We start from the raw sequence: 144,179 nt of genomic DNA, 5'->3' as shown, positions 1-144,179 counted from the left end.
TACTTGGATAAGTGAGGTTACTATAAAAAAGTGGAAAAGGCTTCATAAATATTTATTTTCAAAGTTAGAAAATACTATTTTCAAATTTGATATATGTAGATAATCTGGTTATTCTAACCAATTCTAAAAATTTCTCAAATAAAATTTAAACGGAATACATTGGTAAATGTGTTTCCAAAAATTGTAAAAAGCATTGTTTATTTTATTTGATCTTTTTAATTTGAAAATTACTGTCTAATATTGTTGCTGTTAAATTTTTACAGCTTATAATCCTTTACACCCATATCTAATAACCATAGTACATGCAACCATAGTACATTATTTTACTTTTATTTCTCGATAAATTGACTTCAATTAAACAAACTAAATCATACGTTCTTTATGAATGATAAATGCTCGTTTATAGCAGATTTGAAGAGAAATTGTTGAATTTTTTAATATTTATATAGTTATTTATAGATAATGATACAACTGTTTTTTTTTTGTTGTTGTTCTGTTTAATTTATAAGGATGAGCGACATCTTATCATTTGTATTTTTTATTATTATTTATCAGAAATTATTTCATTTATATTTTTGGCAGACATTTAAATTTTTAAAAAAAATATTAACATTCAAGAAAGCTCAAATTCAATTACTTGAGCACAAATGACGCAATTTGCATTCGATTTTAATATTATATCTAAGAAGCGTTTTCGGAATGCAAAAATGAGATGAAAAAAAAAATGACACTTTTTACCAAAAGTTTTCTTAAAACTAAATAGGGGAGTTTAAAATAAAATAAAAAAATCAACAATATACATTATTTTAAAGCGGAGTTAATGTGAAAAGTAAATAAAATTTCAAAATTTCAAAAATTTTTGAATTTTTTAAACAATGTTCTTTTGAAACTGAATTATTTGAAATAATACAAGGTAATTTAAGTTACGAAATTTGTCATTTAATGCCCTTCGATTTTGTTTCGCTCATTTCATCATCTCACCTTCAGATTTTAATATTATTTCGTAATTGTGATCAGTATGTATGACATTATAAATTAATTTATTAATATAGTTAAGGAGGAACTGCTCATAAGATGGACTCTTTTTTCAATTTTTTTCTCTGTACTTTGGGAAGGAGATTTAGATTTTGCAAATGGAAAACATGCCATTTAAAGAAAAACACTAAACTTAGCTTATGTACTCAATTAAAACTGCTTTTTATGCAAATTTAAAAGTAATTAATGATAAAAAAAATTGTTGGATATTAATTGACACTGAAGTTTTAAAATTCTCTTTTTCTCTCTACATATATATATATATATATATATATATATATATATATATACACATTATAATGTATTTTTTATATAGAATTCTCGTTATTTGATGAAATTTAAAACAATAATAGAGGAAGGAAAACTTAATTTATACAAACAATGAGAGTATATGTTTCTATACTATAGTTCTTAATTTTGAAACTTATGTTTATGAACCATTTTCTACTTTTAGGAATAAAAATTTTCATGTTGCATTTAAAAATATAAATGAAATCTATCTTTATTGATTTATAGTTTTAAGATCAAATTTGATACGTCTTAAATAAAAAATTATCAAAACTCTTAGATAGTATAAATACAGTTTTTCAAATATGTTTCACAACGAACTATGCATAAAATGTGGAAGTGTTATAAATTGTAGTTCTCGGAAAATGCAGTCATATAAAACATATAATTAGGTTTCGTATTAAATGGATTAACCGCTTAACTGTTTTGCTCAAGTACCATACTTGCATCGATTCATCGAATTTTGATAGTTGTAAGCAAAAAATAAACCATTCATAACGATTATAATTCAATATTAAAATTACTTCGAATACTTAGATAAGTCAAGTATTCAATGGATTTCCATTTGAATCAAAATAAGAAAATATTGCCAAAATAGAAGGTGTCATCTTATTAAATAGCAAAGAAAATGAAACAGTTAAGGGTAATCCTTGGTATTGTTATAAATTCCTGAAATTTAAAGAATGCAATCTGTTTGCATCTGTAATTAAGGAAATATGAACATTTTTTTTTTATTTGAATTCCTTGTAAGGAAACTTTTTTCTATTTTCAAAGATAGTCGTTTCTAAATTTTTAACAAAGATATCCTGCACATATTTTTTTTAAATCTCATATATCGAATTATGTAACGAGTGTTTAAAAGCCGCCACATTTCTTTGAAATCAATTTAATATGTGTTACATATTTATTTGTTCCATATAGTAAATAGTTTTAGAGAAAAATAATTATATGAATTAAAGTGATTTTCATACTAAATCAAAAAGATGAATCACTAATTCTTTTATTTTTTACATATTACTTGATTTAACTCAACTTATATGAAAGATTAGAAACCCTTCTGATCATTTTGATGTTTTTGACTAATATTAGATGAAGTTTCGATGAATATGTAGCATCAGAATTAAGTATTTTCTATTTTATTCATGCATAGAAAAGTTTTTCTAAGTCTAAATAGGTGATATTTTCTATCACATTCCCTAGTATTTGCTAACTACAGTGCTGGCAATAGATTATTTTAGTTTTCCACATTTTATCGCCAAGCATATATGCAAAAATAACTGATTTAAATATTACTTAAGATTTCCATTTGATGGGATTAAAGGCTTTTAGATCTTCTAAGAATTCAAAGTGGACTAAAGTATTATTTAGTGATTAGACTAAAGTATTATTTAGTGATTAGATTAAAGTATTATTTACTGATTACCTAGATTTACTGATACATTTTTTAGGAAATTAATATGAAAAAAATTTATAATGTTTGCAATTAATTGAGCAATCACATACTTATGTGTAAGCCTCTCCCTTTATCTTATTTAATCAACCTATATGAAAGAATTATTTTCCAAGCCATTACAGAGAGCGATTCTTAGCATAGAATATGCGAGTATGTATGACGTATCTACTTATTGTCCTGAAATTTGAGTTCCAACATTGCTTTCAATGCTATAGCTAATTTTTAATACTAACAAAACTTAACTTTTAATGCTAAAGGTTATATAATTAACTATTTCATTGATACTTTAAATAGTTTAATAATACTGAATTTAATACAATAAAAATATTTTTTCTAATACTTGATTACCACTGGTAAGAATGGTTAAGATGCTTTTGAAGCTTTATACAATTATGCAACTTTAAAAAGTAAATAAATTTATCTGAAGCATGAAAAGAACAGTTTGATGATCTAGATTTGAGGATATTATCAAAAGCGTCCTCTAATACTTGCATATAACTTTATTTCAACAATCGCTATTATAAATTAATTTGAAAGTCTAGTTTATTTAATTTTTAAATGCAGATATAAATTACATATGTAATTCTATACCCTTTTGCATTTTAACTTGATCAAAATTTAATTAAAAATAAATATTATAAAAATCGTAAGTCGATAATTATATATTTAATTTTTTCTTTAAATTCCTGTCCAAATAAAAAAAAGGAAACTGATAATATACTTTGGCTTATCTAATGAAAAATTTCCAATAATATTTAAAAAATAAATTGAAGTAATAGGATAATAGAATAACCAAATCATAATCATTTCTTTCTTATAAAATGTTTTATAAACTGAATTAGACTAATTAATCCTTAATAAAGAGCATTAATTGCTGATAATCTCAATTCTAAGTAAAAGAATGAAAAAAAGGCTGTCATAAGCTTTCATAGACACCTGTAATTTGGATTATTGATTCTGTTATTAAATTAACTAATTTCGATATATTGAAAGAAAAGGTTGAGATATTATTTAGAGCAAAGAAGTAATTTGAAGAACAAAAAAGTTGCAATGCAGAAAAGGGAATGCTGGAAAATTAATTTTGAAATCTCAAATTCTGTTCGTTGTTGTTTGGAAATTACAATGATTGTTTTATTTTGTCACGATTTTTCTGCAATTTATATGAATTTTATGAGTTTAAATTGTTGCCCAATACATTCACAATATTCTTGGTAGAAACAACATTGTGAATGTAGAATTATTCACTGGAATATACCTGATACTAATAGTTTTGCATATCAAAAATTAAAAATTGTTCCCATCTCATTTTACTGACAAATTTCAAGGAAATGATTCTTAAAAATGATTTAGATTTTTAGAGAAATGCTGCTTGACAATATGTGTAAAAAATTATTTATTACTCAAATCCTCTTCCCTTTAATTTTTTGTTTAACTAGAACTTAAAGTTCCAATCATTTTCTAAAAGTTCTTGACATATTTTAATAAAAAAACACCCGGCATACATTAATAATACACATCTAAAAATAATCTAACAAATATGATGAAAGAATAATTTACATATCTTTTCACTTTAGTACTTCTTAGTTTAAATAGAATATTGTATCTGAAAAAGTAGTTAAAGATCGCTGATAACAGGAGAATTTGTTTTTCACTTGATAGCATACTTATTTCAAAAAGAAATTTTAAGATATCTAAAATAATTAGCCTTATTGATCTTTTCTCTCTTTTCAACTTTTAAAAACTCTGAATAAAATAATTTTTAATATCAATTGAACAATAACTTGATTTTACATTTAAGGAAAATTCTTACCGAAATGTAACGAGTGGGCTAAAAAAAAAATTACTTTCTTTACAAACTTTTCTTCTGTCGCTTCAGTTTCTTCTAAATTGTAATAAATTATTTTTCTTTAAGATCGCGGTTTTTAGTAACCAAGTATTTCTCAAGCTTTACTGGCTGTTTTTAAAATATGTAAAAGTTTGTAGTTTTCCTTCGCTACTAGGCCTAGCCAACGATAAGATGGTCGCAATGCTACGACGCATTCTTGTAAATGTAGCGAGCTCAGGTGACATCTTGATGGGCAAGGAGTATCGAACATTCTCATTCGGAAACCCAAATTTAATTTTCATAATAGTAAGGTCTCTTATACATTCCCTTCTTTTCAATTCTGATGACAGATAATTTTTTGATAATAGTATCATTTCAAAACATTACATTTAATGACAGAGAGACCCTTTTTTATCCGAAGAAATTAATATGATAATCTTCATTTTTATTTTTACCCTGATTTGAGAAATACCTATTCAGAAACATTTTCTTTGAAATTGAAGAAATATGAAATAACTTATTTTAAATTACTTCCTGAAATTTTTATAAGATAGATAGTTTTAAAACGTTTTATGAAAACTAAAAAAAAATGCTGATGTTATTTTCTTGAAACATAAGCAATGAATTTATAAGCAAAATGAAAAAGAAATTTTTGCATAAAAATTATTTTTATGATAGGACATTAAAACAAATTTTTTCGACATTTTTGCATGGAAAATAAAATAGGAAAAAAATGACTTAATAAGATGAGCAAATGACATATGCTGCTCTAAAATATTTGTGAAAAAGAATGTTTTATATTTTGAAATTTTTTATTGAAATTTTCTTTTAAAAATTCGACAAAAAGGATGTACAAAATTCGGGTATGTAACAAATACGTCACTTCCTTCATTGCCAAATGAAAAAAAAAATATTCTTTTTCGCAGATGGTGTAAAAGGTTCTTATAGCACCATTATTTAAAATATGAGGAATTAAAAAAGATTAATGTATAAAAATTACAAAATCATGATCAAGGAAATGAACATTTCAATTAATTTCTGAGAGACGCTGTTTCCATAATCAGAATCATGTCAATGCCCTGCATTAAACATTTCCTTATTACAAAATATGATTTTTTTAAACAAAAAATAAATGTGAATGCTTTGCAATTAAATGTAAAATTGCATGTTTGACAACTATTGCCTTTTATTTTTCTTTTACTTCCACTGTTTCAAAAATCACAGATAATTATCAAATGAAAAAGAACGATAAGAGATTAGTTAATTTAGTTATATAATAGTTAAGTCTCTCTATAATCATGACAAGGATTTTATTTTCTGATTTCAAAACAGAATATTCTAAATTATTCAGAATATTCTAAATAATTCTATTTCTTTCAAAGCAGAATTTCGTCTAATCTGGTAAGAAAATGCGACTCATTTTAACAAGCCACAGCTTTCTATTCGTTTATTTAAGTATATGATTTTCTTTCCTCTTTAAGAATGGCATTTAAAAATTAACGAATATCATAAAATCCTAATTTTTAAATAATCTCTGTAAGATGTTTTCGAGATATATTTGTAAAAATATTTCAATTCAACAAATATTTAAGTGCATACAGAATACCATCTCCAAACAGTTTTGATTTACATTAGGATAGATTTCGTATTCTAACATGATATCGTATGCATTGACGAAAATATCCAACTCCGCATTTCATGAACTTGTCTTAGTTTGATTGTGTAAAGCAAGCGATTGAAAACATTCGGCTTTTAGTATAGCAAGAGGGAAAATTTCTGTTTGAACTCCTTTGAATACGATGTTTACTTTTCATAGTGAATACATGTAAGCGGCATATTTGAGAATTGATACAATGCGATTAAACGATTATGCGAATTCTAAGCATTGCTTGTTTGATTAATGCAGAAATATTTTACTAAATAACTCCTCAGTGTTTTCATAAATTATATATTTCAAATTTGCGAAACTGTATGAAAGGACATCTGAAAAATGTGCTTGATATTATAATTTTAATCATTTTTTGTCTCATATATTAGTATTGGCAAACAATTGATATCAAACCCGATTTTCCCCCTCAAAATAAATTATTTGTTATTATTCTGATTTTGTGGATTATTATTTATTGCACTTCGTTCTTTTTTCATTCAAAAACTAGAAAAAAAAGTGAAAGAATTGTCTGTTAATTATGCATATAAGTATCATTTTTATTATTCTAAAACATTTCAAAGGAAAATCAAGTAATAGCATATGATCTTAATTTATGCATGATAAAAACTTATTTAATTAGTTTTTAATGTATAAGCTAACAGAATAAACAGAAAAAGGTGATCAAGGAGTTTTTTTACTTCTAAAAAAGCCTCCATTCAGTTAAAAACTGATTCAAAATTTTAAGAAAATAAATGATATAAAATTTGGTAAAAACTTAATTTATTCAAATAGATACTGAAAAAAATATTTGATTGGTATTATTATCGTTGATTGGAATTGAAACGTAAAAAAGAAATGTTAAAACATTATATAATGCAATCATTTTATTGTTTGTGAATGATTGCAATAATTATAGCAACCAATATAGTTAAACAACTTTTATTTTCTTTCCTTAAAAAATGGGAAAAGAAAAAAGTTTAAATTCTTTCATTTTATTAGATTTTCTATCAAGTACTATATACTTCAAGTTTTGAAAAAATTGCCACAGTATAATTTATAGAAAACTGAAGTTACAAAAACTAAATGATTATATTGCTTTTAGTGAATAGTTTTAAATGTTCTTATAAAACATTCGCTCAATTTCAAAATTAGAAAATCTCAGATCAGTTTGCTTAAATTCAATTTGTACTATTTATAACTAAATAATTCAAGTATATTTGAAAGTATTGGTTTTGCTTAAAAACTTACAAGACTTTGAAATAACTATAGCACTTTCATTCATTTTATATTTTTTCTCTCATTTCACTTAATGCATTGTAAAATCAAATGCATGGTAGCAGTAGGAAATTTACTCCAGGATTTTTTAGAAATAGGAATATGCTTTCATATTTTTGAAGTTATATATGATTACTTAAGCAAGGAAATCAAAAATATAAATTACAAAGGAAAAAACTTGATTAATTAGCTTCTATAGTTTAATTAAAGAATTTTAGAAATTAAGAAATTACTCATTAGTGAAATTCAAATGCATTGTTGTAAAAATGTCTCTTAACACATTGTAAAGTCAAATGCATGGTAGCAGCAGGTAATTTACTCCAGGATTTTTTAAAAATAGGAATATGCTTTCATATTTTTGAAGTTATATATGATTACTTAACCAAGGAAATCAAAAAGATATATATAAAGGAAAAAAATTAATTAGCTTCTATAATTTAATTAAAGAATTTTAGAAACTAAGAAATTACTCATTAGTGAAATTCAAATGAATTGTTGTAAAAAATGTCTCTCAACTTTATTTTAAATAAAATTCACGTTATGTTATTTTAAAAGTCGAGAAAACAACCCTTTAAAATTCAGAAATTGCTTCTTTCTTTAAATGTAACTAATTTGTCATGAAATTTTAGCCATGTTACAGAAAAATTTTATTGCAAAATTGTATAGCTAAATTTAATATTATATTAATTAAATTTTATTTGAAAAGTGCAAGCTATGAATGAGAAGGAAGAAAGTGGGTTATTCATTTCAATATGAAAGTATGTCAATGAAAGTTTTAATAATAATTTGCTTGATTAGTTCAATACCATTTGAAATTATAACTCAAATTTCATTTATAAACTGTTAAGATTTTTGAAAGAAATCTATTTTAAAAATGAATTTAGCATTTATTAAATTAATTATATAAGATTTATCGTGTCATTACTCGAAGATTCTAACTGAATTAAGCTCATGTCTAACAATTATTGACTTAAAATATTACGGAATATTGAAAAAAAGTAAAAGCAAAATTTTTCACCTGTTATTTAAGAAACAATTTGAGTTCACAATTATTTTTAAAATACAGTATCAAAATTATCAAATAATATTTTGAAAATTTTAAACCATGTAGTTTATCAATAATGAATATACAGTTTCGGCGCCTATATTAGAAGATCAAGGAAAGGAAATACTTCTGTTAAAGAACCTATAAACTTTAAATAACTAATTGCTACCACAAAAGAACCTTACATTTTTTCCTTCTATAAGATTTTCATTTAACATTTTCCAGAATTTTTTATCAACTCTCATAAAAGATTTCAGAGCTTATGGAAATAAGAAAAGGAATTACCAAAACCTGAATTTGCAATAATTGTAAAAGTACTCAAGAATTATAAATAAAATTGACAATAATTATTTATTAATATGTAATTAATGAATAATAATTATTTATTAATATTTAATTAATAAATAATAATTATTTATTAATATTTAATTAATAAATGATAATTATTTATTAATATTTAATTAATAAATAATAATTATTTATTAATATTTAATTAATAAATAATAATTATTTATTAATATTTAATTAATAAATGATAATTATTTATTAATATTTAATTAATAAATAATAATTATTTATTAATATTTAATTAATAAATCAAACAATTTTATATTAATTTTTTCAGTTAATATTTTATTGGAGATTCGCCTTCCAAAAGAATTTATTATATAAAAATCGTTAAATTATAAGATCATTAGGATTTGAGGAAAAACCTTCATAAAAGTATTTTTTTCCAACTTATTATGATAGAAAATTTATGTTACAAATTAAGAATTCTTTTCTTTCAAGCAGGTTATGTTACATGCTGCATTCCTCCATGTTCATTTCATCTGCCCTTCTACAACAACTGAGAAATATGCCTTAAGTCATTAGTTTATTATTAACTAAATAAGAAGAAATAATTTCATCAATTTTAGCTGATATAATAAAGGGATTCATTCTTATAATAAGCATCCATCAATAATAATTTTTTGTTATTATTGATTCAGTGCCTCTCAAATTTTACAAGCTTCAGTTTTGCAGACTGTTTTTAAATGAAGCCCTCATACAGATTTAAAAATGCTACTCATTTTGCTATTATTTTTCCCTGGAGCTTTAGTTTTCAATGAAAATGACTCTCAAAGGTACATAGAGAAAATTTCAGATTTATTTCGATTAGATTTATAATTTAAAGTTTATCTTATCAGTTTAAAATAGATTACAGTAAGAGGAGAGGTAAGAGAAGATATCACCCACATAGGAGGGTATATTCCTTGGCAGAGCATAGAATAGAATTTTTATGAAACTTAAACAGATTATAGCAGTTATAGCAAAACTGAATGAAAATCTAAAATAATATTTGATTATAGCAAACATTTTCTTAAAAAATCTTACACATGGTGAATTGCTGTGTATTTTTTTTTAGAATAATGCATATGCTATATAGTGGCATGATGAACAAGAATATGGAATGAAAAATGAAAGCTATATTCTTTGGACTGATTTAAAATTTTAAAAAATATAAATTAATTAATGATAATTTTATGAAATAAACATAAATAAAAATTAATAATAATTTTATAAAAAATGTTAATTTTCTTAATTTCGTTTCAAGAATAAAAGTACGGATAAAAATTCTATGAAATGTATGAATTATGAATTAGATACTATTCCCCCTCTAAATAAAACTGATTAATTACGGATTAGTAATAATTTTTGATAAATTTTCAAACATTTTCTTCTAGTAAGAACGAATGTTGCAATTCAAAAGTTTTTATAGGGTCAAAAAATATGTTTTGAAAACATTTTTATAATTAACAAAAATATATATAATAATAATATTAAGAGTAAGTACTTTTTATTGAAAATTTATCATATTTTACCATAAGTAACAAATTCATATTTTATTAACTTTTTTCTTTTTTATAACTATAAGCATAAAAGCGCTCCAAAACTTTCAAATGGACTACAAAATTTGCATTAAACGTACAGATTACAAAAAATAAGAACATAGTTGAGATAAAAAAAATACACTTTTCTATTTTTCAAATATTTTTATTTGAAATACAACTATTTTTGAACAATCTATATTAGATTTCTTATTTTAAAGTTTATGCAGAATTTTCCTTTCATATATTTTCTAGTTAAGGGATGTATTAACATAGAAAACGATCAATGAATATTTTTATTCTTTTTTTATGATCTGACCTAGAATTTATTAAAAAAAAACTAAAATATAGAATTTTGCTGACTTTTATCTGTTAATAGCTCAACTTTTTTACAAACTGTCTTCAAAAAATTTATTTATTTCCATTTTCATAATAATTCCTGATTTCCCTATTTTGATCCTCATTGATCGCCATATATATAATATTCAGAAATTGGTTTTATCCATTGATTTATATAATTTTTCATTCTTTGCATCTATCCATTTTAATAATCTTTTTAACAGGTATAATAATGGGAGATAAGATTGGAATGGCTTATAAGAGGTTTCATGGATTATTAGAGTTAGCGTGGACGATGATAAACTATCCCCTTTGACATACCTCATAAAAGGCATATATTTTCCTTAATTAATGCCCGTATTTCGAAGAAAAAATATTTAAAAGGCAATTTTATTTCATAAATCTTTTCATATCATAAGAAATTAGAATAAATTTTTTATCAGTGTTACAGACATATCTGAAAATTCCACAAATTACTTTGAGGCTAAGTGAATAGTGGAATTATAACACAGGATATTTTCTGGTAATTTTATTACCACTATAAAAATCATTGACAGCATTTAATAAATTGGTGATTAAAAGCATAAATTGCATCATCAGTTAATTTCATAAAAAGGCAATTGTTATAAAGTATCCAAATAATATTTTGTATCTTTAATTATATAATATGCAAACGAACTGATATAATATGAGGAATGAAAACTTAAATGGTACATTAGCTACGGTATCAAAAGGAATTAAATAGAAATTCAATAAAGGCTAAAATCTCTAGTACAATGTGTGTATTACATACGCACAAATCATATTTATTACGATTCCGAATAATTAATAAACTTTTAAAGAAAAACTGCAGTCATTTGAAGGCTTTCAGAATAGTTAGAATTTCATTGATGTCAAGTTATTTTTTCAAGATTTTTGTGGATATAAATTGACACTCTAAAAAGTGTGAACTATTCTCCTTTCGATTTTAAATTCCTCAACTTTATTGCAAATAAATCCTTGATGTGAAACAAAACTCAAGAAAATCTTTAATTTTTCTATCTTCTGTTAAAAAGTATTAGTTCTATTGGTGAATTTAATACATGTGAAACAATAGCATTATTTTTTATAAGTACTGCGTTTAAAATTTAAGAGTCTGCAAATCACTTATTTTTATAAAATCAAGGAACAATAAAAAAAAAAAATAGGAAAGTACAAATATTTTAATTACTCTGGGGGGAGATATAGCATGATAACATGAAGCGAGATATAACAATAGAAAGCATGGTAAGTGAAAGGACATTGATACATGGTTGCGAATGGATTATTTTATTTCATAATCTTTACATTAAATATAGGCGTAACGGTGTCTAATAATTATAAAGATAATATTGTTGTTTCTAAATACTCTTAGCTAGATAATGCCATTCAGAAATGAAATTCTATGTTTTAAAAAATTGTATACTTAATCCTTGTTATGAAAAGTGTCAAGTTTCTGTTCTATGCACAGCATTGTTCTAGAATATATTAATTGCTTTCTTCGTATCTAGTCTTACATTCGATAATAATTTTAGGAATTGAAACCTCGTAGCTGATGATAATTCTGCTATTTAGATTTAAACCGGCGACAAGCCTAGCGACACAGGTGGTTTGACACTAAGAATTTTGTACCCTCATTTTGCTCGAAAATATGTGCTTTTCCCTGGCTTTAGACAACAAAATGAATTCGATTTCTTTTCGCTTATCTTTCATCACTTTCATGTTCCTTAATGTTATTCGATGTATTGTGCTTACCTTTAATTCAAAGCGTCATCATTTGTTTCGTCAGAACATATGCTAATGTTACCGGGAGAGTTTGAAGCGAACAAATATTCAATAATATTTGCGACCTCCGCATCGAGTGCATAGCGAAAATGGCCCTTTTACTGAAGAGGAAAACAAAAATAAAAACACCCCGAGTGTCCTCCGCATCGACAACTCTCTTCTATTGTCTACGAACAATTCTTGAAAGTTCACGGATAAGACAAACTCGAGAATCGATAAATGCAATGTGAAAATGACAGTATCTCGCTGAGTTTAGAATTTCGGATTCATTAAGAGAGAAGTTAAAAGGTTCAACCTACTATCTGTGAGAACGGACTAACAATCGCTAATGATAATTTTCGAAGATCCAAGTTTAGGCTCCGTAGAACTTGCATTTTCTCGTTCCTACACATTTTTCTTGTAGTTTTATAGTGCAAAGCTACTTCGATACCCATTTGACAGAATTAATAAAATTCATATTAATAAGGTTTATTCACCAGCTCCCTATAGCTTCGTTTAGTCTTTCAACTTAATTCTCAGTCATTTTATCCTATTAATTGATTCAATTGAAGTATTTTCAATCTAAGTGAAATGTTTGTGTTACATGCGATTTGGCAACTAAATCCTATGCACTCTCGGTGGCCGCTTTTGTTAGTGATACTTACTATCTTTTAATTGACTCTAAATTTTAAATGATTCTGAACTTTTAAAAGAGAGTACTCACCTTTCAGTTTAATAGTCCCAGGGTTTGAAAATCCTTTTATAAAGCGCAGTTTTGGTATCCACTTTGGAGTCACAAAGAATTTAATCAAATATATTTCCATGAATACTTTATAATGCGTTACATGATCTTTCCATGATCGCGCACACTCAGCTTCCATAACATTGGATCAACACTTGGTAATTAATACTATCTGATCAAGAGGCGACAGAACGGCTTTACTTGAGATTTCCTTACACAATGAAGAATGCACCATTCCTGTCAGAGCACATGGAATATTCCTACGAAGAAATGTATAATATGTTCTCATGAAATACGATGGATTATCCTCTATTTATTATTGTAAGAATAAAACTGCACACAAAATCGACTCTAAACGATATCCTATAAGAAGTGCCTTAATTCTTGCTGTAATGATAGTTGAAAGCAATTCATACAAAGAAATTATATCACACAAAATTTACAATAAATCTAACTGTAATGAATGAAAAAATCACTGAGCACAAAATGAATATTAAAATATATCTTGTAAGATAAGCCAAACTTCAGTCCTTCAGGCATATTTCCAAAAATTGATCTTCACACTACACTTCCCAAAATGGCACAAACTTTCATCAAGAAAAGTGCATCACATCTACATCTTCAAATTCTTATCCAAGATCTGACACAGAAACGATATTCTTGCTCAACGAAGTGAGGCACACATTCAATGAAACTTTTTTTTGTTTATGTTGAAATGCTGCTTTCGTGTTCAACAAATGTGTTCCCGGAACCTTGACATAGAAGCCCAGAACCACGAAGTGTACATAAAAAACACCCCCCTCCCATCCTAAATTATTTGAATGCATTACAGGGAAAAGTAGATGCACGGAAAGGGTTCCCATATTTTGTTTTCCAACATGTAGGTCAACCCTTTCCTTCCCGTTAGAATATTCAGCTGGGCTTTCGGCGTTCCACCACAGCCCGACTTCGTTCTCACGGACTTTTTTTCTAGGAGGGGAAGGTTATGTTCTTGTTGAATCGAAGTCACCAGCTGTCCCGATCCCTCATCTTTTGTAAATCCTGGGGAATGTGAGGACGGTCATCGAATATTTAGGTCACTGATTTCCATGCAGACGCCGGAAGAACCCTTTCCAACCCTCGAATTCGACTACTTGAAAAAAAAATCTAACTTGATTCAATGGAAATCTGTCATCCAAAGTAGACATAATGCTCCGTATAGGATCAGTAGGGATATCAAGGTCTGCGCATGCTTTGCTGGTTGATAAGACCTTGGCTTTAAATTTGGTAGCCACATGGTATTGCGAAAAAAAAAAAAAATCGTACTTATTCCTTTATTTCATAAATTGTCTTGTTTTATTTTTCATATGACGTTTGGTTTGTTGCTTTGATTTGATTCGAATCTTTTACTCAACTTCCGGTTTGATAAGTAAAGGATGCCCCATTTTTAATCCTTAAACTTAGCAACTTTAAAAAATCTTACTAACTGAGAGTAATTATGACATGGAGTAAAATCAAATGATGGGTGCGGGAGTGCCAAGATTTGAACATATAAAAAGTTGACTATTAAAATCTTGATTTTAGAAATAGACAATGACAGAAATATCTGAATGATCATTATCCGAATTTATCGAAACTGCAGCCTAAAATTTGCATTCCGCTTACGATTTGATTCAATATCTTTTGATGAAAAGTTTTTGGAATTGATTTCAGTTATTATATTAACAGTAAGCGCTTGAAGTTGAGCAGTCAAATAACCTATTCAAAATTTTATCATTTGACATTTTAAAAGATACGAATAAGAGACCCTTTAATCATTTTTATTCCTCCTATAGGACAGAATTCGCTTGTCTAATTTTAAAAAAGAGAACTATCTTCAAAAAATAGATTATATATATATATAAAACTTTTCTTAATTTGAAACTTTTTTTCAGTTTGAAATAATCTTAAATGAAGCAATATTTCATCTTTTAGTGATTGTTTAAAGAGCGTCGTCTTTTAATGATTATAAGTTTTAATAAATACGGAGCAAATTTCAAAAATGTCTGTTGTTAAACGTTAATAATTCTTTTCAAAAATGTTTTATATTTTTGTAATTTGGGGTATTTTAACTTAGTTTTGGGAAAATCTTTGTAAATGGAACATTCCTTTTTTTATTTAAATTCTTTTAAAACGCCATACTTCTTAAAGTAATTATCTTTTTATTTGTAATTTTGGGGATTTATTCAATGTTTCTAGAAAAGATTTAACACTGTACATCACTGCATTTAAATCATTGTATCTTATACAACCGGCAAGTTTTAAAAGCCTGAATCTAGCTCCTACTATGAATAGGCAAGTAATACTTTTTAAAAACATTTTAATACAAGCACATAGGATAATTTAAGCTTATTCATGCATATAAGAGACTTAGATTTCAAAACATTGTACTTTCCAATATTTTTCTATTTAAAATTTTAAAAAAAATGTTTTTATTTTCAATATTTTATAATTTTTAGAAAATATTTTACATATATACTTAATATCTCAATCTTAGCTGTTATTTTTCTTGCATGGGAAAATTGCAAATGGAAATATTCGTTGCTCTGTCTGAAATTTAGAAAAAAAAATGAATTCTCGTTTAGGGATGGGGTTAAAAAAATCGTGCATTACAATAGAATGTTATATAGCAATTAGTTCATAGCTGGATCATTGAAACAATTAATAAATTTCTTAGATATGTAAGATATATCTGTCTAAGAGAGATCTATCTAAGAGAGGTATAAAATGATATGAAGGTACGATATACATTATTGTGGTTACATATGTAAACGGCAATCGAATTCAATTCACACATTATTTTTCAGACACGATGGGAGATTGTAATGGGAGCAGCAAGACCATTCTTCCTAGATACGTAAGAACACTACTTAACATAATAATATCTATGCAGCTGAATAAAAGCATACAATTCTTAAAGAACTAAAATCAGTTGCATCAACAGCTAATTGCACTATTGCCAATCGATAAATTGTGTTACCAATCATAACATCATAAAAAACTGCACCTTCAAAATGTCACTGCATTCCGACTTCGGTACACTACCGAAATGATATTATCGAGTTTTTATTTAATATGTTGTATCTACTGAATTTCGGAATATTTATTCATAAAGTTCACAGTCAACAGTCAGTCCATGTTCATTGTACACAAAAAAATATATTACCTAATAAGCTAATTAAACTTATGCAAATAGTTTTAAAAAATGATGCAATTAAATAAGTTGAAAATGGTGCATAGTTATAGTTTCAATTTGCCCTAATTAAATAATTTGACCATGTAACCGAGAAAGTAAATTTAGCCATTATCTGAGTTTGGATTCAAAATCTTTATATATGAAATTTCTCTCGGTGTTTTCGTGTTGCTTGTGAATATATTTTCTTAAACAAAGATATTCTAAAAAACACTGCATGTTGAAAATCCACTAATCGAAACACAATAATATTTATTCTCCCAATTTGTTGACAGGCATTCTTTCGTTCTCCTTCGAAATTGGCTTTCTGAAACTGATCAATATTATGCTGTTTGAAAACTTTCAAAGTGTTGTGTCTTATCAAGTATATTCGAAAAAAATGATTGAATACTTTCGAACAAAGTTACAGTTACAGAAAGCAGTGAATTGTAATTTTATTCCATTTCTCATTCGCCTTTCGTTCTTCTTGGTCATTGCCTCTCCCCGGTTGTTCCTTTTTCCTGGCTGTATCTATTTCACACTCCTTGCATTCTTCCCGGACGAACGAAACGAGCCCATTTTTGCCAGTTTGCCGCTCACGGTCGTTTTCATTTTCGGCATGTTTCGTAAGACATGCCATTTGCGCTTCAGAGATTATAATTCGTTTGATATAATTCCTAATGATTAGGATAAAGTGCTCGGGAAAGCCATCCGATTTTACGCACTGAATATTAAATACTTCCACCGAATCGTCCAATTTTGCTTTTAGAACATGAATGTCGTTTTCGACTAATTCCGACACAAAAGACTTATCAGAGACTTTTATTGGACTAATTGGGGAACATCTCAAAATATAAATTCGATGAGATCCGTCCTGCGTCTCAAGCAAACATAACATCGCTTAATTACAGCTACTTTTATGTGCACGGCGTACGGGAGAATATTTTATGCCTTGATGCGTTTAAAAGATTCTGGAAGAAATGAAACAGCGCTCGCAATTTTGCCTATTTCGGAACGCTCGCATAATGTAATTGTATTACGAATTCCGTCGTAATTACGTGAAAAACGTGAGCTTAATAAGTTCACATTCTGCAGAATATTCTGCCTGGAATTTTCATTAGATACATGTGAGGTAATAAAATTCTTTGGGCTGACGCCGAAAATCAGTTATTTTTATTCATCAATAAAGGGCTGCTTTTCTGAGACAGTAAAAAATAAACTTTTTTAAAATTTTGAAAATTTATTTGTAAATAAAGTTTTGAAAGCTATTAAATGTATATTTTAAATGCATTTGAAAACAATTATCTCAAAAAGAAACGATACATCTCTGAAATTATATGAAATGTTTTATTTTAATTTAGCTTATTTATCTCAAGATACAATTTCTGATAATTTTCTACGGGAAATTGTGAAATGCCCAGAAATTAGTTAGCCTTGGTTTGGTTTAATTTTTCGTGTTCTACAGTACACTTTTTTCCTGTCAAAATTTATTTCAAGTAAAATTATTGTGACAAAAGAAATACAAATTATTAACAAAGCATTTTGACGTTATAAAATTATTGTACTCAATAAAAAGTCAATAACAGACAATTAGAACACGATTTTGTTGTTATAATTATTGCAATGGGTGGTATAGTTACGAATGGGTTGTCTTTTGAAATCATTAATGTATAAATTTTATCAGCTTCTTTTAATCCTTAATCAATTATGTAGCTGATATTGATTATTAGTCTCCAACTATATGTCCCATATGTGCGATAGACACTTTCAATAGATGCAGAAGAATTCGCTTTTGGACTGAATTTATTCACCAATCATTCAATAATGTGGGAAACAGAAGCAGCCCACAATATGTTAAAAAATCCTAAATATGATTCAAAATTCATAAATTTGGTTACAAACAGAATAAGTCTATTTATTGCTTCTATATGAAATATTACGTATAAAATTAATCGAGAGGTATAATTAGAAAACTTTCTAAGATTTAAAATAGACTGTTCAAATAGACCACTCAATTTTTAGAATTTATATGAGCAGAATATGAATTTGATTTTAACTGACGAAAAAAAAACTTAATCATCTGACTAATATTCAGTTCTATCTTTAGAAGATTCGTTAAAGGAAACAATGAATTACACTTTTTATAAGATATAAATGTTTTTCTTATATTTTTAATTATTTTTCCACAAGGAGCGCCTGTCATTGTTTGTTATATTAGAACTGCAAATTTTGTTCGCAAATTATGAAGTATAAGAACGGTTGTCTTCGCTTGTATTGACTTAAGCATAGTTAAATCACTACTTTAAAACCAGTAAATGCTTTTCAAAATTTGTATTAAAATAAAAGATAGATTTAAAAAATAATGGCAGATTGGTTCAAAGTGTAAAGAAGGCAAAACTATTGTTGATTTGTAATTGATTAAATATATTTTTCTTTTTTCTTTGAAAAGTTGACAGTTTTCTTTCTTATATCTTACTGCATAAATATGCAAAATTTGGTTGAATTTGGCCCAGTTATTTAGGTGATGTGAAACATACATGCATAGCCACAATGTCTCTTATTTATATTAAAATAAAACTATATATATGTATGAAAAAAGAATATTATCCTTAAACCAAATAAAAGGAATTTCTTTTACATTATTAATTATACTTAAAAAGTACTTAATAGGTCTATATCTTTTCATTCAAAACTAGCAGAATAAAACTAAAAATACTGTACAAAATCATTAAGTTGCAAAGGATGAAGCCTTAAGTCTAAATACCAAGGCACAGGTTATAATGGATCATCAAATAAAGTAAATCTGCTTGTTTTATTTCTTCAACAACAGTAAATTACTATTGTTCATAAAATAGTAACAAAAGCCTAAGAAGACAACATTGAAATAATATTTTCTATATTTTTATCAACTTCAAACATTGAAATTGGATTCGAAGCGTTTTAGGTTTATTACAAGCCTAGAAAAAATTACTTTAAAAAATACTAAGCATACAAACATTTTTTCAGAAATTAGTCAGAAGATAATGATTTATTGAAAAAATCTAATACTTTGAAATTACTAGTTTTGTGTGTATTTCTTATGCCAATCTGTAAAATTCTGTAGATTTAGCCTGATCGAAAAAAAATATTTAAGATTGAGAATTTTTTAATATTTAAGAGAATATTTTTTCCGTCAAATACTTCGATTTGAATATGTTATTTTTCAAATACCGCTCAAAACGAGAATAAAAAAAAAACCAGATAATCATCCAAGTCTAAATAAATACATGACTTTAGTATCAGTTAATAAAAGCAATCTAAGCGAAACACAAGTTAAAATTTGCCTTCTTTTTGGAGAAACAGAAATGAAATTTTATAATTTTGAAGTAATTAGATTAGGGTATAACAATTTCAAAATTTTTTAGAAACAATAATCATTTCAATTTCTTTATTCTAATTGTTCAAAAGTTGAACTCGCTTCTAATTTTTCCAGCATTTATGCGGTACGCTTTCGATATTATATCAATTTTATTAGAGAATATTTCAGAAATATTATGAGCCTATGTCGCAAGTTTGAATGAACTCCAAATCATCTGAATGCGCATCATCGTTTTTATTCGGCTAATGGTCTCACACTGCATTGGTGAGAAATAATTTTGTAAAGCTCATTGACAAACACATCACAATTCTCTCAAGCTTTAAAATACTAAAAAGTTTTTTTTTTCTACAACATTTAGATCAATAGTATAGCAAAGAAATCTATGCTAATCGTAAAATAACAAAGCAAAAATAATTTTATTTTAAATAAAAAAGAATTCGTAAAAGTTTTTAAGCTCTTTTTTTCTTTGGCTTGCATAACGATACAGATATCAACTCATGTTTTGGAAATTTGAATTTCTGTTTTTTTTTCTTTTATCTTGGGAAAAAAGCTAACATCATCACTTATAATATGAAGAAAAACATCATGGTAAGTAGAACACATGATACAAAAGAATTTCGAAAATCATTTTTTTTAAATTGTGATGAAATTACGCATTTAGCATAAGTTTAATTTATGTTAAGTGAAGTGGTAAGTATTTTAAGTTAAGTGAAGTATATCATTAAGCATCGATTTTTTTTAAAAAAAAGATGATCTGAATTAGCTTCCTGTGATTGTAAGAATTTAATTCTGTTTTTTTATTATCTGTTTTAAGAATGGCGATATTTTTCTGAAAATTTGACATCGGATGCAAAAGGTTTCCGACCAGAGAATTTGTAAAATTTCTGAATTTCAGAGACTCTAAAAATATCATTAATGGATAAAAACATGGTGAAATCGTATTTTTATGCTACTTTCTAAAATTTTATTAATATCAGCAGCATAAAACTTTCGTAAAAATATAGATGAATCCTGTTTCTCCTATTCTCAGGAATATGCCTCTTTGAATTTTGCTTTAGGTCTTGAAGGATATAACGGTGCAAACAAATATCAGAGTAGTTAAAAAAAACCAAATAATCGGGAAATTTTTCAAGAAAATTTAAAATATATTCGGTTATATATATGAAATGTAAAAGTGCTCTAAAATTTAAAATAATTCATATGAAATACCAAAAATTTTGTTGTATGTTTCAAGTAGTAACAAAAATCAACATTAAATGACCACCTTTATATAACAAAGTTGCAAATGTTATTTTAGTAAAACAAAATAAACAACTGTGGAAATGTATTTTTTTCGAATTCTTTAATTTAATATTATCTCTTTTTTTCTCTCTGCCTTATACTCAAAATTGTACTACAATGAAATTCTGGTTATCAGATGCTTATTTAACATTTTATAAACATGAAGTAAATCTCAAGGTTTATGTTAAATTTACTTTAATAAAAAATAACAAATATGTTTCTTAATCAAGAATTATAGGTACCATATGGATAAAGAAATTTCTTATTTCCCATTGGAGAATTATTTTTTATTGTTGTTTCCCTTTATAGTAATCAAGATAAATTTTTATCAACTAGTATTTATTCACTTATGCCTATTTTCGTCTTAATAAAATATTCTTATGTTTAAATGATTGGATTTTTTTGTTATTTGTTTCTGCGGATAACAAATTAAGAACATCATATTTGGATTTAATTTGTTAGAACAATATTTCTTTTTTGAAGCTATATGGAACTATATTGGATTCAAACTTTACATGATCAGATGTAGAGAATCGTTCCTTAGCGGGCTCTTGATTTTCTCATATTTTTTACGCCTTACTAACCTGAAGGTATTCGATTCCCCACATATTTCTTCGGCATCACTATCTTATACTTGATGAATCTTTGTGAAACCGGAAAATGACCATTTAAAATGGTTATTTTCCGGAAATGACTTCCGGAAAGATTTTACTAGTATTAATGGCATATTTTACTTTTTATCTATATAACAAGAATTTCTTTTCAGAATTTTTACAAATAAAATGAAATTTGATCAAATATAAATGAAACACTTGGAGGTTTGATTAATGACAAACACATCTGAAATTGTCGAAACTTTATTGAGGGATGCATTTAAAATGTGAATTATAAGTATAAATATATTTGCGTTGGAAAAAGTTTCAACAAACCATAATAAAAGTTGATATTAATAAAAACAAAAAATATATATAATTAATAACGACAAATAATTTCTTTAGTGCAGCATTAACTGCTGCATTAAAAAGAAAAAAGTTCTCTAATTCTTACAGTGTCTGTTTTGAGAATAATGAATCAATAGTGTCGGCCTCACTGCGGCAATTAGCACCTAGTAGAGCAGTCACCGTCTTAAAATCTGTATATCTTCACAAAACTTTTACTATGTGTTTTGTTTATGTAAAGACGCATTTATTTTAAATTTGATATCAAAAGCAATGTCGAAACTAAATAAATTTAATGAATTCATGAAGAACAAACGATGAAGATGTATTTTTAAAAATGTCTTTAAAATCTATGATTCGTAATCTAAAATTATAATTCGTAAAATTAAAACGCTTTGCTTACGACTAAAAACAAGCAGCTTCATGTGCTATAAAACAGAACTAACTTTAATTTATACAAATCGAGAATTGATGAAATTAATTAAACCTAATATTAAAGTAGAATTGAAAATATATTACGAAGATATAAAATGATGGAAGACTCATACTTAAGAAAAAAATCTTGATAATCTGAATTTGATTGGATTGTTTATATCTAATGGCATCTTGTGAATTCTGAGTCAAGTTACATTAGACGTAATGAGCCATTATAAAAATCCTAACGAGGCATTCAATCCTATAGATTATCAGATCAATATACTTATGGGCTTTTATAGTGTATTATTCGTTTTATCTTCATACCATCACTTCAAAAAATAAATAACATATTTTAGGCTAATGATCCATGAATTTTCTAATTATTTTCAAGCAATTTTATTAAACCATTTATTGAAAAAGAAATGGAGTTCTTTTGCATAGAAGCAAGGTATTGTTTGCATTTAATTTGATTCATATAAGCCCTATATAGTTTGTAATATGGTACACTTTTTCTGTATGGTTTACTTATCATAAAATACTATGCTATAAAACCGAACGTAAAACGAAAATATTGTAAAAGGCATTTTCAACTTTTTTATAACAAACTATAAAAACATCTTCATCACCCTTCTCCCCTGGTCGAGAAACTGAGTTTCCATTCCCATGTAATATATAGGTCATGAAGAATGCAAACTTAAGGTAAAATCTATCTCACGAGTCTTCACCTAACAGGTTGTTCAATAAGTCACAAAGGATAGGGGAAAAAAAAACTTTTTAAGAAAACTCCACTAACCGTTCGTTCAACCCTTCCCATCCCCAAATTCCTTAACAGGTGAATTCGAGGGCAGCCCCTTAAAATGCCCCTTTATTGAACAGGGGACTCTTTCTATGTAAAGTGCAAATAGGGGTCCTCAAAGAGGTTTTGCTTCAAGAAGCCAGGGTATATCCGCATTGCTGAGATCAGTGAGGCAAAATGGTTCTCGGATTTTTACTTCCTCGTTCTTGGATAGAATCTTACTTCAAGGAATAGATGAAGCAGAATTTTTCAAGAAAAGTTTTACTGCAATGAAATTATTCTTCTACAGCAAATTTCGTCTAAAATTAGTATTTTACTGCAAATGTTTTTGCATTTTCATGTTTTAGTAAATATTTCATGGCGTTTATTTTGTGATTCTTCTTTTAATAAATTATGCTCTAAAGTGTATAATTGATTAATTGTTAATGTTGAAGGTAAAATAATGTTGTATTAAAATTCTCCAAAATAACAAAAAATGTTATGATTGTAATCTTCCACGCTTGCTAACTATCTTTTGGAAATTTGGGAATGAATGAAAATCTTACAACCGCACTTTTTGACGAAATTGATACACTATATACCTATACACTACGAATACAAAAACGAAACAATGCAAATAAATATTTGAATACTAAAACAATCTTGAGAAATTAAATAAAATTAATAATTTTCACTTTCTAAATCTCTTTTAGAAATATTTTTATTTCAAAAATTCAGATTATACACTCATAAATTATATTTGCCAGGGAGAAAGTATTTAATAGGATTGTCTTCCAATTCTGCTATATATGAAAGAACTTTTCCTCGATTTGCTTTTGAATTCTTATCGTTTATAAAACTTACAGTTATAAAAAAACAAATCAAAAAATATTCTGAACTATATCTGTGTGTAAGGAGGAATTTCTAAACGCTTTGTCCTTAGCAAAATGAATGATAACCTTTCTCGCATATCGCAACCTTCCATTTTCAGTGAGTTTCGGTTTAGTTTATATCCGGAAGACGAATTTAAATGTTCAGAGGTAGATCTATCCCATACACACAGTTGGATCAACAGCGATTTTCTTTAGAATTCTGCTTTCATTTTGGTAGAAGCATTGTTTAAGGTGTCAATATAGCTCAGTTTCTAGAAGTTTGAAGCAAACTTCCGTATCTCCTGAATTCTAAATCGTAAAGGGAAGAGAGATGGTTGCTATTCAGCAAAATGAACTATCTCGTGCGTATTTTAGAAGTATCACCTGACACTGATTACCGATTTGCGTTTTGAAGATTGAATGATATCTCTCCTGAAATCGGTTGTTTGAAATTCCGAATTTTATCTTGAAGTTCAGCTTGGAATTTTCAAGGAAATTTTTATGTCCAAAGCGACTGATATCAGATGCAGTTCTCAAAATGTTATAAAATGGTCAGGATTTTAAAATGTATTCCAAAATTTTGCTTTTGCTCTTATTGTTGTGTATCAACATAACTTCCATTACATATTTTAAATATATTCAAATTTTCTTATATATTATATTTTAAACTTAATTAACTATTTTGATTATTCCCTGATTATCTGGGAAATTCAAATTTCCATAACATAATAAACTTGATACACTGTACTGAATTTGTTTTATGAAAGGGTTTTTACATAAAAAAAATGATTTAAACCAAACACATTCTACAAAATATCTCAGAAATTTTAGAATTTCGTATTTGCTCTAACATTTTACTTGTATTCTTGTTAATGTGTATCAACGTATTGTTATTTTCGGTCGAAAATTGGTACGTGTACAAAATGTAACAGGTAAAAACATATAGTCTCAAGTTAGCTACACATTTCTTTATCTGCTAAATACACTTTTCGAAGAAAGAGAGACATGATTTTCAATTTAAATCTCTTTCGACATGTTCGATGTATATTAATATATTAAAATTTCTACTAATACTTTTTGAAAACTGTTTCCAAAATTGCGCTGTAACACCGCACATCATAGCCAAATTTGTATCTGAATTCGTGATATTATTGCTCATTTTAATAAATTTAAAATGTGTCTCAGGGAAGTTTTTGGTATTCTGTGTGTGCTAAAGGAACACATACAGGAACATTGTTGAGATACATTTTTCAAACCAGGAACACAATAAAATTGTGCAAGAATGCATCATGGCAATGTATGATTATAAGCCGATGGATGGGTACATTTTTAATTCGATATTGCAGACCATTTTTTATTGATGTCCATTTTTTGATCAGGGATTTTACAGAATGACTGGCTTTCAAAATTAACTATCGCTCGTCAACTATATGCAAAATATATACGAAATATAAATTTCGTCTATATGATACGAATTTATATAAATTTCGTATATACGATACGAATTTATATAAATTTCGTCTATATGATACGAATTTATATAAATTTCGTATATATGATACGAATTTATGTAAATTTCGTATATATGATACGAGTTTATATAAATTTCGTATATATGATACGAAATTTATATAAATATATGTAAAAAGTTTCAGATATAGCAGAGATTAAATGCAAAAGAAAATTTATCCGTCAGTCTTAGGTCATTACAATCGTTCCAAAAAGGAACAGTTTACTATAAAAAATCTCGTTTATTTTTCGTTAAATAACTAGAGTAACCCTTATATTTTCTTAGAGAAGAGATATTTTCAGATTGCATTTAGAAGGCCAATGAAAGGGATTAGCAAAAAGAGAAGGGAAGGACATAGTAAAAAACAATTTTATGCTGTATTTTGGGATTTGTAATTAATTATGCTATACATATATGCATAAAAATGCCGCATTCCTATGAAATGCTTTTTATTTGACATAATGTAACTTTTTAAACATTTTTTGGGGTATGAAGAAAGAAAAATATAATCAAATAGAAAGAAATGACTACAATGATCAAATATCTTTTTAGATGCTTGTTTTATCCAATGGTTTGTGGAAAACTTTTGTTTCATTTATTTATTATTTTTTTCATAGCTTTTTACAGAATCTAATATAAATGTTTATGGTCCAATCATGGCCCAAAATATTTACTGAATTAAGTTGCTATTAAAAACCTACAGTGTTGGATTCTCGAATTTCTCTCTTGCTCTTTACAATGTGCGCTTAGCTTAGGTGTAGATTGAAGAGAATTGAGTTTGCATTTGGAAATAACACTTCTTTTCATTGACCGATAGATTTAAAAGTGTTTTGCTCGCTTAACTAAATGCATTTTTTAAAATTTCATATTCACATGGAAAGAAAGGCATATGCATACATATAAAATTAAAACGTGTTTGAGACAGTCGGAGGGGGGGGGGTATAAAATTCGAAAATTCATCAAATAGTTGAGTTTTTGATGAGTTCAGTACATTTGCTTTAGATACTTCATATACAAGAAAAAAATTCAAAACATGCATTTAAAAATTAAAAAAATATCCAATCATAACTTTTGATTTTCTTTTCCTTAAGAATTTAGGAACAATTCTTAGAGGGCAGTAGATAAACAACCAACAGTCATAAGAAGGCTAAATCTCGGTGGCATGTATGATAATGGAAAAGACGTCAAAAATGAAGACAATACATATATTTTAAAGATGAACAGTTTTTTTTACTTAGAAGTTGTTATTTTACATTATTTTATAAGCATTAATTCAAAGTCAAAAACTGGGATTTATGATAATTTTAAAGCCTTTCTGTGTTCTTTAACGCCATTCACAATTTGCAATTAATCTACATAATAATGATCATTGTAGAGGCATTTATGTTTGATACTGGTTTTGCGTTATTCGAATCCCTATGTTTTGAAATTTAAACCATTGAGATTTGGTATTTATACGATATTGGTTTCTCTTTTGCTTCATGAGGCTCTGAAAAGAGGTGATTTAATCACCCAATACTCTTTATTTAATATAAATTATTAGATTGTACAAAAGTTTTCGATGAGTTTCTTAAAAAGAAATGGAAGTTTTACATAGTGTTTAATTTCATTTTCGTATAAAAACTGTTAAAAAACCTTAGATAGCTTGAATATCAATTTTCCAATCTTACAATTGTATGACGACAGATTGTTATAAAACAATCCTCAAATGCAGCATTCGCTTTCATTCTCGAAGAAGCAAAGAGTATGCTTAAGATTCTGAGAATCTGGTTTATCAAAGAGATAATGTAAATTAAAGCTTTGTTACGGTACCTTCGCATCTCAAGCATGCAACTGTCCATTGAGACAAATTACGAAGAATTCTTCAGATTAGTTACGCTTTGAGTGTTACTTTCGCAACAATATTTGACGAACACAGGGAATCGGAATTTTAAAAGTACTTCCTGTTTTTAATCTCAAGATAATCGAACACCCCCATTACTTAAAATACGTATTTGGGGTGGAAATCTAAGAGTTGCGATTGCTGCTTGGTTACATAATAATTAGAGCTTTGCGCGATAATTAATAATGGACCGATTCCGATGATTGCAGTCATTAATCCCACCGATTAAGAGCACGTGTTATGGATAGGTGTTAGGGAAAATAAAGTATTTATAGTCTATAGAATTCATTCATTTGTTAAACTGGATGAAGGTATTTTAAATACATTTGAAAATTTTGGACAGATTGACACAATTTTATTAAATATTATACGTGGATATCCACTTTAAAATTTTGGGAGCAAAATAAAATTCTGCAACTAGATAGAAAATAAGCAAAATTGCCGATAATCATTGCATAAGTGTATAAAAGGAAAAAACTCACAATGATCTTTTTATAAAGTAAAGTGAATATAACTCTGGTATTTACCTTTTCAAAATATCTCATATATATCTCTTCAAAATATCTCATATATATCTCTTCAAAATATCTCATGTTTGAATCTGCTTGTGCAAAAACTCTGTCCCTTCTTTAATTATGCTTTTATTTATACTTCTTTAATTCATGCTTTTGAAGCAACAATTGAGAAAACTTCAAAACCAAAGGCATGGGTATTGGTATCTATTTTTAAGGTCAAGATATCGAACTAAGAGAAATCATTTATGATTTTTTCAAAATGTGATATATTGGATGAAAAATAACCTTTTTTCATTAGAAAAAAAGGATTAATGCAGCAGGAAGAGTAAATAGATAGCATTTTTATATCAAATTTTAATGTATTTTTTATTATTCTTTTCAAAATATCAATCTCTAACTTTATATTTAGTGAGTTTTAAAATTAAATGCCATATAGTGTCAGCATTTCGCCAGTAATGCAAGCATTTTTACATTGCATTATCAACCAGTATCAAAGAATCTGCATTCGAGAATTGTTTGGAATAAGTTAATGATTGCCAATCACACATAAACTAAGATGTTGGAAAATATTATCAAAACACATAAAGAACGGAGTAACAAAAATTCTATTTTGCACCATCTTTATTTTGCTTTTGGAATACTGAAATCGGACATCAAGATTTGAGTTTTGAAGTTTGAGATTATTAAACTTTATCACAAGAGAGAGAAAAAAATAATGGATGATAAGGACAAGTGAGATTTGCAGAAAAAATTTAGTTTTTTGAAAGAAATATTGCGATTTGAAGTTTAAATAAACGCTAATTTGAGTTAAGTGTGATATATTAATTCTGATATTCGCTTGATACATAATTGGACCATATAAGAATTTCGAATACATTTGTCTTTTATAATCACTTATTTTCATCAAATTTTTTGGAAATTTTGCACGAAAACTCAACACTTTCAAAAGTAAATGAGATGAAAGAATTTTGTCTGTGGTATATAATCCTAATTTTAATTTTACAGTGCAATTAAAAGCAATCGGTTAAATACGAAACAACGTTGAATTACCAAATATGATTCATCTTTAAAATAGCTCCATTGTTTTATAACATTTTTTTTAACAAACTTTATTTATATATTTAAAAATTAAGTCATATAATCTTAAATCTTATTTCCTTTGTGTTAACATTTTTTATTGCAATGATAAATGTCATGAAATGAAATCTTAATTCAGTGCATTGTTTATTTAAAAACATAATTCTCAATATTCTAATGCTAAGCTGTGCAAAGATAAAGATTTAAGAACACGCTTTACAATTGTACAGTAAGTTAAAGAAAGAAAAAATAAAAAACCCGCTGTGCTTGCTTATATTCAAAAAGAAATTAAGTTATTACGATTTAACTTGCGTTGATTAAAATCTATAATATAATTATTTTGTTTTATACAGATTGATTAGTTTGCATTCGAATTTATGTTGAAACTTATTCTAAAAGTTCAAAACCACAAAAATAATTAAAAGTTTGTTTTAACCTCAAAAATATACTTCTTGACTCATAAATTACTTATAAATTTCTCATCTTATCAATACACTTTTTTAATTGATTTTGTATTAAATTAGGAAATAAAGAACCCTGTTATTGGTACAGATGAGAAAGCGGAACCCGAAAAATAGTTTAGAACTCCAATGGCATGTTATTTGATTCTTTCATGGAAATATTTTGATCTAGACATACATTAGACCCATTCTTATGACTCATTATATACTATCTCAGCGAGTATTAATTTCAAAAAACGTCCGCCGTTTTAAGAAAAAATGAGCCATACGCTTTTCCGTGGAAGTTTTATCCTGTTTCCTGTAACAATTTTAACTAAAACTTGCCAGAAACTCAGGAGACAGGATAACCACAGAATATATTTCCACAATCTCATTCCAAATTCAGTTTGAATTAGGAAATAAATAATACAATTCTAATTTCCTTTTGTCTGACGAGGGAGGTAAAATCTTCTGCTGTGAATTAACTTCTCGCTGGGTCAGGCGAATTCCACTCTCTGCAAATAAGGTTGTACGGCCAAAAACAAAGGGAACATGGGGAAGCTTTCAATTCCCTTTAGGTCTATAGGGATCAAAGGCTTCGCTTGCGTTAATTAGTCGGTGGATTGGGCTGCCCACTGGTCAGGTGTTTTTAGGAGGTGGGGAGGGAGGGAGAATTCGGACATAGGGATTAGCTGACGCAGGCTCTGAACGTCCTCCGCAAGCAGCCGAGTTTGATATTTTAATTTTAGATGAACATACAGAGGAGTCTCCTAGGACACAACCTTCATTAGAATTCTCTGTTTATCCTTAAAAGTAACCTTTGCAGGCTCGCAAGCTTTGACTGACGTATCTGATGAAATTCTGGACAACATTAAATTGGATACGTTAGCAGAATGGCTAGAATAGGGGTTGTATGTTTTTCGTCTTGACATTAATTTAGTCAAAACTTTTTAATAAGACAGTGACTCACTCGAATGGGAAATTAAGGATATACAAAGTCAAAGAAAATACTTTGAATTTTGGCAGTTAATTTGACAAGTTGAAATTCTTCAAGTCTTGTTTGTATATATATATTCTTAAGTCGTTAAGTATTTTATAGTTGGACTAAATGTGAAAATCAAGTAAAGACTAAAAGTTGACTTTACATTTTAAAGACTCAATGTAGAACTTCAACTTTAGAGATAAATTATTATATGAATATATTTTGTAAGTTTAAGTATCTCTGTAATATTGTGCTATTTTAAGGTTTCCAAAAATATTTTTAAGTTTCTATTTTTTCAGTTTTTTTTTTTTAACTTCAAAGAGACTCAAGTAAGACTTCGCATGAACATATCTCCCTTCTTGTTTTTTCCTAAAAATTTCTACAATTAAAATCATAAATTAAAATTAAAGAATGATTATATTCATTGATTTTTAATTCTTATGTGTAGATTTCTGTAAATTTCAGGTATATTTCTAAATCTTGAAGGAGAGGAACTGACATAATTAACAATTTACGTAAATTGCAAGAAATTTTTAATGATTATTCAGATCAATGAAACCTCTGCTAATCCAATATTGTAAATAAAATTCGTTGTGATAAATAAATTTTAATTTTTTGAAAACCTGAGAATTTATTAATATTTTTGAAGTAATATGTGATTTTTCATCATATTTGCAATAAATAAATAATGAAAAAAGTATAAGTGGTTAGCTACCAAACTTAAAAAAAAAAACACTTTTATCAGAAAATTGAGATGCATATTGTGTTTCTTATGATTAATTACGACATAGTTTTGATAAGTTGACATTTTGGTTTAAATTATATTGCATACAGTGATGACTGATCAAGCAATTTTAGATTAAATAGTTTAAAAAAAAACTATTATTTTTACTTCAAATCTTATTACTCTTTATGAAAACGAAAGGCATAGAACCATGAAATATAAAATCATCAATGTGCATTCGATTTTATTACATCAATATTCATTCTGCCCGTATATTTCTTCCCTTAAATTGCTATTCAATATTTGTGGAAATCAAACAACATTTAATTAGTTTTTTTAAAAATTTAAATTACTATAGCATTATTTCTTGCACCACATCTTTCAAGGTCAATTAATCTATACTTTTTTTTACCACTTTCCTCATCAGATCTATACATAGTATGAAGATCAGCAACATGATGAGATGAAATATTCAGTTAAGAAGATTAGAGTATAGTAATGAGGGAATTGTGAGGAGGGGCCCTTTATCAGGGGACAAACAGGGTCGGGCTAGGGGTAGAGGATGACCATGCAATCGGACGGCCGGACCTCTGCCCCTCACCACTTCCCGTATGGGAGAGTATCTCTCGCCCAAATACAATGGGCATCTAGCAGGTGTGTTTGATCGGATGCAAGCCCGTTATTAATCCACGATACATAACTACTTCCCTCCCAGGGACGGCTGTCCTGCTCCTGGACTGATTGGACCTTGTCAACTACCACTACGTTTATAAAACATACATCTACCATGAGTATGGCAAATATTCATTTCTTGTCCAGTTCTGCAGCGCCCCTCTCTGCATGCAAGAAATGGGGACTGTCGCTTCAATCGCCTACTCTAGGTCCTGAAAGCGCCCTTTCACAGTGATTGTTTGAATTCAAGGAAAACAGTGATGAATTACACAGAGAAGTAAAAGAAGCTCATTTTTTACAGCCTATTCAATAAAATAAAAGCTTTAATAAGCATTACAGTAAACTTATGGACAGAACAGGCAGATCGCTAAACATGAAGAAACATTTGCTTAGACAATCATTTTCTCTTATTTAAAAAGCGAACAGGAAAGATAAACAATCCTGGAAATTTATATGCATTATTTACTAGTTCAAAATGACAAAATCATTTATTCTTTCATATAATAAAAAAAACGCTCTTTGATTAGAAATAAAACAAAATAAATATAACCTGGCATTTACTTGTATGCTAACACATAAGAAGACATATAAGTTCAAAACTACCCATTAACGATCTGCTTTTTTCTACCCCAAATTAAACAGGTTTCAAATGCAGTCACTAAATTCTAGTTCTAACTTGAAATACTCACTTCTGACAAAAGGGATTGTACATAATGATGTTTAAATTAACTGACCAAAGATGGTTCTGAAACCAGAACCAACAAAGATATGCGCTTTGATATCTATTAACTGATATATGATATCTATTAACTAAGATTTGATTTCCAACCAAGATTTTTTTCATGAAATTGAACAAGATTTCTTCGAAGTCTCTTCAATATATGGAGCTTTAGCATAACGAAATTAATTCTGTAATGTTTAAAATAATTTATACAACGATTACTGGTATATTAAATGCTAAATTGAAAAGTATAAAAATACTACAAAGTTATTAAAAATATTTCATTTATGAATCGTATTCATAAAATTGCTCTTTTAAACTTTTTGAGAAATTGATGTTGAGTTCGACTTCTTTAAAAATCAAATGTTCCTTATTTTCCTGCTCATAAAGAGAATACTGATGATTTACGAAAGTAAAATAAATTTTAGTCCTAAAAAAATTGAAAAAAATTTGTAAAATTTGTCATATTTGTGAGTGTGTATAGGAGTTCAAATTTTTTGCACGAGATCTGTGCAAAATTTGTCAGATTTGTGAGTGTGTATAGGAGGTCAAATTTTTCGTACGAGATCTGTGCAAAATTTGTCATATTTATGAATGTGTATAGAAGGTCAAATTTTTCGTACGAGATCTGTGCAAAATTTGTCATATTTATGAATGTGTATAGGAGGTCAAATTTTTCGTACGAGATCTGTGCAAAATTTGTCATATTTATGAATGTGTATAGGAGGTCAAATTTTTCGTACGACATCTGTGCAAAATTTGTCATATTTATGAATGTGTATAGGAGGTCAAATTTTTCGTACGAGATCTGTGCAAAATTTGTCATATCTGGGTAAGAAGAAGATTTAGTCCTTTCAAACCGATATAAGTCCACAAAATAAACTATAAATATAAATAATAATTGTTGTAATTTAAAAAATAAAAATAATAAATGTAAGTTATAAAATGTATTAACTTTAAATGAAGTATAAAATGATTACGACAGACTTGAAAATCAGATTCAAACTTGCAAATCTAGATCCCTCCAATAAATTAAAAATATATAAAGGTGTGAGAGAAATATTAAATGACAACAGAATGGCAGAGTTGAGCGATATCGGAAACATAACATAAAAATACTAGCTACTACGAATTTATTTTCATATATTCAGCAGTATCCATTAAAAATGAATTCTTGTATATATAAAGAAGGCGAGTTCTGCACACAGCTATCCGAACTGATTCTTAAATTTTAGTCGCTGTTTGATCATGAATTCCGAATTTAAATTTTCTGTCATGTGTCAATAACAGACAAAGAACATATTCACACGGGATAGCCATGTTCTCTAATCTTCTGATTCAATTCTTCAGAAACATTTCGTGAGTATAAGAACCTTTGATATCTTTATGAACTCTTTCTCGACTCAAACAGTAGGAACAGAAGGAGATTTTGTTTAAAACCAGTCCTTGAAACTTTTTGAATTTGAGGGAAAACTCCATTAGGCAAGCAGAACAGATGAAAGAACGGCGGATGAATAATTTATTTCTCCTAGATGGAGGAATATCAAGGAACTTTTGACAAGAGAAATTTTCTGTCTTTAATAACTCTCTTTACTACGCAGCATCTTGTGTTTTGAATCTGGTAATTTTAGGATCTTGGCATATAACTTTAGATTTTTTAGTATTTAACTTGTATCAAAACGCAAGGATTTTGTTCTATTTTCGTTGGAAAAAGCTTATTGTTGTCAAAAAATACATTTTTCTTCTATCTGGAGGAATCTGGATTCCAAGAAAATAAATGTGAACAAAATTTTCATGAAATTCCCTGAATGATAATTTTTTTAATAATTCTTTCAAACATTACATATGAGAAATTGTTAGAAATTTTTTTCCCACTGTTGCAAATTATTATTCAATTAAAGATTGTAAGATATTAAATAGATTAAAATTAATATTTACTCGATTGGTAAGAAGCATTTCTCTTGTTTAATTTAAAATTTGTTACAGATACATGAAAATCTTTATAGTTAAGATGATTACAAGATGAAAGCAACTAGTTATAAATTAAGGATAATAGGATCAAGAAAATAGTTATTTTCACACTTATGTTATATATATATATATACTGATAATTTAAATTTCAAGTTTTAGTCTAACAGTATCGTTGGAGGATATAGAATTCATAAATTCATCTGTTGTTTATTTAATTAAAACAGTTATACACTCCAACTTTACTGTTCGAGTAAACTTGAAATTAAAATTCTCAATACATACAAAATAATTTTGAAACAGTTATTCTAGCAAAAGGAATTGATAAGAATGAGGTGAAAGGAAACATCATAAATTCTACATTTTTACATGCCAAGCATGATGTCCGAATACATTCTTTATATAAACTAAAGGTTTCCATTTAAAACTTTAGGTTTCTCAACAAAAATATCTTGAAACCTTTTTAAGCCTTTTAATACTTCATTGAAATTCAAAACACAATTAAATGCATGCAACAATTCAAATTTATTTCAAGGAGGAAAATGGTAGCTTAATAGAATTTTAACGATTATACCAATGAGATTTCTCAGATGTTTATAATAAGTTAAATTTATATGCCAACAAAGAAAAGGAATAAGTTGCACAAATTTTAATTTAAATTTGTCAAAACTCCCTCATTTTTTAAAAAAGAGCTGCAATTCATAATTTCCATTCTTTTGATAGAAATTCAAATAAAGCTGAAGAAGGTCCGTATTTATTTAACTAATAATGATTTCATTCAAGTATTCGAAAAATTATCCAATGGATTTCAAATAACATTTTTCGTTTTTAAGTTACATCATTCAATTATTAAAAGAGTTATAGTGATAAATATGAATTTCACTTTATAGTTTTTATGTAGAAATGACAACAGAAAATCAAACAGCATTAATTTAGAAAAAAAAATTTAAAATCACACGGAAATGATAGATATCTTTCTTTATTAATAGAAAATTAATTAAAATTAAATTCATCTAAAATTTTTCTAGGTGTTTTGTAAGATTAATGAAGAGATGCTTTAAAAAAATTCTTAGGACCAATAATAAAGTTTTCTCTGAAAATGATTCCTTCACATTAATGAGGTGTGAATTGTGGTAATACCAGACACTGGTTACAAACATCATTTTAGTCATCTAAATGGATCAAAAAGTTAAGAGTTCCAGATCGATAACCTTCATATAATTTGAAATCGGATGTCAAGCTAACATTTAAATCAGTCTGCCTAAATCAATACCAACATGATTTGTCTATATAAAGTATAAATCCTAAGAGAAGAATTTTGGGTCAGATATGCTATTCAAGATTCCTGTGCTTAGGTGTGATCAGATGTGGTTCTAGCTTTTGTGGCTCAAGTTTTGAAATTGATTATGTTTAAATTACCTAAATCAATACCAGCATGATTTGTCTGTATAAAATACAAATCCTAAGAGAAGAATTTTGGGTCAGATATGCTATTCAAGATTCCTCTGCTTAGGTGTGATCAGATGTGGTTCTAGCTTTTGCGGCTCAAGTTTTGAGATTGATTATGTTTAAATTATAGCGTTTGAAAAATGCATTGTTCATTAAGGTAATTTTTATTTCAACTTCTTTTTTATACCACCTAACTCTGTTTTTATTTGGCATCTAACATCGTCTTGTCCAGGGGAGTGCAATGGGAATTATGAAACAGGGCTTTCAGTGATATGGTCTACTCCTTCATGAATATTGTGCATTCTTCCCCGCATTCTGTTCTTCTTTTTTTCTGCTTCGTCAAAGAATTTAGGATCTCTTAGAGAAGCGTTTGCTGTTCTTTATTCCTGTTTCATTTCAAGGATAGTTATATATCCAAGTGCAGATGATTAAAGATATATTTTTTTATCACTACAAATGCATTTAATTTTTTTTATCGAGACGTAATATTATAAATAACCATATAATAAATTATATTAATATTAAATATTTTAGAATTTAATTATAGTTCGTTTGATTTATTACTATTTGTTTAGAGCTGAATTTCAATATGTGATTCTTATGACTAAATAATTCTCAAGCTTCTAATATCCACGAATAATATTTTTTTTTAAATTCTTCTCCACCATGTAAATAAAATTTTCTTCTGGAATTTGCAATTTCCTTCAAAAATATGTTTATACAATTTTAAACAATTCTGAATATAAAAGAAGGAATGAAATAATTGGTAGACAAAATTTTAAAATTAAAAAATACAAGCATATTGCTGAAAAATAAATAAATAATCAAAAAGTTGTGTTAAATTACATTAATACTCGTTTTAAAGCAACAGGTGAGATACTTTTGGGATGGACCCTAATTCTGAGTCGTGGTCAGAGAATCCAGACAATGTCTTTTCTCCAAACTTCTACGTCCCACCAACAATTAAAATCAAAACGAGATTCATGACCCAGAACAAAGCGTTTTCGATGCTTTTGCCGAGTAAACGGATTTAATTCATAATTTGAGTGATACTTTTCTATGAATAGTTTGATTTATAGAGGAAAAAAGGCTATTAGATGTAATACGACTTAAAATCTTTCATAAATGCACTTAGAATTTTCCTTTGCTGTATTAATGTAATTTAACACAACTTTGTGATTATTTATTTATTTTTCAGCAATATTTTAGTTAGCTCTAGGGGAGTTTTTTTTTTAATTAATAAACATTTTTTCGACGGCCACAATACAAATCAAGCTTCAACAATAAATCTAAAACTGATAATTTTCTACATTCCAATGATATTTTCTGGTCGATCCCTTTTATTATACTCAACTTCATATCTGTCGGATGCGTGGCTGTATTCTATTTATTATTCTATATTTAAAGAATTTCTTTCATCAATAAGTGTGGAATGAATAAATTTATTTATTTAAGAATAAAATAAATTAAGTACAAACTCTATTGCGAGGGATTTAATTGTTTATCAATGAAAAGAACGACATTATTGAAGCTGTTAAACATAGGCGCTTTGTACAAATTAAAATTCTCCCTTTTAAAATACCGATGGTGAATTTCTGATCAATTTCAGTTTTCATACATAAACACTGGAACAGGTGTTAGACAATCGTGTGTTTTCAAAAGTTTATCATAACTGCATATATTCGTTTCCTTAGATAAAATTGGGCATTTTTAATAAGAATGACACTACGAATCTCTATCTTATTTTAAAGAGTTTCGATTTTACGTCCTATTGTAAAATAGAAAACTTAACAAATAAAGCTAAGTAATTACAGGGTTTTGAAAGTGTTTGAAGTTTTGAAACAAAACAAATTGAACTGATTTGATTGAATAAGTGAAATGCAATTTGAACATTAATGTGTGAGAGTTTGTTTCAGAGCACAATTTTCGTAGAACACAAAACATGTGACCGAAATAAGAAGCTTAAAGTACTCGATAGAGCCTTTTAAAGAGATGTTTAATTAAATTGTAAAATAAAGCATTTTAAGACTTCAATTTTAATTATGTAATTATTATTTAAGAGGAATATGAAAATATTATTATGTATCAAATTTCATCCTTTGATTACAATTTCAAATGCATCGATTCAACAATCTTTTGCAATATGTAACGATTTTTGAGGGTGGATGAATTGTTTTGAAAATCATTTTTCATCTAAATTAGAAGCCATTATTGCCAATATTATGTTGAATGAATGTAACAAATATTATAATAGTTGCAGAGAAAAATGCTTGGTAGACCAAATACTTAATTAAAGGATTTTGAAATTTATCCTCAGAGTAATTAATGAGAATATGAAAATATTTTAAATATCTCACTTTATAAGGCATTTTAATTTGGAAATTTTTATGCAAAATAATTTAAACGTTTTCAGGTAGCTATATAAATTTTTTTAAATGTGTGAGTTTTTAAAAAGTACTTGCGATATGCGTCTTTGTGCAATATTATAATAAATAAATTGTTGTGGTTAAAAGGTAATATTTTAAACTTTTCGCATGTAGAAAATGTCAAAATAAACAGTAAAAAAAATCAGTTTTCCAAGTTTACTGTAATTCTCATATATTATTTGTTGATAGCCTTCGGGTTTAAAATCTGATTCACTAAATATCCTTCATGCAGATGGGCAATCTGCATGATAAATACGATGTTGTACACTAAACTCCCTCCAATTGGTGGAGCGCGGAGGCTTGGAGAGGAGCGAGAATAACCCAGGCGCCATCCTCGTCTCCGACTGGGATTTAAAATTGCGAAGTCGGTCCCAAAATTGCCAAGTACTGCTTCCACTGTGATAGTATAGCTACACTAAACTGTTTTTATCCATAGATATATAAGTGCATATTTTTCTAAATCTGTAAGAATGTAAGTGGGACATAAAATAACATTTTTTTCAAAAAAAAAATCTACTTAATCATTAAATTCTCTTTTTATAGCTAAACAAAAAGAATCACTACAAATAGAATTCTTTATTTTTATATTTATTTATTTATTTTTGAAATGTGTCATTTTTAAAACAATTATGCTCCAGTTATCTTTAAGTTCCTTTTCGTGTTTAAAGGAAAGTTTGAAATGAAATGTGATCGATGTAAGGATACAGTATAATTTTATTGTGCGTATAAATTAATTGTGGAATTTACAGAAAAATCTGTAATGAAGGATTATATTACAACTATGAAATCCTGATTGTGTTCATTCAGCATAGCCTAACCTATATAATAAATGAATACAACCAATCCATATAAATGAAGTCTTTAGATCGTAATACTTGTTGAATTATTTCTGTATTAGTGTTTTAATGTCCTCTATTTAATTGCTTATAAATATCGATTGACTGCAATTTTCTACACTTTCACTTCAGTTTCCGAAGTCACTGGTAACGAATCTCAATTTTTCATGCACAAACAAGGAATGTCGATGGAAAAGTTTTCAACCCAGCCACGAAAAGTCAAAGTGCAATTTTTCCGAAACCAACTTAAGTTTACAGGCAACGCTCCGATGACCCTCTTAAGAGTTAAAACGCTCGATCTCCATCCCTAGGGCCTTATAAATGTGCTTATACCTGTTTAATGAGATCCTAATTTATACGCTTCCGTACTTTCTCTACAAGTTCGTCTAATTATGTTGACGAACGCGTTTCTGTATGTAAGTTTCAAAATAATAGAACTCTTTTTAAAAGAGATATAGTTTATGTGTTTTACTAATTGCTGCGATATCGCCATTTGGGTGATTATTTTTAATTATGAAAATCACCCTTTAGTACTTCAATTATCAGGTGAAAACGCTCGGCGTCTTTCTCTTCAAAGTGTCAATGAAATTTGAAGTCTATCCAGCTTGAACATTTTGATATCAGCAAAATCAGCGTAGATTGGCCGTTTCTTGAGAAAAGGTTCATTAGAGAATTATTTCCAGGCTTTTCAAGAAAACGCGTGCGTCAATGGTTGTTATCATTAAACCGGTCGCTTCGGACGGATATAAAATTCAGAGTAAATCGCCGCATTAACATGAGGAGTTTATTTTGCATTCATTACGACATCCCAGGGCTCGTTTCTGAGTGACACACTCGCCCGTCGCAGCATTTCTAGTTGCGCAATTGCCTTCTCTTTTCTTAATTAGACGACAAATCGCCTTTTCTTACTCCTGTATGCAAGACGCCTTTTCTTTCTATTAAGCGTTCATAAAATGAAGAATCTGTATGAAGATAGCAATTTTCGTTCTATATCAGTCTTTTCAAATTTCTGAAGTCTTGTCTTTCTTTGTCCGTTTGTTCAGATTCATTTTATGCTCGATAATGAAAGAGGGAAGAAGAATTATATATATTGTCTTAAGTAGATTTAATATATTTTTATTTCTTTTAGTGCTATGCTTAGTTTAATAAAATTGAATTAAAATAAAAAATTATTAACGGCCTCTTGCATTCGGCAATTTACATAATAAATTAATTGAAGTTATTTTTATAAACATTCATTCTATGAATTCAGCTACAAAAAATCACCAAATGGAATAAAGGAGTGTAATTATTAATAAGGAATGTCAGATGTTCATGTTACGAAAATAAAATACATGCAAATTATTTTTAATGTAAAAACACTAAATCTTTGAAGTAAAAAGTAAAAATGCTCACCATATTCTTAATAATTAAATTAGGTGTACAAGTTTATTTGGAAAAAAGTTCCAGATAACGGATAAATTTGAAAGGAATTATCCTTTGCCCACATCTGTTTTCATGGAATTAATAATTGTTCATAAAAATTCCATGTCATGTTTAAATATTGGAATTCAATGAGCAACTCGCATGTAGAAAAAAAATGTAACATTGCACGAAATGTGGGACAACAAGTGAATAGAATTTACATGACATGCGAAATTACTTTAATCTTGTGCATGTGAAGTCGCATGATCAACTCTATTTGTCCTCTCATGTCTTTATTATAGGAGGAATCGTCTTTCCTTTTTTATATGTAAAAAGTCATTTTCTTTCTAGAAAAAGACCACTGTAATAAAATCAGATGTCGTCCAGTAATATCAAGTTTCGAGCCAGGTTGATATCCTAAAATTAATTACTATATTTCTTCAGCCTCTTAATGAAATAGGGAGCTTTATGTCATTTTATTAATGCTATAAAAATTGAACATTTGGTAAAGTCTATTGATAAGGCTTTTCAGAAATTCATAGTTTTGCATTTCTTTTTATAGAAATTTTACTTAGTTTACATCGAATTTAGGTTGTTATAAATTAGGTAACCTTCAACAGACTCGATACAACTTAAGTGAATTACGCGATTATGTGCTTATAATATTTTATGGACAGCCAATTATTCGATAGATTCAAAAATAAGGACAAAATTATATAAATTTAAGCAATGCAGGAAAAAAAGTATAATTAATGAAATAATTTTGAGCTATCTTTAAACGTTACTTTTAAATCTATATTTCTTTAACTAATTAGAGAAATAATTAAATAAATCATTGTGAAATAATCTTCGATTTCATTACCTTAAGAGATGTTTGTTAAGATAATAAACAGATTTGGAGATAATTCAAAGCAAATAGCCTTAAGGAATTCCAATAACAGGTTAAATCACATTTAGGAATGGAGAATTAAAATTAATTGATGGATGGAAGATGATTTTTGATCTACAAACTTTTGACCCTCTATAATTTATTCGTAACAATTTTGTAATATATTTCAAATATAGTTTCTAATCATAGATGGATATTGAATTATTCGGCTTAAGACAGCCTCCAAATAATGATTAGAAAGTCGGAAAACAAATAGTTTGTTTAGGTACCAATTTTTTTCAAATAAATTTATCAGCATTGAAAGTTAACTGAAATATTTCAAATGTATACGTATGTTCTTTAGTTTTTTAACTGAACTGATAGGCAACTAAATCATATCTAAATTAAAATTCATCGCACCTTTGTATAAGAGGCTTTTAAAGTCTAATTAAAACAACTTTGCCTAGAATAATGATCTTTCATTTTAAGATGCGTTTTCACTTCTCTTAATGCTACTCTATTTAATCCACACGATACTGCGAGGAGGGAAGAGACCAAAAAGACTGAAGGAAAATAAATGAGATTGCAGAGAAGTCCGAAATAAATTGTTATTCCTTGTGCGCTCTTATTCTTAACAGGACTTGCTGTCCTGAATATCAACTATCCATGCATCTCTCCTTTTCTTTTATTAAGCGAAACTTTGGGGAGAACTTACTGAAAAGCTCTTTGACTCACTTATCTTACTCGAATGTCCTTCTGTAAGGCAGGACAGAAGCTATCGTCTCCTGCGAAATGCGGAAGTACTGGAGAAGAATGAGAAATCGTTTGTGCACCCCTTCTTCAGGAGATGGGAAGGGGTTCTTTTGTGCAATTCATTCGAAACCCTTTCGTATTCCCCCTTTGGTAAACCCTCTGCACCTTTTGTGCACTTTAAAAAATCAGCAATCGTAACACTTTTTTTATGAGATGAGGGAGAATTCTGGAGGCTGATTCAGTATTGTTACCGAAATCGTGTTCCACAGGTAGTTGGTGAGAATCTAATCTTGCAAAAGGAGGGAGATGTGACCTAGAATAGTTTCCTGTTGTCTGGGAGGGAATTCGACCGATATATTCTAGAACGGATGAGAGAAATAAAATTTTCGTTTTGCCTAGATGTCTGCCTCTTTTTCAAAGTAAGGGAGGAAAATGATATCTAATTTTAAAAGATTTTTATGAGCTAAATGTTAGTTTAAAAGTTTAGGTTTAAAGCATATCAAAGAAATATTGGTTTTAATTTTTATTTCCATATTTGATTTAATGAATAAGTTATAAAATAAAATTAAATATGATAGAGAATGCATGCAATGTTTAGGAAAAGATCCAAATATTTTTCAAATGAAACGATTGCTATTTTTAGGTAATACTACACTAATATCAAATCTTGCTCCGTACATACATATGTAATTAGTGAGATTATAGCATTTCAGTGATTCAGTGGGTGAACTGAGGATTTAGATTTGTTTCCAGTTCCTTTTTTTTGGGGGGGGGGAGAGGATGTTGTCAGTAGAATAAAGAAATCAAATGTTTGTTTTCCTAGGAAATTACCGATCCTTAGTAGAATGTTACTAAATCAATATTAAAATTTAAAAAGAAACTTTTATTCATTTTATAATATTTTAAACCTGGAGACTTAAAAATTTTAAAATATTAAAAATTGCTTAGAATGTGTCAATTTATCACATCATATTCTTTAAATAAAGTGCTCTTTAAATCATGTGTTGTTTGAGAAGATCAATAAGATGTGACTTAAAATAAAATTACAGATTGTTTTTGCATCTATTACTAATAGATATATTTCTTCGATAAAGCTATTTGTTTTTTATATGTAACGTAGCAAAAAATGTAATGTAATTCTCTAATTATATGTTATAATTTTATGCTCTAGTAATAAATATTGAATTCTCCAATAATATATAAAAATACAATTCAGTTATCTAATAGTATCACATAATTCATTTAAATCAGTGGTGGCAAAATTGCGTGGAATACTTAAGGCATGGTATCACTGTCTCTCGAAGAATAAGATTTCTTTAATTTGAGATACATGACTCCTCAGTTAAATATTGTGGCACTTATCCTTGTCATACGCTAGAAATTCCTGTAATTTACTGAATGCATTGTAATATATGTGAATACGGCAACGGATTAAGTAATGATAACAAAATGTTTTATTGCTTTCAAGTGAAACTATTTATGAAATTGCCAAATCAAGTCGTTCATCTTAGTTTCTCAATCACAGTGAATTAAGAAAAATGCGCAATGACATTAAATTTTACTGAATGACCTTTAAAATATTAGAGGAAGTCGTTTCTCAATCAGCGCATTCGCAGAAAATCTAGTTTATCAAGAGAGGCAATTTAAGTCGTAACGTTCCATTTTTATTTTTTAGAAAAAATACGTGTTGCATAAGTAAATATATCTTCATTTCTGATCACTGTAGATATTCAAATTACATTATTTCAAAATTCCAATCGTAATGATGAAAGAGTGAAAACGAAAAATAAGTAAGTAACTAATGTATAACAATGAAAAAATAGTAACGTAAAAGTTACGACTAGAAATAACAGTAAATATTGATCAAAAGAATTTTAACTTTTTTTAGAGCAATAGTGTTTTACGCTACATATCGATATTTGAATAGATATTTTTATTTTAATCATTAATCCTGACTACAAATGATAAGAAATTCCTTCTCATACTAATGTTTTTCCAGATAATTATAATTTCATTAAGCCACAATTGCATGATCGTTTCAAAATATTTTCATTTTATGACAAAAAATACAGAAAAAAATCCTGTAGTATAATGATGACATGGTAAAAATTTAAGGAATTTAATAACTTGAAAAAATTTATGTGAACGTTAAATTTCTAGGGGTGATTTCAAGAACAAATATACCATTTTACTAATGAGCTTTAACTTCATGGAAAGCTCTTTTTGATCTCAATAAATACTTAACAAAATAATCGGACATATTCTGTTTCTCTGAATCAAAATTCAGCGCGACTACATAAAATTTGTTTTTGATAAGCTTCCAAAGATTGGAAGAAAATATTACTTTATGTCATTTTTTTTTCAGAGAAACAGAAAAACTTTTAAAACATTGGTTTCATTACAAAAAAATATTTCAAATTTTCTTTGTTTATAATTATTGTTGATGTTGGTTTTTCTGTAAGATAATTTATAAAGAAAGGGAAAAGAAAAAAAAAAAAGCCGAGGGAAACGAAGAATTTTTTTTATCGCTTTGTGCTTATAATTTTTAAGTTTCCCTTTGTTTAAAATTGAAACAATTGGCTTCCTTTGTCATTATGTTAACCTTTGTCTATTGAGCCCCCCCCCCATGAAGTTTTCGGTTAATGATCCGAATAACAGTTGCTCGCGACAATAAAGCTGGCTCTGGACTCTCTGACATTGTTTTTAACACGTTATATCGCTTGGTGTATATCATTACTCATACTGAAGTTATACTTTATTTGCTTAAACACAAAGAAGTTTGAAAGTTGGTCAGTTCCATAATTACTCTAAGTGATATAATGAGGACAGACTCCCAAGTATAATTAAAATAATAACTTAGTAAATTACAAATTCATGATTTTGATATAAGCTATTTACTTATGTGCTGAAAAACAGGTTTTTATTTAACTAGCAATATAGTTTAACAACACTGTTCATTTAAGGTTCTAACGGATAGTTCATTTTATTTAAGGTGAGTTAAATGCGCTTGAATTATAAATGCTTCATGAATAATGTCTGTAATCTGTTAAGAGGAATTGCTTTAAAATAACATTTTTAACTTTCGGGTACATTTCTTTGGTATTAAGACTGTTTATTTCCATTTTTGCAACATAGCTCATGGATTTAAGAAAATGCTATAAGAGAAAGAAAATTCTGTTGTTTTATATATATAAAATATAGTTATTTTCTATAAAACATAAAAATGCTCACGTTTCAGAAGTACTTAATGAAAATTTTAACTGGAAACATTTTAAATTTCCTAAATTCAAATTTCATTGATTTTGTATAAAGCTACAATTTAAATCTTATAAGTTGTATGAATACTTTGCCTTTATCCGTACAACAATATCAAAATTACTCCATTGCAATTATCTTTAACAAATCAGATACCTATGATTAAAAATTCAATCTCAATTTATTTGGTAAGAGTTTGATATAAACTTAAAAATTTACATCAAAATATTTTAATGGTTTTATTAGGTCAAACGTTAATGGCTTAATTTTCAAACTTCAGTTCAAACGTTAGTTTTCTAGATGAATGAAGGTAATTATTAGAATTAACTATATGATAGGCATTTCTTTTTTTGTAAGTAATTAACTTTTTTAGACAGAAAGTATACATAAATAAGTTTCAACTAAAATAAACATTTTATAAAATATAATTAAAAGAAATATATATGAAAAAAAATCATAGGATCCTTTATAAAGATTTTTTTTAGTCTTTCATTTGATGCTTGTTTGGTTCTTTAATCGCAGTTTTGGGTTTAAATTCGAACAGTGCAAATTCTTTGGTAATGCTATTATTTTGGTATTTTTTTTTTCAGAAAATAATCTAAAAATTATCCTTTAACCACCTTTTAATCATTTGAAAAGAAAGAGAAAAACATGAAAAAAAGCATTATGAGAAATCACGTTTATCAATAGCACGTTTATCAATAGTTTCAAGTTGAATCTTTTCTTATTAAATGCAGGATATATTTTTATTCTCTGTTACACTTTTAAAAATTATAACCAGTTCTATTCATTTTCAAGTAATTCAAGTTCATATTTTGAAAAAATTATAACATCATTAATGAGATACACAAGGAAATATCATTTTTCTATGGTTATATTCGTTATTACATGATAAATCAGAAAATTTTATTGCTTACATCATTGTCATAATTTTTTTGTCAGTAAATTGTGTTTAATCACTCATAAAAAGTGTTTCGAGCTAGTACATACGAGTCATATAATTCATAACAGGTCATAAAAGCCAAATGCTTTCAGGAGATTTTGAGCTTAAATTGTTTTGAAAATAGATAGAGAAATGATACGCATAGATCATTTACCAAAACCAGAAAAAAAAAATACTTTAATTAGAAGACAATTACAGAAACATTATATCATTACACATTTCATAATTTCAATAACCTAAGTAGCGAATTAATAATTTCAGAATTAATAATATGATTGATTGAGAACGAAAATCATACATTTTCTAAATGTTGAGTCCAGTGTTTCATTTCTTATCGAAGCAATATAGATTAATAGAGTATAGATGTTCTATAAAAGTGAATAGAGTTGCTCCTGATTTTGTTTTTGATTTAAGATATCGATTCAGAAAGAAGAAAACTGAAATACAATTGAATTGATATGATAAAGGTATTCACCTCTATAAAACTTTTAAAAGTACTTTAACTTTTAAAGAAAATGAAAAAAAAAATCTTATTCAGAAACAAAAAATTCTGTTAAACTATTTCGAATTAGTCAATGAGATCCAACAACAATGAGATTCAACAACAACAAATTGTCATCAGTCTTCCTTCTTTTAAACCTTTCTCAACACACGGATTTTCGATTTCGAAAACACCATAGGAATAGATTATTGTAAGCTTTTTTTAAGAAACTATTGTGATCTCAAACAGAAGAGTGTTTGTGGAGTTAGTAAAAAACATTCATAATGCCACTAGAAAATGAATTTATTATGAAATAATGAGGCTAAAACACCCAATTGAAAGAATTAAATTACGTTAACTAAAGGGTTACAGTACATTTGAATATAAGAAGAACTTTATGGGAAAAGAGGAATTACCAATTTCAGACATTTTTGAATTACCCATATCAAATTTTTTTGTCAAGTCATGGAAATTGACAGCATTCATGTTCAAATACATCACATATTTAAAAAAATATTTAATATTTTGAATAGAAATAAAACTATTTTTAATAGCTTGAAAGTGATATGTTTAAGATTTGATAAATGAAAGGTCCTGAATATATTCATCTGAGAGGGTAAAATTTATTGGAGTATAGAAGTTCTTTATACAATTGATGCATGTGAAAAAATAATTTGATAAATATTAGCGTATCTTGGAATTTCGGCTTTTCCTTCATATTTTTAAGAACTCCTTCACTTTTCATAAATAAGAAGATAAAATCTTTTCTGTTGAGCAGAGGATAAAAGAACCCTTATATATTTTATTTGTTTTTATAAAAAGAAAAAGTCATTGTAGAAAAACTGAAGGTGTGAAAGAGTTGGCATTTGTAATTACACATGCACATAAATGCTTAGTCATCACCAGCTATTTGACTCAACAGAAATAAAAATCTTACAGCATGAGTAGCATCGGATTTTCTTAAAAAATGTTACCACTTTCCATAGAAAAACATCGTTCCTCTTTTTACAGTGAAAATGCAATAAGAAATAGAATTGAAACATAATAAATGTTTTATAATAATGCAGGAAAACAAAAATATTTTGAACTTTATGAAGCTGTATTTAAATTTAATTCAAAACCAGCAAAATTGTAACGAGCATATTTGTTAACTAGCAAAAAGCTATAACATCATTTCTCAAGTCATTAGATATAACCAGAAAGATGACATTTTATAGAAGTGCCACTCAAAATATGAATTTATTTTTTATTAATATATAGATATAAATAATAAACAAGATAATAGATGCATACATAGATACATAATATATGTTCATTAAAACATATATTATTTTTGCTTTATTACTGTACTTTTTTAATTTTTAAAATGGTACATTTGTTTATATATGCTATTCACTGAGAAATTAAAGAAAGAAAAAAAAGTATGTATATTTGTTCTCAAAATGAAATTAGCTGCCAATCTAAAAAATTTTATTTCTTATTCTAGGATAAAATGAAATAAAAAAAGATTATATTAATATTAAAATTAGTTGAAAAAGATTGAAATTCCATATTCAAATCTTTCCTAATAGGCAGCAGAATCAAAAACCAAGAACGTCACATTATATCTCGCTAACTAACGACAAATTTTATTTCAATGAAAGAAAAATTTAACTTTCTCAGTAAAATTTGATAGAAATATATAAATCACTAAAAAAATTTGATATCTAAAGGATATCAAAGACTTGGGTTAGTGACCCAAATTTATTTTTTTATTCAGATGATATAATTAGTTAGTATCTTTTTGATTAAATTGATTATCCCTTCATTTCTATCTTAAACACACATTCTAAACAATTCGTTGAAAAAACTTGATTCTAATCTTAAAATAAAATGATAAACAGTTGGACATGCTACAACTTAAATATTATAGGTTAGGAAAAGGGCATTCTTTTTCTTGTCCAGCTACACCAAAAATTTCAATCTGCAATTAAAAGGCAATTGAATGGTCAATTTATAAAATGATTGACTATTTTATGTGTTCTGAATTTTTATCAGAGTTAACTTGTTTCCTTATTGGAAGCATTTTCAATCAAGAAATTTCAATTTTTCTTTTAATATCTATTTGAATTTAAATAATATTTCGTTTGTTATTTCTCAACATTATTTTAAATATTTACAGAAATAGTTTAACCAATAAGATTTTTATTTTCGTTTTTTATTGAGTAACTTCATATTTTAGTTTTACAGACATGTTCTTCTATAATAAAATCGAAATACTTGTTAATTTAAATAAGTTTGTCTTTAATGTTTAAATTGAAAAAAAAAATATATACCAGTTTATATCTTTTTCGATTTTTTTTATCTTAATTCTTTCAATAATTATGAATAACTGCTTAAAGAAACTAGAATTAGATTGTATAAAAAATGTCCTTGTATTTTTAGCAAATAATCTTTTCAATGTATATTCAAAAATTCAAATGAAAGAATAGTTGCATCTTTCAATTTTCCTATATTTACTAATGAAATATTTAGCTTCAATTAATTTTTAAAATATGCGTTATTATGTATTATCCCAGAATAGTTGAAGAAATTTTCTTCACTTTATATACAAAGTGTCCACAAAAACTGTTCATAATTTCAAAAAGAAAATGGAAATTAATTCTTGATGAAAATTCGTTTATCAAATTTGTCCCGTGTACCCATTTGCTATCAAAGTTTCGAATCATATCGCATTTACACACTTAATATATTATGCTGAATAAATAGTTGTCGAAAATGATTAATCTGGAAAAAAATAGAATGTGGTATCATAGTTTTTGAAAAAAAAAAAATACATGCGCATATTCAAAGAAACTACAAGGCTAAGTATAAAATCTACCATCATGCTCTACAAATTTGTGAATAGCACAAGAATTTAAAAAAAATTATAAATAAATAAAAGATACGATTGATGTCATCATCAAACTACTGATGACAATAATATAAACAGAATAAAGCAAAAACTCTAGTTTCTACATGATTTAGTGCAAATAATGTATCTACTTCTTTATTTTCTTAACCAAATTTTGAATTTGTAAATATAATTTGCTGTCATCATGTATATTTTTTGGTTATTGTAGGCTTTTCACCTGAAATAACAGCTACAGTTAATTTTTATATTGTAGTTCTGTTCATGAACTGATTCTTATGAATTTGATTTTTTCGTAATTTCCATGCATATTTAAATGCAGTTTTTCGCTTTTGATATGTCAAATTTACCTACAAATTTATTTTTATTATATGGTTTGAGCAATTTCTTTATGTCTACTGGCTTTTTACCTGCTAGTACCCAGAATCATAGAATTTTAAAGCTTATATTATTTTATTTATATGTTCATATAAAATGTTTTCATATATTTTAATTTATTTAATTTATTTTCATATTTTTAATTTAAATTATTTACCACTTTTTTTATTTTTTATGCTTTATATTTCTTGTTTATATTTGCATGTTTCTTCAACATTATTATTCACGTTTCTTTTGAAACATCTAAATGGCTTTTTTTAATTTTATTTGTCCGATATTCTATGTTTCCATATTCTATAAATAATCTGTGCTTTTTTTTTTCTATTTATGCATGAGAGATTTCTATTATGTTTCACTTAACACTGCCATATGTTTGTATATGAGTTTTAATTGAAGATTTAGTCATCATCTGAGCAAAAATTGAAGATAATCTATTGGAAACTACACTTTAAAAGTTAATCAGATCCGTAGTCATGGCTTTTACGTATTCTTTACGTCATAAATACTTGACTAAACATATAGAAGACAATTTATTCTAATAAAAATTATGTGTTATTTGCGTTACTTTGATTAAATTTTTCTTAGTTTACAGTAAAAAACTAATTCTACTTAACGAAAATTTGTTGAAATATAATTATGGCGAATAAATAAGTACCTATAAAATGTCTTGTGCTATTCATGTATATATATGTATTTAAAATGAGATGACAGTCTCTTTGTTTATGTGATCTCTTCACTTTGATAAATAAGAATCGATTTTGGAGTTTTGTTAGTATTTCTAATATTATCGATTTGATTCAATAGTCAACCTTTCATGTGCTAATCAGTATTTTATGAGAAAGGTACTACTTTTTTCATCAAAATGTTTATTCATTATGAATTTATATTTTTGGATTTTCAGAAGTACCAGGAAAAACTTCTCTAGATAAATTTAAACATATTTTATAAGATTTAATTTAGTAAAAGTCTCGTCTAAACGAGAATATGACAAATTTTTCAGATTTCGGATAAAGAAATACCGTATAATACCGTATAATTTCAATACCATATAAAAATCAAAATTGTTTCAAAAATAACATGCATATATTGATATTTTCATGTACTTGCTTCACATTAATCGGCTATATTAAAAAACATATAAATTTATCTACAATTTTTAAATGGTTTTATTAGAGTGTTTTATTTTCTACTGTCTTTATATAAAATTTTCAAATATCGCAAAAAGTCACTGATTTGTTTTAAAAGCTATTTTGAGAATAAATTTGATAAATTCTTTTTTCTCAAGATTACTCTTATCTATGAAGAAAACTGGTGGATATTTTTAGTAATTTTACCAAGAGTTATGTGGTAAATTTATTTAGATATTTTTGAAAAATAACCTACGTATTTTCGGACGACTAATTTATATAGATTTTAGTTTAAATTAATTTTTAATTCAATTTTTCTAACCAAAATGATTTCATCTCTCTAAGCATGATTTACTTTATTAAATTTCCTATGAAATAGTTATTTAAGAATCAAAGAAACATAGGATAAAGTTTTAAAAAACCAAGACTTAATTTAATGCAGTTTTTTAAAAATTAAATTGCTATTTTTGAGTTAAGAAAAATATTCCATAATTTTCTACAATTTATTCAGAATAAAAAATGACAGAAAATAGTTCCATTAAAGATGAGGAAATGCAATTAAAGGTAATAAGATTATGACAATACTTTAGGTATACGAACTCTCAAAATCTCACTTTATCGATCAATTTGTAAAACTGGAATTTGAATCTGAAACTCTCAATACGCATGAAAATTGCTTTCAAACATTAATATATAATTCGAAGATATTTCTTAAACTCCATACTGCAAATCTAATTACTAATTGTTTTTACTTACTAGATTTCTTTACTTGTACTTAATTCAATTCTTTTATCTTGTCTATATTTATTAACATGTTTTTGTTTTCTTAATGTGCAATATAAGCTTAACTATGGATTTTCTTAAAATTAATTTCTATTTTAGATTCGAAATATTTCTCCGTATTAACATAGGTTTTATTGATTCAAAAAGAATTTCAGCATTTAATGCATGCAAATATTATTCCTTCTTTGATATTGACGCTTTTTGCTACATTACAGATAAAAAAAATTCCGTATTCTTTTTGTAAGAAAGTGTTATTATTACTTGCAAATTGACAGCACCAGAAGCTCAATACCAATATCAAATTCTAATGCATTTTCATATTTTTAAGAATATGAATACATGAATGATTGAAATTTGCCATTCTAGCAAATCTACTAATATCTTTTTATCTCATAAAGATTTTTGTAATCCATTCGAAATTTCTTTGCAATATTTTTCTAATTAATACCACCAGAAACTAACTTTATTTGCATCGTCTGAAATGAAGTCTGATTTTTGTTAAGTAAGAAGCAAGTATAAAGGTCATTTGTGCGTCCTGTCAGAAAATTAGATGTGAAATTGCCTTTGTTCAATATAAGAAATTTAATGTTTTTAAGGGTCTAATTATTTTGAAACAAATCTAAAATGTTAAAATGCAGCATCTATTTCTACTAACGTAGATTTTAATTAAGGTTTGAATATCTTTCAGGGATTATACTATAATGTATTGCAGCCGTTTGCGTTCTTGTTGCGTTTTATGAAAATGAGGGTGTTTAAATTGCTTTTAATATGAAATCGTGCTGCTTGTTCGAAACATTATTACATATTCGTAATATGGCGTGCATATTACTCATTTCTGTCACTGTTGCTGTTATTAATATCCATATTCTTTAAAGGATAAATAGAGAAACCAGTAAAGGACCAAAAATCATTATTTCTTAGCTAAATCCTAAATTTTTGTTCTTTTATATGTGATGATGCAATTTTACATAATTTTATAAAACAAATGGATAGTTTACTGAAAATTTTAGGAATCAATTTCTGCTTAGCTTAAATACATATTTTCTTCTACTATATATATATTAAGGAGAATTTTGCTTTTAAAATACAATTTCATAGAGTTAAGGAATATTTATCAATTATTTAAATTTAAAGAAAGAAATTTAATGCTTTCTCTTTTCGCTGTTTAAAAAAAAGCAGCTTTTTTTCTAAAAACTATTTTATTACTGTGTTTTTTCGTCATGGACTGTTACACTAAAATATTTCATCCAAATCAGATTCGTTGTTTCGTTCATGCTTTTTTTTTATCTGTGTGCGTGTATCTGTTAACGAATTTGCTGTGGTTTAAAGTTAGTTTTTGAAATGTTTATTAAAATAGTTTAAAAAAACCTTCGTAGATTGAGATGATCTATTTTTTTTCAACGCCTGCATCACATCGGATATAAAGAAAAGTCACTAAAAATATTAATTAGTAAAACCAACATTAAGTTGTTTTTAAATAGACTTCAGTTACTTAAATATAGATCCAAAAACAATTTTCATTAAAAGAGATATAACATTTTTTATGTTTTTCCTTTAAAGAAATATATGCATATTAAAGTACTAATTGTCTTATGCAGAATATCCATTACAGAAGAAGAATTACTTTTAAAAATGCTGTTAAAGCAAAAGTTTATTTTTAATTTAAAGCATTCTTTCAAACATTCTGATAATATATTCCATCATTGGGATATCACTATTCAGAAGTTATTTAATAGTGTCAATCTAAAATGTTAATAAATGTTCACATCTTTAATAGCAGAAGCATGTAATTAAAATGAACATTTCCATTTAAAACTTTTTGTTTGTCATCAAAATAATTTTAATATGTTCTCTTTGAGTTGGAATTTTAATCTGATACAATGCTAACCAAATGCTTTGAATTAGATGAATGTGATTTCAATTATATGATTCTTAAATAAGAAATTTCTAAGAAAATAATCCATAAATTCAAGTATAATATACTTCGTGGGGAGAGAACAGATGTTTAATGTTTTATCTGATTCTGGTAATTATCGAAGACAGTTGAATTTCATTAGAAGAATAAACTCGCAGATAAACAATGCCATTTGTGTTTTCTTTCCTGATGTTTCTTCCGTATTTTATTATAAAACTTTTATATAAACTGATACTTCTACGTTGTTAAAACTGAGTTTATGCGGAGTTCTTCCTTTAATACACAATTAAATTTATACTTCTTGAAGCTCAGCATGAATTTTCTACAAATATTTTCCAAAAACGAAAATAATAGGGTTTTTTAGAAAAAATACGTTATTTTCAATTTAGTCTATGGCTTTTAATATGAGAATGTTATTTCACATTCTGAAAATGTTTAATACTGACAGTTGTGTTTATATTATATTCGATAATATAAATGCTAAGTTATATGAACTTTTTTGGCGGTAGGTTACCGAGTTTTACCTGGATGTGGGCATGTTTTATGCTACTTCTCATCTTCTGAGATTCAAATTATCTTTCCTTAGAAGCATTTAAATGTATTTTCATGGATTTTCTTTTATATTACTATTCATTGCCATATTTTGCTAGTTTGTTTTTTACTGTACTTATTTTCATGTTCACAATTTTTTTCCGGTGCTATGATATTTATTTCTTGACTTTATTTAGTGATATGTTTTAGGATTAATTTTGTCCAGTGATGTTTTATGCTTGTATATCTTGTCATTTTAACAGAATACATATCAGAACTATTTCTAACAACCGTTTAATATTTAAAATGCTGTTGTATCATCATTATCATATATGATTTTTATTTGTTTAACTATCACTTTCAAGGCATTTGAAACGTAAGAATTCAGAAAGAGCTTCATCAATTTAGGAATTAATGAAATATATGAAATTATGCATTTTTTAAAAGTAATTACACTTAAAAATAACAATGATCCATTTTATTTTCATGCGTTATGTCTATTTACGGTAATCTAATATGCAATAACTGCACTTAGTAAATTTGTAACAAAGGATTAGGTGACTTTATCAGATTTGCTTAAATTTTCCAAATAAAATTAATAAGTGCCATATATAAAAAAGTAATACATTATAAATACTCATGTATTCTATAATTTATTACTTTATTAATAAGGCTCTCATAAATATGAAAACATAAATGCTTCTTTAAGTTCGATGAAAAAGTTTAAAATCAGTTTCATCTACAAGAAAGCAAAGAAAACAATTCCATAAAATTTTTTTATTGAATCTTTAACTGTAACAACAAAGATATTCAAACAATTTTCAGATCAGTAAACAAATATATTACAGTTGTTAAGTAACAGAGCTCCATTTGCTTCCATTTTCCTAAAATTACAAAGAAATGAAAAAAAAATTATTTCAGAACATTATGCATTTTACAAATATCATAACAATATATAATTGTCCAACACGAGAATATTGCATAGTATTATAAAATAAACTATTTTTTTCGAAAACTTCTTAGAAGCATGACATTTTGCACCATTTAAAGAGAAACCAAAGAATCCAAAAATGATATAAAATCCTGTTTTTATAGATTGTTTGAATTTCTTCTTGATCTGAAATATTGTTGCTTGGAGTTCGGAATGCTGTGAAAACGACTCTTTTGTTTATTCTATGGTTCCCTTGTGGTTGTCTACCAATAATTAAAAATATAAAACAAATATCCTCAATTATATGATAAACGAAAACAGATTCGAATTGCACAAAACCTACAAAAATGAATTGATGTTACAAAAATCCTAGATAGAGGTCGAAGAATTGAATACCATAAAGCCTAAATAAATAGGAGAATTTTGTTTATATTTAATTTCGTCAAATTCTTTCTTTTTTATAAATTATTTATCGATTCTAAGGATGAAAATAATTTGTGTTAATTAAGTTGAATATATTTATGCTTATTGAATAAAGTCATTTTCAATCTTTCAGGATTAATAATGAAATGGTATTGTTAAAACAGAACTGGAAACGTAATTTTTAAAATAATATGATTATTTGATTTGTATTTCTGTCTGAATCCAATCAATATCCCAACACATTGTCGATTTGAATTGTATTCTGATGAATTTTCATTCATTGATAGGAATTCCAAAATAAAAAATATTTGATAATTTTTATTATTCAAAGACAAAAAAAAAGCATTAGAAAAAGTGGATTACACCAAATCTTTTTAAACTACGAATTTCAAAATATCTCTTTTATTAATCTTTTTTTTAAATGTTTTGTTTGTGTCATATTTTATTAAAACCAAACAAAGAACATAATTTTCATTGTTTTGAGAGTGCATTTAGAAATACATTGATTTACCTAGTTTGCAAAGTTTAAATACGGTAGTATAAATAATTTATATAAAACAAATATACTTTTATTCATAATGATTTTCATTGTTCCTAAGCAACTTCTCCATGCCCCTTTGTTTGTGGAACATTAAGGCAGTACAGAGCCTCAAACAAAGTGGACACTAAGAAAACGCAGATTGCTTATCGGTTAACACCGATATTAATAACGTAATCATATTAAAGGTACCATAGCCGAAATGGTATTAACTTAATTACTTTACCAATAACGAGCACACAAAGTGTTTTTAAACTCTTATTGGACTCTTCGAAAGCACGCACACCGTCTGCAGCGTCTTAATATCCTTTTTAAATGCCCCAATTAAACAAACCCAGGCCGCTGTGTAACCCCCACTTGCAAACAAATTTGTTAAAGTGCCGAGCAAGAATTTCGAGGAATCTCTTTTGTTAATGGGTGGGCGGCGGTAGGAAGGAAACGCAGGTAAACGCGAGTTGAAAAATAAATCCCGTAAGTACTTTTACCTCCAATGAGGCAGCCATAAATATTCCCCCGTTCGATCCTCTGGTTTAATGACCACCTGTAAGCGAGCAATCTTTTTTTAATGACACGCAAGCGCAACTTCTTCTGGAGGGCATCTCAAAAATGCAGCCTTCTCCTGTAAATCAGTCTGAAGCATCGAAGCAGCTTCAAACTATTAGTTTGAAGAGAAAACTTTCCAACTCCATCAAACTTTAACACTTAAATGAACTTTTCTGTTTATCATCTTGACGCAAGAGACCTTAATGAATTTTCTCACCGCCATTTTTCTTCATGGTCTCTTACGGATCCCATCCGGTCGGCTCTTGTTTGGCACGTTGCCATCGCATCGATCCTCCAAACTTAGTTCTAAGACGAAGAAAAATGTTCGCCCTCTCCTGGGGCAACAAGGCGCAAGCGCTGTGTCCCCCACCCCTTCTATTAGTGAAACGTCCGTCGTCAAAACTGGCCACAAACGGCTCTTCTGACCAGCTCTTGGGCCCTTTTCATGGGACCATCTCAGCATCGATTGCTACTGAAGCGCCTATCTTTTAGGTCGCCATTTGCAACGCCAATTAAACTCTTCCACTCAGTTATTAACTGCTTTTTTCTTTTCACATAGTGCAGCCAATAGGTGTCTGAATTTGGATTCATTGGATCTGCATTGCATTTTCCACTGCTAGAAAGCATTTCATTTGCTATCAGATTCCTGATTATTATGTTATGTTATTCTGAGCATGCGTTTTAAAGGGATACGAGACACAATTCCCAAGAAAAATCCCACAAATGATATTTTTTTAGTTTTAGTCATTTGAATTTTATTCACCAAGTTCCTAGCAATTACATGGATAGACATTTCTTTCATAGTTCAATCATCTCGATAATGGAATTTGTAGTCGCATTCTGAAAATTCTTGTGAATAGTATTTACGAAACCAACTAATTTTTACTATCTTACGCAGAAAATAAAAGCATAAGCTTATATTTCAAATGAACATAGACATCTCATCACAGTACCATCTCTCGATTTAACAAGCAACAAGGTTTTGTTGTAAATATTACTTCCTTCTACTTTAAACTGAACAAGATTCTATTTGGTGAAAAAAATTATTTTCAGCCTGTTGAAATTGATAAAATTTATTAAAAAAAATTGTTTTCGAATATAAAGGGAAAGTAAGTTTGTAAGGAATTCTTTCGATATATTACAAACAGTTATTAAATCAGAATATTTCTTATCAAAAAAGAAAAAAAAATCTATCAATTCATCTAAAAAAATATTTAAAGCAATTTATCATTGGAATGCTTATAACGTTTCAGCAAATTCAAAGCAGAATTTGCTGTAACTGAACATTTCCAAAATTTAAATTAAAAATTCAATCCATTAATTAATTTTCCCTCTCATCCTTATCGAATTAATTATTTATATTTGCATCAGTTTTTTTATGCTTTAGATATTATTTGAGTATCACAATAATAAATTCGTATAAAGACTATACAAATACAAAATCGTTTAGAAAAAAATTAAAACTTTTATTCCTATGCTTCATTTTTTTAATCAATTATTTTTATAACAAAATTTAACGACAAATTTATGCATGATGATAAAGTATTGAATGAAGAGAAGTAGATCAATAATTGAGATATGGAATGATAGAAGAAAATTTTCATATAATGATAGTTATCAAAATCAGTAGCATATGTTGGGAAAATAAATGCTTCCTTATAAAAATTGGTTGCTGACACACAAGCAATGTTGTGCTCTTCTTTAATACATCAACGAACATAGAGTGAGAAATTTTGTAATAAAAGAAGTGATATAGATTATCATCGTAAATAAATATTCTTTATTAACTTCGACCTTGCATTTTTGAAAATCGAAGCTTAAAGAAATGCAAAATATGTTTATTTTATTATTTTTTGTATACGTTTATTTTTAAACCCCAGACGCATTAATCCATAATCAGCTCATTAAAATCATACTAATGCAATTTCCTTAAAACTTTTTGAAATTCCATATAAAACTTGTTGGTTTACAGGAAAAAGGAATAAATACAAAATGCGTTTTTGGGCAAAACAACTATTGTTATAGAAATATCTATAAAATTATCTTGATAAAGAGCAGGTAAAAAAATTGCTGCTTGCATTAATCTTTAAACTGTAATATTACAAACCTTTTGGTATGTTTTTATTTTCAGATTTTTCTACAAACTTTTAAATATCACACCAATACAATTACCAATAACGCCAATACAACTGCCTATAATAATTTTCACTCAAAAAATTGAAACATTAGTGTTTTTGTCAATTATGTCTAAATAAAAATAATAAATAATTGTCAAAAAATTATAGAAGGAAAGGAAGCATTTATTGTCGATATATACAAAAACATTTCACATTTAAGTGGTAAATTAAACAGATTTTATCACTTTTGTTTGCACTTCTTTATAAACCTAAATATTATTAAAATTTTCTGATGTATAATTCAAGAATGTGCAGATTTTTGTTATGATTAAATATGATATTTTACTCTAAAGATCTTACTCTTCTTAGAAACTTGAAAAAAATTCGAAAAACATATTTTTGATTGCTACCATACTTTTTAAATCTTAAGCAAAATAATTCTTGAATATGAAAAATTTTATGGTAAATTTTTCTTCTACTTTATTCATTACACAACCCTGCTACAATGAAGATTTTGAGCTCCTATTAATAATGATAATAATAATAAATATGTTTATATAGAAAGACAAATATAGATTTATATAAATTCCATGTTTTACAATAATAAATGCTATAGAAAAGAATTATACACTGAAATAAAAGCTAAATGAATTTAGCGTTTTATGATAATAATTCAGACCCAATGTTTCAGATTCAATATAAATAAATTTAAAGCTTTATTTGTGAATATATATGGAATTAAAATATATTTCAAATATTTTTTTTTTCATGAATTGAAGGGTTTTTAATGAAGGTGTCAATGATTATAATATGAGCATAAAATTCTGAATATTGCATTAAAATTTAGTGATTAAACAAACAAAAAAAACCTTAATAGCCCCATAGCTAGCTATTTTTCATTTGAAAAAAAATGTCCTTAAATTCTATTGTCATCATTACTTTCTATAATTTTAAGAAGGAAAACCTTAATAATAAACTATAATTATTATAATATTAGTGCCAGTTATTTATACATATATTTTTGGAGTCAAATGTGGATTAGCTGTTCTGTAAATCTTTAATACTTCTTAGAAATATTCTTACAATCATAAAGAGACACTAAAAAACTATGCCCTTAAGCAGATTTAATTTTTAATAAAAATTATCTATACAGACTTTTGGATTCCATATGGGCTTTTTTTATATAGAGAGATACACATATCTTCTCTTATGTCGTCATTTTATCACATCATTCAATCTCAAAAATTTAAATTCATTTGCTTTATCAGATAAAGGGTAATATTTTTAATATGAAATAATTTTGAAATATCAAACTTACCCCAAGCCTTATGTTATCATAGACTGTTGTAAATAGATAGATAGATATTGTTAGTTGGAGTAACATATAGCTTTTATTTGAACTGTGTTAATTTGATTCCGGCGAGTTAAGTCAACTTTAATGATTAGAAGAATCAAAAGTTGAGATTTATATGTAAAACTGAGAATTTTTTAATTACTTTATAGATAAGATATGCAAATTTTTTAAAAAAGAGCTTACATCATGTCTAATATACAAAATATAGGATGTCAAAAAACACTTCATTAATTTTAAAGGATATGAAAGGACATGCAATTCAAATATCAACTGTTATCAGTGAGTTATCGGACATTGTCTAGCTTCAAAAAATATAAGTAGCCGTATTAGATATTTCATTCCATTTTCTTTTGTTTGTTAGTAAAATCTTTAATTTGAGAATTTACAGGGAAAAGAAAAAAAAAATCAATAGCAGAGTAATATTTTGAGACTAACAAAGAATTAAGAATTATTTTACATTAAATATTTTTCTACATAATAGTTTTTATTTTTATATTTACCTGCATCTCATTATAACAGTCATTGCAATACTCGAATCAAACAGTTACAAAAAATGTCTTTCTTCATTTTAAGTTTATTAATGCAGTTTTTTATATCATAGTGCTCTTTGATTTTTTTTTTATTTAACTTGCTTTATGTGTTTATAACTCGTGATTAATGTTAAATGCATACATCAGTTTGTCGAATTCTTATGTTCATTCAGCGAATAATTTTTCTACCTTATTCTGTATTTCCGGATTAAATGATCCAAATTTCAAATATTTCAAACTCAAAATATATTACAAATTTCAAAAGAAAAATGTCATTACAAACAAAAATTGTTTCAGATTTGGATATTTTACCTATTTAAAATAAATTAATTACCTTTTAACAGTCAAGCAATCCACATATTATTTAAGGAAATTTAAATGATTTTTTTTATTTTTAATATTCAGATAAGAAAACAATTATTTTCTCAAATAACATAAGTATAAGAATGCTTGAAGTTTGAAAAAAAAAAGTCAGACGCCGAGCGTAATTTATTTTAGCTGAAATTTACTTGATATAACTATTGGATATGGGTTTCCTTCTCTTTTCTACTTGTAGAAATAAAAATTTAGGAAAAATCAATAAAAAAAACTTCAGTTAATGCTAATGTGAGGAACGTGAAATGCACTGTGTCAATTTAATTTTGACACTAATTCTATGTTTTATAGTAAAAGATAGGAGCATAAAGATTGCAATATATACGTCGACTAACAAAAACAAATGTGTAAAACAAATAAACAAAAACAAAAAACCTAATGAATGAAAATTAAGCGCTGGAATAAACTCAAACTGACTTTAGGGAAAAAAGCAAAGGAAGAAAGAAAATAAAATTACCTCCCTCCCCCCAGTATTTAGATATTGAGCGCTCACATATTTAGCAGAAATGTAAGGCCTAGAAAGGGATAACGATTTTACAAAATAACAAATTTGTTTTAAGTTTCGATTTCATAGCTAGCTGCACATTTCCTCTTAAAAATTATACAATACATAAAGCATTCAATATATTTTTAATTAATTATAAATCTTCTTGAAGCTCATCTCTTTTTAAAATAAAAAAAAATTAATTTACAAATATGTAGTCACAAGTACTTAATTTCTCATCTCTTCGGAGATATTGAGCTCTTTCTTCTTCTAAAATTTAAAAATAAGAATAATAATAATTTTCATTGAATATATGGGTCGGCTTTTAGTGTTTAAAAATATTTACATGAAGACTTCGTTGATAAAAAAAACTGTTCGTTCGTTGATTCCTAACATTTTTATTATAGTTATAAGTTTAGAGAGCCATGAATCTAGTAATTGGCTTAGAGCATTTTAACAATTCATTCCCATCCGATTTCTATTAAGGCATGTGTTAATCTTATATGACTTCTTTTTAATTATTGTATGTGAAATGTCAGGAAATATAACTTCAATAGATAATAATAGTATTTATTACAAAAAATGAACATATGAAATTGTGCCTTGAAACCAAAGGCAAATAAGTTGTTTTGTTTGTTAGTTACATTTAAAAAAAATTAAACTTGTATCTGACAAGGTTCGAAGACAAATTTTTAAAAAGGATCTATGAAATTTTTTTATAATGCTAAATAATTGAAATAGCCTTAAAAAATTACGATTTGAAGAAAATATATATATTTTACCATTAGGTTTTCAAGAAAAAAAAAACTGATCAGTTAATGAAATTCTATCGAAAATTTCATTGTTAAGAAAAACAACATAAGTAAAAATAATATAAATATTTAATTGTTTTTTCACTTCTATATACTCTTTAAATTAAATAGAAGGCAATATACAGCAAGATAAGAATTATTTAGGTAATCAAATATTTTATGAACATTTTAAGCTGTGGTTAAGGAATTTTTGTAAACCTTTCTTTAGCTCTGAATTGAAAGTGCTAGAATTAAAACCTGACTAAACAAAACTATTTTAAAACATGCACATATGCAGAGCAAATTTCGTGAAATTTTATTGAATTATTTTTGAGGTATCCTGTTTCCCATGAAAGAAACATAGCAAAATATTCATTTTTCAGAAAATACATTTTAAAAAATGAACTTATATATTATTTCATGTAAATACAAGGAGGGCAAATGATGTTGTCAAGCTTTTTCAACAGAATTGTCTGAAATAAAATTACTGTGGCTGGATAGGTAGAGAATTCATATAAACATTTCAAATAATTGTTTTGGACAATTTTTACGGTAAAAATAAAACAAATCATTCACTTATGGTTGAAAATATCACTGCTTCCTATTTAAGTTTTATGTGTTTTGTATTATTGAAACTGCTGTGCCTATACTTCTACCTTACATAGAATAAAAATATAGACGACTTTTTTTAGCGTCTACAACGTTTGACCCTTATTTTTAAATCATAAGAAATTTAAATTTTTGAAGGGGAGGAGCACCTTTACAACCTTCTCGGATACATTAACAAAGCTAAAAATTTTTCAAGATACCATTCAACAGCAAATAATCATACGTAACAATGCATACTACAAAAAAATCAAATTAACGCCAGTTCTCATAAATAGTAAATTATAAGTAGTACCTAATCTTTAATGTTGAAAAATTAAATACTACAAGACTACTTTGTCCGAAGCAAATTAAGTATAAACAATATTGAGGAACTTTACCTTACTGATTCAAACCATTACCATCATTATACAAAAAAAATCTTCTCTTGTTGGTAACTTTCACTATTTCTTCCCAAACTTTAACCGCTAGCTTTTATTTCATCATTCAAAATTACAACAGTTTTCCCATGATATTTTTGACACGCCAATATATATAATCGTTCTTCAGGATTGTCATCAGTTTCAAAAGTAATTTCATATCTTAGACATGTTTAAAATCGCTTTCAACATGAATGCAGAATTTTTCATACAAGGATTGGACTAGACACAGTTTGGGACACGGAATAGTTAGACATTTCTTAATATATTATACTGAGCAAAAATAATTCAAATTAAATAAAATGAAAATACTAGAAATTTTTAAAAATTAATTATTAAGTTTTTACTTAATCTATTTAAATAAAATTTTATGATTTACTTTTGGCAGAAAAGCAGTTATGCAGTTATTTTTATTACAGAATATCACTCAAGAGTATCTTGAAAAGAATAATGCCTCAAATTGCAAGCATCAAAATAAGTTTCATTTCTGAACAGATTTCTTTCTCATCAATTTTTATAAAATCGATAATATGATCGTACTTTAGGATTTAGGACATACCCGTTTCTGTTGAAAAGTGATTTGGAAATTCTTTTTATCAGTAAATTAAAAAAAATCCATAAATGGTATATCCAGATTATCCGTGCTCTCAGTTGTCACACAGTTACCCTACATTACCTGGCAACTAACCATTATATCCTACGCTGTTAAAGTTTATACTATATTTTGTAATTAGAAATAAGAAATATTTTTTCCAAAGAAAATTTAAACCAGAAAAAAAGTGCAAAAATATACAAAATTTCTTATCAAATATAAATTCATAATTTTTGTATGCAAATAAATATTCATTTTTATGCTCTGTCTTCCTCTTTCGAAGAATTTTATTTTTATGATTTAGCGAAATATTTATAAACAAAAAGAAATATAATATTTTAAACATTTAAATTCATTAGAATGAATTTATCTTATAAAGAAACCTCCTCTAAGATTATTGAAATATAAAAGCATTCCAATTAAAATTAAATCATAAACGTGATATCAACCAACCAATAGTTTAAATTTTTTTCTAAGTTTTACAAGCTCAAATTGTTTTATTTTAACTATTTAAAAAATTCTAGAAATCATTACAATGCAGAAAAGGATCTGAGTAATTAATATCTCATTAATCAAGTTTTATAACTATTAAAAGGAATAAATGCAAAAAATCTAATTCAAATGCGTCCTTATATTATGTTTTTAACATTTATCTTTTATTACACAAAATTCTATTCTTTAAATTGCTATGAAGGAGAATACTATCTTTCAAATTACATAAATAAAAAATATTGCAATGATGTAGAGAATCTTTTTAATTATTATTTTTATTCAAATTACTGTCTGCCATGTTACATTCACAAGTTGTCTAAACTATTCACATTTAAATATAATAAAAAATGTAAATTGCAAAAATATGCATCATTGCTCCAATTTGGGTTGATTAATCTTCTTTTACAAGAAAAAAATCACAAAAAGTAATTTTATTTAGGGGTGGAGGTGAAAGAGTAGTGAATTCTCCAGATCAAGAAAAGAAACCATTCGCTCTCTTTCAGAAAATATTTCTCATGTTAATTAAGAACAATGCATAATGCAGACGTTATCAACATAAGAAATTTTTTTAAAATTTTTTTTTATTAATCTTTTTCCAGTGAATGTGTATCTAAGAGCAGATATAATATAAATGAAGAATTTCAAAAATAATAATAAAAATAATTTCATAATTGAAAGAAACTTATTACATTTGATAATTTAAAATTAATTTTTTTGAATTTATGAAATTTTGTCTTTCAAAGTTATACTAGAGATTTTGGGGAATATTACTTTCTTCTGATTTCAGTTGTCTTTCATGTAACTTTTTTTCTTGTGATCGTTTCGCATCTATCGTATGATACAAAATGCAATCAAGTAAAATTCCTGTTAATTAAGGAACTTTCGAGCGAGAGAATTCTTTCACAATACAGGATGAAAATTTAAAATAATTGGAAAAATATAGCTGGAAGCAAAGAGAGAAATCTAGCTCATGAAACAATTTTAGAACGAAATTTGTATTTCTATACAAAATGCTAAAAGTCATTGCCATGTTAAAATTTTAAAATGCTTGCAAGGAGAAGTGTTGCAATTTCAGAAAACAATATTGAATTTCCTTACCAAATGATCGCAAAATTAAAAAAAAATGTAAAATTGTTAGTATTCTAAAAAAATAGCGTCTTTAGATATCGAAAAGAAAGATGATTAGAACTAAAAATTATCTTGTCAGCATTTAGATAATATTGGAAGTAATTTTGAATTTCCATTTAAAGATGTGATTTTTCAGACAAGAATATTTTTCTTTATAAAATAAATTTCCAATTGAACTAAAGATTTAAACTTGCAACATGTTTTATTTTATTTTATTTATATGCCATTACTTTATTTTTCATAAAAATAACAAAAATAATAAATGTTTTATATTGTGGTTATAGCCTAATAACCTCCCCCCCCATGTTCCTTTTCTATTAAAGAAGCATTCAAATGGAAGGCAAAAGTGTAAATTTTATTTTTAAAGTCAAGTTTATAAGAATTTTTTTTTCTAAATCTCAAAGAATTGTCTGTATTTCTACTTCTATTATTATAGATAAAATAGCGAAATATTAATAAATTTTCAGTGAACATTTATATATTTTTGTCTAAAAATATGCAAATTTTGCTTGCTATTTTCTTAAGAAAATATTTCGAAAACAAAGTGTAGATTCGCATGCTTTTGGTTCACAGAATTCTCAAATTATACATCTAAAATTTCTTACTGTTTCTCTTGAAATTCCCGAAGACATCACCGAATCTGCGTATTTAGAATGTACCTCTTTCTGGAGGAAAACTGTCGCATCCAATGAATGTCTTTCGTCAGCAAATAAGTCACACTCTGCTATTAGAAATTCTTTTGAAATTTCCAACTTTAGTGACTCCCGTCTTCGAATTAGCACTTAAATAGACAGAATTCCATATTCTTAGTCCCATTCCTTAGCAGTGGACTATGTGCCCAATAATGCACAAAGGGAATGGTCATGCATTTCCACCAGTTCTCTCCCTAATTCTGAGCATATCAAAATGTCAAAGCTCATAAGACTCGTTTTTTAACGCACATTACGTATTGATGAGCTTTCGTAACGCCTGCGTCTCTGAAGGTTTAAGTGAATATCTCTGCAATTTGTTGAAAGATGCACAAATATTTCTTGTTAATTTGTTTTATAAAAATTAATATCGAAACATTCTCAATAAGTATTTAAATTTGAACTTATGTGTATATATATATATATATATATATATATATATATATATATATATATATATATATATATGTATAAATATATGTATAAATATTTTTTCAAGGAAGAGTGTTTTTTTTCTTTAGCAGAAGATTAAATGCAAATGATTTTAATGTTACAAATTCTTTGGAAATGAAGTTTAATATGAATTGTATCAATACGAAACAAAAAAAGAATACGGATTTCTAAATGCTGATATACATAGGATAGGAAAAATGCTGTTATGTACGAATCTAAGTGAAACAGAAGTTTGGCTCTGTACGTTAATATATTCTATATAACTGAACTAAAAGTCTTTCAACCTGGATAAGGAAAACATTTCTCAAAAATAAGAAATTCACATAGAAAAAAAAAATAGAATGAAACCTCTTAGCGAACATTTTGGCATAAAAATGTCTATTGCCTACGAATCACCGTTCTTTGGCTCAAATTCTAGACAATTCTAGACAACAAAGACTATTCAATCTTAGTATCCAAACATTTAGCCGCTCGATCTTTAATGAGCCCGACTGAAGAAGAAAAAACATCAGAAGAGTATAAATAGAAGAGATTTGGTTTATAAATTCATGCACTGCAAATATCCATTTTCCAATTGCTTCATTAAGAGAAAAAATATTGTTAATGTCTCCAGTAAAATAACTTTTTATGTCGAATAGTTAAAGAAAGGATTCTTGTTCAATTAATATCATATAAAATTTACTTCACTATCTAACCAACTCGTAAAAAAATGCGACAGAAAAAGGAGTTAAAGTAATTTTGTTCATTTCGAAGTATCGAAAAAGAATACTGAAAATCAGAATCTAAATCCAAAATAAAAGAAATTTTGAAACAAAATTACATGTTTCCCTTTTTCTCTCTGTATCTTTATCATTTCTTAATTGATGTGAAATGCATTTATTAAAATCCAAAATAATGAAGAAATTTTTGAAAATTGCGTGAAATTATAAACTACTTTAAATTATGAAATAATTATCATAGTTTTGTAGTTATTCTTATGGTTTATTTTTTTGTCATAAGCAATCTTTCTTTGTATGCAATTCCAATTTCTTTTAAAGTAATTGATATTTCTGTATTCATACTTCTTATATATTGAATCTCTTTGTGTTTATAAAAAGAAACATTTAAAAAAAATTCTTCCATTTGCTAAAGCAGATGTATACCAATGTCTATTTATAATTAAATGAATTTATTTTAAATGCTGTGTTTGGATTTAAAATTACAGTTTAAGAATAATCGTTAAAGCATTTGTTGTTACTATTAAAATATTTTTGATATTTGTGTGTTCTTTTGATACTCATTGCTTCAAGCTCTGCTTAGATTTGAAAACTGTGTTGAGGAAAGAGAAAGAGAAAAAAAGCTACGACTTTGGGGGAATGAACAAAATACCTTGCAACTTTTTTATGGTTAGAAACTTCCTTAGCAGCTTCCATCTAAACAATAAATATTGTTTCTGAGTCTTTGTTGAAATCCACGAGAAAATCATCATTCTTTTCCAGAAATATAAATTAGAGATTTCTTTTCTATTTAAAATTTTAGTAATCCGTAAAAGGAAAAAAAATATATATTAAGTAATACAATTTCATTTTTATATTTGTGTTATAATCAAAATATGTTTTGATAATATTTATTAAATATTTTTCAAACTGATTTTTGCAGAGTCCATGGCAAAATTAAAAACAACAACAACTTTAAAATTTGAAAAAAAATTCAAATTAGTGAATTAAAACCATTTCTAAGAAGCTCATATTTGTCTATTTAATTCAAAGCGAACTTATAATAGCAGAAAGGTTTAGTAAAAAGAGAAAAAAGAAAAGAGAGAGAGAGAGAGAGTGAGAAATTGCAACAAGTTATATGTATTAAATTTAGAATAAAAGTGATAATAGACATCTAAATAATATATTCTTTAAATCATAAAAGCATATTTACATATCAATCAAGTGACAAATTTTAAATGGCAGGAAGATAGCATTTATTGGAATTTTTTCATAGTTTTGAATAAAACTGCTATATTGAAGTATAAAATATTGTAAATCTTACTCGTTGATAACGGCAAACTTCTTTGTAACTTTATGCTTCGATGACAATTTATTAACAAAAATTAGAGAGTTCCTTGATCCTTATAGCGGCCAATTCTTTCTTCTGGAAAAATCTAAAAATGAATAAAAAACGAAATAAATTGAAGCTGGATGACAAACCTAATAAATAAAAGATTAGCACTTCTTTCTGATGTAGCAATTCTTGTCAAAAGATTAGAAAACAAGGGAAAATTTAAATTTTGAAAGGATTTTAACCAAAGTGTCTAAGATTTCATTGCTAAAATGAAGGTGTAAAATTTTATTTGATTACTCTAGAAATACATATATCAATAAATTCGGATATGAAATTATCTCTTACTTAAGACACGAATATGTCTGAAAAATTTCAAAGAAGTAATTTATTTTCATCTTTTTTTTTTTAATTTTTAGAAAAAATAAAAATAAAAAATGTTTGCGATATTACATAACATAATATAAGGACCTCTATAAAGACAATAATTGAAAAATGTTAAAATTTAATTTTTGAAATACTCAGCAGCATTTAAAATTTTGAAAATTTATTAATGAAGTTTGAATTGTGAGCACTTGCTTATTTTGTGATGTCGTTTACAAATTGATGCAGCTGTTTACACAATAAAATAAAAGGAATTTCAAATGCATAGAGTTAAAAAAAAACAGTCAATGTTTTCTCTTTTACAAAAGGAGAAAAATTTCTTTTAAGTGCAACGTTAAGAACATGATTCTAATAGCAGTGGATTTCCATTTTTCTATCCTTTAAATGAAATAAAAAACATCCCGAGAAGTTTTCAAATTTTAAATCTACAAATGCTTTGAAAATAATTTTTTAAAAGTTACTTTTGACAAATTTGGTATTTTATGTCTTAAATGAGAAGTAAATAAATCAAGTCAAATTTATATATAATAGTTATTCTACATATATGTATATGATAATTATTATATTTGTGACGAAATCATGAATAAAAAATTAATATATAATTAAATATTAATAAAATTTTATCATAATAAAAAGTTTAATCCAGAGAAACTTTGTAGATTTATTATATCAAAAAACATAGAGGAGTTAATATAATGAACCTCATGATGCACAATCGAGAAAATTCCCGTAATTATTTTGCTTAATCTAATATTAATAGTAATTCCCGTATTTACTATTATAAATAAGAATTAAATCGAAACGACAATGAGAAATTTTATGAAATTTACAGTGATTCCTTCAATAGAAATTTCGGCTAATTTTCAGGTGCTTCACTCCTTGTCAAATATCACTCTGATACTTTATGGCAATAAAAGAAGGATTAATTTCAGTGTTTAAACTTCATCTCTTCGACTGTTTGAGTTTTGTTCAGACTAACAAAGATTCCATAGGTTAGAAATTTTTTAAATCAAAGTCTTCTCTCCTCTTTACTAACTTTTAAAATTTCCTTCCTTACAATTATCAGAAGCTTTTAGGTGTTCATAAGTGTATGAAAAATGTTTTTGATGATAAAAAGAAATTCATGAACTAACCAACTTAATTTTCAGTGGAAAGCAGAGTTTCAAAATATTTCAATAATTAACGGGGAAAATGTCTTTTTACTGATCCAGGAACACAACAGGATATCATCTCAATTCTCAATCTCATTTTTTTTTTTTTTTTTGTATTTTCTAGAAAGAAACTATATAAGCATCTTTAAAATGTATATTGGAGGGGAACTTTAGAAGTACACTTCTTACTTCCATCGTCTAAATTAACTGTCAAGTAGTAAGTTTTTGGTAGTAAAATTTTTCACTGACCATTTCATCACAACAATTTTTCCCTTTTAAATGCTTCAAATATCTTTGATTTCTTGTTTCGCTGGCAATGCTTGAAAAAATTGCTCAGTTAGAAACAGGTGAAAAAATTTAATAAATAGGCTTTAACGAAATGATGTAGTAAAAAAAAAAAAAAAAAAAAAAAAAAACTCGAGAAAGTTTAATCAGTGTGAATTGATTGACTAATGAAGTAACTGAAATGTATATTTTTTTTTTCTCTTAAGCTGTCCAAAATGACTCGATGGCTGCTTTTTCATTACCTGATAGTAGGATTTTTAAATAGATATCAAGTCTGTATACATAAAGGTGTTGAATAAATTGCCATAATAGAGAAACATGAAATTTATTTCCAATAAACGATCAAATGAAAATTAGAAAAGGAAAGATAACACATAAGTTTAGCTGCTGTTTCATATGTTTTCTTTATTTGGATATAACATCAGGTCTTTAATTTTGATATTAATTATAAGCTAATTTTCAAACCTTTAGCATTTCATGGTTGCCAACAATTATTCAAAGAAATCTGTGAAGTATGAATCAATTGAAAAATAGAAAGAAAAGCATAAATATCATTCACGTTAAAAGTTTATACTGTTAACTTATTGAGTAGAAAGTTAATAGGTTTTTTATTTTAATTTCTTATTCCTTAGTTCTCACTGAATCAGGGCTTGTCATTGATACTAGTAAAAGAATCTCAGCATTCTGTTTACTTTTGGGAACTAAAACTCCACTGTTATTAAACTTTAAAAATATTGAGATTCTTATCGATTGTTTACTAAACCGTTAAAATTTAATTATACTGATGAATCTTTAATTTTTATAAAACTTATTTAAACTGGATATAAATTAAAATTCAAATATTAAATAAAAATATTAATAAGACATTATTAAAAATATTAATAAAAATTTTAAAAAATGGATATTTTTTTTTTAATTATTTTCCTTGTCTAAGAAATAATTTTGTAAAAAGACAATTGAGTTAAAGGATCGGGTGAAAAGTTCAAGAACAAATAAGATTTATCGATTGTAAAAATATTCAGTGTGCAACAAGCCACTTATAAAATATGAATAACTTTTTAACCTAAAATATATTTTTAGGATAGTTTAGTAAAATCATCTAACGCCTCTGTTTGAATAAAAACTAGAAACATTTGTTCAATAAAAACTAGAAACATTGTAGAAATTTATTGTTGCCGATATTCGCTATTTTCTATAATTCCGGTTGCATTATTACTGTTCTGATTTTCATAAGATATTGTCTTAGAGAAAATTTAGAAACGGATATAATCTGAAAAATAAAATGTGTTTCCTGATCATTATCTCTGTCCCTTTATATTATGATTGCTTTAGACTGAAAACTGATCGAAATTTTATTATACTTTGCTTGACATTTCACATCACTTAATACTAAATTTAAAGTTCACTTTGAAGAACATCATGTTAAAAGATGCCAAATTTTCTTTTTTTAGTTCAGACTATATAAAACGATGTAAAGAAATATTTCATATGTATGAAGACATTCAATGTTCAAAAAAAATTAAATTAAAAAGAAAAAACGAAAAAATTATTAATAGACTTTTCAGTAATGTCATACAATAGTCTTAAAGAATTTGATAATTCCATTTCATTTAATCTCAAAAGAGCCTAAAATATTTATAAATGGAATATTTTCTAAATACTTAGCATCATTTATTGTTAAAATCTTATTCGGTATTTTTCAGAGATGTCTTTCAATATTCTTAAGGAATTTTGATGAAATTAGATTTCCTCTAATCTTAAAAGATCCCAAAATATTTATACATTTAATATTTTCTACATATTTAGCATTGTTTCTCGTTAAAATAGGGTTCAGTATTTCACAATCTATTCACTTAAAAAATGAGCGAACTGTATAATGAACTAACTAATTAAAATCTTGGAAACTATGTTTGGATTTAATTTAAAAATGGAACTTTTATAGCATTTATTAATTAAAAGAGAAAGGCCTTTTAAGGCATTTTAAAAGCAAGCATATTTTTGTACATTAAGAACCTGCAAACTTTTACGGCAACCGAGAAATTAAATTAAACAAATGAATGTTTCGATTCTCATTTAACTAAAATAATGAATGAGAATAGAATAATGAATTTCTAAGCGCTTTGTTCTTTTACATGTTCAAATAAGCGGATAGTGGTTCATTAAATTATATTACGAATATTGAAGCCCTGAAATTATTCTCATGAGTACTGAAGAGACAAATATTTTATTAGGCGTCATTGTTGAAAAGGATCTGAATAAATGATTCATTATTAATTTATTTAACCTAAAGCTCCTCTTAATCCAAGAAATGTAAAAATATTAAAACTATTTGTTAGCTTAGCTTAAAGTTTCACTTTCGTTGTTGTTGGTAGATAATACTTTAGGCGAATCTATTGATCGCATCTTGCGCAAGGCGTTGAAAAACAAATGGAAGTTGCTACTGGAAAGGAGAAGCAAGGCAAGCAAGTTGTGGCAAAAGCAACTCCACTCCAGCAAGTGTGAGTGAGTGCGACTAGTGATAAACGTGATGTTTGTTTTGGAGGACTAAAAGAGCCCCCTGTATAGTGATCACTTACATTCTTGTGCTTCTGTCCGTGCTCGCGAAGTTTTAGGGTGGACCCAAAAGAAAAATCATCATCCCCCAGCCGAGAAAGGTAGCTGCATAATGAGGAGGAATGCATCTCAAAGAGCAGCCTTCCACATCTTTCCCGTTCAGCTCTTAAAAAATGCATGACGCCAAAGGCCCGGAATCGATTCTCATTATAACGCCGCCTGCTATTGCTGAGGCAGAAGCCCAATTGCCTTTTCTCGGAGCTCAGCCTCTTAGAATCCTCGCCTCACTCCTGGGGCTCCTCCTGTTACGCAAAACATTCTCTCTCTCATCCAATGAGCGTTCTGCTCATCATCGGCCTCTTCCGCCCCTTCTTTTCTATCCTTTGCCTCCCCACCAATCGCCACCCCCCTCGCACCGTACGCTAAAGAAAAAGGGGGAGTTCAATCAGGGGAGAAAGACCTCCCCTCTCTCGTTGTGCAGCAAAAGAATTCGGAAGGGGAGGAATTCTTCGGATGCCTATTCATGAGGTCACTGGAGTAGAACCAGGTGTAGGCCCCGTCAATGGAGGATGGTTGTCAAAAAACAGGGCACGGGATTGTGCTGTTTCTCTCTCTCTCTCTGCTTCGTGTCATGCAATATTTATGAGTTGTGCCTTTACGACGTTGGAAAGTGTACAAATTTTTGGCCCCAAAACGGAAACTTTAAGTATGTCGTTTAAAGTCGGAAATGTTACATTTATCAAGGGAAGTTCATAATTTTTTCAGAAAAGTTGCTGTAAAGAGAATCTATCAATGATTTATGTTCTTCAAAATGAAGCCTCATTGGAAAGCCTGATATTGGGTTTAGCTTTCGTATCTACATAATTCCAGAGTAAAATAATAAATAATATCGAGATAAAACATTATATACATATATATAATCCATATCGGTGTATTTTGCACTGTATTTAAACAAGAATAAAAAGAGCAAAGCAATATGAAATAAAACAAATTATTACAAGCCATTTTTAATTAATGTTATATATTCCTTTTATTTATCTGCTTTAAAATTTATGTTCATATACAGATATTATATAATTTACAATACATAATATGGAAGTATAATACATAATAAGCTCATATTTAAATATTATACGAATACAAAAAAACAATACAGTTCACCATGACACTCAAAAATTTACATCTCTTACTTAAACTCAAGAAACCAACAATAAAAATGATTTAACAATGGACATTTTGATAGCTCTAAATTATTCTTAAATTATTTAATTATAAAGTATTTTCGTTTTAAATTAGAGAAAACCACAAACCCAATATTTTTTTCATTGCGAAAAACTGAGCAAGCATATCTTAATTTGTAAGTCACAAGTAGAAGTGAACACAAAATAATGATAATAAAATATACATAAAAATGGGATACTATAAAATTTTTCTGAAAAAAAAAAGATATATATGTATATATATATATTTTCATTTTCATTTTTGGGTCTCTTCTATAAATCAATAACGATATAATCCCTATAACAAGATACTTTTAAAATCTTGAAAAATATAATTATCCTTTTTAAAATTCCTATTTATGGGAATGCAATTCATGAAATTAATGCGCAATGAAAACAATAAATTGTTAAAAAAAATATGGCTCCCAAATCAAATACATCTTGAAGAATATTTATATTAGCATTATTCATTTAAATCTTTAATTTTCAGTTTATTGTGGAATAAATACAATACATCCATAATGTTCATACATTACTCCTTAAAAACAGATATATATACTCCCATATATATGTTTTTATTTTTAAAAGAATTTTTAAAGCTGTTTTAATGTTTTATTGTTTAGGTTATTAATACCAAAGTTTCACAAAAGAGTAAAGTACTAAAAGTATCTAGTTGTGATCAATACACATATTTTAAATCTTAATTTTTTAGCGGAACCATAATCATAACTTCATTTCGTACATAAGTATACAATACTATATTGTAAAATTCTTTCAGTAAAGAAATCAAGAGAATGAAGATTATTCGAATAAATTGCAATAGAATAATTAAATCTTGACATTTTTTTAAAAAATTAATCCGTATATGCGAAGAAAAAGTTTCAATGGAAATTTTCAAATCACATTGAGTTGACTTGGAAAACATAAATGTCCAATTGAAAAAAAAAAGAGTTGTTAAACAAAATAAGACCAATAAAATAAAAAAATCCCGAAATTGATTAGTTCGGGTGCAAAGATATCAATGAATATGCTAATTAATTATTTTAATTAATACTATAATTTTTTATTTAAAAAATTCAAACTTTTACTTAAATGCTTTGAATAAATTTCATGAGATGGGGCAATAAATAATTGTAGTTTCAGAAAAATCACCAGGTTAGTAATAGGAGTTTTTATTATACTGTATCGTGGTGAAATGCATATTTAATTTCAAAACTTTTTGAACAAAAAAATCATTCGAAGGAGAAAAATACTTTTAATCCGAGCAATATATAGTGTGCTCACTCTAATCGTAACAAATACTCATACCAATATATCATTACTAAATCATTAGAGATAGGTCTAAACTACCAGTTGTAAAAAACACTTATATTTTTTATTGTTTGGACTAATAAGTAAACTGCTGAAGAAATTAACGAATTCTGAAGGTTTATACAGTTTTTCTATCTTATTTGTATTTTTTAATAAAATATTATAGACACGTTACCATTTGAAGTGAAAAAAAAAACTCCCTTCTTCTACAGCATAAACTGGTTGACCTATAAAGCTTTGAATATCACTATTTTAAACCACATATTATCCAGAGAACAAATTCTGTTTCCTCCGGCCATTGATTGCTTTAAAATAATTAGAGCATTTTTCCAAATCGAACAATATATCTATCTGTAATTGTTTCAAATGCTGCTATAGCATCACGATTAAAGTAGAGATCTTTTTATGGCTGAATGATCTGAAACAAAACTTATTTCACTTTACATTTCATACATGAGAAAATAATCTTCATTGAATTCTAAAGAATATAAGTTCACTGTAAATGCAAATTTTAAGCCCCTTTCAAGGTGTTACTAAAATGGGAAAGTTTACGGAGGTCAATAGTACTCTCTAGAGCTTCGAAAAATAGTTAGATAATTATTTAATTTAGGGGAACAAAGGAGGATTTTTCCATATTAAGTTGTTAAATTTATATATATATATATATATATATATATATATATATATATATATATATATATATATATATATATATATATATATATATATATATATATATATATATATATATATATATATATATATATAATTGTTTTCAGTAGAAAGATGTCTTCCAGTTATTTTTTACCCAAAATAGCCCTAGTGTTGTTTTAAAACGGGACGTTAATATAATATAACCAGTTATTTTTTATTGTTAGTCTGTTCGTGGCATTTTTTAAAAATTGGAATTTGATGTGTAAAAGCAATAATAATATAATAATTTGATGTGTAAAAGCAAGGTCTTTTACTAAGTCTACTAAGTTAAAATGTCATAATAATAGCATCTAAAAAAGTCTAATAGTAATCTGAAAAATAGTTTCTAGATATAAAAAATGAAAAAATTTAATTCTGTTAAATTCTAGGAAATAAATTAAACTACTCGATTTTAGTGAATGCCCATTGAAATTCCTTGATAGTAAAATAGATAGTCGATTTTAAAATAAGGAAAAAAACCTGCCTTAGCACTCTTTACTTCTACATAACATGAATTTATTACATATTTCATTATTTTGCTGTTATTTCAAAGCAATCATATTTTTAATTCTTCAATTATATATCTTCGTGAGCTCTTGAATATAATAACTGATATTAGATTGCCTATAAAAAGCATTCTTTTGCAGATAAAACTACTTCTTCATTAATTTAAGTCCATTGACTTGTGAAATGATTTAATTTTAAAATGTAATTCACTAGACGTAAAAAAAGTATTGATAACCTATCATAAGAAACTAAATAAATAAAATAAATACTATTTTTTTAAAAAAAAATTATTTCCCATCCGATAGTTGGAATTAAATGGTTGTTGAATGATATTCCATTTAAATTAAGAAATTATGTGTAATAAGTTTTTTTACATTGGTGAATAACTTTTAAATCTCAATTTTAAGAAATTTAGTTAAAAATACATAAGAAAATATTTGGTAAAAGTGAATCAATTCACTTTTTCTTTAAAGTTTTAATCACGAGGTACTTTATTCTAGAGTTGTTCACTTTCTTATTGATCGAATCTTTTCTGTTTCATTTATTGTGTAAATCTGTACAATTTAATTTTGAACTTTTATTAATATTATAAAATTTACCTAATATCATTTTGTATAATATTTGAGAATTCAATAAAGCCTTTAAACGACAAATTCATTCTGTCGTAGAAGATCCAACCTATATTTCATGCCAGAACGAATTGCATAGTTTTTTTTTTTTTTTTTTTTTTCTAATTTCTAACAATTTTGGAATGATATGTAATTTTTTTTTTTGGCATTATTTGATTCTCTTAATATGATGAACGGATTTTTTAGAAGTCAGCTCTCTTTTAAAAAACAATGAAGTCTGGTGGCAACTCAGAAATGCAGGTTACAGTAATAAATAATTTTTATATGTTTCACCATCGCATTATTCCTCAATATATTGTTCGACAAAATCATCCAAACATGGCGGAAGGGGAAGTTCAGCATTTCATAAATTAGAAGTAAGCAGCTTCCGTTCTGGGCCGTAATAACAGTCTATCCCTTAATAGGTTAGACTAACTGAGGAGGTGTTCATATTTAATGAAAACTCCCTACTATTTGAATGCTGGTTCAGTTTGCATTAGGTTGTTTAAAATTATAATGCATACCAGTTTCCGGAGGGTAACTCTTCTAGCATTTATTTATATCTCTCGGTGTATAAATAAAAAATAACCAAATTTACAGTCCAGGAGTCAAATATTGCCAACCGCATAAGTTTATGCAAAAGGTCTTCGTTTCCATCCGTGTTTTCGAACTTTTTAACTTAACTTTTCTGTGCATAAAACTTGTACAATTTATGTTTCATAATTGTTAGTAAAATATTTCTTGAAGGAACCGCTGTCATAACTCTAAGGAAAATATTTCTAGAAGTAACTATTACTTATGTGCTGTGGTTCAAAAGCTTCCTTTGATTCTGAGCAAATTAATCTTCCAGAAAATTTCTGTATGAAAAACATTTTATTTGCATAAAAAAGTACTTCTTTATAAGTTATAGTTAAAAAATATAATTTTGTTGAAACATTTTATCTTTAATAAATATCTTTATTTTAATTTGATGGATGCTTATTCTGTGAAATATATAACTATAAAATAACCAACTATAAGAAAGATAGGGTAAAATTTTTATATATTATTAATCTGATTCAAATTTGTGCAGAAAAGTCGCTTGCTATTTTTTTTATCAATCTAAAATTATTTGATTTAAAATTCATATCAAAGAAATTAATAATGGCTTCTTTCTTTGAAAATGGGTATATTTACATTTCCTGCTATATATATATATATATATAAACAATTTTTTAAAAAGCATTTAAATTATAGAAGCAAATATCAAGCAAAGCACAGAAATTCATGATTTTCGATTACAAAGATATGAAACATTTTCTTTCTTTTGATTGTTATAAAGTTGCTAATTTTAATTTATATAATTTAACAACTATACTTTCAGTCTCATAACGCCTTCATACCAGGAATATTTTTAATGCTCTAGAAATTACTTTATGAATTCTTCTTCTGTAATCAAATTATTAAATTAAATTAAGATTTAAATAAAAAAAATATGTACTCATTTTTGCTTAAATGATTGAAGCTAAACGCATAATAATCAATTAATTTATAATAAAAAATTCCGAAGCTGAGAGATAAATTCCTTTTCAAATGCAGGTTAAATATTCTTCAATAATTAACAGAAAATTTTTGAACTGAATGATATTCGTCATGAAAAATCATCACATCATAAAATGTCCCCAAAATAAATATTCCTGCATTATTATCGACTAAATGCTGCATGTACATCATTCTTTGCTTTTTTAGTGAATCCAAAATAGTTACATATTTTTAACAAATACCTATGAAATTGTTCTACAATTTTCGTTATGAAATTCAAATAACCATGCCCAAAAGTATATCTCAAACATTTTTTGGAAGCAGTCATCAATTAATTATTTTCTTAATTTTTTTCAGAGAAAGATTCACTGATTATATAAATAAATCCTTTAAAGTTAATTTTGAATAAATCATAAATAAATAAATCCACTATTCATATTTTTACAGTATTATGAGATATGTTCATACTTTTACTGATATATTTTAATAATTGAAATATTCAAAATATGATTTGGTTGTCAAGTTAAATTCTTTTCAAATTGAAACAAAATATAATCTAAAAAGTACATGATATAAAACTCCTATTTCTAGAATATAAGTTGCTAATTTTAAAAGTTTTACAAATGATCTAATGTAAGTCAAGCCAGAAATTGTATTTTTCTTACCTTGTCCTATAATTTAGAATACCTTTATATTTAAAAAATTATAATATATGTTGTTTAAGCCACTATATTATGATTTTTTTTCATAAGACATCCTAAAATTCAATAAAATAAAAAAATAGATTACCTGAAAGTTGATATAATTGCTTCATTCCATGAAAACAAAATGTATATATAAATATATAAATAAGCAGATAAAAATAGGATTTAAGAGTTCTATTTTATTTTTAACCTTGGCATATCTAGCTTAACAATATTATTTTCAGTTTGATGATATGATATTTATTAACATTTTTCACAAAGGTGATTATAATGTTTCATTTTAAATGATGATGCAGAGTTTGAATTTTTTTCAATGCTCGAATTTCGCATAATTTTCACATATATCAATAATCTGTTTTGAAAAGTGTTTGCATAGTATTTCAAAATGAAAGCTAAGTGAAAAATGTGGAACTTTTATTTCATATGCAAACGTGGCTGTTTTGAAGGTCATAAACGCCAACTTTCTGCTGCAACTAATTCTAGAGTTTTGGTAATATTTGGTTTCATATTTATGGCTAATAAAAGTTTCAATTAAAAATGATTTAAATCCGTCATTAATTTTACACTTTCTCCCAATTTCTTTAGTGATGCAATTAAATTCAAAATATATAGTAATTGTCTTTTGAAACTATAAAAATATTGTTTCGAAATAAGGATTTATAGAAAATTAAAATTTTGCTGTGTTTGCAATTCATTACTTTCTTACATTTAGGAAGTACAAACAAAAGTTTAACTAACTGCGATTTCCAGAACTTTCTAATCAACAAATTGAACACATTAAATCTTATCGTATTCTATAAACATTGCTAAAAATTTTATAATGCCGCATATTGGGCCATTAATTTAACGCCATAAATTTCAACAAGTATCTACTAATTGGGGGATTTTACAAATACGATTTAACTTTTTCTTCAAAATTTATTTTGAATAGTATTCAATGACAAATAACTATTTAATAATAAAACAGCAATTTTTTAAATAAAAAATAAGTTTTGTTATCAAATATTTTTCTTATAGCATACTAGGTCGTTGAAAAAGCAGCTTTATTAAAATCGCAACACTTACTGAAAATGTTCCTTATTCTCAGTTTTCAATTATTTTCAATCTAGTGGGTTTTTAAAACCTAATATATTTTACGTATATTATGTATGATGACTCAAAGATGCAAAATCAAAATTTAAGACTGATATTTATTTAATTTGAAAATTATATGTTCATAAATTTATAAATTTAAGTCAGTAAATTAAATCAATTTTAAGTTCTACAAAATATATTTCAATTCAATTAAAAAGCAATAAAAGAAACTATGAGACATTTTATAAGTATGAATATCTGAATTCTAAAAACAAATATTGGAGAAATACTGGAAAACTTTAGGATATTACTTAAAATTACAGCTTTTATTTAAAATATTGGTAATAACAAATTCCTATACTACCATACAATGAACGTGGGGGGAAGTAAGAATAAGTAATGAAAAACTAGCCCCTTCAAAATAAATATAGATTAAAACAACTTTGCATTGCAACTTGCATTGAGAAAACATTTTTGCTATCTTTCACAATCGAAAAAAAAAATTAATTTTCTGCAAGTGTATTTGACTTAGATGTTTCTATTGAATAAGTAAAAAGAATTTTTCTATAACTTGCTTTAGTATTTCCATAAAAGAAATAGAACATAATTTTAGAGAGGGATATTTATCCACAGTTTTATGGAACGAAATTTCAGTCAAATATTTTTCTTATGAACTGAAATTATCATTACTTTATATTTAATATAACGGCTATATCATGAATTATGAAAAGTGACGTGAGAAGTTTATGTCTTTTGGACAAATTGATGTATAATACAGACATGATCTCAAAGAGTGCAGTAACAGATATGCAAAAAAGTTTAATAACCTTTTTAAAACCTTTTTTCAATTATATATATATATATATATATATATATATATATATATATATATATATATATATATATATATATTTCGAAAAGGAAATAAATTGATTACCAAAGACTTAATTTCTTAGCTTGTAGCGATATTTAATTTTTTTTTTAATGAGACGAATAACTTTTTAGAAAATAAGAGATTTAAAAATTGTGAAGTCAGTTAATCTCATTGTTTTGTCTAAAAATAAATAAACTTTTCTATTAACAGCTGAAAAATTATCATTAAAATTTTATGACTTTTCGAACATACGTAGTTTTTTCAGTTTCATTTATCCTATTTTCAAAATTGTGAAATGAATTAAAATACTATTTAAATGAATATACATAATTTGTAAGCACACCTATAATATTTTACTAGCTTAAAATAATAATTGATTATATAATTCTAAATAAAATATTTTAAATGTATTGTTTTACTGTCAAGATAAACAGATTAGATAAACAGTTCTTTTTATTTGCCATATTAAGCTAGTTGGAGAAACAACATTAAATAGAAAATAAAAAAATACCACTAAATAATATAAAACTTCCTTAATTTTTAATATTATATTTTTTATCAGTACTATAATCAGGAATATAACTATAAGTTGTCTTCCATATCATTCATTAATATAAAATAAATTATAAAACTATATAGAAATAAAGAAAATGCTTGCAGTTTGTATTAACATGAGAAGAATTTTGATTTTAACAACTACTTCTTTCGTATAATACTAAATATGGCAACCTACTACTTAAATAAGTGAAAAATGTTCCATTTAATGTGCTTCTGATTTTAAATAGATTTCTCTATTGAACTGCATTGTTTATGGCTTTGTGCTTTGTAATTGGAATGACCTGCGAACAAGATGTATACTGACTCCGAATCGGTTTACGGTAACAGCTGTTTCCACATAAAGCAAATGCCCATTGGGTTGCAATTATATAAATCAGCGTCGTTTCTCAATACCTTTCATATTACGTTCATAAAATATGTTAGTTTTATTCTGCGATTTCCATAATTATTGAGAGTTTTCGGATTACTTGCATCGTATCATATTTCAAGGTGACAAATCTGAATGTTTGGAAATTGCTGACATGGAACTAATGAACTGGTTTCTGATAACCTATTAGGAAATTTTGAAATATGCAAAAACTAACGAAATTATTTCAAAAAGTTAGATATTGCTTTGAAATAGAGGCAACAACCAGGTATTAATATTTCGTTAAATAAAAAAGACCAGTCTGGGGATCTGTTGTTTATCCTTTAATTGCTAAAAGATAATTTCTTAAAAATAATCACTCTTCACATTTTTAGTAAGAAATTTAAAATCTATTTTTTGGCAGATATTGTTATTCTTAAAAAAATTAAGCTATTAAATAAAATCAGAGAATTAATATTACTGATGGAATCTTGTTACAAATATCTTTTAGCAATTTAAAATTTTGGATAACATAGATAGGGAAAAGTTAGCAGAATTGCCTTCCTGTTATAGGATTAAAATTCACACTTTTAACAGGTGTATAAAAAAGGCTTTTTTACAAGTATATATAAGTAATTTTAAAGTAAATTTAATAAATTATGCTCTTAAGAAAAAAAAAAAAAAAAAAAAACTTCAAGGATTAATTGATGAAAAAAAAAAGATGAAAATTCATTTTCGTTTTTGTGTGATCATAATGAGAAGATCAAGCAGCTCTAGAAAAAATATATCATAATTTGCAGAAAAGAAAAACTTTAAAATTCCCCAATTTCATTGTATCAATATCCCTAAATCACAGTAAGCGAAGGTAAGAAAAAAACCTTTTAAAATATCCTATCTTCATTTTATCAACATAAGTATTCTTGAATAAAACAACAACAGAGCCTCAGTGGATGAAGATGTGAAGATTTTAAAACATTGATTCCATTGAATTTCGAGAAAAAAAAATCATGAATTTTCTTCGTATTTTTTTCTATACTTATTATGATTTATTATTCCTTATTTATACCTTATATTATTATTCATTATTCCATGCAATACGTAAGAAATTCAACAATTTTGTTAGTTTTATGAAAACTATTTACAGTATTATTATATAACAAAAGACAATTATTCAGAATAGAAAATTTTAAAAAAATCAGATGAAATCCAGGCATTAATTATTCAAAAACATACATTTTAAAGAAAATTGAAGCATATTTATCAGCTTCATTATCCACAAAATATTAATAATGAATACCTTATGCCTTCCAGTTTAAAATGAATTTGTCCAATAAAAGTGCTTTTAGCTTTTATTATTACCTACTTTTAAGTATTATATAGCAATATATATTACTTTATATATAAGTATTATAAGTATTCTGTAAGTATTACATGCTTTACACATTCTGGAAAATAACTTAATTTTTTTTAAAATTTTATTTTGTATGTAATTATATTTATACCAGCAGAATTTTTTAATGTGATAGGCGACTAAAAAATAAAGCTGGAATTGAATCTTTTTAATAAAATGTCTTAACACATTTTGTATGATTTTTCATTCTTATCTGTTTTATACTTTCTTGTAAGGATACTTATGAAGAGATCAATATATTAATCAGAAAAATATTTATGTGAAATTAAAAATATTTATTCTAGAGATTAATAAAAAATATGAGGCACAAAGAGAATGAAAGATGGCTGAAGAAAAATAAATAAATTTCTATTCTAACTAATATTTCATCAGATCACTAATTATTTACAAACTTTGTTAAGTCCCAAGCATTTATAGTTTTATATTGTTTTGAATAAGATAATTAGATATTACTTTGAATATATACTTCGGTTAAACAAATGTTATTAAAATAAGCGTTATTATAAAAAATTAAGAAAGATTGAAAAATTATTAAAATTGAAATAATTTAATAATAGTAAATTATTTAGCAAGTTTTATGAACATAATTTCAAAGTTTTGGAATTGTTTTTTCAGCAATTTACACTTTAACAATTTTACGTCCTAAAGAAAAATAATATTTTGCATTTAAATATGTATTATTTAGTAGCATATTGACGAAAAATTTCTATATGCCAAAACGATTACGCTATCAGTGGTTTTTTTTTTGCCTTATATCTCTTTATTTTATATGAAATTATGTGGTAAAACCTTTAAATTCTACATTAATTGTAAGTTTACAGAAAGAGTGATTGAAAAAAAGAATTCTCTATAATATCAATATTTGTATTTTTTGTCATTTAAGGCAAATATTTACTATTTAAATTTTAACTTAGTTGCTTGAGAATCCAGTTTAGTTGAATATGAATCAACTATTAATTTTAAAAGATAATGCTCATTTTTATACGAATATGCAGCTCTAAGCTTTATGAGAATCATTTAATATGCTCCTCTTACAAGTTCATCATTAAAAACAAAAGTAGAAAGAAAGAATACAATTTCTTTTTTTTCCATCCTTGCACAAGTAACTGTCATGTAGACATTTCTGTAGATCTTTAACTAGAGAAAGAATGAACTCAGTTTTCTATGTCCCTCCATGTTTTGTTCTCCTATTTTTTTCTTTAATTATTATTAATATTTTCCGTTATCTATTCCCCACATTTGTTTTCTAGAAAAACGCCCATCCCTTTTTAGTCAAAGCACATACCTTTGGGATAATGTTACTTGCATATATAATAAAAATGCATAATACAATGGCCTATTTCCTACCTCCACTGTATAAACACTTTCGACTTAACGCATTAATCAATATGTTAAAGTAGCTATATTGAAAGGAGTGAAATAATAATTACTGTCAATAGGAAAAGAAAGCGTAAAGTATTACATCTGCCAAGAAGTAATTGTGTATTTTTTTCTGTATGCTTGCTTATATCTGTCGTATTTTTTGCTAAAATATTAAAAAAAACCCCAATTAAAATAATAATTAGCTATATTTAGTCCTGATGAAATTGATATTATTTTTTACTTTCTTGAATACGAGATATAGAGAAAGTATTGTAATCACCAAAAAATTAGAGCTCGAGATATTTTGAACTAGACGTATGAAATTCGGTATATGGACTTTAGATCAAAGTTTTATGATTCTGTCAAATTTTGAATGGAATTCATTCAAAGTAAAGTTTGTCCATCTGCCTGGTTGTTCAAAATACGAGGGAACTTGATAACATCAAAACGAAAACAACTAGATAAATGAAATGTTTAACACACATTTAGCATCTAAAATGTAGATTCTTATAAAATTTTGAAAGAATGATCGGTCAAACGGTTGAGCATTTGTCTGTCTGTACTTTCGGTACAAGATCTTGGGGCTACAACTGCAGCTTCCTTCAAAATTTTGATTACAATCTGCCAGATAAAAAAAGAGGTCTAAAATACTTATTCGCACTTATTCATAATTCATGTTCGCCAATGTCTGGAAAGGTTTTCGCAGCCATATTCAAAGTCCACAATTTATGCGGGGAAAGACGGATATTACCTTTATTGGAAAGCACGTGAGAAAAGTTTCGACGAAATTATTTCCGGCTGTTTAAAATATACATTGGGCAGTTTAATGTCATAAATTTTTATTCTAAAGGCTCTAATTGAAATAGTTATTTTTTATTTCCAAGTAATAGCATTTTAGAATATTTTGTTATTAATAATTAGTATTATTGATAAATGAAGTATGAGATGGGAGAAACGGAAAGAAAGGCGTATACATAGGACATCGTACAGAAATATTTTCAGAAAGTGAATCTGCGTAATGCTTTTTTTAACACTTTAAGGCGATCATTATTACACAATGTTGTTAATGGCAGATATCTATGTTCAACTTATTTCATATTGAACACAGATTTAAGATACTCGAATATAGACATATACAGACATAAATAGATATACACGGTAAAAATAATTAACATTAAAGGCCAATGGAGAAAATCTGTATCATTTAATAATAATACGATGGATAATTTTGTTGGTACTCACTACAGGAGTAAATTATGCATAATTAAATCAGAAAGAATTTGTGAAAAGAAAGGAGAAAAGAAGGAAAATAAAGAAAGAATTTCAAAATTCTTTATTCATCCATTTCCAAATTCACTTCATGCCTCAATGAATTAAAGATTCTAACACTCAATCAGCAATTCCTTTATTTGGATGAATATAATTCATAATTTTCGATAAGAAAAGTTTCACGCTAAATAATAAAATAATATTTCAAACTGCTTTATTATAGCACATTTTTTTCACAAAAAATGCAATATTCTTTGTTGAGACGATGTACTCAAAATTATGATTTTATTCGCTCTATTGTTGTTTTCTTATTTAAAATTACTAGCTGGCACTTCATTCAAATACACATAGTTTCGCTATATGTATTTTAATGATGTCAACTTAATTACATGTATATTTAAAATTTACTTTATCTTTTTCACTGTAAAACCAACAACTATTTAGAAAAATTAATGGACAAAACCACAATTTTTACTGTTGCTTAAAAGTTTAAAGAAACTGCAAAAACTGAAAGAACAATATCAACCTAAAATAGAAACATATTATTATAAAAATCAATAAATGCCATGAACTGAAATATTTTATTTGCATGATACTATTTTATATACAAAATTTTGGATTCAGAACCATTTTAATTTAACGGTGTGCAAAAGTTTGGAATTTTGGAAAATTTCATCTTGACCTCATCATCTTTTAGAGAAAATCGATATCTGTAATCGATACCTATATCGCTTCGATTTCCATAGCAGCCAAAAACACGTGACACGATGTCATAAAGTGCTCTGATAAAATTTCTGATTAGCTAAATGATATATACTATGCTAGCAATTAATTTAAGCGCATTTAAAAGGTAAATGTTACTGTAGCTATTTAAGTTTTTAAATTTTGTTAAAAAATTTTTAATAAAAATCTGAATACATAAAATTGCATTAAAACTTAGGGTCGTGAAATCAGGATTATATAAATAAATATGGCCTTTATATAATAGATATAATATTTTACTATCCTTTTTTTGCTGAAAGTTTACACTTTTTGTACCTAGAAGTAAAGAAAATGTTGCGCTAAAATACATTACTATATTTGTATAAGAAAGTATTTTTCAACTGCTTAAAAATTGCTTATATATAGCTTCTAATTTTTAAAAAAAATAGCAATAAACAGTAATATAAATTTTTATATTTTTAATGTTCATAAAAATATCGAAATCTATTTTTAAAATGTAGAAAGAATTTGCAAGAATCATATTCAAGGAACTGAAACATTCAGTTGAGAATTTTGCTGTGATTAATAATAGGATCTTCAATAAATAAATATATCTACGATAAATAGATATACATTCATTTAAAATATGTCATTTAAAAATTTGAATTTTAATTATTGTATGATTGGTGAACGAATATTTTGATTAGCATTTTAATTACAAAGGTGAAAATTGGGACATCTCGCTAAACAATAAAGGCTGAAAAACTTTTTCGACTATTCCAATTTTTATATTTTTCTTACGGATTTTGTTTTTAATGCATTATTCTTTTTGGGTGCAGTTAAAGATATTCAAAGCGTGCCTCTGTAAATGATTAGTTACTGTGCTTATCTTTTAAAACTCTTTTAATTAAAGAATTGAACAATGGAAATTTTCTAAAAAAAATTTTTTCATTGAGGGCTTTATATACATAACAGTAAGTAAAGAAACTTTTTTCTCAATTCATTTATTGCATTTACTCATAGAATATATTTTATTTAGTATTACGTATTATATATTACACATATTATAGTACACACGTAGTATATATTACACATATTTATCTTCTTATAAAAAGCAAGTGAAAGTGTCATTACTCTAAAATATTAAATTTTATGCCTTTTTTATTTCTTTTTTTAAATTTTTTTAAAAATAACAATTTTTGTTTGAAAAGATATCACATTGACTGCATGAAGTTGCTTATAAATAAATAACAAAAATGGGGGGGGGGGAGGTAATTCGTGCCTACAAAATTGGATATTTGTTCTGCATGTACTTAAAAAAAAAAGGCCTGCACCAATTTTTGAACATTTCTATAAGAAAATTACATCTATTATATACAAAAGAAATCCTTCTTTGATTTGAAAACTTAAAATCTTGCCATTAAGTCGAAATTCGTGAAATTATTTCTATTATCTACTGTTAAAACAGATGGAATGGTTTAAATTTTTTAAAACATCAACACTATTTTTTATCGTTATCTGATCTGTCATATCTAAAAAGGAAGGAAAGAACATATAATTTTTCTTTCAGATCTTGTAAGAACAAATCCTTACAAGTAACTCTAATAAGTGAAGAAATAAGTTAGTGAATAATCCCTGCTAGTTGAAGATATACAAATACTCAATATTTGAGATAGCGTGCAGCGACATCGAAGGATTAAATTGAATTTCATAAGGAAATTTCTTGTAGAAAAAGGAAATAAAATTAAAATTCCGCCTTTTTCAGTTTATTTATTCTACATTTTAGATATTTTAGGTTTTTCTGTAAGAAAGAGAAAATTGCGTTCCAAAAAGAAAATTTCCAAAGCTATTTAAATTCTAAACAACCATAAATTAACGATTTAAAATTTTTATAACAGATATACGTATTTTGAAAGCATTACATATCTGGTTTACTTTTTACTGTAAAAATACTTTTAGGAACTTAACATAAAAGTCATTTAAGTTTTAGAATCGCTTTTGACACATGCTGTCATTAGAGGACGAAGTAAATTGTGTTCCTTTGTTGCCTGAATAGAATATACAAGAAATTTTAAAACCTGATACAAGAAGAAAAGCATTACACAATCCAATGTAGATTTTAAAAATTCTAAATGAACTGAAGAAACCTGCCATCTTTTAATTCTAATGAAATCAGAAGTCAATAGTAATTTTGAAAGGTTTTTTATGTTAAATCTCTATAAATAAAGTGTTGGAGAGGGAAAAACTAAATATCCTTCTATTTTTTTTGTCATTTTTTCGATCCTGCTTGCATAAAAAGTTAAAAATAAGTTTAGATTATAATCAAGCATTTTGAACATCTTATGTTAAATGTTTTTTTAATCTGTACAGCTTGAAAAAACTGTAAATGTAAATACTTTTCCATAGCTAAACTTCAGAATCAATTTGTGGTCTGTTAATTTGAAGTCGTACCTGATAAACGGAAAATGCGTACTTAATGTAATTAACTAAAATAATTTTTCCCATATTTCATTTATATGTTTTCTCTATTTTATTTTGGTTAAAAAAGGATTTTTTGATTTCTAAACATCTTTTGACATTTTAATCAAAACTTCTTTACTATATGATGATAAAAGTTGCATGCTGGTTCTAAAGTTTCTTTATCAAGTTTATCTAGGTTTCTTTTTTTAGTTTATTTTCCATTTAAGAATTGGCAAACCATTATTTATTTTTACTTTCACCTTACTCATTAAAAAGAATTCATTTTCTCTAGAAAGGAAAATGATATATCACTTCTTGATCACTTTTCAAAATTTTTAAATTCGAGATATACTCAAAAAGACCAAAGATCATATGTAGTCATAATTTTTTGCATGGATATAAATAATCAGAAAAAATGAGAAAGAAAAAAAAAACATAACTTATTGTTATCCTAGTGTTTCTTTCTTTTTCATAGAAGATAAAAAGATTTTTTTATCTTTATGCTTGTTCTTCATGCGAATTGATTTATTTTTAATGGCATAAATTGTTATCAATGCATAATAAAAGCAACAAATTTTGCCTACTTTTAATGATTCATGCATTTCACAATTCTTATTTTTCGCATTAAATGAATATCCATGCCAGCATAAGTAGTTTTAAAAAATAAATGTGATTTTGTTAGAATTAGTTCAAATAATTTCGTTAGATTTCGTTAGAATGAAAAAGAATTAGTTCAAATAACCTATGCTTATCTTTGTAAAATTCGAAATAAGACAAAAATTACAAAAATCAATGCAATCTTGTGCAATAATTTTGCAAGACAGAAATGCTGAGAGATATAATTGTATTTTAATAATGAGAAAAATATCATTCAAGAGTGAATTAAATAAGCATTGTATTAGTGTGCTATTTATATTACCATGCGATTAAAACAATTTAACTTTTTGACAATTTGCTTGTCAACAAAACTGAATGAAATTGTTGATGAAAAATTTTAAAATTTAATTTGACTTTTTTCCTTTATATTCATTTAAGATATAATATTCAAGAAAACTATTGCAAGAATAAAGAATTAACAGTAAAAATTTACATTGCAAACGATACAAATGGATTCCTAAGAAATTAATAATCATTTCCTAAAATTTCTGAGTACAAAATGTATTAAAATATTTTGATTTGAAAATAAGAGAAATATTTGCTTTGCCTTTTTTTATTTGCCAATCCTTTCACATTTCTGTTTCTCTACCAATTATAAGCTATATTTTTCTTGAATAATTTTTTTTATTAAGTAAAACTTTTCTTGATTAAGTAGGAGACGAAAATCATGTATATTAAATGTAATTAATCTATCTAAAAATTTCTGAATACAAAAAGTATTTAAATACAATTTAAATAACAGCCATTGTTCTTGAAAATTATCAACCATTTTAACTCTCATAAAAAGAGGATATAAATTCATGATACGATAAATAGAATGGTGTCCAATGTTTTATTAGGAAAGAAAGAACTAAGAGAACTAAGTGAATTGCTGAAAAAAATTTCTAACACTGAATTTCTACTAATCTTCATACTTTCCAAAAGTGAATTTTCTCAAAGTAAGGACCGCAAAAGTTATTAAATAAAGATTATTCATTATACATTTTTAAAATGAATTGGAAAGAGTCTTTGATTTTTGAATTTCAGTTTTACCAGTATTGTCAATGAGAAAATAAAAAATAAAAAATTGCAATTAACTGTCAACTCTTTAGCAATTCATTATTTTCCCATCCTGATTAATTTAACAATATTCATTTAAATTTTTACAGACATATTAGTTGATGATCCTAAAATTTCGTACTATGAATAAGTTTAATGATATTTTAATTGTTTAAAATTTGCTAGCTCAAAAGTCTTAAACATTGTTAGTTACATTGACGTTTACAATCAATCTTAAAGAATATGAGCACTTTTATATTATATTGGAGCATTTCACAGATAAAATATTACATTGAGATCAAATAAGGATAAATGAAAATAATGAGTTTTTTTTTTGTTATATATTAGTTAAATATTTTTGAAATTTTGTTGATGTTGTGAAAAAGGTTTTGAAGTCATATATTTGTTCGAATGGAATTTCTCCACAAAATGTAAGAGTGATGGTATTTATGAAATTTTATTTACTATTGCAAATAATATATAAAAAACTATAATTAAAATTACATACCACCTTCATTACTTTCATGTTTAAGAATTTTTTTATGGAATCAAAATAATAAAAATTACTTGATCCACTCAGATCTGCGCCTTTTATATTCATCAGAATATCCTTTTGTTGTAAGATGATTTTTATTGTAAAATGATTGCTTATTATTTCATAAATGGATGAACATTTCACTTTCCATTTCTTATAAAAATGAATTATTTGCAATTATTGAGAAATATTTTTATGACATAAATTAATTTTTTTAATAGTTAAAGGGCGAAAATTCATGATTAAATGGTTGTAGTTTAGACTAGAATAAATATATCACAGGAAATTGTTACATTGCAGAAATTTTAAATATAAGGTGTCAGTGCAGTTGTACTATATGAAGATAGTTTCATATGTTTGAATGGCAACGTGAACAAACATTATAAAAAAGTTCATTGCCATCAAACTGAATCATATTTTCTAATTTTAATTTTTCTGTGTCTCATATCATCATCCTTTTAATTCACTTCTTCTCCTACATGTTTAAGTGACTACATAATATTAAAAAGAAATGAAATTCCATAGTCTCTCTTCTATTTAAATCTTCAAAGCTTCTTCTTCATTTAACTTTTTAAATATTAGGTTTCATTTAACTTTTCCACAAATATAAGCATTCAAAAGCTGTCCTCTAATAAGATTATTTAATTATATATATTGTCAGAAAAAACTTCATTGTTGCAATTTTTCATTTCATGTTTCTTTGAAATGGCAAAAGAAAAAAATTTAAATTATTTCAAAGCTTGCAAACATTTCTTTAAAACAATGCATATCGTTACATTCAAAAAATTTGATGTCATTATGAATTTCCTTTTTAAAGAGCAGAATTGCGCATGCCATCAGAGCACGCGAGTAAAATGTTTTTTAATACATTTATGTGAAACTGGATTTTGATTAAATGAAGACTTCTAGCTTCTAGCAAAAATCATTGAATTATAAAAATAATTAAAAATAGTAAATGAAGAAACAATAAACAAATTTAGCAGACTTCGGATGAAAATTATTTAATTTTTATTTACCGATGAAAAATTTTTAAAAAAATTATGTGTGCACGTAACATACAGGTTAAGATTATATAACTTCAATCCAAATTTTGCATTTTGATAAAAATATTATTGTATTTTTATGGAGCGAAATTAAATCAAAATAAGTCAAACATTTATTTAATTATGTTTATTTAATTAATAATATAAATACAGGTATTTTTTGGAAATCCTTCCAAAACACTTTTCAAAGACTTCTCATAATTCAAATACATCCTCAATATCATTTATCCAAAATGCTTATAAATCTAATCATATTTATTTATCTACTTGTATCTTCTTTACAACCAAAACGAGCTCATAATATCCGAAGGTGTTTCTTAAAGGATATTTCTCAAAGGTAGATAAATAATGCTAATCTCCTATTCAGCGATTTGTTGAAGACAACCCAGAAACTGAAAGATACTTTTAATAATTGTATAGAATACGACTGAAAGAATGTCAACAACTCGAACCGAAGACAAGAGATTAAGAGATGAAGATCACAGTTTCAGCGTGATCCCTGTACGTTTCATTGTGAATGCAATCGAGCGAGTAGTAAATAATGTTTTTCGGTCGTGAAAAATTCGTAATAGGATATCGTTTGCTTTCACGTTTTCAGCAGAAATTAATTTTGTCGTTCGCGATACTGACGAGAGGGGAGGGGGAGGATTAGCTTGTAAGGCAGTCGTTCCCCAACTTTGTATTCAGTAGGAAACGGGGTAATTGTTTGTAGGGGCGACGTCAACGGAGAAAAGAGGACCCCAGGCTAGAAAGAAAGGGAGAGTGATCAAACGGGGAAAAGATTAGAACAAGATCTGCGCTGGTTGCGAGAGTAATTCGGTTTTCTTGAAGTGAAGTCCTCCCTAGTTTGAATCCGTCAATACCTGCACTGCTGATACCCTCCCGGCTACGAGATCGATAGGTCCCCCCCCCACCTCCTTTTCGAAAAAGCAAAAAGCTTTCAACTGCAGGACATTACGTACGATAAATACTTCTCTAATTGCTCAAACTTTGATTATGTTAAGCCCTGACATTGACTTTAATTAATGTTGGAGCGAAGGAAGTTGCAACGTCCCCACCGTTGGATCTGGAAGGTCTTTGGTTGGCGCTTAACATAAGTGGCCACGCCTACTGCTTTGCCCGTGCTTCTCTCGCTCCTCTTTTCTACATCTTCTTAGAATAAAGATAGATCCTCACTCCACGGCGCTCTCCCCTCCCAAAACACATTACACTTTCACCTGACAATCTTTTCGGCCACCAGGGGACGAGGAGAGTACGAAAAACGACACAACCCTTTTTGACGCTGTAAAAAAGTTTGGACGACAAAAAAAAATGCTTGTGAGACATTTTTTTCTACTTTATCTGGTTTTTTTGTACTAGTTATATATGCAACACATTTATCGTTGTACAAGCATTATATAGCTTTTATTCGTGAAAAATAGAATACACCAATTTTATACAGGAGGGGCTCAAAACTGATAATGTCTTTCACCTTTTTATACCACTAGTTTTGAAAGAAATTGTGTGAGTTTTTTTTTTTCTTAGACATACAAAAAGGATAAAAGAGAAAAAAAGATAAAGGAGCATTTAGCAAACAATGTCGCAAGGCGATCTTTTATCACCAATGACTTTTTATGTATCATTGCTTACAATTTTTCACTTTAATTAAATAAACAACGAAGAATATGTTATTTGGTGAAATTTACTTCATCTTTTGTTTTTTACAATAAACAAACATGCTATTTTGCATAATTTTGGATGAAACATTATAGCATGGGACAAGTTTGTTTGCGAAAAGATGGGCGCAATAGTTTTATGTAGAAAAAATTTAGCATTAAATATTTCTTTAGTTTATTACGGGGGAAAACAAATTGATTATGCATATCTTTTCTTTCTTTCTGTTATTTCTTTTCGCTATCATTTTTATTGAAAAGGAACAGGGAAAACTTAGAAAGCTCGACCATTCTAAATGCTAGCAATAATCATGTTTATGTGAGAAAAAAATGTCTAAGAAAGAAACTACCAAATAAATGATCAACGAAAAAAAATCAAAGTTCTTTTGATTTTTTTTTGTTTTGAAAAAGCAAACGCATGGAATATGTATAGTTAAAACAATAAATTATTCTGATAAAAGGATTTAGTATTTAAGAAGCAAAAAAGGGGGTGGGGGTAAGGGAGAGATTTTCTGGATGGGAATCGAAAATTAATTATTTTTATACTGGAGAATTTTTGCTTCAGATAAATTTTTTATTACACATTTCGTGATTCATAACATTGTTAATGCATTATTTTTCAGAAATTTATGGGCAGCTAAAGAAGCAAAATAAAAATGAAAGAAAGAAACTACCAAATAAATGATCCGAGCTGATTACTTTTCTGTGCACTCTTGCAGCTAATTTTTCCTTGATTCCAAGAATTATTTAGATTGAGTTCATTATAAGCTAGAAAATAATTTTCTTATTATGATTATATTTTGTTTTTTTATTGAAAATATAATTTCCTGTTTATAATGAAGAACAACGAAGATTGAAAAAAGTGTATATTCAGAAGAGCATTTCGATATTAAAAAGAAAAAAAAAACTAGAGTAAATACTTTTTATTGATATACAATAGTCCAAATATCAAGCAAGAAAAAGCTTTTTTAATCTAAATAAATCCTCCGTTCTTACGATATTTTGCACAAAAATAATTTCCTCCCCAAAAATGAATATTTTTAAAACCAAGATGACTGGTTTTATCAATATCACATTGCTTAGTACTATGGAAATTCTCATTTCTTTATTCCGCAATTAATAATATAATTGCTATGATACTTTGCATGAATCCAAAGGGTTACAGGTACAAGGGTATAGGATGGAGTTCTCATATTCAGCATAAAAACAAACGGACCTAAATTTCGTTTGATTTGCAGGCATCTGTAAAAGTGCTTTTTTTGTAAGCATACGGAAAATGCAAGAAAACTCCTTACGAATATCCTATTGAAGAGTAGAAACTTCCTTACAATACTTAGCAAACTTTTCCGCAGAGCAGACGAAAAGTGTATTACTTATTGGTTTACTTAATTTTATTTATTTTCAAGGCAATTTTTGCTCTTTTTAGCTGTGATTACTAGAAACTATTTTTAGCCTTTTATTCGGATAAGTTGTTAGTGAATAAATTTCTTCGGAAATTATAAAGAATGTGGACATCTACAGATATGTTTTTCTTTAAAAATGATTAAGCAACAACTGATTTCAATTATTTTTCAACAGACTGTCACAAAACATATCAATAAAAACAAACATATTCTATTTTTAAAAACACTGAAGACATTAAAAAATGATAAAAAGCCAAGTTAACTTTGAATACAAAATATAAATTCCATTTTTAACATCTATATTCTGACAAACATAATATCATCAGACACGGCACAACTAGGAAGTAGACTATTGTTGAAACTTTTATATAACTTCAACATTTTCTGTGATAAAAAAGAACAAAAAAGAACAAATAAAGATAAAAAAGAACAAAAGTTCAGTTTTTAGAAAATTATTGCTTAATTTAATTTTTGCAAATCAACATTCTTTCGAAAAATAGCATTAAGGTCCTTATGCTCTTCTTTTTTCTTTGATGACATTTTAATGATTACTGAAAAATTCTTTTGAAATTTAACACATTTTTAGCGATATCTTAATAACTGGAGACTTAAAAGAATTCCAGAATGAGAAAAACAAAATTTAGAGATTTGAAAAGGAAAATATGTTATTAACTATTATTTAGATAAATGTTTGTAATTTCTACTGCAAAAGATACAGGAAAAAAAGAAAATTAATTCTGATCCTAAGATTTCAACTTATTAAACCCACTATTCTACGACAGATAAAAATAGTGACAATAGGAAAGAATGCGGAAAAATACTTCTCTATTTATTTATCTTATTTACTTTTTTTTAAATTTCAATAACAATTAAATTTTTATTTATAATTAGCTCATTAGCTTTACTGCTGAATCAGGTTAAAAAAAACATATAACAGCTTACATTTTCATTTCTCAGAAATAAATAACATTAAAAGTAAAGGATTATTCAATATTTCGTAGATAGAATTATAAGAAGACCAGAATTTACTCTACATATTTATGCAGAATTCAATTTATACAACAAAAAATAGTTATAAAATAAACAATTTATTAATATGTATACAATATTTTTATGTACAATTCCAGTGAATAGTTAGACATTAATCTTAAATCATTTATAAAATTAGAATTTTAATACAGATAATTGTTAAAAAATCAACAGAATATAAATTAATAAAAGATCATGAATGATTCATTAGTAAGTAAAAGGTAAATTAATCAGTAAGTAAAAGAAAATTTTGTGGTTATTTTTTTACTGCAGTATATTTTCTCTACAAAGGAATTTTTACTGGGAAAACCAAAATTTATATACGATATTAAAACGTTTACGACAATGTTCACAATGAGCCATAACATTTACGCAGCAGCTATAGCTCAATACATTTAAAAAAATTGGAACACAAAAATTTATTTTCAGTATGCTTTTTCGAATTGCAAGAAATCTCTGTTAATATTTAATATTTAACCAAGAATCACATTTTTCAAAAAACTCTTAGATTTATGCTTCAGTTTTCTTATTTATTTTGACATTCTCAGGAAAAATTCCGTCTTGATTGAAAAGTGATGGGCAACTGTTTAAAGGCACTGAATACCATTAGTAAAAAAGCTTATTATTCAATAATAAATAAGCTAAAAAATAGCGCGAATATGTCACTAATCTTAACTAAATGAGACTTTTGTCCTAAGATATTTATTAATTTTTTTTCTTTTCTTTTTTTTTTTTTTTTGCTTTCAAGATTTGCTTAAATAATTTTTCCTAAAAATTTGAGTATACTTTAAAAATATTTGCAAGGAATTTTATTTTACATTACTCTAAATTTATTTTAATAGCAATGCAACAGTTCATATTAATGAACTTAATGAGAACCATTTCAGTTAACCCGAAGAGGAATAACTAATATCTTATTGTGTATATGTTGTTAAATTTAAGAAAATGCTTTTAAAATTTTTTATCAGAACTATTATGGATATTAAATTTTTATCATAGATAGCCAACGGCAATTTATAATTTCAGATAAGAGAAATTATTTGTTGTTGAGCAAGGTAGTGAAGAAGGAGTTAAAACGCTATCCACATTCTCTTAACCTTTCACGGCTTTATTTCTTATAATCCATAAAATGGGTGGACTGGGCTTTTCTTTCTTTACTTTTAGCTACTACTAATACTACTTACGTTTTTTTAATTTCAAAGGAAATTCGAATTTTAATCTCTTACTAATTGCTTTGAAAATAAATATCATTTTCAAGATATTTTGTATTCGTTTATGGGAATATGATTAAACTTTCAAACAATGTTAGGAACTTTCACATTTGTTTTCGGGAAATTCAGTTTTGATGCAATCGTGAGACATTTTTTTAAAATCTGGAAATAACTATTTTAAGCTATTTTTTTTAGTTAAATGTAAAATTACTTAGACTAGCTCCAACTAGTGAAGAAAATTATTGTGATCATCATTAGCTTAAATTAGTACAACTTACTAATGACTCTATACTTTATACACTTTTAAATAAAGATGCTTCATTTTTTTCAACTCTGGTATTAAACAAACCCAAGATCTTAGTACTTAAAAAATAAAGTAATTTTTAGAAGAAGAATAAATTATCAAAAATATTAAAATGATCCTCTTTATTAATGGAAAAAATGACCTTAGAAGATACAAAAAATAAAAAAATAAATTATTGATAAGCTAAAAGAAATTAAATTTCAATAAATATTCTGAAAATTTTAGAGGAATGCTTGAAAACAAGGCCGTTTTTTAAATTATTTGTTCATAGATTGCTGGTACAGTTTCCAAGAACAAACAAGTGATGATGATTATTTCATCATCCCTAGCTTAAATTAATATAACTTATTATTGACAGTAAATCACGTGCTTTTAAGTAAAGATATTTCATTCTTTTTTCAACTCTGCTATTAACCAATCACAAGTATCTTTATTACTTAAGAAATTCAGTAATTTTTGGAAAGATAACAAGCTATCAAAAAAATAATGTAGTATTATTAAATCTTTAAAAAACTGATATTTCGCGAAATTCGTAGGAAAAAAATCAACATATATTTAATTAATATGAATATCATCCTAAAATTTTTGAATGGATCAAAAATGAAGATATTTCCTTTTATTTGTTAACCTTTTGATTTAAATATGTTAATAAATAACTACTCCGTACATAATATAATACAATGACTTATTTCATGTACATACAAAGAAATCAATTCAAGGAATGCATAATACCGTCATATTCTCTAAAAGGAGTCACTGTTTACAATATTTATCAACATATCAACTCAAGCTTATAACAGTAGCAATTCAGAAGGCTCAGAGACAATGGGTATTTTGCGATATTTAAACATTAAATTATTTATTGACTTGAAATTATGCATCTGTAAACAGGTCTTGCTTCAGTTAGCTTATCAAAACGGAAAGATGAAATTAATTTATTTTTATTTTAAAGCTTTAATTCAAATCAGATTCGAGCTTTCTATTCAAATTCACGAATTAAAGAAATTTTTCTATCATCTTTCGCTAATTATTTTGAAATGAACTTGATTCGTATGAAGTTAGTCTAAACAAAAAAGGTTGGAAGAATTAGTAACAGCATTTACTTCTATTTTCGTGAAATTTATTCTACCTAAGTATTACAGGAATTTTGGGATCAATTAAAATTAAATTTGAGATCAATCAGGAATTTTGGAATCAATTATATTTGGTATCAGTTAATGTTGAAATATATTTTTTCTACAGTTCCAATTCTTAAAACTTTGATTATAGGCTCTGTTTAAAATAAAGAAAACAAATTAACATTATTAAAAATACAGGAAATTAATATGAAAGTATATATGATTAAAATGCTTTTCTTTAAGTGAGAAGCGATTAGCTATACCTTTTCATGAATAATACTGTAAACATTAACTATTTCTTTAAAAAAATGTGGTACTTAGGGAATGTGTGGCACAAGCATCTAAACCTTGGAAGAAAAGTTGTTGATATATTTTATTTGAATACTTTAACAGCTTTTTTCATTGTTTTAAACAGAATTATTGTATAAAATTAAAATGCCAGGGAAGATACTAGATGAAAAATTAATTCCAATTTAATTAGACCAATCTATCCAAATTATGTTGACTTTTAAATTACAGAATTATTCATTTTCAGCTTAATAAAATTGTCGTGATTTGTTCTATGAATTTTTACTTTGTTAAAATAATTTTGAAGATAACTTCTAAATAATCAAATGGAAATATTTTAAATAATTATTTTTTTTTCTATTTTCCAGTTATTCAACATTATTGCTGACGTTTAAGACATTTTAAGAAGTTTTCTGTGTCAAATGATTTTAACTAAGATTTTTTTGTTCGATGATTCTTCAAACAAAAAAATGTTAATGATATATGATAATTATCTTATATTTCCTGTTCTCGGATTATTAATTTTTCACATTTTTAATTACAAGTATTTTAAACAGAAATTTTTTATAGAAAGTGAAAAATCATTGATTCATCTCTCGAAATTAGATTTAATTCAGGTTTTCCCGAACATATCGTGAAATAAAGCGTTTTAAGCCTACAGAATTAAATAACATAAAACAGTTTCTAAAATAAATATGGACGAACCATTTTAAAGTGGATCAAAATCGAACATAAAATATTCAAAGCTTGAACATTTTTTTTTAGAAACTGTCACATTAAAATTGAAAAATTCATTTCCAGCCAAGTAGACCAAAATGCAACAAAATTTCTGAATTGGAATGGCAATTAAATTATGGGACTTACTAAAAGAGAATAATTGTAACAAAAATTTAAAAATTCTATTTTTTTTTTTTTTTTTTTTGCATTTTGCATTGCAAGATTGAAAAAGAATTAAAATCAAATCTTTTGTCTTCAAACATGTCCTTTGATACATCATTAATTTTATTGTCTTTACGTTGTATACACTTGGAAATCATTAAATCTTAATATCTGAAAATGTTTTATCTGCTTGAAACTATAGTCAAATGAGATTAAGATCGTAAACTGAATTATTTGTGAATTTATCTTTTCAAAGAAAACTATGTATCTTTACAAAATATACTCAACCATTCACACCACAGAGCAGAAATTTAGTAAGTAAATGGTATAAAAAATTAACTTGGAATAAAAAACGACTCTTTATGGGTGTTTAGTTTTGTTATTGTATGGTATTATCATTTATCATATAGGAACTAAGATTTTATAATAATTTATCATTAAAAACGAAGAAAAATTTCTGATTTCTTAAACTTAAATGAAGGCTAATCTTGCATGAAATATTTAAGTTAACTAGATGTTAGAATAGTTACTATTTTATTCGCATTGAAACAAATATTATATCTTTTCAATAAGAGAACACAAAAAAATATATTTTAAAAAATGAGAATTTTGAACGTATTTGTGAATAGAAGTTTTAACCATTTCACAGCAAAAAGTTCAAATTTTAAAATGATAAAATTGAGGGTTGCGAATTGATAAACGAGGCAATATTTTACATATGCATGAGCGTTTTATAAGGTATTATTTAAGATCCAAACTTTAATCGGCCTTTAATCGTGCGATCCTAAACTTTCAATTTATAATGAATCTTCTTCTTAAAAAATCAAAGCAAAATGTGTATTAGTAAATTCTGAAAAAATGTTAAGTTATCTGAAGTTGTTCTCACCAAATATTTGGTTTAATTATACTATCAGCTAACTTTTTAACGATTTTTTCTGAGTTTCTGATTTCAAACCACTGCAGAATCTTTCTGCGGAAAGATACTATTACGAAATTTTTTCTCGAAAAAAAATTATCAAAATCAGTATCTTTTTGATAACGATGGATCATGCTTTAAGTTCTGTCAAATTTAATTTGTGTTAGTGGGGGATGAGCAGTTAAAAAATATACCAAAATGCACACTCCCATATTCAGATATAAAATTTTAGTTTAATATTTTTTCGGAATAATGCAACTGTCATTCATTTTAATAATATTTTTTTAATTGCAAGAAGTTTGCAGTTTTATAGTAAAAATGTTTAATGAAGAGAGTTATGAAATAAGCCATGAATGAAAGAATTTTATTAATCGGTAAAATGCACAGCTTTGTCTGTATAAAGCACTTAAGAAGCATCAATAAATTCAATTTGCAAATTATTATAAAATATTTAAATTCAGGATTTTTTAAAAATAAGAAAATTAAAATTAAAAATGTCAAATTTTAAGCAAACAATGAAAAAAAAAATAGTAAAACTACATCTCAGATTCTGTTTTAAACACCAACGCTATACTTTTTATTTATCATTTCCTAATATCTCCTTCTATCAGTAGGTAAAAAAACTGTAAAATTTATTATGATATAAATATTTATTTAATTATCTATATCAGCAAGTTTACTGACATGTTTTTTTTTTTCAAACATTTTAATGGTTTAAAGGTTTTCTAGCTTGTTTGAAAGTAAAACATTAAATGAATATTAATAAATGACTTTTCAGTGTCATCTGTTAATATCGAAAAGAATTGATTTTTATTTACATGTTTTTTAAGAGTCGGGTTAAAAGAAAGAAACTCTTGAGAACCATATAACTTATTTTAAATGTTTACTAAATTTTAGAAATACATTTAAGAATTTTACTTTAGGACTAAGAATTATATTACATTTATTATATATTTCAAATAAGATGATGATGCGTTTTAATTTATTTTAAGTCTTAAACACAGCTGAGATACATATTAGAGTAACAGTATGAACAAAATTACTCTTATTTTCACTATCAGAAAAATATTTTTCCTTTTAAATCTTACTTAGTATACTTAGCTTCAATTATCTCATCATGCAAATCATACTTTAGATTTTTGAAAACTGAGTTTTGAAATCTCTTTTTTTAAAGCAACTAGTTTTTAAGCAGTAAATATCAGAATATAAATATACAATTTCTTTTAAAATTTCTCTTAAAAAAAGCTTCAAAATTTATTATGATATAAATAGCAATTTCATGATCATGGACATTTTTTGACATTTTTGCTTTTTTAAAAGTATAAAGAATTTCTAGCCTCTTTGAAGGCTAAATAATTAATAAAAATCAGTAAATGACTTTTCATCATTTACTGATACTTCTTACCAACAAAAAGAAATAATTTTTATTTACACGTTTTTTAATAGTAGTATGAATAGAAAGAAAATCTTGAACATTGTATAACATATTTTGAGCTTTTTCTAAATTTGAGAAATTATATTTGCGAATTTTACTTTAAAACCAAGATTTGTATTACATTTATTATATGTTTCAAAGTATGAAATGTTATATTTACATATTGTTATTTACTTTAAGTCTTAAACACAACCGAAACACTTAGAAGTGTTAACAGTATGAACAAAATTATATATATTTTCATTATCAGGATATAATTTTTCGTTTTATATGTTATATAATATTTAGTACGCTTAGCTTCAGTTATCTCTTCATGCAAATAATACTTTTGATTTTTGAAAACTGATTAAGATTTTTTCCGTTAAAGCAACTAATTTTTAAACAATAAATATCAGATTATAGCTTGATTTACAATTCTTTTAAAAATTTGCCATTTAATATAAGTTTACAGTTAATTTTCGTGTAATTAATTTTTGATATTTTCTATATATCTGAGTAATTAACACATCTTTGTACAATTAACTTATATTTAGGACGTCATATAGGATATTTTGAATTATATGATGAATGATATAAATGTTTTAAATTCTGGTTATGCTCTCATTGTTGTCCCTTTTTCTGCTTAATAGTGCAATTAATTTTGTTTTATCAAAGCGTTTGACAACATGAATTACATTAAAAACATACTCAAACAATGGATAGTCAGCGTCAACTGTCCTTGAGAGACATTTGCGCTTTAATTTTGTATTGCTTTTAAGAATTTTTCATTGCAGCTCAATTGTTTGTTAATCAAATGCTCCTGAAACAGCTATTGAAAATAAATTTTATCAGATTTGGACGACCGAAATTGTTTCTGACGCTAATTTTTGAAGGAAAAGCGAATTTTGTGAGACAGCGATTTGTCAGTAAATGAAATCAAATTGTTTCTTAAAAAAGAGATCTTCAAATACTCTAATGACTATTTTTATGCATTCTTTTATTACAATTCATATGTTTTAACGCTTTATTACAAAAAAAATGTAGAAATAACTGTTAATCAGAAGCAAATACATTGTAGATATTAGTTTATATATTTAGAGAGATAAAAAAATTCAGCTTTTCAGTGAAAAATATTAGAATATATATTTAATATTCGTATTGTGTTACCATTATAAGTGAAACACCCTATCTTGTTTTGTTTTCATTAAATGAAATGTTGCCCTCAGATTTAATTTGTAACAGTATAATTTTATTAAATAAAATTATATTATGCCTTTAATAATAAATTATGCGATTCCTTCTGATATTTATAACGGCTGTTTTGATAAATTTTAAACAAACTTGATTCAAAAAGTATTTGCCTGCAGATAGTTTTTATCCAAAATTTATCTTTCTAATTCCTTAAGCATTGAGATATTGAAAAAAAAAAGGATCTGAATATATACAGTTCTTCTGAGGAATTATTACCAAATAAATGGCAACTAGATTTAATTATAGCGCGCGAATATCATGGAGTAATTTTTTTATGAATAAGGCTGTCTTTATCTCCCAAATTTAAAACGTTTTACGTAGCATAGGCTTTCTAACAGTTAAGAATTTCTTTTAAATGTACATTTAAATTTTAGGAAAATATATCAGTAAAATATTTGGTTGTCGTTATAAAACTTTGCAACAGGAAATTACTGAAAGAAAAACAAGAGCCATTTTCAAATTGTAAAAAAATATTTATTCAATTTAGGGAATAAAATAATCAAATTTGATTTATTTGTATTGGTTTCATGCCACAGTATTTTTTTTCAGAGAACTTTTTAATATTCTTTACAGGAGAAAGAATGACAAACTGATGGATTTGACAAAATTGTCTGATACATTTGAAAATAGAAAAAAGGCTTGAAAACCACAATTCAATAGAAAAAATAATTAAGCATGTGAAACAGATGCGCCTGAATATTTCCAAAGTTTGTGGTCATAATATTAGAATGTGCCGGTTTGAAATTCAATATATTTTTGATATTAATTATTTTTTAACTGGTATTAATTGAAAGTTTGTCCTTGAGTCATTTTTAGTTTCAAAAGAGTACTACAAAATGAACAAGACTATGCTTTAGCTTCAATAATGTGAAATAAAACTATTTTCAAAAATAAAATACTTTATATTTCATGGAAGATAAGAGTTTAATAGTTCATTTAAAATTCATTTTTTTAAAAAACTAAACTTATTTGAAATTGCAGAGTTCATTTCAATAACTATAATTCAACTAAAGAATTTAATCAATTTCTTGTATTAATTTGAGCCGCAGAAGTTGAGATTTTGAAATTTTTGTAGTCAAATTTTTCATTTCTGAACTTTATAGAATATTCATATTTTATCAATTAAGGAGTTCGAGAAAAATTATTTTTGATAAAATATCTCTTTATATGTGAAAACTGATAACTCATAATAGGCAGAAAACTAAACGGATGAAATATAGAATGCAGATTTTCTGCAAAATTATACATTTCTATAAAATATTTGGTAAAATAAATCAAAATGAAAAACCTGTCTGCCTGCATGCCTGTGTACATATGGATACTTTCTATTGCACAATTCCGTTTTTTTTTTTTGGGGGGGGGGTACTCGACCGAAACAGAATTCGTAAAACGACATTTGTAGATACATTCATGTTAAAAGGAATTTGAACTAACTCAGATGCACATGTCAACAAAATTTGGAGTCAAAAATGCAAGCAAGTAAATTATTTTATTAAGAAAAAAAGTATTATGAAAATAAGTTTTTAAAGACAAAAATTATGATTTCTCTATTAATAAGGCAGAATCAATAAATACTTGTAAATTCAAGAAAGTACTTTTTCTCTTTAATTCAAGTTCCATATTCTGTGGTGATTATATAAGAACATAATCACAATATTCTTTCGATTACCAATTAATATTTAATAGGAAATATAGCATTTTACAGTGCATCTGAATGGAGTGTTCTCTTTTAAAGTGAGTAATGAAATATTAGATAAAATTGGGCTTCATATATTAGAATTGGAATGTTTCTAATACCTATTTTTTAAAATACTAATTAAACTGCTGTCGAGACAGCTGATTTTTAAAAAAAGTTAATTGGTGAAATTGTCAGCGATTTTTGTATACTTTGTATTTTTTTCAGATTGAATGCATTAGTAAATATAGCTTCAGAAGTTAAAACACTCTATAGAAGAGATGAATATAAGATCTGTAATTAAAATATCCTTTGATGGTCTTAATTTTCTTTCATTTTATCTGTGTGGAGATACAAATTTACAATAGAAGTCAATTAATTTCATATTTACTTTTAATAAAAATTACTTTTTACAAGGTATTAACTGAGTATTTATATGGAATTGATATTATATAACTCTCCTAATTAATTTCGTTACAAAACAAATTTACAGTTACTATGTTTGATATATTGGAACACATTTGAATTCTGCCTAGATTGTCATGCCATTAAAAAAATATGAAAGGTTTAAAAGAAATTAATAATAATCATCTTCCAGGAGTGGAAAATTTTACATTTTAGAATCGGAGAATTATATATTTTGATATTAAAGGGAGTCTGAAACTGACTGATTTACAATGCTAAATTTGCCATTTGAGATGAAACTTTTTACATGAATACATGAATCATCAACATTTTTTTATTGTAATCATCTGCTGTCCTTTTCCTGAATCTCTTTTCTTAACTTACTTCCTCTGTTTTTTATAAATTAGAGCAGTAATTAATTTTAATAGTTTTTCTTTGTCGAAAACGTTCATCGATTTTTTAAATAATTTCCAGCTTCTGTACATATTTTTTCTCAAGGCTTCCATTTTTTTTGCTTTAACTTTGTTAAATTGTGCAATAACATCATATTTACGAATAAAAAGAAGCTCTACTTGCACAAATGCGTTGGTTGAAACATGATATCTTTTGGATGGAACATGATATATTATTTACTCTCTCTTTCGGATATTTGGATATTATTATGCTGAAATAAACCCTTAAATAAGGTCTCAAATATAGTATAGAAACAAGAGCCGCATTATTTTTTATTTCTCAAACAATTCTATTTTTTCAAAAATAAAGAACGTGCTTGTATTTGATGCCCATAAAATCTGTCTCTAGACTTTTCACACTTTTAATAAACATAAAGATTAAAATGTACATAAATCTAAAATGCAATAATTTCACAGGATCTATTTCCGAAAATTTTGAGATTTATTCTTGAATTTTAAAGAAATTTTGAATTATTTAAGAATTTTTGACCTTATTCTTAAAAAAAACTAATATATTTGAAAAAAAGTAGGTTAAATTTTGAAAACAATTGATTGAATAGACCTTGCATCCCAAATTAGTCTTTATTCCTTTTTTACAATTAGTTTTGGTATATTTAGTGCCTTTTTGGCATTATTTAGCATTTATCTCATCGCCTCAGATTATATTTTCCATCTCAATGAGTAAATAAATAAAAAAATAACTAATTCACAGAAAAAATTAGAATGAATAAAAAGTATAAGAAATAAATAATTATAGCTTATTCTATCAATAAATCTTCTTTATTGAATGAATAAGCCAAAAAGAAAATAAACAAAAATTTCAAAATATAAAACTACAAGATACACAAAAAACAATAAAATAAACGGTATCAATAACGGTTAACAAAGTTAAGTAAAATGACATAATATTTTAAAAGAAATAAAACCATATAATGCAAGAAGACAGAGCCAAAATACATTCCAGAGAAAGACATACTTTGATATTGAAATTCATAGAGGTTCTTCATTTTCCGAGTTTGTGGTGAAATGTTGAGCTGTCATACCTGGAAAGAATATAAAATAATGAAACTTAAGAATATAAGCAAAAGCAATGAATAAAAAAAAATAAAGATAAATAAAATCTTTTACAAAAGAAACTCAATAACCAATCATGAAAAGGTTACTTATATTTCTACTTTTGAGATCCTGTTTATTGACAGAAAAAATTATGACATCATATAAAAAGATACAAAAAATGTAACTTAAATTATTAATAAGTTGAAAGAAATTAAATTTAAATAAATGCTCCGCAAATTTTAGTTTAATGCTTTAAGAAACTGTTTTTTAAATTATCTTTCATTGATCGCTTGCAAAGTATCCAAGAACCAAATAGTGCATTTTACAATCTCTCTGAAAGTCTTATAGAAGCCTTGATTTAATATATATCAATACAACAAAAACGATTAGGGAAAAAAAATTGCAATTTTATACTAACATATTGACTTCAAAATGTTAAAAAGGCTATTAAAATTAAAATGTTTAAAAATATTAAATATAAAATTTAAAATTTTTAAAAATTATTTAAAATATTAAAGAATGAAAGAAACTAATATTTTTGCTTTTAAATTGTCATAAGATTTTGAAAAAAAAGTTATAAAAATACTGATTTCAGTTTGTTTAAAAAAATTAAAAAATATTCAAAACATTTCTACCAGCTGTATTTTCAGTACATGAATTTTGTCCAAGAAGCAAATATTTTTTTAATTGTGTGTAATTTGAATTTTTTTATGGAGAATTTTTTAAATAATGAAATTTCTATGATTTAACATTAATATTACTAAAGAAAACGAATTTATAATCATAATAAAAGTCAGTTTTTGCTATTAAATGTATGAAAATAAACATATAAAGTTTATGAAAATGAAACAAACTTTTGGCGAAATCATATTTGTAATCAATGATTATCTTTGAAAATTTGAAGATGAGCTGCCTCGTCTTCAAATAAGAAAAATATAAGTTTACTTTAAATTTGAGTTTAATGAATATTTGAATTTCGATTAAAAATGAAATGAGAAAAAAATTCAAAACGATTTGAAATATAGAAGCCTATCCCATCTTTTGAAATAAAATGCCAAAAATTAATGGTTCTCACATAAATTCCAAAAATTAATTTATGGAAGGAATAATCTAGATTTAGATCATATTATAAGCAAGATGTCGATGCAGTTTAAGACCAACCAGTTTCCAGAGAAATTAGTCAATTGAAAAAAGTATTAATTTTGTTGTAAATTAATATTTGAAGAAATTGCTTTCTTATTTTAGAACTGTGTATCTTCAATAAAATTTTAGAAACGTATTACTTCTAAGCCAAGTTTACCAAAGAAAGAAAGACAAAAAAAAAGATTCTTTAGGTTTTTCCCATCCAAGATTTGATATTCTTATATCTTGGATGCTGCATTTTTCGTTTATTCTTCATTCTTAGTTAGCTTCGGCAATGAGATCTTTAATTTTAAAAAAAAGCAAAATTCTTTAAATTGCATTTTAAAAACATTATTATCATTTTCAATTTTGTGACTCACAATTCAGAGCCCGAAATTCCTAATTTCTGCTCCAGTTTTTAAAATGCCCAGGAATGAAATACGTTTTATTTTTTTATAGTTGCATTATAATGCCAAAACTGCTTGATCAAATTATTAAAGATATGAGATTCTGGGATGAGTTTTGAAATACTCTGAAATATTAAAAGATTTTTATGCTTAAAAATTGAGTTTACACAACCGAAGGGTGGATTCATTAATATTTTTATCCTAATAATAAAAGATATAAAAAGATATATTTGTTATTTACATTTAAATTCAATGATAATTAAAGAGTAAGTTTCGTTCCTTAAAGGAGGTAAAGAATATTTGCACAAACCATATGGCAAAAGCTCTGGCCTCTGTTCATGCCAGGTCTAGCACCTGTGTCAATTATTTTGGTCAGTAGGGAAGGTTATGAATAAACTCGGAAGAAGCATCAAGCGCCATCTGTATATAGTTATCTAGGTGCTAGCAATTCTCAAACAGGTCATTCCATTCATTTAATCAACAAAAACTCTATCCAGCATTAAAACAATCATTAAAAATGTTCAGCAAATATTATATTAGAAATTAAGTATTTCAATATAGTGCTGAAATATAAATTAATCGGATAATTAAATAGCTTATAGCTATGCTTTTTAAATACCGTGCATGAAATTTACCTGAAACATGTGAAAGAAAAATAAGGATTTTTCCACTTCCGTGAAATTATGCATTTATTTAGCATTTAAAGTACAGTAAAATTTAAAGCATGTGAGATTAATAAGACAAGTGCTGCCACAAGGCCACTAGGCAGTTACAGAGTTTATTTAAACTTTTACGAAAAAATGGATACACTTTGAAAAGAAAGCTAAAATTATTATATTGTAGTTCTTTGAACTGATTTAGCACCATAGCCTTACGTGTGGATGACGAAATTCATGCCTGCTTACTTCCATCATTATCGCTCTTAACCGCTTAACTGTTTTGCCCGAGTATTATACGTGCATCGATTTATCGAATTTCGAAAGTTGTATGCAAAAAATAAACCATTCATAACAATTATAATTCAATATTAAAATTACTTCGTATACATAGATATGTCAAGTATTCAATGGACTTCCATTTGAATCAAAATAAGAAAATATTCCCAAAATAGAAGGTGTCATCTTATTAAATAGGAAAGAAAATAAAACAGTTAAGGAGTTATTTTGATTCAATAGTGCATTGCATTTGGTTAACTTTTGAGCAGTTAATAAATTCACAGAATGTAATGTACTATTGAATCTTATAAGATTTTGAATACTCATTAATAATGTGCAAGAAATTTTTTCAAAAAAGTTGTGGTACTTGAATAAGAAGAGTTTTCAAAACCTAACAGTAGGAAAAAAATGGTCACCAGTGACAGTAATATCTGCTTCGATAACATTTATGAATTCTTTGTTTTAATACTAATTCTACTCAATATTGTATCTTGAGGGCTTTTTTGGGTTATAGTTTTAAACTTTTTTCATTGCTTGAATTTTTGACAGAATTGAGGATATATTTTGATTTTTTTCAATCCTTTCAATTTACATTCGAATTTCAAACAGAAATAAGTTATCTTCATAAAAATTATGAGATAGTGTTCTTTTTTCACTGCTGTTTTTACATGAACGAAATAACACTCAGGTGAAATAAATTTATAGAGAAAAAAAGAAAAGTTTCCGAATTATCTTCTTTACTATACTTTTATAATAATTTCAAAAAAATAGAAATTTTATTATATGTTAATTTTGGAGGTGAAAATCAAAAGGAAAAATAAAAACTCTTCTAAAAACTCAAAAAAAGAAGGATAGCACAAAAGATATTTCAATTCTTCAAGATCACCTCAACTATTACAATTTTAATTTGAAGTAAGAATGGCTGCGTTACCCTGATGTGACTTATGTAAACAGTTCGGCAACATTTTTTCGTATTCTTCCTAAAATCCTTTCCTTTTAATGTAGACAGGAATGATTTTGATATCTGCATATAAAATACAAAAATGCATTTTAAAATACTATTTTTATATAATTATTGATAAATTCAGCAATAAAGGAAGTTTTCGAATATTTGCTGAGCTAGATTGTATTTAGATATATAATGTTTAATTAATTTAATTAATTAAAGTAGAGGGAAACATTCACGAAAATATTTACTGGACAAACATTTGCAGCTTGTTTCAGGAAGCTGATTATAAGGCAACAACTCATGTTGATTGTTTATAAGAATCAAGAACTTGTTTGAAACAAAAATCCAAAGAGAGACACACGAAAAACAAAAACAAAACAGCAACATTCGAATTTTGATTTTAAAATGTCAGCAGTTACCATAGGTAGCGTATAATCGTTTCAACCTCCGTCGATCCTATTCTAAATATATTCTAGATAAATATACAATACGCTGAAAAATGTAAACAGGAATTTTTGTATTTTTTATTGTCATATATATTTATAAATTTAATAATAATTTGTTTTAACTAACTCAAAGTGCTTTTGAATCGTTCATAATATAGACTGTTAGTAAAAGAAATTATTTTTAAAAAAATATTATTAATTTTCAGGTCTAAGAATAAAATTTGAAAAGGATTACAATAATATTTAATGATCTTTTTACAATAATCACTAGAATTCAAAAACATAATTTAATTCCCGGAAATTTATACAAAAATTTTCTGGCATTTACCGAATAAGTGAAATCATTGAATTATATAATAAAACTTTAATTCAGGTGTAATGCTAAACAAACACGGGTTCCATACCTTACCTAAATGATTTTCACATCGTGAAGTATTCTATTTTCTTACCTTTTAATTGGATTTTTTAAGAACTAAAAATTTAGTTCTTATGGAATAAAATATTTGCTATTACTATCAAACCTTTTATATTCTGCAATATAAATAGCTAAAGCTTTCGATTCTGAGCCCAGATTTGTTTACTTTTCTTCTATTATAACTTCTGAAACAATCAAACATTATATGGGAAACAAAAAACTAGGAAAGCCACCACTGGCAGATAGCAACAAATCTAAAAACCACGAGTTGCTTAGAATAATAATAAACTAAACTATCTGGCCTAGATTCCAACAGAAAAGAAAGTCGAGTGGGAAGAAATAATTTCATTTCCAAGGACAAAATGACGAAAGGGAACCCGGAAGTGAAATTTTTGTGGTTATTTTATAACAACAAATAATTAGTATTCCGAACAGCTCTAAGAAAGATTTATTTTCTTTAGGAAATAAAACTGGAAAGAATTATTCAACCCTTGCGAAATGCACTCGTTTAAGTGCCGGCAACAAAAAAGTAATAAATTTATATAATCTTCGGACGTGTTTTAGATTGATTTTTAAGGTAAAATAAAATATTAGTATTTTATATCGCACCAAGATATGTAATGTAGGTTAAGGCTGCGGTAGTTGGGATAAAACAGATAAAAAAACAAAGAAATTGTACTTTATACTAGTATTTCAACTTCCAACGGCTTGAAATCTTTTTTATTTATCGTTGTAAAAATGAATACAAGTTTAATTAAGAATTTAAAGTAAATTGTGAAGGACTTCAGGATAAGACATTTTCTCCAGAAATTTCGAAATGAAGATATATGTTAATTAAATTCTCATGTTGAATTAAGTACATATTTTACATTGAATAAAAAGGTGAATTCGGATAATTTCATTCAAGGGAATTCAATTAAGGGAATTCATTTAAGGGAATGTTTTAAAATCTCAACTTTAAAAAACCCTTAATAATAGTTGGTCTAATTTTAAAAAATATATATATACATTTTTCACTTTTTAAACGCGTCCTTCTATCCTTTTTTTTTTTCAATTTACAGAATTTTAATAAAAAGGGTTCAAAACCATTCTGGCAAAATATTTTAAGGACCCAAGTACACTAAAATAAAATAACTTATTCTTAACCCCTGAACATTTATAAAGGTTATCCTGTTTTACTTTTTAAGGAAATCCTTTAGTTTAAATATCATAATTTTCTATGCATTGTTTTTATGAATTTTCATTAGCGTAATGAAAGCGTAACTTTTGAGTGACTCAAAGTAAAATTGGTAACTCAGAGTTATTTTCTTAAAGGTGGCTTAAATATTTATCCTTTGTAATTCCATTTCATATAGTTAACTTCTTACGTATCTAATATACTAGCTTATAGTTATTATATTAGGTGAAATGTAAAAAATATACGCCTTTTCTCTTTGAAACATGGGCTATTTGTATGATTTTATCTGATTTTAGTGTACTATTCTTGAGAAATTAAATGAAACATTATTAATTTTTTTATTATTTAATGATATTTCATTCAAACTGGGAGCAGTTGTTAATGAAATCAATTCATTAAAAACTGGTCTGATGTGCATGCCTATTCAATATTATCTTTCGCCATTTTCACTTTATTGATTGAGGTGTTAAACATTCTCTTTTTCTTTTTACTAATTTGAATGTATTGTTTTTACATCTTAAAAGTATTACTGATCTGTAAGAACATAGAAAATATTTGCCTTTCTATTTTTGATTATATTGATAAAAGTAGTTGAAAAGTTACACTGGTTGAAAGATTGAATAATTGCCAACTCTTTTAATTTATTAAGATTAATTGTTATTTTATTATTTTATCGTAGATATTTCAAGATTTTTATCCCATTCTTGAATTTTTTTTTATTTGAATATTAAATAATGATTGCTTTTAAATAAAACTAAATGAGCCAAACAATGTACTTTGCATTTTTCATCATTATTTATTATCCAAATTAATCTATGTTTAATTTAAAAATGCTTACTTAAGCATAAAAACATTAAAATGTTTTTTTATATAATCCATCGCCTATTTTATTATTTCTTTTATTTCAAAGTAGCTCTTATTTTGTTCAAAGAAAAACATGATTGATATCTATTATTTGTCTTCCCTATACCTGGTTTCAAAATTTTGTTTACAGTTTATTTATCTACAAATTGTGTTTCAATAACTTTTCTCATGTCATAAGTAAGATAATTAACAAATATTTTCTCTACAAGGGCTGCTTAAAATTTATGCAACATAATTTTAGTTGCAGTTTGTTTTAATCTGGGAATGTGCTCAGAGTTTTCCAAGAAATTAAACAGTTTCTCACAAATCAATCAATTTGTATTCCGCAAAACTGTTCTTTGACAGGACCATAATGATTCAACGACGCCCATTTTTGTTCCTTCATCCATCCCTGTCATAGCATGCATTTACTCTTTGGTTGTAACTTTTCAGATAACAGAGGTGTCATAAGCGAAATCATGCTGCAAAATATAGTTCCTAAATAGACTAATTTTCATCTTAAATTACAAAATCGCAGTGCAGAACGTGTGAATGAAATTCCTAACAACGCTTTATGCAGTAGTACTTATGTAAGATCCTTTTGTTTTATGGTGATTTCGCACTAGCAAAATGTGTGGGATTCGGTACCTTGACAATTTTTCTCATCGAGTGTTGATTTAGGATAATTAATTTTATATCAACTTCCAAAATTGCATATTAGATTTTGTAGAAAGTATGTGATTAATAATTTGGTATATAGTGTCTACCATTTGGCGTATAACAAATGACAAGCATATAAACTGTCTCTTTTTGATGGGCCGTTTGCTGTAGCAAAATTTGTGCGATTAAGTTCTCTTTTTATTCTTGGTAATGTCTTAAATTTGATAATTTTAATTTAAATTTCCAAAATTTCATACCATAGAAAAATATCTGCACAATAACTAGCAACAAAATTGAAGCATTCTTTTTTGAAATAGAATTCTTTCCAATAGAAATTTCATGATTAAAATTCTTATTTCTATAATTTGATTATTCTTAAGTCGATATATTTTAGTCTGTACAAGCTTCATTTTTATTCAAAGGTCTAAACTATCCACGTCAGAATTAATTAACATTAAATTTAATGGAATCCCCCTATATCGAAATAACCAGCAGCGTATTCTATTTCAATACTAAGCTTGTGTGGAATTTATTTACCTTGCAGCAAAAATATCTGGGCTACTCCTTTTACTGAAAGTCCCTCAAAGAATTAGCATACTAACTGTTCCTTTTTGACAGTTTAAGCATTCCCGAGTTTAATAGCATGTTACTTCTGCTTTATTGAATACATTAGTAACTTATCATTCCATGTAAATTACACTGTCTTTCATGTTCCAGAATGGAAAAATGCGATGAAGTTTTCTAATCATTTTATAATGCAGAAATAGTAGCTATTGATTTTACTTATATCATTGCCATAAAATATTATTGAGATCTTATTCATATTGAGAAAGATATCTGAAATTTTGATAAGGAATAAATAGGAGAGCCACGTTTTAGTATGTTCCTTGAGTGGAATTTATTTATATATACAAATCTTTATAAATATATGCACATTATTTTTGCACTTTAAATGAAAAAAAAAGCATTCAAAACTGTTTAAGATATTATTTTGGCTAAATTTCTAATTTATAGCATGCATTGTCTATAAAATTGTGTAAATTTAGGAAGAGCAATAATATTTCTGCAAACAATGAAACAATTACAAAATTATAATTTTCCCTGTGAATTTTTTGTGAATAAAACTATTATAGTGTTGAGAATATTATAATATTAGCAAAAAATCATTAAATTATGCCTTTATATAAGATTTAAATTGTATTCTGGGTTTTGCTCTTTTATAGCTTATAACATTTATAGAGATACTTAACTATGAATTTAAGTCAAGAGCTTGGATTTTTTTTCAAATAATTAATTTAAAATTGAAGAAAAAATAAATGAAGGAACATGTATATTGAGGAATATGAAATTTTTAAAATTTTCTTTAATTTACGAAAAATAAATTTATATCAGGCCTGCTTACAACTGAAATTCTGTCTGATTCCTTGTTTGTTGCTTTACTTGTTTTTAATTAATCATTAATACAAAATTATTCATATTTTTGCTTTCTGTTTCTTGATAACTATGTTTTCTTTCTTGATTTGTTAAAAATCATAAAATGCATATTTTATAGTTTATCTGAGAATCTGCGTTACTTATTATTCTAAAATATGATTGAATTAAATTAATTTGTTTCTTTATCACGCATGTTTACATTTGCAGAAGTGAATAATTTGAATACATAAATGCAATATCTAAATTACATAAATAATTCGACATTGATTAAAAAGGAATGTATTTCCATTTTTTTCCATCGAAACAATTCATGTAGTTTATTATTAACCCACCAGCTGCGTATCCCGCGATTTCCGCGGGTTGGCATTTAGTCCATTTTCTGTTGCATCCCGCGTTTTTCGCAGTTTAGAGTTTTTATTCTTACGATTACAGATTTTTATTATATTATACTATTATCGTGTAGCATGCAGAATTAATTCATTTTCTTTGAAAACTAGATGAACTTATTTGCAAACATCGCATCTAAATAGTGAATTTAAAGAATTTCGCAGCCAAAGGGTTAAGGGTCATAATGTGATAATTACTACATAAACAAATGGTATATCAAATTATTTTTGATAATTTTATGAATGATAGAACTTATTTAGCCATTTAGAACCACTTTTAAGGCCTAAATTTTGAGATGATAACATGTTCTCAAAAACATCAGTACTACATCGTTCCAATATTAATTATTGAATTAAAATGAGTCTGTTGTGAATTCACCTCAGTTTTGCATAACAGAACTTTATTCTTATAATATAATACGGAGAATAGTAAATTCACAAAAAGATAGCTGGTAATTTAATGAATAATTGAGTTCAATCGCAGAAACGAATTACCCTCTCATGTTTTGACAAAAATGTTACTTTACTGCATATAAAGAATGCACTTCTACCCATGAAGCATTTTTCTTCATTTTTGAACTCGACATTTTGAAGCTAAAATATCGAATGGACGAAGTAATTGCATGAATATTTAACCATTTGAATTTTAAAAAAACTACCTTATATAATTTTCTTCATTTGATCAAAGATACAATATATGAGAATCTCTAAAAAAACCCCTCATTCATTACAGTGTTCGTCTGATATATGAAATCATTTTGTAGCACTTATATATTTGTTGAACGTCTTAATTGAAAAAGGGGAAAAGTGTGAAACTTTTGCGTTTAATTGGATAGGTAATAAGCAATTTATAAGGATCTAAGAATTTATTTCTGTTACTTTTGTTTCCGTGATAAACAACCTGCGGTGTTGTTGTAGCTTCTGGAGAAACGTAAAGAGGAGGGGAGGAGAATTTTTAAGTAGTTCTCCAATTACATTCCTTCCTGAGACTATCCCACTTCCAATTATAAGTAGTTTTCTTTTCATAATGAAACTCATTAGTAGACGGAGATCGCAGCAGCAAGGCGTTCTGCTATAACGATAGCGCACGGAACAAGTAGTCTAAGAACATTAATTGCTTAAGCCGTGTGAAAAGAGGCACCGTCATGTTTACAACGTATGCAGAAATTGATAAAAAGAATGCATTTATTCATCGAGATTTGAAACGGTGAAAAGAAAATGCAGCGTACTGTCGCTTTTTGAAAAATAGGATCTATTTTCAAGAGACGAATGAGCATCTCGCTATTTTCGAACAAGCGGCGAATAAACATTCGACGGTAGAAATTATAAAAGCTTCGATGATTTTACAAAGAGAGAGAAAAAGAATTGTCATTGTAGTTTAGTGTTTAAGTTTCGATAGAGAATTATTCATTCTTTCTTGCAACTCAGTATTGTATTTTGTTGTTTTGAAAAAGTACGAAATGTCTGTTTGCGGAAATTAAATATTTTTCTCAAACAACAGTTTCGAATTCATTTTCAAATGCATATTGTGAAGAGAAATACCCAGCAGTCGAAAGATAATAAATATGTCGACTTGTTTGTAATATTTTACCTTTTGTGCTTGAAATTTGCTTCAGAAGCTTTCTTCGGCCTTGTTTTAATGTAGGAAACATATACTATTTTCATAGTTCTATTAACATTTATGTTGAACATTCATAAAATATATAATATTAATGTTTTAGAATTGCTGCAATATATAAATTAGAGGGAAAAACTATACATTTTCTATTGTTATCTAATTACAAATATATCATATTTAATATAAAATATATATTTAGGCAAATAAGTATTCTAGATTTCAATTTTTTAAAATATATACCACACATTTCACTGAAAATTTTAAAAACTTGTCATTCAGTAACGATTCTTATTTTCAATTAAATAGCAGCAAATATTCATTTATTAGCCTCTTAAACATCGTCATTAGTTTCAATTCTGCTTAATTCTGTAATTCTCCCACTTTGAAAAATGTAGTTGAACACAAAATTTGGTTCCCACTGGAAAGGTAAAGTCTTTACTGTTATCTGTTTATTATTTTAATGCTCTAAATCGTAAAGTCAATCAATTCAACTAAAACCCAATTAGTGACAACAGGCGTTGTAATAGTTTAATTCTGAAAGGAATTCCCCAAAACCTTTATTCCAGGTATTAATGTATTTTAACTCAAATGATATATGCAATTAAATTTATTACAAATAAGAATGGACCTTCATTTTCTCTTGAGCATGCGCTTGCCAAACAGATGCACATCTGATACACCAGTTACTCTGAACAATCGGCCCTTAATGAAAAATTTGATAAATTTTTTTTTGGTGACAATGCAATATTTTTTCATACATATTAAAACATCTTTATTATGAAAATAAATCGTTTTAATTTATTGGTTGTTTAAAATTATATTTATAATATTATGAATAGAATGTATATAATGTATTGCAATGTTATATAAAAATAGACATAATTCATTGTAATATTGTTATTAAATTTATATCATTTATTATAATATTATTATTTGTGGAGTTCAATTGATGGCTATTGATTTGAGGCTATTGATCTATTGTTTTAATTTACTCAAACATTACTTGACTTATAACTTTTATTTATAATTATTTTTAAGAAATCTTGTTTCTCTTGTTTCTGAGTAGTAATTACTTAACTCTTTATTTTTTCAGTGAGTCCTCTCTTATATTTATATGAATCAGCTTTGATCAAATTCATTAATTAAATCCCGAAAAGATTATAGATGAAAGTAAAATAAATTGCTCGATTAAAGGCACTTAATTTTATTGTTGAGTTTTGTATCTTTTAATTACACAGTAATTCATTGACATTTACAATAAAATCTGACTTCAGCTTCTAAACATCTGAAATTTCTCTTTGCAATTACATCTACAAACAAAATTTTTATTTCACTTCATGCTGTAACTAAAAATTTAGAAAAACAGCATTATTTATATTACTTTTAAGTATGAATATTCTTCCATTTAAGACGCAAGATTACATAGACAGAAAAATTAAAGAGAAAAGAAATTTAATTTACTTATCCTCGTATTTATAACAAAGAGAGATAAAATAATACAAACAGCTGTTATAGCAACATATTTCATGTTTTTCGTTGATTTATTTCAAATCTGAAGAAACTGTTCAAATTCTATTTATCTAATTTTCTAATGTCAACTGATTACAATTTTTATTTAGATAGAAAAACGTCATATTAAAATAAATTGCTTTGTCATTTTACTGAATCAATTCCGTTTCTAAGCTTTAAAATATATATTGCTCACAAACACCAGCTCTGTATAAGCAGATCATTTCTGTATTTATGAAGAAGAGTAAAAGTAAAATAAACCTGAAAAAAAAAATCCAGCTGCAATGAAATTGTGCAGCTGCCTTACCGTTTAACCTAGTTACGTTTTTCAAGCGTTCTTTCCCTTTCAACGGCAGCGAAGGGGAAAAAAGAACTTTCAGACGGTATTTGACAGTTAGCGCCCTCTATGTGTGGACGAGCGCAACTTTGCAAGGTGCGAAATTCACTAATCGGGCCTTTTTACTAACAATGCACATATATTTGCAGCAGGAAAATCTAAACGGCTTTTGATTAGGAAGATTAATTTATCTTTTATTTTAACATGTCTTTTTAAATTCCTTCTTTTGTAAAAATCAAAAAATTTTCTTATTGAATTGCCGTTTAATTCCGTCGAATTGATATAATTATTTGAAACTCAATTTAGTTAAATAAAAATGTAAAATAAACATTAATTATAAGTGAATAATAAAATGACAATCGGAATTTCAATTTTAAAATTCTCTGATGGAATAAAATTTTGAGGCATTTTTTACCAAAGCAATTGAAATGCGTATATGTACAAATTAAGTATTAAGAAAATAATGGAAATATATTTATTAGAAATATAAATAAAATTAATATTTTTTAATACAGACTTTATTGATGAGACGCATTTTTATTGAGTAATTGTAACGGTCTGAAAGCGATAATCAATTGATATGATGATAATTTACTAAAATTTACAAAATAAGGAAAAAAACTAAACATAGTAATACCTGATGAGCTCTTTTATAGTTTTTAAATGAAAAAACTGTTAAATATGTTTATAAATTATCTCACCAATTTAGAAACTGAACACAAATAATGGTAAATAAAAGAAATTTTGGCCACGGGCATTGAAAATTTAAATTGTGAAAAAAAATTCGCAGCTTAAAAGTCAATGTTATAATTTCATTTAATTAATCCTCTCCATGAAATTGTATGCATACATTCTCATTTGAAATAATCATACATTTAAAGTGAAAATGACAGTATTAAATTGTGTATAGTAAAATGTAAAAAAGGAAGTTTGTAAATTAAAGATTTATTTGTCACATTCATTTATTTCTGCGTTATATTTGCATTTGGAAATGTGAGAAGATTATTGCCTATTATATATCTAATCAAAGTGTTTAACTTTTATTTTTTATTTTTATCTTATTGAAATGAATTTTGAGTGAGTTTTCAGTGAATATAAATTTTCAGATGATATCCATAAATATTAAACGGTTAAATTGCTAATAATAACTTTACTTATTATAATAAAAGTCTTTTGCATCTTAGATCTTACTTTTGTATTAATTAGCAATTACTGAAAGTACTGCATTACATTTTTTTGTAATTTTTAACAATAGTTCATCTTAAAACAAATTTTCTTAATTTTAAATTATGTCTTAACTTCAATGCAGATCTGAGCTAAGCCTTCTGGCATATGATTTCATTAAACGAACAAGGAAGAGAGAATCTGTGACCTCAAAAAGTTTTGCTTTTTTTAAATCGACCCAGAATTGCAAAAAGTAAAAAAGTAGTGAATCCGGAAGTGTTCTTCTAGGTCAAATTTTCAAGGCTAAAAAATGAAAGTCAAGGTAAATGAGATCTCAAACCAAAGAGGAAATCAAACTTTATTTAGTATTTGCTTCTCAAGGACACATTTCAATTACGTTCTTCATAAAAACAGACTTTATCTCTATTTGTTTTATTTTATAGACTGTTTTTAGTGCTCGAGGGTGCGTAGTGAATAGTAACTAAATTACGTCATTCCATTGTTGTAAGCGTCCATTAAAGATTGTTTATTTGCGGTTTTCTTTCAAAACAAAAGATGTTTTGTTTTATATAACTACCAAGGAAAAAAATATCGGTATGCGATTAATTATTTTTATCTTTAAAAGTTGCTTGTAAAAAGGTATTTTAAATATTTTTATAGTCACAATTTTATCTGATATTTAAAATGGTCCAATGAAACACTAAAAGACAATTCTTAGACTATTATTTAAAAACACTAATAGGCAGCTCAAAACAAGGTTTTTTCATCACTTACGGTAGAATTTCAATAACATTTACTTTATAAACTCTGTTTACATTGATGCGATGAATTTAATAGAAGCATATGTTAGATAAAATGCATAATTTTAAATAAATTTAGAAGCGTAAAATCTGAAAACCAATGTGGATATAAAACAAGTCATTTTTTCTATTCAGAAGAAGTGTCACCTTGGTTAAAACCGTTTTGGCTGATCTTTTCATTTGAAACTGTATTTAAAAAACATTCTCATAATATAAGATTAAAAAAATATGTATAAAGAGGATTTTTTTCATTTTTTTTACATTATTTTTTACACATTTTATCTCTTATTTTTCCTTTGAACCTACTCATTCTCCGCATATTCCCTATAGAAATCATTTTAATTGACAATTCATCTCTGTTTAATAACAACGTTAAAAATATATAAAATTCTAGAATATTATACATGATTTTATGCAAATTATTGAATATCATGTAAAAGATGGTGGATATATTTATATCTTGCTTAAGTTTATCCTATTCTTTCATATTCTTTTCACTACTTGAGCTGAAGTGTTTTATCTTTAAAATCAATCATTTTTAAAATTCGTAACATTTATCGTTCATAAAATTTGATTGGAAAGCATACAGATAAAAGCATTACCTTCGTAGCTCATATTAAAAGAAATGCATATGTGCATTTGATCACCTGGGTATCAATAACCTAGTACTTCAATATGACAAAAAGATGCCCTGGACAATGTACACTATTTGTTAAACATAAATAAAAAGAATGAATGATATGATATATTAATGATTTTAGTAAATGCCTTTAAAATTCACAGACGTTAGAATTCATATTCAATTGAATAACTTTTGATAAACTTAATAATAAAGTTTTTATAAGAGAAATAAAATTTTAGTACTTATCGCATTTTTGAGAAATTTTAGTTATTTTTTTTTACCCACGCTCGTTATTTATCATTCCAAATTTATCATAGAATAACACTTTAATTTATGAGAGCTAATGAAAGAAGAATGAAAAAAGATTGATTCTGAGTGACGGAAAAGATAACTTAAGAAAATGGTGTCGGTCTATGAAGCATGCCTGACAATGAAGTTATGTATCTGTGATTTCGTTACATTTTGAATTGCTTCAGATCATTTATTCCATTTTGAAAGCTAAAAATCACTCTAGTCATAGTATAGCTATCAAAATAGTTCTTCTATCGTGAAAAAATTTATTTAATAGATTTTATTTAGTAATAGTTTCCATTAAATGAAACCGGTCTTATACTTTTTCTTTGCATTTTCAAAAGAAATTGTAATCTTAATTTACAGCAATTATGCGGTTTCACATATATTTAAGACAAAAATGAAACAGAATGATACTACTTTTTAATGTTTTTTTTTTCATAATTTATAAGAATTATTTTCTTTGGAAATTTAAAAATAGATTTAATTTGATTTAATAAAAGAACAATTGTTTTATGAAAGAACCTACATATTCATTTTTTATTTACTTCAGAAAACTCTCAATAAAATATATATTTGTTGTTTTAATATATGATTTGACCGTTTAAAAAAAATTCTAAGAATCAATATTTTCAAAATGACAATAAATATCAAACGAAATTTAAAGTAATTTTTAGAGTCAAGTAAAAGTCAAGTAAAAATGAATTACATAGTTTCTCTTTCCAATGAAAGAAGATGCGAAGTTTTTATTTTATAGAAATGGAAAAAATATAAAAAAATCCATGATTCCGATTAAATGTTTTGTTATGATTTAATATGCTTGGTTAAAGTAATATTTAAGATGAAAAATACTGGATTTAAATTGTAGTCTATAGAACATAGACAAATATTCTAAAATGCTGTCTAGTTTTTACAAAAATCATGCATGTTACTTCCACTATAGAAACTAGCCTATTCTTTAACAGCTCACTATGCATGTTGTAAACACTGGACCAACTTCATTGTTCTAGTGTCTTCAAGAACGTTTCCACATCAAGATATTTCATCGGAATTGGGGATTTTTGTTTCAGGGAGACTTACTGTGTGAGATTTATTTTAAACACGATTTGAACGATGGGAATTCTCGTCTGATTCATCTGAAAATCATTTTTCTATGATAATTTTTCAGGTATTTGTTTCAGGGTTTCAAACGTGGAATACAATCCCATTTTTGTCCTTCTTCTAATATACCATATTTATCGCCAATTGGATAGTTTTTTTGAGAAATTATATATATATGGATCCATGAATCGAGGTCTGGATTTATTGTATATAAAAGGAACCAAAAACTGTGCTATTTATAAACACATAAATATCATAAATCTAGAAATAAAAAAATATGCATGAACATACTATGAATAAGATGATTTACAGTAATATGCTGTTTCCAAGAAACAAAATTTTTTTTGCGTGAATAAAATGTGGTGACAGGTACAGCAACACAAATAGCGCACTAGTGTTGACAGATAAAAAGGAAAATTTTCACTTTTTTTCTTCTAGATTACAACTCTTACTAAAGTGAGCACTAACCTATTCCATATTTGTACTTTGTTTTGTATTTATATTTTGTATCATATATTCATAGTCTTTCCTCTAGTACTTCAAAATGATGAGAGCTGCAAAATCATAATGAAATACAATTTTTATTTATGAATTTGAATTCATAAGGTTAACACAAAGCAAACATTTTTTCTGCGGACAAAATTAGAGAAAATATTTTTGTATTTGCTTGGTTGTTTTGATTTGTACTTATTTTACGTCCATTTTTAACTAATTTTTTTTCAATTTTTAACTATATTTATAAACAACTACTGAGTTTCGATTCAAATTTTCAGTGCATCTGTTCAAATCTATGAATGAAAGTATTAAATCACAGTTGTCATTGAAAAGAAAAAAAGACATTGTTATTTTCAAAAAAGTTATACTAAAACAGTTATTTACTAATTATTCTAAAAAAGTTATTAGTTATTTACAATAACTTTTTTAGATCCGGGAAAGACATAATAAATATGCAATTATTATAAATTAAATTTTATGAAATAATAATAATAATCCTCTAATTTGTGGAATTTTTCTTTTTATCAATTGATACTTAAGAGTTATTGTCTCTTAGGAATGTTATAATTTAGTAGTTAATGTAACAGATAACAACGTCAGTACTTTTTTTCTTTAGCATACATATCTTTATTCAAATTTTTTATATATATATAATGATTGCCTTCTACATTGGAAAAAAAACCCTAATTTTTTCTTTAAATTTATTTTTTCCGGGTGATTCTATCTCAAAATGATTAATATTAAGCTAAAGTAGATAAATACTTTTAAAACAAATATAAATTCTAATTGCATTAATTGACATTCAAAATAGTTCTGAAAGTTTGTACCTGAGCAACATCTGAAATTATTTTTCTAAATTTATTTGAATTGGAAATAATTTTAATAATTTATATGGATTCAAAACATTGCATAAAAGCTATCTTATCTATTTTTACAAAACATATAGTTGGAAAAAAGTTTAAAAAATTGAATATTGGCTATAAACCGTAAGTATTTATCAAGTAAGTATCAATGTTCAACAAATGATCCTTTTTTCAAAAGTATAAATGTTTTGATTCTATATCAGATTTCCATTTTCTTTTTTTTTTATAGAAATAGAAGAATAAAAGATTTCACAAACTGTGAAGCTGTTTGATTTTCTTCTCACTTTTTGATATTCTTAGATAATCTAATTATTTATTTTAATGAATTTCTTATCTTACATCCTTTACAGCAACAACTTTTGAAGCAGAACCTTTTTAATGAAAAACAAAAACAGTGTTAAACTGATATCTCTCAAGTATATTGAAGCAGGCCTATGAGTTGCCTATCTCTGTCCCTTACTTTATCCTATCTCTCAGAAGTGGAAGTTGGGTCTTAGACTGTTGTCATCCCAAGAGGTTGAAAGTTAGCCCTTTCTTCTGAAGAGAATGCAATCTCCGGTCTCTTGAGTTCATTCTTCATGCATTGAGAAGCTGGCCGGAGAAGAAATATGTTTTTGGGTAAGACACTATCTCTCCCTTGTCTTTTATTTTGAGAGTTCGGCGATTTATGGCTTAGCTCGGCGCCAAGACGTGAAAATATGGTTCGACCTAGAAACACGCACAGTCAAAAGGCGGAGCTATGTCAAGTTGATACAAATTTAGGTATTCAGATAAACAGCCCAGAAACGCCTGACACAACTTTCCCCCTCTACATTTTTCAAAATAATCAATCAGGATGGAGCAATAAGTTCGGACTTCCTTGACTGGTTTTCTATATAAGGCGAGAATGTTCTTAGCCTATCCCCCTTCTCTTTGACAATCAATAGTTACTGTAAAAGGACCGCATTTGTTTGTGGTCTTGCTCCTTTCACATTATTCCGGAAACGATAGATCGTGTTTGATTCGTCTCTGGAAGGTGTTTGGAAAGGAGTAGACATGAATCGTAGTACTCCAAGTGTTCGGATAGCGATATTTCGTAGAGATCGCGCTCTTTCAAAGCGATGTGGTTACCAACACCAAACATCTTGAATTCATGAATTACCACATTCTAACTTTCTTCCGATACGAGATGAAGTAATGGATCGTTTATCGTTTGGTTTCCGGTTTTGTCTCGAGATGTATTGTGGTACTTGGAAGCAGAACAATGAAGGCCCTTATCCTCTTAAGATTATCAATGCATTCATCCACAGATGGATTTTTTTCAATGACCGTCGTTTCAAATTAGAAGCTGCTGTCTAATGTTTAAGAGATATTATATTTAGGATCCAAAGATATTGATCCCTTAGAGCTCCTTCGATATTTTCTTTGTTGATAGTTGCAGAAAATATATTGGTTTAGATAAAAACTGAAGGGACTTGAAAAATCTTTAAGATCATAAATAAAATGTTAATATCTAATCTATATTTGGAGAAAAACTCGGACTTTCCGAAATTCTTTTTTATGTTAGGGACTATTGATTCAATTTTTATATTTGAGATAAACAATATTTTCTAAATGAGATTACCAGGCGTCTTATACAAATAAAAAAGCGATATATCGTGAGCGTTAAACTATATCATGTAATGATATAAAATGTTTTGTTTATTGCTATAAAAGGTTATTTTCCCCCATAACATTTATAAGCAGATATGAATCCTATCATGAATTCTAAACTAAAATAGTTTCCAAGGAAATTCATTATAACATGAATAAAGGGACAATTTTTAGTGTGTTTATTTTCTGGACCATTATTTCATATTAGCTATTTTTGGTTAAGGCTCAGAAGAAAAATGATTCATTTATTTAAAGTAAAAACGATTTTAATTAAAAATTTTCCAGATTACATTTGAAAAAATAAATTTAGATGGAAAAAAAAAAGACTTAAGATCATATGACAAGACTTAAGATCATATGACAAAGTATTGATTTATAAGCTTACATATTATTGTACATATGAGGTGCTGATATGATACTTTTGATGACGTGGTCCTGAATTATCAATAGTAAATTTTAAAAATTAAAATTATGTTTTCAGTAAACTAAAAAAAAGTGATAATCACAAAAAATGATTTTATGGACAATTTTAATAAAATTAAAAATTAAGAGTTTTATCATTTCCCGTTTTATGGATTCATCTGCATTGGAAAGTCCAAAATACTGAGATATTTCATATAACAAGCAAGTGCTTGAACTCAAATAGAAGTTTCATTTTATTTAAAAAAAATAAAAACCAGAAAAAAGTAATCTCAGAATAATCTATTTTTAACTTCATTGTCAAAGTAATCTTGTTTTAAATTTTTTTACGTCTTTAAAGTTATTCTTCCATTCTGAAACTTCAACAAAACAGAAATATTTTTTATTTCATTTTAATGTCACTAGCACCTACTCAGTGCTTGATATTAATTAAAACGTTCTGCACACCAATATTATCACAAATTCTTGAAATCTTTTGAACTGAGACGATGCATAATGCATAAAAAAATCTAATACTTCATAAACCTGACAAAAAAAACTATATATTTTTCGAAAGGAATAAAATTTATTTTCAATATAGGCATATACAATAACTAAACACTCAAACGAAAATATTACCAAATTTAGAAATTGGAAAGTTCGTGCTTTAAAGGCAAAATACATGTTTGAAAAAAAAATGAACTTTATTGTCAAAGATTTTATAACTATTTTCTTTTTCTATGGAATAAATTTAATGTATCCAGGAGTTTTAGAAAAACAGAACCAAGAAATTGCTTTACATTTTCTCAGTTGGTTCAACATTTTCAGCTCAGTGTAATATTAGTAAATTATATGCCATCATAATAAAAGAATATATTCAAAAAAATTGAAGTCACAAAATTTAGAAAGATAAAGCATTAAAAATATGAGTATCATCTATCTTTCAGCCCCTAGCTCACTCGAAATTCGATAGGAATTTTTATGACACAATGGAATAAAATTCGTATAATTACATCATTAATATTAATCATTGCATCATTAATATTAATTACATCATTATTAATATTAAATAATATTAAAATTACATCATTATTAATATTCAATAATATTAAAATTACATCATTTATATTAATCATTGCATCATTAATATTAATTACATCATTATTAATATTAAATAATATTAAAGTTACATCATTTATATTAATCATTGAGTATAAGATAGAAATCAGGGATAAACGTAATCACAAGTATTCAACAAATTCTCACAGGAATTTAAAATATTAAAGATTCATATATAGTCCAAAATTTTAATAATAAAATAATTGCAAATGCTTTTCAATTTTAACTAACAAATATTTTCAATTTTAGAATAGCTCTAGTAATTTATTCGTAATGGTATCTAAATTATTTTTCGAAGTAAAAACATATTCCACAAATTATTATTTTAATCAAATATAAATTATTAAAAATCAACTTAATTAATAATACGACATTAAGCAGTTTTTGGATATTATAAACAACCAATTTCACAACCATTTTCCAGCAAAATGGCTTTAATAAAGGATGAAGATACATTCAATGAAACACTATAAGCACTGCATAGTCCATTTTCCCCCGTAATCACATGCTTTTCAAAATCATTTCTATTAAAAATGTCCATAATCTACAAAAATATTACAGGAAATTTAAACAAAGAAGAACTGAATAAAGGTGCAAAAGGTAAAGAATGTCTTTAAAGAAATGTTGTTCGAGTTGACGCCAAATCAGCTTTAATCGCAGTAATTTTTTAAAGTGATAAATTCCTTTGCGAAGATAAATACTTTTTTACTCTTCAAGATAAAAACAATAACGTTTCGACGCTTGCTGTCAACTTTAAAAAAAATTCTTTTTAAATAATTTTTTTTAAAAATCATGTATTATTGCTACTGATTACATAAATTTTTATTTCTGCGTGGATATCTAGAATTAAATACAAATCAAGTAATTAGTTGCTGATTTGAATTATTTTTAGATTTCCAGTTCATTTTTATTGTTGAATTCTGCTAAAAATCTTCTCCCACGATTTATCAATTAGTTGTATATATATATATATATATATATATATATATATATATATATATATATATATATATATATATATATATATATATATATATATATATATATATATATATATATATATATATATATATGCCTGATATCCAAACTTAAGTCATCATAAATATAGATTTTCATTAAACTTTTCAGGAACTCTATAAAACTAATAAGAATTTCAAATTTCGATTGAAATTCACATGAGAATTTATTCAAATTCTGAGAATAAAATTCCTTTAATCCATTTTAAGGAATTTAGTTTAACAGATTCATATATAAATGCTTCTTTCCTTACATGTATCTGAAATGTTAAATGAAAATAAATATAGTAACCTAATGTAACTTAATAAATAATCTCAATACACTGATGCAAATTTTCAATTCTTAAAAAATGAAAATGAATTTTTTTTTTATTAATTCATACTTCGATTTATTTTTATTCTAATATCCTTACATATTTTTTTATTTTTATTCGTTTACACTGTTGATACACATTGTCTACTTTATTGAAAAATTTTATATCTAAAATTTTGTCTTACATATGAAAGTCAAGGATGATACCTGCTTAATGCTGCTTCAAAATAAATTTATATATTTTTTCAAAATGTCTTATAGCTCATTAATAACTCGAGAAAATGTCCATAACACATACTTAATAAACAAAAAGTTATAAATTAACTTCGAGAATCCATTAAAATCTGTAATTGAACTCCAGTTAATATGTATATACAATTTTTTATTATTACTTTTTTGTTTATGGGATAAAAATCCAAAAATTGGAAAGTAATTTTGTATGTAATAATTCGTTATTTTGTAGATATTTATTGGCTATGAAACTCATACTGTAAAAAAGTAAAAAATATACTTTATTTTAACAAAAGTATTTTTCATCTGGTTTAAGCATCAATCTGATACTATATTTATTTTTTATTTTTCATTTCTTTCCATATAAAATGATTTCTGCTTGAATTTTTGTAAATTATCTATAAATTTGAAAGTAAATTCATTCGATTTTAAGCTTGACAAAAGTTATTTGTATAAATATAAAATTGCTTTAAAATATTACATTCTAGCTTCCTTTTGCGAATGTAACTATAGTACGTTTCAGTACGCCTCTTTTTAAGCCAAAATGTTCTTATTTTGTTTATTTTCGTTCAGAAAATTAAACTAACAGCCGAATATACAATTTTAAAAAGTGTTTATTTAAAAATTCTCCCACAGAATTTACAAAAAAGACATTTTATATTTTTTGAAAATTTTTCAGTAAGAAATAATTTAAGGATATTTTCATGAAGATTTCAGAATTGAATTTTTAGTGTTATATTTTTAAAATTATAATTTTTATTAATATTCGGAATAATACTTTAACAATTTTTTTTCACCAAGTCCAGTTTTCAATTTAAATGAATTCACTAATACATTAAATATGCAGTCAAGATTCAGTTCAAATGTTTCATAAATCATGGGAATTTGGAATTTATTTATACAAAAATCATTTTTAAAAAATCAGAAATTGTCAATCAATTTTTCTACTAGACGTATTTAAAGTAATTAGCCAGTCGAGAATTTGTTGTAACTTATAATTCAAGTGTATCACAACTTGAATGCTAATGCCCCAACAGATAGTTTCAGGTTATCAAGAATAGTTATATGTCAAAGCAAAAACTAATTTAAGTAGAAGAATTTTCTCCTCTGTTCCTGATTTAAATACGCAGGAATCCATTCATTTATTTATCTTTTATTTATCCTTTTTTAGTTACTTCAAAATAAAACCATGGAAATTAAAATAATTTAATTAATCTCTGTTTATATAATACCATCCACAACTATTTTTAATAATGCAATTATTTCTATTAAAATAAACTATAAATGACATAAATTTTATGCTAGAAAACCTTTTCAAATAAAATGAACTCCTTTTGTTGTTGGGGTTTTTGCAAACCTTCCAAAATATATCAATTTAAAAGCATTTTTTTTTAAAGAAGAAACTAAATTTGTATACAATCAATATTTCAAAAGAAACTTTGGAATGTAAATCACAAGCTAATGTCAGTTGATGTGACTCGGTTCCCATTATATCTCAGCAAGAATGAATTAAAAATACCAAAATTTTCTCTCCGAAAAACTCCATGTTGATATTAAAATCCATCCTATTTATTTATCAGGCTCTTATTACATAAATTAGAAAAGATCCAAATACCAAAACCTTCCTCCAAGGGTAGACGAATTTCATTATGATAATGAGCTCATTACACCAGGATCACATTGATCTAAAATTCCTGTTTTCCCTACTACTTGGTATTAAGAAAACGTATAAAAAGTCGAGACAAGCTTTCGGCCTGCAGGGAGGCATCGGGATTTGAGCTCGGAGCAAGTTTTCAGATGAAGAGTCTAATCTCCGCTACTGCACGCATCACTTACCGCGAAACCGTCTCTTAGTGGTATAGGAGGAAGCTCCAATTTTTAATTAAATCGTGAGCTTGAAAGGAGATCAGGGGAAAGATGAGCCTTCCTTTAATTTTACTTTGAAACGATCCGATACAGAATTAATTGCACTGACCATCACAACGAAGGAATCAATTTTGTTGTTAAGTTTTTCCAGGGAAATTCGAGCAAGCATGACGATGAAATTTAACTAAAGAGTTTCTGAAAAGATTAACGCAGATAGTTAAGCCAGGGACTACTTGGATAGAAAATGCATCTAATAAATAATGTATCAGAAGATTTGGTGAAAAGAATGAAAAAGTTTACGTTTCCTAGGCGCTGTAAGACAGTTACGATCTTTTTCTAAAACGATAATTATTGATCGCAGGTTATTGAACCTATTGCTTTAAACAATGCAGCAGAAACATAAGTTTGGAAACATTTTATACATAAATGAAAAAATATTCCTAAATGATAATGGTATTTCATTAAATCCTTAAATTCATGAAAAGGAATCAGTGATTTGGTTATAATTTTTACTGACTTTAGTTCCTTTCTGATTCTTTGTAAACTTTTATTGACACACTTTAAAATTTTACTGAACTAAATTTATTATAGATAAAATTATTACAATTATGATAGGAATCTTTCTTAATGGAATGGTCCCTATAAATAACGCGAGTCAAGTTTCGATAGAAAGATCACAGTTTAGCTTCTGAAAGTAAAAATTTTACTTTCAGAATAATGGACGGAATTCACAATGTTTAATATTAAAATTATTTTATACCAGAAAGTAACTGCTACACGCAATCATTTAATTCAAAATTTGATTAAAGAAATCTGATTCTTTGTAGAAACAAAATTTGTGTAAAATTAGCTCTTAATACTGGATTAGAATACTGTTTTAGGCATTGACTATACCGGTGTAAACTATCATTATTTCGACTTTAAAATCTCTTTCTGTACACCAATTTAATATCTATTTTTAATCATTGTATTTTTCATCTTCCAAGCGTCATGTGAAAAAGAACGCTTACTTCGTAAATTCTTTTATTCGTTAGTTTACTGTCCTTATGTTTGTTTGCTGTCAATGACAAACAAATTGTTCTATAAATAGGTGATAAGCATTAGTTCTAACCAATTATAAATATTAATATAACAATAAAAAATACCTCATAAAAAGTGTAGAACGCGTTCACTTTATTTTGCTCATTTCATAATGAGAAAAAAATTAACAGGTGGGAGTGCATGAAGTAAAATCGTTAAATTTTGCAATTAAGTTTTTCGAAATTCTAATAATTTAACTTTTACTAATTCTAGAGAATAAGTAAAGTGAATCGTGAATCAAAAGTCTCCAATAGTGTTTTGGAAAAATCCAAAAGTTTGATATTTTTTATTTAAAAGGAAAAAAGAATACATAAAACGTAGAATTGGATTTTTTTTTCGAGATATGCACCATTTTAGAATTTATGGGAAATTTTGTGTTGCTGATTAATTGAATTTACTTGAAGTTACAATCACATAACAAAAGCAATTGCCCTTAATATCTATAATTTAACCGTATGTTGCCTTCGACCTGCAATAAGACGGGACATTGATTCAAAAATTAAATTGATGTGACTTACTTGACGTGTGTCACGTGAGAAAGGAAGTATTTCGATACAGTTATAGTCTTTTTTTTAAGCATAAATTATTGATCGCAGGTAGTTGAATCTATTGCTTTAAATAATACAGCAGAAACATAAATTTGGAAATATTTTATACATAAATGAAAAACTATCCCTAAATGATAATGGTATTTAATTAAACCCTTAAATTCAAGAAAAGAAATAAGTTTTTAGTGAATCGGTTACAATTTTTAATGACTTTAGTTTCTTTCTGATTCACCGTAAACCCTTTCCATTCTCCGTTCATACTTTTTCAAAATTTGCTAGCTAAAAAATTATTCAAAGCTTATAGGAGAACAAAACTATTCATTTTTGGTGTCTATGGATTTGTTAGGCCTGAAAATTTAGCTTTGTTCTGAAGCCTTCAATAAAAAAAAATGAGTTATTTTTATTTTGAAAATTTGTTTATATTTAAATATTTAATCTATATTAAAGTACATCAATAGGGTTTTGTGCTACCTGAAAAATGAAAAAAAAAATGTCGTTCCTGTGAATAAAAACAATAGAACTACTGACATTGATTACTATTTTTAAAAGTCATTATTTCAAATCAACTACTACTGGCTTAGTTAAACTACAATTCCTTATCACAAATATGTATTTTCTAGCGCTAAATCTGTGTATTTCAATCAAAATACTTAATTAGAGTTTTGACTACCAATGACACCAACTGCTTTTGGCTTTTTATTTAATGTAATTTAAAGTATTTATATATTGGGAAAGTACTTGAAAAAACTTAAGTTATGAAATACAATGAATGTCTATTCTAATCGAGGCCCAATATGTAATTTCTAAGCTTAAAATTAGGAATAAACTTTCAATTAAAAATAAAATGGAATGATAAAATAAATGTCACAAAGAATTATATTTTAAATTGCTTGAGTCAATAAATGTATGTCTCAAATCATTGCATAGTCTTTATTTTTATACAATCTCCCAATTTTATTGTTCATAATTAAAAAAATATATTTCTGATCATCCTAGTATTGTAAACAAAAAATAATTTCCACTCTTCTGTGATTAAAGATAAATTATGAGAATTACATACTAAAACTGTAAGCTTCCAACTAACGCTTCTTCGAGGCGACCTTTGATTGACTTAAAATAATGAAACTCAAAGTTTCATAACACATTTAATCTTATTAACAGAACAGTGGAATTTTTTTGTTAAAAATGTTACGAATAATTTTCTTAATATGATTAATAGGTTGGGAGAATTGTATAAAATTTTTATTATCAATTTTTTTTAAAAATACATTCATTGATTCCAGCAAAATAAAATATAAGTCATTTAAAGCATTTTTGTATATTTTGTATTGATTGCTTATACCTATATTTAAAGGTTTAAAAATTAGCTATTTGACTGAAAATTAACTTATATAATGTTTAAATGACTGAATAAAATGAATTAATGAACTTTTTTGTGAAACTGATGATTCTTATATGATAGTACCTAATGAATATATCAGGCATATAATTCTCAAATATAATCATTGAGGAAGAATCCAATAAGACTTTTTCTGTCTGCCCTATAAAGTTCCTATGAATCTTTGAAAGTTTTCATCAATCAGCTATTTATATGCTATGAAATTATTTTACCATTATTTGCGGATTATTAAGGCCACTACATCCTGTTCCCATCTATGCCACAAAATTTAAACTGAAGCTTTAGTGACATCATTTACCGATTTCCGAGATCAATTAAATCTTTGATTTCCCACATTAATAAATAAAATTGCTAATTTTCAGGACCAAGGAAAAATTAATTTAACTAGTTTTATCTCGTTCATTGAGATTTTTAATACAAGACTCATAATTCAGTCTTACCTATTTTATCAAAAAAAAAATTGTTAAAATTAGACTTCGGGACGTTCGTGAAACCAGAAATAATTGCATATACTAGATGCGTTACTCGATTAATAGTAACAATTACAATAATCAATTTTCTTTGTGCATTTAAACAACGAAAAAAAAAGAGTTTTATGCATTTGTTTACCTTTTTTTGTATTTTATAGAAATAAAACTATAATTACATCTTTAACAGCTTTGAAATTTGGTACCCTGAATACAATCGTTCAAACTTGAAACAACGATGAAGTCATGTTTTGTAATCTGATCTAAGGAATGTTTAATTAATCTTGCAAAAATGCTTATCAACAAAGCGTCTAATCTTTTTTAAACGAATCCAAGAATTTTTAAAAAAAATCGTATTTATAACTTACCTAATGCATGTTACATTTTTTTAAACTGTCAATATATTTTTGTTACTTATAATTTTGATTGATTCAGATAACTTCAGTCCTGTAAGGAAATATGATTCGTTGATACACTGGAGTAGATTAACATATTCCCTAGTTTTTTAAGTTTTATTCGTCAATTTCTACCTGAGTGTTTTAGGATACCAATTGGAATTTTTTTCTCAAGATATCGTAGTAGAAATTAGCGGTTCTCAATTTAAAGAGAGTAAAACATAGGTTAGATATATAAATTGATACGTGAAATATTTTGATACAATAGAAACTACATTGCATTTTTTTTATTTATTTAAAGAATATTTTATAGAGAAAAATTTATTGGGGGGGGAGAGAACTTCAGCATTTAAAAAAATGCACAACTCTGAAATAGCTAATTAGCAAAATTGCCAAGAAGCCCATGAAGCTTTTTAGTACATTTCAATTGATTTAGTATAAAATGTATTTTCAGTATTATAAATTTGTTTCCGAAAGCTTGTTATTTTACCGAAAATGCGGATTCATAAAATTCTTGGAATTAATACAAAATTGTTTAGTTGTTTTCTCTGCCTTCTACTTTCTATCGGCTTTCTTCCAACTTTCTTAGCATGTAATAGGCTACTAGTTAGCTTTTCTATTTTTTTTACGTACTTATGTGATATAAATTCATTTCTTAATATATTTTACATCAAAAAATTCAAAAATCGCAGGTTAAATACGTTCTATTACTGTATGATTAACCTGATGGTGATAGGTATTAATTCAAAATGTTTGATGTAGGAAAATAAAGGTTTGAAAAGGAAAACATGCAGCATTTTTATCTTTTAGACGAATATTTCCTTGAGATGCTGTTTTAAATCGTTAGCCTATAGTGGATTTATATTTTGAATAATGTTTCCTAAGAGACAAAAGAGCTTTGTTAAATTGAGATAATCAGCAAGTAAGAGCAAATTGCTTTTATCGATTCGGGTTTTCGCTGGAGTAGTAGGAAGTTATTGATTATCAGCTACTTTTAATAGTATTGGATATAGAGCAACGCTGCTGTCTATAATTATCTGCAATTATCAGCACAATTTTAACTACTTGATTAAAAAAACACTCTTAAAAGGTTTCGTAACAAATAAAATTGCAGTATTTTATTATTTTCTATCCTAAATTTTTTAAAGACCATTTTACCGTCTTAAAAAATTATGTTGTAAGTACTGTGTCTCCTCATAAAATAGAGAAACCAAACCCTAATCAAAAGAAATTTCACCGAAATCTTTCTTTCTCATTTTTTATACCTTTTGTGAGTAAAAGAAAAAAGTGGAAAATACAAATATTAGAAAACATTTGATTCAAAAATTTTTAGTGAAAATTTTAAGAAGGCCTGATTAAATTGACCGCTTTAAATATAAATTCGATAATTTTTAAAAAAATAAATAACATTGATAATACGAGGCAAATTATTAGTTCTGATAAAAAAAAGTTAATTAACTTCGCTTGCTGAATGATACTGTAATTTAATAATGTTAATAGTTAAACATTATTTAAAGAGAAAAGTAAATGAGCTTACTCTACTCTGCAACATGTTTTTGCAACCATTTCATAAAGTTTCTATGCGAAACTTTTTGGAAATTATTTTATTGAGGATACTACAAATTTTCAAAAAAAAATTGATTTGCAGCAAACAAGATTATTTTTATAATTAATTATCAGCCCTGATTCTATCCATACCTTTTGCCATGTAAATATAAGTTAACTGATAGTGCAGATTTAATTGAAGTCTAAAGTTTATCCGTAAGAGGCGGACGTAAATTTCTAGCTAATGAATGGATAGATTTACGTGAAACCTCATAGGTCGCTCAATTTTTTCCCTCTACCTGGGGAAAATAATCAAATTTGGAGGACAATTCCATTCATAGCATTGAATTGATCTCTTACTCAGTCATTATCTACTGTCCTTTACAGGCCTAGTGTAAGACGATGGAAATTAATTGATTTCTAAAGCAATCTACTGCGACCAGATGAGCACTGAGAAATGGGAGAATCCATGCATGACAATTTACTAGTTCAATTGAAACTAGTTACGTTATAGTCATATATCAACTAGTATAAGGGCCAGCTGTGAGCAAAGATGATGTTGTCGCAGAATAGAATTGGATTTCAAAATCCATGAAAACAGATACCGGCATTCTTAACTTAATAGAGAATATAGACTTTTGGGTAAAAGACAGGCATTGCATCATTTGATTCAATGTACTTACTTCCTTCCATAAATTCCTCTCTAGAATCTTACTAGTAAATAAATTATACACATTGTCCTGAATCATTTTCAATTGAATTAAATACATTATTGAAAAAAACACTATTTATATTTTGAAAAACTCTTTATATACTGCCGTCTATGGATATTGTTAAAGTTGTAAATACTGTTAATTTAGTTCTTGTTAAATCTAGAGACTAAGGCAGAATTCAGTCTAGTATGACACTTGTTATTATGGTTTAATAACAAGTTATAACGGTTATTTAACCCGTTTTAATAAACGTATTCATAGAAAGGAATTTTGAAACCTATTCTCCAAAATCAAAAGTAATCCAGTCTTGTGAAAGAAAAGAAAATATCGCATGAATATTAAAAGTCATAAAGTTTTAATATATTAAAACAATTAATATGTAATAACCCTTGAATATTTCTCTATAAATATCAGAAATGTTACAATTTTTATTTATAAGTTTCCTAGGTGTCATTGGATAAAATTGCATCATTCATAACGGCAACTAACCAAATTTTTTTCTTTATTAATCATTGTTAAATATTTGAAGATATGAGAGAATGCATCCACATTATAGCCATACATGTTTGAAATAATAAATTAAAGTCTTTTCATTAATTATTACGAAAATTCACTAATGGTGAAGGAGAAGATCTCAAAATTTTATTGTTTGTGTTAAATAACTGAAAAATAAAATTTGACGTTTAATAACCAAGATGAGCTTGCATGCATAAATTTTTAATTTAAATAAGTATGAATTAACTATTTAAAATTTCAATTTACTAATGACTTTATAATTTGAAATTTCAAATGACTTACTAGTTTTTAAAAGCAATTAAGAATATATAGGATGCCACGTGAAATAGCAATTTCACCGAAAAAACATTTGGAATCGCATTATTAGTAGTGCAATATTATATAAACAATCATATGGTGCTCTAAATAATTTTATTTGTGTTTATTTCTGTATAAAAAGTGAGAATATTTTAGAAATCTTTTTCAATCTTATTATTTTCATAACAGCCGAAATATCACATCTAAATGTTTGTATTTGTAATATTTTCATATTCCTAACTTTGACATGAGAAAAATCAATGAAAAAATTTGCTTTAAGATATTCGAAGAAATTTATCATCATCTTCACTGTTCTAAATTAATCTGTGGCAGAAATCAAATTTTAGAGAAGATAAATATACAATTTTCGTTAACGTGCTTCTTTTTACAGATATTTTTTTTCTTACAATTTCATACAAAAGTACTTTTCATAAATAACCAAAAGACATTAGAATATTTTTCATGGGATGAAATTAAAAGATATTGAAAAGTAGAAGATAGTGGCATATATTTTACAGCTTAATATTTTAATTACTCTTACTAAAATATGAATTTAGTAGCAAAGTAAAGGTAAATAAATTTTTGAACCATTTTGAAAGAACAGTTCTAAAATTTAAATGGTTTCGTATTTGTTTCAGATAGAATGAGATAGAAGAGGGTGAGCAATAACTACAAGGAAATAGCTTGTACAGATTTTTTTTCGTTCTGAATTTTAAGATCAATTCCAATTGAAAAATCAAGAATTTCCTCATTAATTCAGTCGTTGGACTAAAATACTAAAGAATCGATTACCTGAAAATATAATTAATTATTCAATGAATAAATTTTGGTTTTTAGATTATCATATTAAGGAAATGTGCACTGATGAGAAATGGAAGAATTATTCAATGTTTATACTTTTAATACTATAAAACAAAATTATTCAATATTTTACGGACAAACTCTTTTATGCACATTTTACGATGAAATAAGATCAAAGGGAATGGGGCTTGTACATATTTGAAATGGAATTTGAAATATTACACTTCATGCCTACTTTATGAATTCTTTTCATTTTCATTTGATTAGCATAAATCATTATATAGCTTGAAAATAATTAATTACTGCATAACATTTTTATAAGTCTTCCAGCTTAAATAATCTAAGTACTAAGCAAAAGATATTTGAAAGAAGAAGTTGTAAATTGTGGCTTACCTGTTAAAACAGTTCTTCATTTCTGTTTTTATGCCGTTTATTTTATCAACGAAGGCTAATTTTTTTTATCATAAATGAGAGATTTCTGAAAGAAGAAATAGTAAAAATAAGGAATATATAATATAGACAAATGTTACAGAATCATGAACTAATTTTAATTACAGTAATTAAACTTTAATTTCATAATTGCTTAATGCCTATGAAGATGATATAAATGAAGAATTTTTCGTCATCAAAAGCTTTAGAAAAAACTCTAAGTTCTTCGAGAAAGAAATATATAAATTTCAACAATTGTAATTTTACTTCGGAATTATGAAATTCAAAATTTTGTTAGAATATATTTTAATATTTATTTCGGCTTAGTAACAAATCCAAAAGTTTGCATCTATTTTACCAATAGCATTCATTTACAGATTATTTCTTTACCTTTAACGTTAGTTGAAAATGAAAGAATTGCAATCAAAATCAGATAAAAAAATTATATGAAACTCAATTTATCAAAACAAATTTGTGTGAATAAGGCAGTACTAGTCTTACTTTTTACAAATTTTGTAAGTATCTTTACTATCAAGGCAAATTTTGTAAGTAAGTACTATCAAGGCAAAATATTTATTAAATTTCTCTATGATTTATTTAAACTAATATAAATTGACAGAATAGTTGAATGAAATAGTTCAATGCTTTAAAACAAAAAAGTAATAGTAAGCAAAACAGTTCTGTGTATGTAGCATATTTTTAAATTTGTACATGTAATCTGTTTACTCAATTACCAAAAGGAGTTCCAAATCCAAAGCAAAAAAGGAATTCAAGTTTGTAACACTTTCGATTTTTTTATTATCACGAATTTGACTTGCAAGATATGTTTAAAAAATGCCATATCGTATATTAGATGTCTTAAGCAAAATGAAGAACAAACAATTAATAAATTTATCAAAAAATTATAAGAGCGAAAAATAGATTTTATTCATTCTTTTTCCATATAAGTATATTTTTGCTTTTGAAACTATACACATGGTAACTAACTGAAAACACTAATACCCCTTAATTAAATGATAAATGGTATCGAAAATAATAGTAAAAAACATTTTTTTAAAGTTATGAAACAAAATTTTAAGGATTAAGCTTGCAAAAAGTAATTTTTCGTTTGTAAAATGTAGTAACTTCTTTTCCCTGTAATTAATATATAAAATGTTGTTAAACTTTTGCATTTGAATTTGAAAAGTAAAAGATGAAATTTGCAAGAAAAATGTCATTTGCATATGTAAATGTCTTCAGCTTTATTCAAAATTTTAGAAAACACAAAACTTCAGAAATGTATTTGCTTCATATTTAGAGACCACTTCAGTTTTCTTTGTTCAGTATTCACATTTTTCAGAGTAATAAAACTTATTTACACTCTTTTTAGCCTTTCTATTTACTTATTTCCTTTAAATTACTAGGAATAAATTGCATATCATGTCAGAAATCATGAAGTTCTAGCCAATAATAATAGTTTCGCTGAATGCATAATTGGAGATTTTAAAACACTGTAATTTGATAGTTTGCAAAATATTCATCGTTAATAAAGTAATAAAACAATTTTTAACTGCTTGACTTATACTAATACTTTGATTTGCAAAATTGTTAAATCAGATGTTTATATTCATGTTTAAAGAGATGTTTTACTATATCAAATACTATCTGAAAACATTTATACTAAAACATAAGATGAATATGTCGAATAACATTAAAAATCAGTGCCTGTTTTGTCGATATTTCTTATGTAAGAAAGTATTGTAAATTATATTTTAGAATAATGAGGAAAAAAAAAAGAAGAATAAATTTATGATTTCATTCTGGATTCCTTAAGCAAAATGTAAGTTAATATTATTCTTAAAGAAAAATATTTTCAGAACATAAAATAGGTACTTTTTTGTGTGAATTAAAGCATATACTTCTCAAGATTTGTATTATTTATCAGATAAGTTCAGAATTGTCATTTGAGCAGTATTAATGTTAGTTCTCACAAGAACAATGAGACTCCATTATAGCAATAAATCATTTCAAAATTCTTTTTCCATTGATACCAAAAACATCTTTAAAAAATTCTTTAAAATATTGAATATTGACTGCTTTACTTTAAAATGTAATTTGTTATAGAAAATTAAAATACGCCTTAAAAGTGATTTTAAGGAATCAAAATAATTCTTTGATCAAACAGAACTATAAGTTACAAGTTCACACATGCCATTTTCTTATAAGGCAGAAAATGAAGAATAAGTAAAATATGATGTTATTTATCTAAACTTTCACATTATTATTTTTATTTTTATGCCTAATTAATTAGATCTTTCTAAGTTCAGAATATTATCTTTGTTGTAAACTAATATTTCTAGTATGCATATATCCATAAAAAACAGAAGATTGCATCATTTAAAATATACGTTGCTAGAGCTGCATTCAATAACGCATATCAAGTATATGCTTTCAAAAATGTTAAAAATAATTGTGACAGATTAGTAAATAGAATAACAAAAGTTTGTATTTTTGATTTAGTATTAAAAACATTATACCAAGTGAATCACTAATTATCAATAACCAAGATAATTTGAGCAAAACACTGATCGAATTTATTTTTTTCTTTTTCCCATATCCGAAAATTTTGAGACTGTGTGAATGCTTCTTACCTTTTCAGAGCAGAATCTTGTAAACAGCAAGCTTGTAAGACAGAACTAGTAGTATATGCATTACCCAACGCGAGCTCGTAATATTAAATCTGGAAGGTTCCGAGGTATCGTTAGACAGTCCGGCCCACCGGACTCTCGCCCTATCGTCCGACAGTCCTGCCCATACCTTGTTGAGATGTACGGCTCTTAGATACGCCACTCGTCTTACGCCTCGAGCTGGGCAAGGGTCGTTTTGCGTCCCCAAAAGGTTCACAATAGGACTGAGTAGCCTTATATACTTTAGATCAAAATAGTTCCAGTCAGTTAGTTGAAGGCAAATTCTTAACTCAAAAAGCGTATGCTTTTGCTTCTACACAGTTATGAATTGTTTTAGATATTATTTTTTAAATAACTATTTTAAAAAGATACCCAAGGCAGGAAAGTAAGAATAATTCGTTAGTAAAAGATTCAGTGATTAAGGCAAACATTTTAATGACTGCATTGTGGACGTGTCTCAGAGGTGAACCTGTATTAACACTAAAAAAAAAATCTCTGTGGAAACGTTTGAGTAGAATTCGTTTCTATTATGCAAAAAGAAGAAAAGCACAAAGTTCATCAGAAAATTCTAGCAACCGTTCAAAATATTAAGTGTATTTCGAAATTTGTTGTAAAAGAAGTGTAGATTTAAACCCTCGGTCAGAAGTAAAGGTACAGTATTATTCTCGAAGTAAGTGTTAATTTTTTTCTGTGTTTAATT

At 26.4% G+C, this 144,179-nt stretch overlaps 1 long non-coding RNA gene across 1 annotated transcript; it reads right to left on the bottom strand.

Annotated features, from left to right (window-relative positions):
* Positions 1 to 69,144: 69,144 nt before the first annotated feature.
* Positions 69,145 to 143,544, bottom strand: LOC129960992 (uncharacterized). The gene is made up of 4 exons (XR_008783739.1): positions 143,444 to 143,544; positions 140,778 to 140,862; positions 108,394 to 108,460; positions 69,145 to 69,257 (listed from the first exon to the last, which is right to left on the bottom strand). It is a non-coding gene; the product is annotated as an uncharacterized LOC129960992 (long non-coding RNA).
* Between the last annotated feature and the right edge of the window lie 635 nt (positions 143,545 to 144,179).

The sequence above is a fragment of the Argiope bruennichi genome, chromosome X2 (assembly GCF_947563725.1).
Source record: "Argiope bruennichi chromosome X2, qqArgBrue1.1, whole genome shotgun sequence".
In the NCBI taxonomy this organism is placed as follows: domain Eukaryota; kingdom Metazoa; phylum Arthropoda; class Arachnida; order Araneae; family Araneidae; genus Argiope; species Argiope bruennichi.
The sequence above is the reverse complement of the archived record's forward strand: the minus strand, read 5'-3'. Positions and strand labels throughout refer to the sequence as shown.